The following is a 144,179-nucleotide window of genomic DNA, read 5'->3' as shown; positions in this document are numbered from 1 at the left end:
GCATCAGACATCCACAAGCATCAGACATCAGGTATCAGACATCATGCATCAGACATCAGGCAACACACATCCACAAGCATCAGGCATCAGACATCCACAAGCATCAAGCATCAGACATCAGACATCCACAAGCATCAGACATCAGGAATCAGACATCAGACATCAGGCATCAGACATCCACAAGCATCAGACATCAGGCATCAGACATCAGGCATCAGGCATCCAGACTCAGACATTCACAAACATCAGGCATCAGGCATCAGGCATCAGGCATCAGACATCCACAAGCATCAGACATCATGTATCAGACATCCACAAGCTTCAGACATCAGGCATCAGACATCCACAAGCATCAGGCATCATGTATCAGACATCATGCATCAGACATCAGGTGTCAGACATCATGCATCAGACATCCACGAGCATCAGACATCAGGAATCAAACATCCACAAGCATCAGACATCCACAAGCATCAGACATCAGACATCAGTCATGAGACATCAGGCATCAGACATCCACAAGCATCAGACATCAGGCATCAGTCATCCACAAGCATCAGGCATCATACATCAGGCATTAGATATCCACAAGCATCAGGCATCAGACATCAGTCATGAGACATCAGGCATCAGACATCCACAAGCATCAGACATCAGTCATCAGGCATCAGACATCCACAAGCATCAGCCATCAGACATCAGGCATCCACAAGCATCAAGCATCAGACATCATGCATCAGACATCCACAAGCATCAGACATCAGGCATCAACAAGCATCAGACATCAGGCATCAAACATCAGGCATCAGACATCCACAAGCATCAGGCAACAGACATCCACAAGCATCAGACATCAGGCATCAGTCATCCACAAGCATCAGGCATCATACATCAGGCATTAGATATCCACAAGCATCAGGCATCAGACATCAGTCATGTGACATCAGGCATCAGACATCCACAAGCATCAGTCATCAGGCATCAGACATCCACAAGCATCAGACATCAGGCATCCACAAGAATCAGACATCATGCATCAAACATCAGGCATCAGACATCCACAAGCATCAGGCAACAGACATCCACAAGCATCAGACATCAGGCATCAGAAATCCACAAGCATCAGGCATCATACATCAGGCATTAGATATCCACAAGCATCAGGCATCAGACATCAGTCATGAGACATCAGGCATCAGACATCCACAAGCATCAGACATCAGACATCAGGCATCAGACATCAGGCATCCACAAGCATCAGGCATCAGACATCCACAAGCATCAGACATCATGCATCAGACATCCACAAGCATCAGACATCAGACAGCCACAAGCATCAGACATCCACAAGCATCAGACATCAGGAATCAAACATCCACACGCATCAGACATCCAGAAGCATCAGACATCATGCATCAGACATCAAGCAACACACATCCACAAGCATCAGGCATCAGACATCAAACATCGAGCATCAGGCATCACACATCCACAAGCATCAAGCATCAGACATCAGGCATCAGGCATCCACAAGCATCAGACATCAGGAATCAGACATCAGGAATCAGACATCAGGAATCAGGCATCAGACATCAGGCATCAGACATCAGGCAACACACATCCACAAACATCAGGCATCAGACATCCACAAGCATCAAGCATCAGACATCAGGCATCAGACATCAGGCATCAGACATCCACAAGCATCAGACATCATGCATCAGACATCCGGCATCAGACATTCACAAACATCAGGCATCAGACATCAGATATCAGACATCAGACATCAGGTGTCAGACATCATGCATCAGACATCATGCATCAGACATCCACAAGCATCAGACATCAGGCATCAGACAGCCACAAGCATCAGACATCCACAAGCATCAGACATCAGACATCAGGTGTCAGACATCATGCATCAGACATCAGGCAACAAACATCCACAATCATCAGGCATCAGACATCAAACATCGTGCATCAGACATCAGGCATCAGACATCCACAAGCATCAAGCATCAGACATCAGGAATCAGACATCAGGCATAAGACATCAGGCATCAGACATCAGGCATCAGCCATCATGCATCAGACATCATGCATCAGACATCCACAAGCATCAGACATCAGGCATCAGACATCCACAAGCATCAGACATCAGGCATCAGACATCAGGCAACATACATCCACAAGCATCAGGCATCAGACATCAAACAACAGGCATCAGATATCAGACATCAGGCATCAGACATCCACAAGCATCAGGCATCAGACATCCACAAGCATCAGGCATCAGACATCAGGCATCCACAAGCATCAGACATCCACACGCATCAGGCATCAGACATCAGCCATCAGACATCCACAAGCATCAGACATCAGGCATCAACAAGCATCAGACATCAGGCATCAAACATCAGGCATCAGGCAACAGATATCCACAAGCATCAGACATCAGGCATCAGACATCCACAAGCATCAGGCATCATACATCAGGCATTAGATATCCACAAGCATCAGGCATCAGACATCAGTCATGTGACATCAGGCATCAGACATCCACAACCATCAGCCATCAGGCATCCACAAGAATCAGACATCAGGCATCAAACATCAGACATCAGACATCCACAAGCATCAGGCAACAGACATCAGACATCCACAAGCATTAGGCATCATACATCAGGCATTAGATATCCACAAGCATCAGGCATCAGACATCAGTCATGAGACATCAGGCATCAGACATCCACAAGCATCAGACATCAGTCATCAGGCATCCACAAGCATCAGCCATCAGACATCAGGCATCCACAAGCATCAAGCATCAGACATCATGCATCAGACATCCACAAGCATCAGACATCAGGCATCAACAAGCATCAGACATCAGGCATCAAACATCAGGCATCAGACATCCACAAGCATCAGGCAACCGACATCCACAAGCATCAGACATCAGGCATCAGTCATCCACAAGCATCAGGCATCATACATCAGGCATTAGATATCCACAAGCATCAGGCATCAGACATCAGTCATGTGACATCAGGCATCAGACATCCACAAGCATCAGTCATCAGGCATCAGAAATCCACAAGCATCAGACATCAGGCATCCACAAGAATCAAACATCAGGCATCAAACATCAGGCATCAGACATCCACAAGCATCAGGCAACAGACATCCACAAGCATCAGACATCAGGCATCAGACATCCACAAGCATCAGGCATCATACATCAGGCATTAGATATCCACAAGCATCAGGCATCAGACATCAGTCATGAGACATCAGGCATCAGACATCCACAAGCATCAGACATCAGTCATCAGACATCCACAAGCATCAGACATCAGACATCAGGCATCAGACATCAGGCATCCACAAGCATCAGGCATCAGACATCCACAAGCATCAGACATCATGCATCAGACATCCACAAGCATCAGACATCAGACAGCCACAAGAATCAGACATCCACAAGCATCAGACATCAGGAATCAAACATCCACATGCATCAGACATCCAGAAGCATCAGACATCATGCATCAGACATCAAGCAACACACATCCACAAGCATCAGGCATCAGACATCAAACATCGAGCATCAGGCATCACACATCCACAAGCATCAAGCATCAGACATCAGGCATCAGACATCCACAAGCATCAGACATCAGGAATCAGACATCAGGAATCAGACATCAGAAATCAGGCATCAGACATCAGGCATCAGACATCATGCATCAGACATCAGGCATCAGCCATCCGGCATCAGACATTCACAAACATCAGGCATCAGATATCAGGCATCAGACACCCACAAGCATTAGCCATCAGGCATCAGACATCCACAAGCATCAGACATCATGCATCAGACATCAGGTGTCAGACATCATGCATCAGACATCCACAAGCATCAGACATCAGGCATCAGACATCCACAATCATCAGACATCAGGAATCAAACATCCACAAGCATCAGACATCATGCATCAGACATCAGGCAACACACATCCACAAGCAACAGACATCAAACATCGGGCATCAGACATCAGGCATCAGACTTCCACAAGCATCAAGCATCAGACATCAGGCATCAGACATCCACAAGCATCAGACATCAGGTATCAGACATCATGCATCAGACATCAGGCAACACACATCCACAAGCATCAGGCATCAGACATCCACAAGCATCAAGGATCAGACATCAGACATCCACAAGCATCAGACATCAGGAATCAGACATCAGACATCAGGCATCAGACATCCACAAGCATCAGACATCAGGCATCAGACATCAGGCATCAGGCATCCAGACTCAGACATTCACAAACATCAGGCATCAGGCATCAGGCATCAGGCATCAGACATCCACAAGCATCAGACATCATGTATCAGACATCCACAAGCTTCAGACATCAGGCATCAGACATCCACTAGCATCAGGCATCATGTATCAGACATCATGCATCAGACATCAGGTGTCAGACATCATGCATCAGACATCCACGAGCATCAGACATCAGGAATCAAACATCCACAAGCATCAGACATCCACAAGCATCAGACATCATGCATCAGACATCAGGCAACACACATCCACAAGCATCAGACATCAAACATCGGGCATCAGACATCAGGCATCTTACTTCAACAAGCATCAAGCATCAGACATCAGGCAGCCACAAGCATCAGACATCAGGAATCAAACATACACAAGCATCAGACATCCACAAGCATCAGACATCATGCATCAGACATCATGCATCAGACATCCGGCATCAGACATTCACAAACATCAGGCATCAGACATCAGACATCCACAAGCATCAGGCATCAGGCATCAGACATCCACAAGCATCAGCCATCAGACATCATGCATCCACAAGCATAAAGCATCAGACATCATGCATCAGACATCCACAAGCATCTGACATCAGGCATCAACAAGCATCAGACATCAGGCATCAAACATCAGGCATCAGACATCCACAAGCATCAGGCAACAGACATCCACAAGCATCAGACATCAGGCATCAGTCATCCACAAGCATCAGGCATCATACATCAGGCATTAGATATCCACAAGCATCAGGCATCAGACATCAGTCATGTGACATCAGGCATCAGACATCCACAAGCATCAGTCATCAGGCATCAGACATCCACAAGCATCAGACATCAGGCATCCACAAGAATCAGACATCAGGCATCAAACATCAGGCATCAGACATCCACAAGCATAAGGCAACAGACATCCACAAGCATCAGACATCAGGCATCAGACATCCACAAGCATCAGGCATCATACATCAGGCATTAGATATCCACAAGCATCAGGCATCAGACATCAGTCATGAGACATCAGGCATCAGACATCCACAAGCATCAGACATCAGTCATCAGACATCCATAAGCATCAGACATCAGGCATCAGACATCAGGCATCCACAAGCATCAGGCATCAGACATCCACAAGCATCAGACATCATGCATCAGACATCCACAAGCATCAGACATCAGACAGCCACAAGCATCAGACATCCACAAGCATCAGACATCAGGAATCAAACATCCACAAGCATCAGACATCCAGAAGCATCAGACATCATGCATCAGACATCAAGCAACACATATCCACAAGCATCAGGCATCAGACATCAAACATCGAGCATCAGGCATCACACATCCACAAGCATCAAGCATCAGACATCAGGCATCAGACATCCACAAGCATCAGACATCAGGAATCAGACATCAGGAATCAGACATCAGAAATCAGGCATCAGACATCAGGCATCAGACATCAGGCATCAGACATCAGGCATCAGACATCAGACATCAGACATCAGAGATCATGCATCAGACATCAGGCATCAGACATCCGGCATCAGACATTCACAAACATCAGGCATCAGATATCAGGCATCAGACACCCACAAGCATCAGCCATCAGGCATCAGACATCCACAAGCATCAGACATCATGCATCAGACATCAGGTGTCAGACATCATGCATCAGACATCCACAAGCATCAGACATCAGGCATCAGACATCCACAATCATCAGACATCAGGAATCAAACATCCACAAGCATCAGACATCATGCATCAGACATCAGGCAACACACATCCACAAGCACCAGACATCAAACATCGGGCATCAGACATCAGGCATCAGACTTCCACAAGCATCAGACATCAGGTATCAGACATCATGCATCAGACATCAGGCAACACACATCCACAAGCATCAGGCATCAGACATCCACAAGCATCAAGCATCAGACATCAGACATCCACAAGCATCAGACATCAGGAATCAGGAATCAGACATCAGGCATCAGACATCCACAAGCATCAGACATCAGGCATCAGACATCAGGCATCAGGCATCAGGCATCCGGACTCAGACATTCACAAACACCAGGCATCAGGCATCAGGCATCAGACATCCACAAGCATCAGACATCATGTATCAGACATCCACAAGCATCAGACATCAGGCATCAGACATCCACAAGCATCAGGCATCATGTATCAGACATCATGCATCAGACATCAGGTGTCAGACATCATGCATCAGACATCCACGAGCATCAGACATCAGGAATCAAACATCCACAAGCATCAGACATCCACAAGCATCAGACATCATGCATCAGACATCAGGCAACACACATCCACAAGCATCAGATATCAGACATCAAACATCGGGCATCAGACATCAGGCATCTTACTTCAACAAGCATCAAGCATCAGACATCAGACAGCCACAAGCATCAGACATCAGGAATCAAACATACACAAGCATCAGACATCCACAAGCATCAGACATCATGCATCAGACATCAGGCAACACACATCCACAAGCATCAGGCATCAGACATCAAACATCGAGCATCAGACATCAAGCATCACACATCCACAAGCATCAGACATCAGGCATCAGACATCCACAAGCATCAGACATCAGGAATCAGACATGAGGCATCAGACACCAGGCATCCACAAACATCAGGCATCAGACATCAAGCATCACACATCCACAAGCATCAGACATCAGGCATCAGACATCCACAAGCATCAGACATCAGGAATCAGACATGAGGCATCAGACACCAGGCATCCACAAGCATCAGACATCAGGCATCAGACATCATGCATCAGACATCCGGCATCAGACATTCACAAACATCAGGCATCAGACATCAGGCATCAGACATCCACAAGCATCAGACATCAGGCATCAGACATCCACAAGCATCAGACATCAGGAATCAGACATGAGGCATCAGACACCAGGCATCCACAAGCATCAGACATCAGGCATCAGACATCATGCATCAGACATCCGGCATCAGACATTCACAAACATCAGGCATAAGACATCAGGCATCAGACATCCACAAGCATCAGACATCCGGCATCAAACATTCACAAACATCAGGCATCAGACATCAGACATCCACAAGCATCAGACATCAGGCATCAGACAGCCACAAGCATCAGACATCCACAAGCATCAGACATCAGGAATCAAACATCCACAAGCATCAGACATCATGCATCAGACATCAGGCAACAAACATCCACAAGCACCAGGCATCAGACATCAAACATCGGGCATCAGACATCAGGCATCAGACGTCCACAAGCATCAAGCATCAGACATCCAAAAGCATCAGACATCAGGTATCAGACATCATTCATCAGGCAACACACATCCACAAACATCAGGCATCAGACATCCACAAGCATCAAGCATCAGACATCAGGCATCTGACATCAGACACCAGGCATCAGACATCCACAAGCATCAAGCATCAGACATCAGGAATCAGACATCAGGCATAATACATCAGGCATCAGACATCAGGCATCAGACATCAGGCATCAGCCATCAGGCATCAGACATCAGGCATAAGACATCATGCATCAGACATCGTGCATCAGACATCAAGCATCAGACATCAGGCATCAGACATCCACATGCATCAGACATCAGGCATCAGACATCAGGCAACATACATCCACAAGCATCAGGCATCAGACATCAAACATCAGGCATCAGATATCAGACATCAGGCATCAGACATCCACAAGCATCAGGCATCAGACATCCACAAGCATCAGGCATCAGACATCAGGCATCCACAAGCATCAGACATCCACACGCATCAGGCATCAGACATCAGGCATTAGACATCCACAAGCATCAGACATCAGGCATCCACAAGCATCAGACATCATGCATGACATCAGGTGTCAGACATCATGCATCAGACATCCACAAGCATCAGACATCAGACAGCCACAAGTATCAGACATCCACAAGCATCAGATATCAGGAATCAAACATCCACAAGCATCAGACATCCACAAGCATCAGACATCATGCATCAGACATCAGGCAACACACATCCACAAGCACCAGGCATCAGACATCAAACATCGGGCATCAGACATCAAGCATCAGACATCCAAAAGCCTCAGACATCAGGTATCAGACATCATGCATCAGACATCAGGCAAAACACATCCACAAACATCAGGTATCAGACATCCACAAGCATCAAACATCAGACACCAGGCATCAGAAATCAGGCATCAGACATCAGGCATCAGACATCCACAAGCATCAGACATCAGGCATCAGACATCATGCATCAGACATCCGGCATCAGACTTTCACAAACACCAGGCATCAGACATCAGATATCAGACATCAGGTGTCAGACATCATGCATCAGACATCAGGCAACACACATCCACAAGCATCAGGTATCAGACATCAAACATCGGGCATCAGACATCAGGCATCAGACGTCCACAAGCATCAAGCATCAGACATCCAAAAGCATCAGACATCAGGTATCAGACATCATGCATCAGGCAACACACATCCACAAACATCAGGCATCAGACATCCACAAGCATCAAGCATCAGACATCAGGCATCTGACATCAGACACCAGGCATCAGACATCCACAAGCATCAAGCATCAGACATCAGGAATCAGACATCAGGCATAATACATCAGGCATCAGACATCAGGCATCAGACATCAGGCATCAGCCATCAGGCATCAGACATCAGGCATAAGACATCATGCATCAGACATCGTGCATCAGACATCAAGCATCAGACATCAGGCATCAGACATCCACAAGCATCAGACATCAGGCATCAGACATCAGGCAACATACATCCACAAGCATCAGGCATCAGACATCAAACATCAGGCATCAGATATCAGACATCAGGCATCAGACATCCACAAGCATCAGGCATCAGACATCCACAAGCATCAGGCATCAGACATCAGGCATCCACAAGCATCAGACATCCACACGCATCAGGCATCAGACATCAGGCATTAGACATCCACAAGCATCAGACATCAGGCATCCACAAGCATCAGACATCATGCATGACATCAGGTGTCAGACATCATGCATCAGACATCCACAAGCATCAGACATCAGACAGCCACAAGTATCAGACATCCACAAACATCAGATATCAGGAATCAAACATCCACAAGCATCAGACATCCACAAGCATCAGACATCATGCATCAGACATCAGGCAACACACATCCACAAGCACCAGGCATCAGACATCAAACATCGGGCATCAGACATCAAGCATCAGACATCCAAAAGCCTCAGACATCAGGTATCAGACATCATGCATCAGACATCAGGCAAAACACATCCACAAACATCAGGTATCAGACATCCACAAGCATCAAACATCAGACACCAGGCATCAGAAATCAGGCATCAGACATCAGGCATCAGACATCCACAAGCATCAGACATCAGGCATCAGACATCATGCATCAGACATCCGGCATCAGACTTTCACAAACACCAGGCATCAGACATCAGATATCAGACATCAGGTGTCAGACATCATGCATCAGACATCAGGCAACACACATCCACAAGCATCAGGTATCAGACATCAAACATCGGGCATCAGGCATCAGACATCCACAAGCATCAAGCATCAGACATCAGGAATCAGACATCAGGCATAAGACATCAGGCATCAGACATCAGGCATCAGACATCAGCTATCAGGCATCAGCCATCATGCATCAGACATCATGCATCAGACATCATGCATCAGACATCCACAAGCATCAGACATCAGGCATCAGACAGCCACAAGCATAAGACATCAGGCATCAGACATCCACAAGCATCAGACATCAGACATCATGCATCAGACATCCACAAGCATCAGACATCAGGCATCAGACAGCCACAAGCATAAGACATCAGGCATCAGACATCCACAAGCATCAGACATCAGACATCATGCATCAGACATGAGGCAACACACATCCACAATCATCAGGCATCAGACATCAGACATCAAACATCGTGCATCAGACATCAGGCATCAGACATCCACAAGCATCAAGCATCAGACATCAGGAATCAGACATCAGGCATAAGACATCAGGCATCAGACATCAGGCATCAGACATCAGCCATCAGGCATCAGCCATCAGGCATAAGACATCAGGCATAAGACATCATGTATCAGACATCATGCATCAGACATCCACAAGCATCAGACATCAGGCATCAGACATCCACAAGCATCAGACATCAGGCATCAGACATCAGGCAACATACATCCACAAGCATCAGACATCAAACATCAGGCATCAGATATCAGGCATCAGACATACAAAAGCCTCAGACATCAGGTATCAGACATCATGCATCAGACATCAGGCAAAACACATCCACAAACATCAGGCATCAGACATCCACAAGCATCAAACATCAGACACCAGTCATCAGACATCAGGCATCAGACATCAGGCATCAGACATCCACAAGCATCAGACATCAGGCATCAGACATCAGGCATCAGACATCATGCATCAGACATCCGGCATCAGACTTTCACAAACATCAGGCATCAGACATCAGATATCAGACATCAGGTGTCAGACATCATGCATCAGACATCAGGCAACACACATCCACAAACATCAGGCATCAGACATCAGATATCAGACATCAGGTGTCAGACGTCATGCATCAGACATCAGGCAACACACATCCACAAGCATCAAACATCAGACATCAGGAATCAGACATCAGGCATAAGACATCAGGCATCAGACATCAGGCATCAGACATCAGCCATCAGGTATCAGCCATCATGCATCAGACATCATGCATCAGACATCATGCATCAGACATCCACAAGCATCAGACATCAGGCATCAGACAGCCACAAGCATAAGACATCAGGCATCAGACATCCACAAGCATCAGACATCAGACATCAGGCATCAAACATCAGGCATCAGGCAACAGACATCCACAAGCATCAGACATCAGGCATCAGACATCCACAAGCATCAGGCATCATACACCAGGCATTAGATATCCACAAGCATCAGGCATCAGACATCAGTCATGTGACATCAGGCATCAGACATCCACAAGCATCAGTCATCAGGCATCAGACATCCACAAGCATCAGACATCAGGCATCCACAAGAATCAGACATCAGGCATCAAACAGCAGGCATCAGACATCCACAATTATCAGGCAACAGACATCCATCCACAAGCATCAGACATCAGGCATCAGACATCCACAAGCATTAGGCATCATACATCAGGCATTAGATATCCACAAGCATCAGGCATCAGACATCAGTCATGAGACATCAGGCATCAGACATCCACAAGCATCAGACATCAGTCATCAGGCATCAGACATCCACAAGCATCAGCCATCAGACATCAGGCATCCACAAGCATCAAGCATCAGACATCATGCATCAGACATCCACAAGCATCAGACATCAGGCATCAACAAGCATCAGACATCAGGCATCAAACATCAGGCATCAGACATCCACAAGCATCAGGCAACAGACATCCACAAGCATCAGACATCAGGCATCAGTCATCCACAAGCATCAGGCATCATACATCAGGCATTAGATATCCACAAGCATCAGGCATCAGACATCAGTCATGTGACATCAGGCATCAGACATCCACAAGCATCAGTCATCAGGCATCAGACATCCACAAGCATCAGACATCAGGCATCCACAAGAATCAGACATCAGGCATCAAACATCAGGCATCAGACATCCACAAGCATCAGGCAACAGACATCCACAAGCATCAGACATCAGGCATCAGAAATCCACAAGCATCAGGCATCATACATCAGGCATTAGATATCCACAAGCATCAGGCATCAGACATCAGTCATGAGACATCAGGCATCAGACATCCACAAGCATCAGACATCAGACATCAGGCATCAGACATCAGGCATCCACAAGCATCAGGCATCAGACATCCACAAGCATCAGACATCATGCATCAGACATCCACAAGCATCAGACATCAGACAGCCACAAGCATCAGACATCCACAAGCATCAGACATCAGGAATCAAACATCCACACGCATCAGACATCCAGAAGCATCAGACATCATGCATCAGACATCAAGCAACACACATCCACAAGCATCAGGCATCAGACATCAAACATCGAGCATCAGGCATCACACATCCACAAGCATCAAGCATCAGACATCAGGCATCAGGCATCCACAAGCATCAGACATCAGGAATCAGACATCAGGAATCAGACATCAGGAATCAGGCATCAGACATCAGGCATCAGACATCATGCATCAGACATCAGGCAACACACATCCACAAACATCAGGCATCAGACATCCACAAGCATCAAGCATCAGACATCAGGCATCAGACATCAGGCATCAGACATCCACAAGCATCAGACATCAGGCATCAGGCATCAGACATCATGCATCAGACATCCGGCATCAGACATTCACAAACATCAGGCATCAGACATCAGATATCAGACATCAGACATCAGGTGTCAGACATCATGCATCAGACATCAGGCAACACACATCTGTGGAAATATGGATTTTTCTGATCAGTTATGTCCCCTATCTTGGACCCCAACGGTTTCATGTATGAATCACAAGTACATGTATGCTCCCTCCAGTTCCAGTTATGAAGACGCAAACACATGTGCGTCCACCGTCAACATGTCCTCTTTCAGATCAACCATGAATGAGCCGGATATTCCATTCCTAAGTATGAAAGGCCACCGGCTTTATACAGTTCACTTATGCCATTTTACAGTCCAGGCAAGTAGGCCCTGATTCTGTCATCAAGCTTTTCTTGCTTTCTGCCTCTGAAGCTCCAGTCTGAGCCTGCATCTGTGACCATGAACTTTGTCTCATTCCCTGCGCGGCTCACGAAGCCTGACATCAGCCTGTTGCCTGCCAAGAAACTGTATTTCACCTTCGAAATTATCTGCTCCACTCCCTGCCCAATGCATTCCTGTCTAGTAGTTTCAGTAAACATTCTTCCAGCTACCGAGCAAAGGCCCGGCTTCTCCGTCTTTATGCAAGTAATTCATAGCCTTATTATTATGGAAGATTTCTGCCCTCGCATCTAGTGTAGACACTTAGACGCTTGTACACGCACTAACAGTCAGTATAGTCAGTATAGAATAAGATTCTACTCTAAGAGACCTCTCTTTTGGATAACATGGTTCTTTAAACATAGGATGTTAGATATGATTTGGGGATTAGGTTGACTTGACCCTCCAGACTTCTGTCGCCACATGTAGAGCTAAATGTCAAGTCCCCTTCACCCCCTAGTCGCACGTCAATCATACGTCATGCTGCTGCGCGCGCATCTCTGCCAAGTATTTCTGCTGACATTGCGAAATTATTTCATAGATCCACCCATATGTGACATCACAACCAAGGACGTTTTCTTGTTACTCCCAATTACGCCTCCTTCAGCTACGCATGTAAAATGTTATCTTTGCTATCAATTGTTACGCCTCTTGCATGTGCTTCACTGTAATGCCAATTGTATAAAAGTGATTAATTATCAATAATGTATGTACTTCACTTCCTGAACCTTCGTGGTGATGGAACTTGGAGCAACCGATTCGAATCATCCATTGGAATAAAGCCCATTCCGAACCTCTAATACCACGGATTCTGCCTCTTATTTACTGAGCTATTTTTATTATGCTTCTGTATCAAATTAAGTCCCGGTAATTAAATTATTTACCACATGAATGGCGCCCGAATAGGGACACTTTCTCATCTCACGCGCCGGCGGTGCGTTGCAGGCCCGGTCTCCTGCCACAGCTGGACGGACAACAACGCGTACCAGCAGGATTTCCTGTATCTCCCTCCGGTCAAGCGGGGGCGACTGAGGCTGCGATCAACACCCAGACGAGGCGGTGAGAAGTGCGAAGTATCCCGACCAGAGCCTAGCTGAGAGAGCAAGATCCGAGGTATACAGAGGCCCACCAGGTTTCCGAAGCTCAGAAGTGTCCGAAGTTGTCGAGTCGAGTCCAGTCCGGTCCAGTTCAGTTCAGTTCCGTTCCGAGGCCTTCCGTTCCGAGCTACCCGGTGAGTACCATTACTGGGGAGGCGTTCTGGCGTGCACATAAGTTGTGCCGGTCCAGACGGGTTTGGGTACACAAATCCGGTCTGCACTGTTTTAGCAGTGTATCTGTACTGTTTAGCAGTATATCTAGTATATCAAGTATATAAATTCAGAATAATTCAGTTAATGCCGAGTATTATGTTTAGTGATTAAGTTTCCTTAGATCGTTATCATCATTGTTTGCTCATTTAAATGTTAAATGTTAAATGTGTTAATACGTTCTGCATATTGTGGTATGAATGACTGTTCATTATCGTGTTTATTGTATTAAGTTTGTTCAAGATCAAGTATCAGATCAGTTCTCAATATGCCGCTCTTTTCGAAATTAAGACAGATCACAACTAGAAAAGGGGTACTCGAAGAAGCTGTTCCTATTCCTCCTAGGGACACTCCAGGGTACTTCATGTATCATAAACACGGCTTAGACGCTATATTATTTCTTGATTTATGGGTAGACTACACTAAGGAATTACCAGAAAGTCAGAGGTGGCCCGCGGCTGGGACCTGGGATGCAGAGTGCATCGTGAAAGTAGAGGAAGAATTATGGAAAAAGAAAGCTAGACAATCACAGAAAGACGCCATCGAATTATGGCGTAAAGAATCGTATAGACGTACAGAAAAAGCACGTAGACAGGAAGAGAAGAGTAAAGAGAATTCAAATGAAGTCCGAGAAAATCTATTAATTGAAGAAGGTACACGAGTGAAATCAGAACAAATAGACAGACAAAGAAATGCCCTTATGAAAGGTATGTATCCCCTTCTGGCCGAGGGATTACCTAAGGCTACTCCGGGGATACCAAAAGACTTGCCACCCCCATTATTTCCAATAAAAGTTCATCCTAAGGGGCATCCTAGAACCGCAGAAGATGTTTTTCTTTCCTCATATTTAGATGACGCAGCTCCCGAGTACGCTAACCCCGCCCCACATAGACCGTCGGCCGGGGAGGTTCAACGCCAAGATCCTGTATCTGTATCTCTACCACTACAAATCCTGACACAAGTTCCGGCAAGCACATCTGTTTCCTCATCTGTTCCTACAGCTACTTCTATAGCTGTGTCCACACCTATAGTTGCTGTATCGCGTTCAACGAATCCTTTCACGCCCGATACCCCAGACGGGGCTACGGGAGGGGCTACCAACATTTTTTCTACGCCACCCAGAATAAATAAACTTACTTTTCAAGAGTCAGCACATCCACGTACCCCCAAACTCATAAATGCACGCACGCTTAAGGAACTTCTTATAGATTGTAGATATGACCCTGTGCCCGGCAAAGAGGACGAAATGATCATGGCATCATTACGTATCAGACGAGCCGCGGTGTATTTAGGGAAGTTACCAGGAATGACTATGCATCTAGATAATATATACCATTTTGTCCAAACAGGGCGAGATTCTGAATGTATTAACAGAGCTATGGAATACCAGAAAGTGGAGATACAAGGGGAACTGTTACGTTTCCTTATTAATTGTGTGATCAGAAATCAAGACCGACCGGGGGTAGACCCGGAAGCAATGCAAACTCTTACCAGATGGAGCCAGAATATATCAGAAGGGAGACATGATAAGCAAAACTGTATAATAGCCATGTGCCGAAAGATCCGTAAAGAAATAGAACGCCTACACGAAGAGAGATTAGCGGTAGACCAGTTCGAACAAAGCGAGGAGGAAGGATCAGGACTGTCCACAGGACAGTCAGAAACCATAGCCTATGTAGGTAGAGGAAGATCTTGTAATAGTACTAGATGTTTTACTGACCCGATACGTCCGATATGTCTAGAAAATAACAGGAATTTCCAAACACCTATAATAAATATAAGGTCCCCCGAGCATTCGTTCCAAGCCGCTGACAAATTACTGCGAGAACGAAGGGGTTATCATTTTCTCGATTCTATGGATGAACAAGAATTAGCCAGGTCAGCCGTTCATTGGGTTGACAGTCCCGGAAAGTATGATGATGATACAGTAGCACACACATTTTTGAATCTCACCCCAGATGAACAGCGTTTAGCTGGGATTTATATGATTCAACAACTTCTTATACTATATAAAAGCCAACATTCAGATCCTGGTCCCTTACCTGATATATTGACTGAATTACTCACGAATAGATGGAGAGGTTCAGGTACTAAGCTAATTAAAGAAATACTAGAATCAAGAAAGCAGTACATTCTTTTCGTATGTCCAGAACATGTCTCACTGCCCATCAAGGAAAGACCGATGTATTACATGGACAGACAGAATCCCTTACGAGAAGTACACCCAATAAAGGGCGAGGACAATGAGTTTAAACGTGTATTTGTATATACGCCCATATCGAAAATAGAATTGTTAGAAATGAAGAAAGTGGTACCCAGTCATGACAAAGACCCAGCGGGTTTCCACCGAGAAATTAAAGACATGTTACTCATGGGAGAGTACACCTATCCCGACATTATGACAATATTAAAGGTATTAATGCCTACTGGCATTTATGAAAAACTCAAGGAAAAAGAGTGGGAGGTGGGAGACCAAAAGATAGACTGGACAGCATTAGAAAATGAAGAAAAGGCCCGAGGTCCAGGTTCGGGGCTTGGGGACAAAACTAAAGCACTACCAGGTTTACTAGTACAGGTACTGCCACGTTTATTAACTACGAAAAAGGAAGACTGGGGTGCAATCTCAGCCTGTAAACAAAAGCAAGATGAAGATACTAGTGATTTCTATGCCCGATTCGAAAAATGTTTTGGTATAAATAGTGGCATAAAAGCAAGTAGCGAATCATACCCACATCTGTTTGTGACAAAATTAGTTGAAAATTCCTTGCCCCAAGTGAAGAATAGAGTATTGAAATTCGAGAGTACCTGGCAAGGTAACACCCCATCACAAATGTTACAAATGTTACAGTATCATCACAATAGAATTAGAGAGGAACAAGATCATGAACAAAGACGCATGAAAGACACGAAAATGAAAATGCTAGTCTCCCAGACAGTTCCAGCTGAAGGACATAAAAAGGGTACGACACATTCCGGCGATTCAGCAGGACCTATAAAAGGGACATGCAACTACTGTAAACAACAAGGTCATTATATACACGATTGTCCAGTCCTGAAGCGTAATATCGCCACAGGTATTACAAAAGAAAGACCACGGCCACTTAGACAGGATCAGAATGAACAAGGAGCCCCGCAGCATGCACAGTCCATGCCAGCTCCACAACAGTCTATACAGTTTGTGCCAGCTGCACCAGCGCTGCCTGTTGCTGCCACACAAACCACGACACGACAGCTGTACCAGACCGCACAGTACGACTACCCTGATTATCAGCGATACGCATGAACCAGCCTAGAGAGGGAAGTTGACTTACCCCTTATCGAGGTCCCTGTAGACCAAGAAGGACCTTATGTACATAGTGAATTATTAGGCCAAGATAGAAAATTTTTACTCGATACCGGGGCAAGTCGAACAACCATAAAACGTAGTGAAGTTCCAGGGGCACCCCTCTTAGGCTCACAGAATATTTCCCTTGGTTTTTCAGGAAAACCTATTGTTAATGAAGTATCACAGCCTCTTCCACTTACGATAGGACCCTTGACCAGAACTACAGATTTATTGCTTACTAAATCATGTCCAGAAAACTTGTTAGGTATAAAAACACTGAAAGCTCTAGGAGCTATAATATGTTGTTCTCCGGAAGGAGTAAGATTGTTTTTACGTGATTTCAAAGGTCACTATGTGTCTAGAGACATGGATCCCCGACTGCAGACTTTACCTACACATCTATGGGCACAAGGCCCTACTGATGTTGGTTGCATGAATATTACACCATATCGAGTTACACTAAAGGCAGGAGTGGTACTACCACGAATGCGACAATACAAGTTACCACCAGATGCTGTAGTGGCTTTACTACAAATCATTGACGAGCTCATTGCCCAAGGAGTGGTTGTGGAAACAGACTCCAATGTATGTAATTCACCGATAAATCCGATTCTTAAACGAACAGATCCAAAGGCCCCGCCAGTATATCGATTGGTTATTGATCTGCGCGAATTAAACAAGTGCATTGTGCCACAATTCCCTGTGGTCCCAGATATCTCGTCATTACTGACAGCTATTGATTCTGAAGCAACATTCTTTACTGTAATTGATCTCAAGAATGCCTTTTTCAGCGTCCCTATAGATCCGGAAAGCCAATACTTGTTCGGATTTAGTTTAAATGGACGTAGCTTTAAATTCTCACGCGCACCTCAAGGATTTACAGAAAGCCCCAGCATCTATAGCCAAGCACTGAAACGAGAACTCGACAGTATCCACATGCCAGTAAACACTGCCCTGCTTCAATATGTCGATGATCTACTGATCACCGCTAGAAGCGAACCTGAATGTGAGAAAGCATCACTGACAGTTTTACAATTTCTAGCCGAAAAGGGGCACAAGGTGTCCCCTTCTAAGCTGCAATTCTGTTACAGCGAGTTGTTTATCTTGGACACTCGCTGTCCAAGGAGGGAAGGCAGCTTACACCCGACCGCATTCAGTTAATAGCTAACATGCCTATACCCAAGACACAAAAGGAGGTGCGGGCTTTCATAGGCCTCACTTCATATTGTAGGCAGTGGATCCCTCAGTATGCATTTCTAGCAAAACCACTCATTCAGTTGACAACACAGGAGGCAGCCACATCGACTGTTCTCCCTTGGACTCAGGAACATACACAAGCTTTTGAAAGCTTAAAGAAAGCTTTATGTCAAGCACCGGTTTTAGCAACACCATGTTACAAAAAACAGTTTATACTTTTTGTTACAGAACGCGAAGGTACTGCCTTGTCAGTACTCACACAGGAACAGGCAGGATCCCACAAACCATGTGCTTATTTTTCTAGTGCATTAGATCCCGTAGCTCAGGCTCTGCCTGCGTGCCTGAAATCAGTGGCAGCAACAGCTTTAGCAATCAGACAAAGCGATGCCATAGTGTTAGGACATCCATTGACAGTTCAAGTACCACATGCAGTAGAGGTTCTCGTGAATCGAACGCAAACACAACACTTGACTATAGCGCGACTTACAGGTTACGAATTAACATTGTTCCAGCCACATATAGAAATCAGACGTTGTAACACATTGAATCCTGCCACACTTTTACCTGTAAATGGAATAGATCCGCTAGCTCATGATTGTATTGAAGTTATTACAATAACGACGAAACCCAGACAAGACTTGACAGATGTCCCATTGTCAGATCCAGACCTGACATTGTATGTAGATGGTTCATGTATGAGAACAGGTACAGGAGAGTTAGTGGCCGCTTACGCAGTCACAACAGACACTGAAATCATTGAAACAAATTGCATAAATACCTTGTCCGCTCAAGCAGCAGAGCTCGTCGCTCTGACACAAGCCTGTATTCAAGCCACAAATAAAAAAGTCAACATATACACTGATTCACGTTATGCATTCGGAGTTGTACATGACTTCGGCGTGCTGTGGCGAGAGAGAGGTTATTTAACTTCTCACGGTGCCCACATTCAGCACGGACCCCTCATTCATGCTTTATTAGATGCAATACATCTACCCACTGCAATATCAATTATGAAATGTAAAGCTCATACGAAAGTTACTGATATCATTTCTCAAGGCAATGATCTAGCTGACAGAACAGCTAAACAGACTGCTCAAACTCAAACATCCGACATGACAAAGACAATAGTCCCGACGCCAACACATTGTATGACGATTAAAGATCCCGCTCTTGACGTAATTGACATACAGACACATGCTACTCCAGACGAAATAAAGAAATGGACTGAATTAGGAGGGATTCAAACGGACCAAGGATGGATGACGAAGGAAAAATCTGTGTGGTTCCTTCCTGATTCAATGGTCCAAGTTATTATTAACACTATACATAGTCCAGCACATCTAGGAGAAAAAGCTATGCTAGACAGCATCCAACACATTTGGTTCAATAAACATTTACGAGCAGCAGCTAAACAAAAGGTTCGTACCTGTATGATCTGTTGTCAGTTCAACCCAGGAAAAAGCGTTCCCGTAGAGCAGGGTGGATTTCAGTCTCCTGATCACCCTTTTGAAGTCCTCCAGATGGATTATATCCAGATGGAACGATGTCGAGGATTCAAATATGTTCTCGTAGTTGTCTGTGCTCTTTCCCGTTGGACAGAGGCATACCCGGTTTCAGATTACACTGCCCCGACTACTGCCAAACAGTTAGTTCGAGAATTCTTCCCACGATACGGTTTACCACGTGCTGTCTACTCAGATAACGGCCAGCCGTTCTCATCCGAACTAATGAAACACGTTTCACTTTTGTTAGGCTATCAGTGGAAATTCCACTGTGTCCGACACCCCGAGGCAGCAGGTCTCGTAGAAAGACATAATCAGATCCTGAAAATCAGATTGTCCAAAATATGCAGAGAGAAAGGTGTCGACTGGGTAGTAGCCTTACCAGTTGCACTCTTTTACATGAGAATGGTAGCACACTCTCGAACAGGGCTATCCCCGTATGAGGTGATCTTTGGCAGACCACCAAATATGTGGGGGACGCCTATACCACGCAAAATAACTGATGTTGACTGTAATATGCTGACAGATTACCTGGCTTCTTTGATGTCTGCACTACAATCTTGTCGTTCACAGGTAGCTGCAGCTTTTCCTGACAACACTGAGGTGAAACCCCATGACATAGTTCCGGGGGATCTGGTCCTCGTGAGGAACTTTGATCGAAAGACTCAGCTGGATCCTAGGTGGAAGTCACCGCAATTGGTCTTGCTCACCACAAGGACAGCCGTGAAGATCGAGGGCAGAAAAGGCTGGATACATTCAAGTCATATCAAGAAATTTCATGGACTACCATCGGACGTAAACACCACACCCCGTGTGTCTTCACCCATTGACTCAAAACTTCCTTTTGTTGAAACCAGTAGTCACGAACAATATAAACTAAAACTCAGATCTAACCGGTCGGGAAATTTGATTGTTTAAGTCCTCTCCAAGGTGAAGCGGTTGAATTTGTCCCTGACATGTATCCCTTAGATCTGAATAGAGAAAAAACCCGAAAAATGTTGAAACGACATGCATACTGTAAATCACTGCGTAGTCATTGCACAGTGACGTTATTAATTTTGTTTTTCTTAAGTCTTTTAATAATTATTGCAAGTATATTGTTGCACATATATTATCCTATTTCTAGACATGTTTATAATATTACTGCTGAACATTCTTTTAGTGAATTACCTCCGCATGAATTGTCATACAGATTTGCGCTGCGCAATAACACTTTTATTAGTATGTTACATCATTCCCATCAGGTTAGCAATGCTACAAATTGTTGGATATGTGGCCGACTCCCTCCCTATCAGAACTATAAAGGAATTCTACCTCTTTTTCCATACCCGTTCACACACAACGGCTCCTGTGGAGCATGGTTTAGTTTAATTAATTCCTTAGATTCAAATTCTGCAGTTTATCAAGACAACTGGCTATGGGGAAATCTGAACTTAGTTTTACTTAAAGTCTGCCACCCTAACAAGGAGGGACTTCCCAAGAGAACAGGAACTGATCTAGAAAATGAAGTATATGGATTAGGTAATTTTACGCTTAATCTTATGATCCTAAATGTCGAATCCGAAGCTACTCCAATTTTGCCCGCTATGTCAATATTTCCAGTAAAGGGTGAATTATGTGTAAGAAAGAATGGTTCCATACATATGGGCCATAGTAGATGCACCACTGTAATAAAATTCAGTGATCAAGGCAGGTCGACATTTAGAGCTTCCCGCCATTCCTATTTCATATGTGGTCAGACGGCATATGTACGCCTACCTCTAGATTGGGATGGTACCTGTTACATTGGATTTCTTTTGCCACCTGTTTTCCTAGCTCCTCCTGATTATCACAGAAATACTCATTTAGTACACAATAGAGAAAGGAGAGATCTCCCAATTGTCGATTACACTGAAACAGCATGGGAAAAATACACAGATTTCAATAAAGGTCTCTTTCCCTATATAGGTACCGTTACCAATAGTAAGCTGATACGTAGATTAACTAGAACCCTTGAAGCAGTAGTGAACGAAACTATTTCCGCCTTAGGCAATTTAACAGAAGAACAGTCTGCTATGCGGATTGTTGTGCTTCAAAATCGTCTTGTCCTTGACGTCATCCTGGCCGATAGGGGCGGAGCTTGTAGGGTCATCGGATCAAGTTGTTGCATTTTCATACCAGAAAATTCGCCATCTGTATATAAAGCCATAACTCGCCTTCATAAGATTGTAAGCCAGATACACCAGAATCCAGGCACCTGGACTTGGTCCGGTTGGTTTTGGAATGTATTATCTACCTTTGGATGGAAGGTCCTATCCTTCCTAGGTATTGGCTTCCTCATACTATTCAGTTGCTGTCTATGCCTACAATGTGGACCAGCGATTTGTGGTCTGTGTGCCACATCATGTGTCCCATCACCAAGATTTCATTCGTCCCAGAAGAAAAAAGAAGAACAAATGATGCTATATGAACAGATCAATGGATTGATGAAGATTGATATCTCTTGACGGGCAAGTAGGGGACAAGGAGGGAATGTGGAAATATGGATTTTTCTGATCAGTTATGTCCCCTATCTTGGACCCCAACGGTTTCATGTATGAATCACAAGTACATGTATGCTCCCTCCAGTTCCAGTTATGAAGACGCAAACACATGTGCGTCCACCGTCAACATGTCCTCTTTCAGATCAACCACGAATGAGCCGGATATTCCATTCCTAAGTATGAAAGGCCACCGGCTTTATACAGTTCACTTATGCCATTTTACAGTCCAGGCAAGTAGGCCCTGATTCTGTCATCAAGCTTTTCTTGCTTTCTGCCTCTGAAGCTCCAGTCTGAGCCTGCATCTGTGACCATGAACTTTGTCTCATTCCCTGCGCGGCTCACGAAGCCTGACATCAGCCTGTTGCCTGCCAAGAAACTGTATTTCACCTTCGAAATTATCTGCTCCACTCCCTGCCCAATGCATTCCTGTCTAGTAGTTTCAGTAAACATTCTTCCAGCTACCGAGCAAGGGCCCGGCATCTCCGTCTTTATGCAAGTAATTCATAGCCTTATTATTATGGAAGATTTCTGCCCTCGCATCTAGTGTAGACACTTAGACGCTTGTACACGCACTAACAGTCAGTATAGTCAGTATAGAATAAGATTCTACTCTAAGAGACCTCTCTTTTGGATAACATGGTTCTTTAAACATAGGATGTTAGATATGATTTGGGGATTAGGTTGACTTGACCCTCCAGACTTCTGTCGCCACATGTAGAGCTAAATGTCAAGTCCCCTTCACCCCCTAGTCGCACGTCAATCATACGTCATGCTGCTGCGCGCGCATCTCTGCCAAGTATTTCTGCTGACATTGCGAAATTATTTCATAGATCCACCCATATGTGACATCACAACCAAGGACGTTTTCTTGTTACTCCCAATTACGCCTCCTTCAGCTACGCATGTAAAATGTTATCTTTGCTATCAATTGTTACGCCTCTTGCATGTGCTTCACTGTAATGCCAATTGTATAAAAGTGATTAATTATCAATAATGTATGTACTTCACTTCCTGAACCTTCGTGGTGATGGAACTTGGAGCAACCGATTCGAATCATCCATTGGAATAAAGCCCATTCCGAACCTCTAATACCACGGATTCTGCCTCTTATTTACTGAGCTATTTTTATTATGCTTCTGTATCAAATTAAGTCCCGGTAATTAAATTATTTACCACACATCCACAAGCATCAGGTATAAGACATCAAACATCGGGCATCAGGCCTCAGACATCCACAAGCATCAAGCAACAGACATCAGGAATCAGACATCAGGCATAAGACATCAGGCATCGGACATCAGCCATCAGGCATCAGCCATCATGCATCAGACATCATGCATCAGACATCATGCATCAGACATCCACAAGCATCAGACATCAGGCATCAGACAGCCACAAGCATCAGACATCCACAAGCATCAGACATCAGACATCAGGTGTCAGACATCATGCATCAGACATCAGGCAACAAACATCCACAATCATCAGGCATCAGACATCAAACATCGTGCATCAGACATCAGGCATCAGACATCCACAAGCATCAAGCATCAGACATCAGGAATCAGACATCAGGCATAAGACATCAGGCATCAGACATCAGGCATCAGCCATCAGGCATAAGACATCATGCATCAGACATCATGCATCAGACATCCACAAGCATCAGACATCAGGCATCAGACATCCACAAGCATCAGACATCAGGCATCAGACATCAGGCAACATACATCCACAAGCATCAGGCATCATACATCAAGCAGGCATCAGATATCAGACATCAGGCATCAGACATCCACAAGCATCAGGCATCAGACATCCACAAGCATCAGGCATCAGACATCAGGCATCCACAAGCATCAGACATCCACACGCATCAGGCATCAGACATCAGACATCCACAAGCATCAGACATCAGGCATCAACAAGCATCAGACATCAGGCATCAAACATCAGGCATCAGGCAACAGACATCCACAAGCATCAGACATCAGGCATCAGACATCCACAAGCATCAGGCATCATACATCAGGCATTAGATATCCACAAGCATCAGGCATCAGACATCAGTCATGTGACATCAGGCATCAGACATCCACAAGCATCAGTCATCAGGCATCAGACATCCACAAGCATCAGACATCAGGCATCCACAAGAATCAGACATCAGGCATCAAACATCAGGCATCAGACATCCACAAGCATCAGGCAACAGACATCCATCCACAAGCATCAGACATCAGGCATCAGACATCCACAAGCATTAGGCATCATACATCAGGCATTAGATATCCACAAGCATCAGGCATCAGACATCAGTCATGAGACATCAGGCATCAGACATCCACAAGCATCAGACATCAGTCATCAGGCATCAGACATCCACAAGCATCAGCCATCAGACATCAGGCATCCACAAGCATCAAGCATCAGACATCATGCATCAGACATCCACAAGTATCAGACATCAGGCATCAATAAGCATCAGACATCAGGCATCCAACATCAGGCATCAGACATCCACAAGCATCAGGCAACAGACATCCACAAGCATCAGACATCAGGCATCAGTCATCCACAAGCATCAGGCATCGTACATCAGGCATTAGATATCCACAAGCATCAGGCATCAGACATCAGTCATGTGACATCAGGCATCAGACATCCACAAGCATCAGTCATCAGGCATCAGACATCCACAAGCATCAGACATCAGGCATCCACAAGAATCAGACATCAGGCATCAAACATCAGGCATCAGACATCCACAAGCATCAGGCAACAGACATCCACAAGCATCAGACATCAGGCATCAGACATCCACAAGCATCAGGCATCATACATCAGGCATTAGATATCCACATGCATCAGGCATCAGACATCAGTCATGAGACATCAGGCATCAGACATCCACAAGCATCAGACATCAGTCATCAGACATCCACAAGCATCAGACATCAGGCATCAGACATCAGGCATCCACAAGCATCAGGCATCAGACATCCACAAGCATCAGACATCATGCATCAGACATCCACAAGCATCAGACATCAGACAGCCACAAGCATCAGACATCCACAAGCATCAGACATCAGGCATCAGACATCCACAAGCATCAGACATCAGGAATCAGACATCAGGAATCAGACATCAGAAATCAGGCATCAGACATCAGGCATCAGACATCATGCATCAGACATCAGGCATCAGACATCCGGCATCACACATTCACAAACATCAGGCATCAGATATCAGGCATCAGACACCCACAAGCATCAGCCATCAGGCATCAGACATCCACAAGCATCAGACATCATGCATCAGACATCAGGTGTCAGACATCATGCATCAGACATCCACAAGCATCAGACATCAGTTATCAGACATCCACAAGCATCAGACATCAGGAATCAAACATCCACAAGCATCAGACATCAGGCATCAGACATCAGGCAACATACATCCACAAGCATCAGGCATCAGACATCAAACATCAGGCATCAGATATCAGACATCAGGCATCAGACATCCACAAGCATCAGGCATCAGACATCCACAAGCATCAGGCATCAGACATCAGGCATCCACAAGCATCAGACATCCACACGCATCAGGCATCAGACATCAGGCATCAGACATCCACAAGCATCAGACATCAGACATCATGCATCAGACATCAGGTGTCAGACATCATGCATCAGACATCAGGCAACACACATCCACAAGCATCAGGCATCAGACATCAAACATCGGGCATCAGACATCAGGCATCAGACATCCACAAGCATCAAGCATCAGACATCAGGAATCAGACATCAGGCATAAGACATCAGGCATCAGCCATCAGACTTCAGGCATCAGCCATCAGGCATAAGACATCAGGCATCAGACATCATGCATCAGACATCATGCATCAGACATCCACAAGCATCAGACATCAGGCATCAAACATCCACAAGCATCAGACATCATGCATCAGACATCAGGCAAGATACATCCACAAGCATCAGGCATCAGACATCAAACATCAGGCATCAGATATCAGACATCAGGCATCAGACATCCCAAAGCATCAGGCATCAGACATCCACAAGCGTCAGGCATCAGATATCAGGCATCCACAAGCATCAGGCATCAGGCATCCACAAGCATCAGGCATCCGACATCAGGCATCAGACATCCACCAGCATCAGACATCAGGCATCCACAAGCATCAGACATCAGGCATCAAACATCAGGCATCAGACATCCACAAGCATCAGACATCAGGCATCAGTCATCCACAAGCATCAGGCATCATACATCAGGCATTAGATATCCACAAGCATCAGGCATCAGACATCAGTCATGTGACATCAGGCATCAGACATCCACAAGCATCAGTCATCAGGAATCAGACATCCACAAGCATCAGACATCAGGCATCCACAAGAATCAGACATCAGGCATCAAACATCAGGCATCAGACATCCACAAGCATAAGGCAACAGACATCCACAAGCATCAGACATCAGGCATCAGAAATCCACAAGCATCAGGCATCATACATCAGGCATTAGATATCCACAAGCATCAGGCATCAGACATCAGTCATGAGACATCAGGCATCAGACATCCACAAGCATCAGACATCAGTCATCAGACATCCATAAGCATCAGACATCAGGCATCAGACATCAGGCATCCACAAGCATCAGTCATCAGACATCCACAAGCATCAGACATCAGACATCAGGCATCAGACATCAGGCATCCACAAGCATCAGGCATCAGACATCCACAAGCATCAGACATCATGCATCAGACATCCACAAGCATCAGACATAAGACAGCCACAAGCATCAGACATCCACAAGCATCAGACATCAGGAATCAAACATCCACACGCATCAGACATCCAGAAGCATCAGACATCATGCATCAGACATCAAGCAACACACATCCACAAGCATCAGGCATCAGACATCAAACATCGAGCATCAGGCATCACACATCCACAAGCATCAAGCATCAGACATCAGGCATCAGACATCCACAAGCATCAGACATCAGGAATCAGACATCAGGAATCAGACATCAGAAATCAGGCATCAGACATCAGGCATCAGACATCATGCATCAGACATCAGGCATCAGACATCCGGCATCAGACATTCACAAACATCAGGCATCAGATATCAGGCATCAGACACCCACAAGCATCAGCCATCAGGCATCAGACATCCACAAGCATCAGACATCAGGCATCCACAAGAATCAGACATCAGGCATCAAACATCAGGCATCAGACATCCACAAGCATCAGGCAACAGACATCCACAAGCATCAGACATCAGGCATCAGACATCCACAAGCATCAGGCATCATACATCAGGCATTAGATATCCACATGCATCAGGCATCAGACATCAGTCATGAGACATCAGGCATCAGACATCCACAAGCATCAGACATCAGTCATCAGACATCCACAAGCATCAGACATCAGGCATCAGACATCAGGCATCCACAAGCATCAGGCATCAGACATCCACAAGCATCAGACATCAGTCATCAGACATCCACAAGCATCAGACATCAGACAGCCACAAGCATCAGACATCCACAAGCATCAGACATCAGGCATCAGACATCCACAAGCATCAGACATCAGGAATCAGACATCAGGAATCAGACATCAGAAATCAGGCATCAGACATCAGGCATCAGACATCATGCATCAGACATCAGGCATCAGACATCCGGCATCACACATTCACAAACATCAGGCATCAGATATCAGGCATCAGACACCCACAAGCATCAGCCATCAGGCATCAGACATCCACAAGCATCAGACATCATGCATCAGACATCAGGTGTCAGACATCATGCATCAGACATCCACAAGCATCAGACATCAGTTATCAGACATCCACAAGCATCAGACATCAGGAATCAAACATCCACAAGCATCAGACATCAGGCATCAGACATCAGGCAACATACATCCACAAGCATCAGGCATCAGACATCAAACATCAGGCATCAGATATCAGACATCAGGCATCAGACATCCACAAGCATCAGGCATCAGACATCCACAAGCATCAGGCATCAGACATCAGGCATCCACAAGCATCAGACATCCACACGCATCAGGCATCAGACATCAGGCATCAGACATCCACAAGCATCAGACATCAGACATCATGCATCAGACATCAGGTGTCAGACATCATGCATCAGACATCAGGCAACACACATCCACAAGCATCAGGCATCAGACATCAAACATCGGGCATCAGACATCAGGCATCAGACATCCACAAGCATCAAGCATCAGACATCAGGAATCAGACATCAGGCATAAGACATCAGGCATCAGCCATCAGACTTCAGGCATCAGCCATCAGGCATAAGACATCAGGCATCAGACATCATGCATCAGACATCATGCATCAGACATCCACAAGCATCAGACATCAGGCATCAAACATCCACAAGCATCAGACATCATGCATCAGACATCAGGCAAGATACATCCACAAGCATCAGGCATCAGACATCAAACATCAGGCATCAGATATCAGACATCAGGCATCAAACATCCAAAAGCATCAGGCATCAGACATCCACAAGCGTCAGGCATCAGACATCAGGCATCCACAAGCATCAGGCATCAGGCATCCACAAGCATCAGGCATCCGACATCAGGCATCAGACATCCACCAGCATCAGACATCAGGCATCCACAAGCATCAGACATCAGGCATCAAACATCAGGCATCAGACATCCACAAGCATCAGACATCAGACATCAGTCATCCACAAGCATCAGGCATCATACATCAGGCATTAGATATCCACAAGCATCAGGCATCAGACATCAGTCATGTGACATCAGGCATCAGACATCCACAAGCATCAGTCATCAGGAATCAGACATCCACAAGCATCAGACATCAGGCATCCACAAGAATCAGACATCAGGCATCAAACATCAGGCATCAGACATCCACAAGCATAAGGCAACAGACATCCACAAGCATCAGACATCAGGCATCAGAAATCCACAAGCATCAGGCATCATACATCAGGCATTAGATATCCACAAGCATCAGGCATCAGACATCAGTCATGAGACATCAGGCATCAGACATCCACAAGCATCAGACATCAGTCATCAGACATCCATAAGCATCAGACATCAGGCATCAGACATCAGGCATCCACAAGCATCAGTCATCAGACATCCACAAGCATCAGACATCAGGCATCAGACATCAGGCATCCACAAGCATCAGGCATCAGACATCCACAAGCATCAGACATCATGCATCAGACATCCACAAGCATCAGACATCAGACAGCCACAAGCATCAGACATCCACAAGCATCAGACATCAGGAATCAAACATCCACACGCATCAGACATCCAGAAGCATCAGACATCATGCATCAGACATCAAGCAACACACATCCACAAGCATCAGGCATCAGACATCAAACATCGAGCATCAGGCATCACACATCCACAAGCATCAAGCATCAGACATCAGGCATCAGACATCCACAAGCATCAGACATCAGGAATCAGACATCAGGAATCAGACATCAGAAATCAGGCATCAGACATCAGGCATCAGACATCATGCATCAGACATCAGGCATCAGACATCCGGCATCAGACATTCACAAACATCAGGCATCAGATATCAGGCATCAGACACCCACAAGCATCAGCCATCAGGCATCAGACATCCACAAGCATCAGACATCATGCATCAGACATCAGGTGTCAGACATCATGCATCAGACATCCACAAGCATCAGACATCAGGCATCAGACATCCACAAGCATCAGACATCATGCATCAGACATCAGGCAACACACATCCACAAGCAACAGACATCAAACATCGGGCATCAGACATCAGGCATCAGACTTCCACAAGCATCAAGCATCAGACATCAGGCATCAGACATCCACAAGCATCAGACATCAGGTATCAGACATCATGCATCAGACATCAGGCAACACACATCCACAAGCATCAGGCATCAGACATCCACAAGCATCAAGCATCAGACATCAGACATCCACAAGCATCAGACATCAGGAATCAGACATCAGACATAAGGCATCAGACATCCACAAGCATCAGACATCAGGCATCAGACATCAGGCATCAGGCATCCGGACTCAGACATTCACAAACATCAGGCATCAGGCATCAGGCATCAGGCATCAGACATCCACAAGCATCAGACATCATGTATCAGACATCCACAAGCATCAGACATCAGGCATCAGACATCCACAAGCATCAGGCATCATGTATCAGACATCATGCATCAGACATCAGGAGTCAGACATCATGCATCAGACATCCACGAGCATCAGACATCAGGAATCAAACATCCACAAGCATCAGACATCCACAAGCATCAGACATCATGCATCAGACATCAGGCAACACACATCCACAAGCATCAGATATCAGACATCAAACATCGGGCATCAGACATCAGGCATCTTACTTCAACAAGCATCAAGCATCAGACATCAGACAGCCACAAGCATCAGACATCAGGAATCAAACATACACAAGCATCAGACATCCACAAGCATCAGACATCATGCATCAGACATCATGCATCAAACATCCGGCATCAGACATTCACAAACATCAGGCATCAGACATCAGACATCCACAAGCATCAGGCATCAGGCATCAGACATCCACAAGCATCAGCCATCAGACATCAGGCATCCACAAGCATAAAGCATCAGACATCATGCATCAGACATCCACAAGCATCAGACATCAGGCATCAACAAGCATCAGACATCAGGCATCAAACATCAGGCATCAGACATCCACAAGCATCAGGCAACAGACATCCACAAGCATCAGACATCAGGCATCAGTCATCCACAAGCATCAGGCATCATACATCAGGCATTAGATATCCACAAGCATCAGGCATCAGACATCAGTCATGTGACATCAGGCATCAGACATCCACAAGCATCAGTCATCAGGCATCAGACATCCACAAGCATCAGACATCAGGCATCCACAAGAATCAGACATCAGGCATCAAACATCAGGCATCAGACATCCACAAGCATAAGGCAACAGACATCCACAAGCATCAGACATCAGGCATCAGACATCCACAAGCATCAGGCATCATACATCAGGCATTAGATATCCACAAGCATCAGGCATCAGACATCAGTCATGAGACATCAGGCATCAGACATCCACAAGCATCAGACATCAGTCATCAGACATCCATAAGCATCAGACATCAGGCATCAGACATCAGGCATCCACAAGCATCAGGCATCAGACATCCACAAGCATCAGACATCATGCATCAGACATCCACAAGCATCAGACATCAGACAGCCACAAGCATCAGACATCCACAAGCATCAGACATCAGGAATCAAACATCCACAAGCATCAGACATCCAGAAGCATCAGACATCATGCATCAGACATCAAGCAACACACATCCACAAGCATCAGGCATCAGACATCAAACATCGAGCATCAGGCATCACACATCCACAAGCATCAAGCATCAGACATCAGGCATCAGACATCCACAAGCATCAGACATCAGGAATCAGACATCAGGAATCAGACATCAGAAATCAGGCATCAGACATCAGGCATCAGACATCAGGCATCAGACATCCACAAGCATCAGGCATCATGTATCAGACATCATGCATCAGACATCAGGAGTCAGACATCATGCATCAGACATCCACGAGCATCAGACATCAGGAATCAAACATCCACAAGCATCAGACATCCACAAGCATCAGACATCATGCATCAGACATCAGGCAACACACATCCACAAGCATCAGATATCAGACATCAAACATCGGGCATCAGACATCAGGCATCTTACTTCAACAAGCATCAAGCATCAGACATCAGACAGCCACAAGCATCAGACATCAGGAATCAAACATACACAAGCATCAGACATCCACAAGCATCAGACATCATGCATCAGACATCATGCATCAGACATCCGGCATCAGACATTCACAAACATCAGACATCAGACATCCACAAGCATCAGGCATCAGGCATCAGACATCCACAAGCATCAGCCATCAGACATCAGGCATCCACAAGCATAAAGCATCAGACATCATGCATCAGACATCCACAAGCATCAGACATCAGGCATCAACAAGCATCAGACATCAGGCATCAAACATCAGGCATCAGACATCCACAAGCATCAGGCAACAGACATCCACAAGCATCAGACATCAGGCATCAGTCATCCACAAGCATCAGGCATCATACATCAGGCATTAGATATCCACAAGCATCAGGCATCAGACATCAGTCATGTGACATCAGGCATCAGACATCCACAAGCATCAGTCATCAGGCATCAGACATCCACAAGCATCAGACATCAGGCATCCACAAGAATCAGACATCAGGCATCAAACATCAGGCATCAGACATCCACAAGCATCAGGCAACAGACATCCACAAGCATCAGACATCAGGCATCAGACATCCACAAGCATCAGGCATCATACATCAGGCATTAGATATCCACAAGCATCAGGCATCAGACATCAGTCATGAGACATCAGGCATCAGACATCCACAAGCATCAGACATCAGTCATCAGACATCCACAAGCATCAGACATCAGACATCAGGCATCAGGCATCCACAAGCATCAGGCATCAGACATCCACAAGCATCAGACATCATGCATCAGACATCCACAAGCATCAGACATCAGACATCCACAAGCATCAGACATCAGACAGCCACAAGCATCAGACATCCACAAGCATCAGACATCAGGAATCAAACATCCACACGCATCAGACATCCAGAAGCATCAGACATCATGCATCAGACATCAAGCAACACATCCACAAGCATCAGGCATCAGACATCAAACATCGAGCATCAGGCATCACACATCCACAAGCATCAAGCATCAGACATCAGGCATCAGACATCCACAAGCATCAGACATCAGGAATCAGACATCAGGAATCAGACATCAGAAATCAGGCATCAGACATCAGGCATCAGACATCATGCATCAGACATCAGGCATCAGACATCTGGCATCAGACATTCACAAACATCAGGCATCAGATATCAGGCATCAGACACCCACAAGCATCAGCCATCAGGCATCAGACATCCACAAGCATCAGACATCATGCATCAGACATCAGGTGTCAGACATCATGCATCAGACATCCACAAGCATCAGACATCAGGCATCAGACATCCACAATCATCAGACATCAGGAATCAAACATCCACAAGCATCAGACATCATGCATCAGACATCAGGCAACACACATCCACAAGCAACAGACATCAAACATCGGGCATCAGACATCAGGCATCAGACTTCCACAAGCATCAAGCATCAGACATCAGGCATCAGACATCCACAAGCATCAGACATCAGGTATCAGACATCATGCATCAGACATCAGGCAATACACATCCACAAGCATCAGGCATCAGACATCCACAAGCATCAAGCATCAGACATCAGACATCCACAAGCATCAGACATCAGGAATCAGACATCAGACATCAGGCATCAGACATCCACAAGCATCAGACATCAGACATCAGGCATCAGGCATCAGGCATCAGGCATCCGGACTCAGACATTCACAAACATCAGGCATCAGGCATCAGGCATCAGACATCCACAAGCATCAGACATCATGTATCAGACATCCACAAGCATCAGACATCAGGCATCAGGCATCCACAAGCATCAGGCATCATGTATCAGACATCATGCATCAGACATCAGGTGTCAGACATCATGCATCAGACATCCACGAGCATCAGACATCAGGAATCAAACATCCACAAGCATCAGACATCCACAAGCATCAGACATCATGCATCAGACATCAAGCAACACACATCCACAAGCATCAGGCATCAGACATCAAACATCGAGCATCAGGCATCACACATCAACAAGCATCAAGCATCAGACATCAGGCATCAGACATCCACAAGCATCAAACATCGGGCATCAGACATCAGGCATCTTACTTCAACAAGCATCAAGCATCAGACATCAGACAGCCACAAGCATCAGACATCAGTAATCAAACATACACAAGCATCAGACATCCACAAGCATCAGACATCATGCATCAGACATCATGCATCAGACATCCGGCATCAGACATTCACAAACATCAGGCATCAGACATCAGACATCCACAAGCATCAGGCATCAGGCACCAGACATCCACAAGCATCAGCCATCAGACATCAGGCATCCACAAGCATAAAGCATCAGACATCATGCATCAGACATCCACAAGCATCAGACATCAGGCATCAACAAGCATCAGACATCATGTATCAGACATCATGCATCAGACATCAGGTGTCAGACATCATGCATCAGACATCCACGAGCATCAGACATCAGGAATCAAACATCCACAAGCATCAGACATCCACAAGCATCAGACATCATGCATCAGACATCAAGCAACACACATCCACAAGCATCAGGCATCAGACATCAAACATCGAGCATCAGGCATCACACATCAACAAGCATCAAGCATCAGACATCAGGCATCAGACATCCACAAGCATCAAACATCGGGCATCAGACATCAGGCATCTTACTTCAACAAGCATCAAGCATCAGACATCAGACAGCCACAAGCATCAGACATCAGGAATCAAACATACACAAGCATCAGACATCCACAAGCATCAGACATCATGCATCAGACATCATGCATCAGACATCCGGCATCAGACATTCACAAACATCAGGCATCAGACATCAGACATCCACAAGCATCAGGCATCAGGCATCAGACATCCACAAGCATCAGCCATCAGACATCAGGCATCCACAAGCATAAAGCATCAGACATCATGCATCAGACATCCACAAGCATCAGACATCAGGCATCAACAAGCATCAGACATCAGGCATCAAACATCAGACATCCACAAGCATCAGGCAACAGACATCCACAAGCATCAGACATCAGGCATCAGTCATCCACAAGCATCAGGCATCATACATCAGGCATTAGATATCCACAAGCATCAGGCATCAGACATCCACAAACATCAGTCATCAGGCATCAGACATCCACAAGCATCAGACATCAGGCATCCACAAGAATCAGACATCAGGCATCAAACATCAGGCATCAGACATCCACAAGCATAAGGCAACAGACATCCACAAGCATCAGACATCAGGCATCAGACATCCACAAGCATCAGGCATCATACATCAGGCATTAGATATCCACAAGCATCAGGCATCAGACATCAGTCATGAGACATCAGGCATCAGACATCCACAAGCATCAGACATCAGTCATCAGACATCCATAAGCATCAGACATCAGGCATCAGACATCAGGCATCCACAAGCATCAGGCATCAGACATCGACAAGCATCATGCATCAGACATCCACAAGCATCAGACATCAGACAGCCACAAGCATCAGACATCCACAAGCATCAGACATCAGGAATCAAACATCCACAAGCATCAGACATCCAGAAGCATCAGACATCATGCATCAGACATCAAGCAACACACATCCACAAGCATCAGGCATCAGACATCAAACATCGAGCATCAGGCATCACACATCCACAAGCATCAAGCATCAGACATCAGGCATCAGACATCCACAAGCATCAGACATCAGGAATAAGACATCAGGAATCAGACATCAGAAATCAGGCATCAGACATCAGGCATCAGACATCATGCATCAGACATCAGGCATCAGACATCCGGCATCAGACATTCACAAACATCAGGCATCAGATATCAGGCATCAGACACCCACAAGCATCAGCCATCAGGCATCAGACATCCACAAGCATCAGACATCATGCATCAGACATCAGGTGTCAGACATCATTCATCAGACATCCACAAGCATCAGACATCAGGCATTAGACATCCACAATCATCAGACATCAGGAATCAAACATCCACAAGCATCAGACATCATGCATCAGACATCAGGCAACACACATCCACAAGCACCAGACATCAAACATCGGGCATCAGACATCAGGCATCAGACTTCCACAAGCATCAGACATTAGGTATCAGACATCATGCATCAGACATTAGGTAACACACATCCACAAGCATCAGGCATCAGACATCCACAAGCATCAAGCATCAGACATCAGACATCCACAAGCATCAGACATCAGGAATCAGGAATCAGACATCAGGCATCAGACATCCACAAGCATCAGACATCAGGCATCAGACATCAGGCATCAGGCATCAGGCATCAGGCATCAAGCATCCGGACTCAGACATTCACAAACACCAGGCATCAGGCATCAGGCATCAGACATCCACAAGCATCAGACATCATGTATCAGACATCCACAAGCATCAGACATCAGGCATCAGACATCCACAAGCATCAGGCATCATGTATCAGACATCATGCATCAGACATCAGGTGTCAGACATCATGCATCAGACATCCACGAGCATCAGACATCAGGAATCAAACATCCACAAGCATCAGACATCCACAAGCATCAGACATCATGCATCAGACATCAGGCAACACACATCCACAAGCATCAGATATCAGACATCAAACATCGGGCATCAGACATCAGGCATCTTATTTCAACAAGCATCAAGCATCAGACATCAGACAGCCACAAGCATCAGACATCAGGAATCAAACATACACAAGCATCAGACATCCACAAGCATCAGACATCATGCATCAGACATCAGGCAACACACATCCACAAGCATCAGGCATCAGACATCAAACATCAAGCATCAGACATCAAGCATCACACATCCACAAGCATCAGACATCAGGCATCAGACATCCACAAGCATCAGACATCAGGAATCAGACATGAGGCATCAGACACCAGGCATCCACAAACATCAGGCATCAGACATCAAGCATCAGACATCAGGCATCAGACATCCACAAGCATCAGACATCAGGAATCAGACATGAGGCATCAGACACCAGGCATCCACAAGCATCAGACATCAGGCATCAGACATCATGCATCAGACATCTGGCATCAGACATTCACAAACATCAGGCATCAGACATCAGGCATCAGACATCCACAAGCATCAGACATCAGGCATCAGACATCCACAAGCATCAGACATCAGGAATCAGACATGAGGCATCAGACACCAGGCATCCACAAGCATCCGACATCAGGCATCAGACATAATGCATCAGACATCCGGCATCAGACATTCACAAACATCAGGCATCAGACATCAGGCATCAGACATCCACAAGCATCAGACATCCGGCATCAAACATTCACAAACATCAGGCATCAGACATCAGACATCCACAAGCATCAGACATCAGGCATCAGACAGCCACAAGCATCAGACATCCACAAGCATCAGACATCAGGAATCAAACATCCACAAGCATCAGACATCATGCATCAGACATCAGGCAACAAACATCCACAAGCACCAGGCATCAGACATCAAACATCGGGCATCAGACATCAGGCATCAGACGTCCACAAGCATCAAGCATCAGACATCCAAAAGCATCAGACATCAGGTATCAGACATCATGCATCAGGCAACACACATCCACAAACATCAGGCATCCGACATCCACAAGCATCAAGCATCAGACATCAAGAATCAGACATCAGGCATAATACATCAGGCATCAGACATCAGGCATCAGACATCAGCCATCAGGCATCAGCCATCAGGCATAAGACATCAGGCATAAGACATCATGCATCAGACATCATGCATCAGACATCATGCATCAGACATCCACAAGCATCAGACATCAGGCATCAGACATCCACAAGCATCAGACATCAGGCATCAGACATCAGGCAACATACATCCACAAGCATCAGGCATCAGACATCAAACATCAGGCATCAGATATCAGACATCAGGCATCAGACATCTACAAGCATCAGGCATCAGACATCCACAAGCATCAGGCATCAGACATCAGGCATCCACAAGCATCAGACATCCACACGCATCAGGCATCAGGCATTAGACATCCACAAGCATCAGACATCAGGCATCCACAAGCATCAGACATCATGCATGACATCAGGTGTCAGACATCATGCATCAGACATCCACAAGCATCAGACATCAGGCATCAGACAGCCACAAGTATCAGACATCCACAAGCATCAGATATCAGGAATCAAACATCCACAAGCATCAGACATCCACAAGCATCAGACATCATGCATCAGACATCAGGCAACACACATCCACAAGCACCAGGCATCAGACATCAAACATTGGGCATCAGACATCAAGCATCAGACATCCAAAAGTATCAGACATCATGCATCAGACATCAGGCAAAACACATCCACAAACATCAGGCATCAGACATCCACAAGCATCAAACATCAGACACCAGGCATCAGAAATCAGGCATCAGACATCAGGCATCAGACATCCACAAGCATCAGACATCAGGCATCAGACATCATGCATCAGACATCCGGCATCAGACTTTCACAAACACCAGGCATCAGACATCAGATATCAGACATCAGGTGTCAGACATCATGCATCAGACATCAGGCAACACACATCCACAAGCATCAGGTATCAGACATCAAACATCGGGCATCAGGCATCAGACATCCACAAGCATCAAGCATCAGACATCAGGAATCAAACATCAGGCATAAGACATCAGGCATCAGACATCAGGCATCAGACATCAGCTATCAGGCATCAGACATCATGCATCAGACATCCACAAGCATCAGACATCAGGCATCAGACAGCCACAAGCATAAGACATCAGGCATCAGACATCCACAAGCATCAGACATCAGACATCATGCATCAGACATCAGGTGTCAGACATCATGCATCAGACATCAGGCAACACACATCCACAATCATCAGGCATCAGACATCAGACATCAAACATCGTGCATCAGACATCAGGCATCAGACATCCACAAGCATCAAGCATCAGACATCAGGAATCAGACATCAGGCATAAGACATCAGGCATCAGACATCAGGCATCAGACATCAGCCATCAGGCATCAGCCATCAGGCATAAGACATCAGGCATAAGACATCATGCATAAGACATCATGCATCAGACATCCACAAGCATCAGACATCAGGCATCAGACATCCACAAGCATCAGACATCAGGCATCAGACATCAGGCAACATACATCCACAAGCATCAGACATCAAACATCAGGCATCAGATATCAGGCATCAGACATACAAAAGCCTCAGACATCAGGTATCAGACATCATGCATCAGACATCAGGCAAAACACATCCACAAACATCAGGCATCAGACATCCACAAGCATCAAACATCAGACACCAGGCATCAGACATCAGGCATCAGACATCAGGCATCCACAAGCATCAGACATCAGGAATCAGACATCAGGAATAAGACATCAGAAATCAGGCATCAGGCACCAGGCATCCACAAGCATCAGACATCCACAAGCATCAGACATCCACAAGCATCAGACATCAGGCATCAGACATCAAGCATCAGACATCCGGCATCAGACATTCACAAACATCAGGCATCAGACATCAGGCATCAGACACCCACAAGCATCAGCCATCAGGCATCAGACATCCACAAGCATCAGACATCATGCATCAGACATCCGGTGTCAGACATCATGCATCAGACATCCACAAGCATCAGACATCAGTTATCAGACATCCACAAGCATCAGACATCAGGAATCAAACATCCACAAGCATCAGACATCATGCATCAGACATCAGGCAACACACATCCACAAGCACCAGGCATCAGACATCAAACATCGGGCATCAGACATCAGGCATCAGACTTCCACAAGCATCAAGCATCAGACATCCAAAAGCATCAGACATCAGGTATCAGACATCATGCATCAGACATCAGGCAACACAAATCCACAAACATCAGGCATCAGACATCCTCAAGCATCAAGCATCAGGCATCTGACATCAGGCATCAGACATCAGGCATCAGACATCCACAAGCATCAGACATCAGACATCAGGCATCAGACATCAGGCATCAGACATCATGCATCAGACATCAGGCATCAGACATCTGGCATCAGACATTCACAAACATCAGTCATAAGACATCAGCCATCAGACTTCAGGCATTAGCCATCAGGCATAAGACATCAGGCATCAGACATCATGCATCAGACATCCAGAAGCATCAGACATCAGGCATCAGACTTCCACAAGCATCAAGCATCAGACATCAGGCATCAGACATCCACAAGCATCAGACATCAGGTATCAGACATCATGCATCAAACATCAGGCAACACACATCCACAAGCATCAGACATCCACAAGCATCAAGCATCAGACATCCACAAGCATCAGACATCAGGAATCAGACATCAGGCATCAGACATCAGGCATCAGACATCATGCATAAGACATTAGGCATCAGGCATCAGACATTCACAAACATCAGGCATCAGACATCAGGTATCAGACATCCACAAGCATCAGACATCATGCATCAGACATCATGCATCAGACATCAGGTGTCATACATCATGCATCAGACATCCACAAGCATCAGACATCAGGAATCAAACATCCACAATCATCAGACATCCACAAGCATCAGACATCATGCATCAGACATCAGGCAACACACATCCACAAGCATCAGATATCAGACATCAAACATCGGGCATCAGACATCAGGCATCTTACTTCAACAAGCATCAAGCATCAGACATCAGACAGCCACAAGCATCAGACATCAGGAATCAAACATACACAAGCATCAGACATCCACAAGCATCGGACATCATGCATCAGACATCAGGCAACACACATCCACAAGCATCAGGCATCAGACATCAAACATCGAGCATCAGACATCAAGCATCACACATCCACAAGCATCAGACATCAGGCATCAGACATCCACAAGCATCAGACATCAGGAATCAGACATGAGGCATCAGACACCAGGCATCCACAAACATCAGGCATCAGACATCAAGCATCAGACATCAGGCATCAGACATCCACAAGCATCAGACATCAGGAATCAGACATGAGGCATCAGACACCAGGCATCCACAAGCATCAGACATCAGGCATCAGACATCATGCATCAGACATCCGGCATCAGACATTCACAAACATCAGGCATCAGACATCAGGCATCAGACATCCACAAGCAACAGACATCAGGCATCAGACATCCACAAGCATCAGACATCAGGAATCAGACATGAGGCATCAGACACCAGGCATCCACAAGCATCAGACATCAGGCATCAGACATCATGCATCAGACATCCGGCATCAGACATTCACAAACATCAGGCATCAGACATCAGGCATCAGACATCCACAAGCATCAGACATCCGGCATCAAACATTCACAAACATCAGGCATCAGACATCAGACATCCACAAGCATCAGACATCAGGCATCAGACAGCCACAAGCATCAGACATCCACAAGCATCAGACATCAGGAATCAAACATCCACAAGCATCAGACATCATGCATCAGACATCAGGCAACAAACATCCACAAGCACCAGGCATCAGACATCAAACATCGGGCATCAGACATCAGGCATCAGACGTCCACAAGCATCAAGCATCAGACATCCAAAAGCATCAGACATCAGGTATCAGACATCATGCATCAGGCAACACACATCCACAAACATCAGGCATCAGACATCCACAAGCATCAAGCATCAGACATCAGGCATCTGACATCAGGCATCAGACATCAGGCATCAGACATCCACAAGCATCAAGCATCAGACATCAGGAATCAGACATCAGGCATAATACATCAGGCATCAGACATCAGGCATCAGACATCAGCCATCAGGCATCAGCCATCAGGCATAAGACATCAGGCATAAGACATCATGCATCAGACATCATGCATCAGACATCATGCATCAGACATCCACAAGCATCAGACATCAGGCATCAGACATCCACAAGCATCAGACATCAGGCATCAGACATCAGGCAACATACATTCACAAGCATCAGGCATCGGACATCAAACATCAGGCATCAGATATCAGACATCAGGCATCAGACATCCACAAGCATCAGGCATCAGACATCCACAAGCATCAGGCATCAGACATCAGGCATCCACAAGCATCAGACATCCACACGCATCAGGCATCAGGCATTAGACATCCACAAGCATCAGCCATCAGGCATCCACAAGCATCAGACATCATGCATGACATCAGGTGTCAGACATCATGCATCAGACATCCACAAGCATCAGACATCAGGCATCAGACAGCCACAAGTATCAGACATCCACAAGCATCAGATATCAGGAATCAAACATCCACAAGCATCAGACATCCACAAGCATCAGACATCATGCATCAAACATCAGGCAACACACATCCACAAGCACCAGGCATCAGACATCAAACATTGGGCATCAGACATCAAGCATCAGACATCCAAAAGCCTCAGACATCAGGTATCAGACATCATGCATCAGACATCAGGCAAAACACATCCACAAACATCAGGCATCAGACATCCACAAGCATCAAACATCAGACACCAGGCATCAGAAATCAGGCATCAGACATCAGGCATCAGACATCCACAAGCATCAGACATCAGGCATCAGACATCATGCATCAGACATCCGGCATCAGACTTTCACAAACACCAGGCATCAGACATCAGATATCAGACATCAGGTGTCAGACATCATACATCAGACATCAGGCAACACACATCCACAAGCATCAGGTATCAGACATCAAACATCGGGCATCAGGCATCCGACATCCACAAGCATCAAGCATCAGACATCAGGAATCAGACATCAGGCATAAGACATCAGGCATCAGACATCAGGCATCAGACATCAGCTATCAGGCATCAGACATCATGCATCAGACATCCACAAGCATCAGACATCAGGCATCAGACAGCCACAAGCATAAGACATCAGGCATCAGACATCCACAAGCATCAGACATCAGACATCATGCATCAGACATCAGGTGTCAGACATCATGCATCAGACATCAGGCAACACACATCCACAATCATCAGGCATCAGACATCAGACATCAAACATCGTGCATCAGACATCAGGCATCAGACTTCCACAAGCATCAAGCATCAGACATCAGGCATCAGACATCCACAAGCATCAGACATCAGGTATCAGACATCATGCATCAGACATCAGGCAACACACATCCACAAGCATCAGGCATCAGACATCCACAAGCATCAAGCATCAGACATCAGTTATCCACAAGCATCAGACATCAGGAATCAGACATCAGACATCAGGCATCAGACATCCACAAGCATCAGACATCAGGCATCAGACATCATGCATCAGACATCCGGCATCAGACTTTCACAAACACCAGGCATCAGACATCAGATATCAGACATCAGGTGTCAGACATCATACATCAGACATCAGGCAACACACATCCACAAGCATCAGGTATCAGACATCAAACATCGGGCATCAGGCATCCGACATCCACAAGCATCAAGCATCAGACATCAGGAATCAGACATCAGGCATAAGACATCAGGCATCAGACATCAGGCATCAGACATCAGCTATCAGGCATCAGACATCATGCATCAGACATCCACAAGCATCAGACATCAGGCATCAGACAGCCACAAGCATAAGACATCAGGCATCAGACATCCACAAGCATCAGACATCAGACATCATGCATCAGACATCAGGTGTCAGACATCATGCATCAGACATCAGGCAACACACATCCACAATCATCAGGCATCAGACATCAGACATCAAACATCGTGCATCAGACATCAGGCATCAGACATCCACAAGCATCAAGCATCAGACATCAGGAATCAGACATCAGGCATAAGACATCAGGCATCAGACATCAGGCATCAGACATCAGCCATCAGGCATCAGCCATCAGGCATAAGACATCAGGCATAAGACATCATGCATAAGACATCATGCATCAGACATCCACAAGCATCAGACATCAGGCATCAGACATCCACAAGCATCAGACATCAGGCAACATACATCCACAAGCATCAGACATCAAACATCAGGCATCAGATATCAGGCATCAGACATACAAAAGCCTCAGACATCAGGTATCAGACATCATGCATCAGACATCAGGCAAAACACATCCACAAACATCAGGCATCAGACATCCACAAGCATCAAACATCAGACACCAGGCATCAGACATCAGGCATCAGACATCAGGCATCAGACATCCACAAGCATCAGACATCAGGCATCAGACATCAGGCATCAGACATCCGGCATCAGACTTTCACAAACATCAGGCATCAGACATCAGATATCAGACATCAGGTGTCAGACATCATGCATCAGACATCAGGCAACACACATCCACAAACATCAGGCATCAGACATCAGATATCAGACATCAGGTGTCAGACGTCATGCATCAGACATCAGGCAACACACATCCACAAGCATCAAACATCAGACATCAGGCATAAGACATCAGGCATCAGACATCAGGCATCAGACATCAGCCATCAGGTATCAGCCATCATGCATCAGACATCATGCATCAGACATCATGCATCAGACATCATGCATCAGACATCCACAAGCATCAGACATCAGGCATCAGACAGCCACAAGCATAAGACATCAGGCATCAGACATCCACAAGCATCAGACATCAGACATCAGGCATCAAACATCAGGCATCAGGCATCAGACATCCACAAGCATCAGACATCAGGCATCAGACATCCACAAGCATCAGGCATCATACATCAGGCATTAGATATCCACAAGCATCAGGCATCAGACATCAGTCATGTGACATCAGGCATCAGACATCCACAAGCATCAGTCATCAGGCATCAGACATCCACAAGCATCAGACATCAGGCATCCACAAGAATCAGACATCAGGCATCAAACAGCAGGCATCAGACATCCACAATCATCAGGCAACAGACATCCATCCACAAGCATCAGACATCAGGCATCAGACATCCACAAGCATTAGGCATCATACATCAGGCATTAGATATCCAAAAGCATCAGGCATCAGACATCAGTCATGAGACATCAGGCATCAGACATCCACAAGCATTAGACATCAGTCATCAGGCATCAGACATCCACAAGCATCAGCCATCAGACATCAGGCATCCACAAGCATCAAGCATCAGACATCATGCATCAGACATCCACAAGCATCAGACATCAGGCATCAACAAGCATCAGACATCAGGCATCAAACATCAGGCATCAGACATCCACAAGCATCAGGCAACAGACATCCACAAGCATCAGACATCAGGCATCAGTCATCCACAAGCATCAGGCATCATACATCAGGCATTAGATATCCACAAGCATCAGGCATCAGACATCAGTCATGTGACATCAGGCATCAGACATCCACAAGCATCAGTCATCAGGCATCAGACATCCACAAGCATCAGACATCAGGCATCCACAAGAATCAGACATCAGGCATCAAACATCAGGCATCAGACATCCACACGCATCAGGCAACAGACATCCACAAGCATCAGACATCAGGCATCAGAAATCCACAAGCATCAGGCATCATACATCAGATATCCACAAGCATCAGGCATCAGACATCAGTCATGAGACATCAGGCATCAGACATCCACAAGCATCAGACATCAGTCATCAGACATCCACAAGCATCAGACATCAGACATCAGGCATCAGACATCAGGCATCCACAAGCATCAGGCATCAGACATCCACAAGCATCAGACATCATGCATCAGACATCCACAAGCATCAGACATCAGACAGCCACAAGCATCAGACATCCACAAGCATCAGACATCAGGAATCAAACATCCACAAGCATCAGACATCATGCATCAGACATCAAGCAACACACATCCACAAGCATCAGGCATCAGACATCAAACATCGAGCATCAGGCATCACACATCCACAAGCATCAAGCATCAGACATCAGGCATCAGACATCCACAAGCATCAGACATCAGGAATCAGACATCAGGAATCAGACATCAGAAATCAGGCATCAGACATCATGCATCAGACATCATGCATCAGACATCAGGCATCAGACATCAGGCATCAGACATTCACAAACATCAGGCATCAGATATCAGGCATTAGACACCCACAAGCATCAGCCATCAGGCATCAGACATCCACAAGCATCAGATATCATGCATCAGACATCAGGTGTCAGACATCATGCATCAGACATCCACAAGCATCAGACATCAGGCATCAGACATCCACAATCATCAGACATCAGGAATAAAAGATCCACAAGCATCAGACATCATGCATCAGACATCAGGCAACACACATCCACAAGCACCAGACATCAAACATCGGGCATCAGACATCAGGCATCAAACTTCCACAAGCATCAAGCATCAGACATCAGGCATCAGACATCCACAAGCATCAGACATCAGGTATCAGACATCATGCATCAGACATCAGGCAATACACATCCACAAGCATCAGGCATCAGACATCCACAAGCATCAAGCATCAGACATCAGACATCCACAAGCATCAGACATCAGGAATCAGACATCAGGCATCAGACATCCACAAGCATCAGACATCAGGCATCAGACATCAGGCATCAGACATCCGGACTCAGACATTCACAAACATCAGGCATCAGACATCAGGCATCAGACATCCACAAGCATCAGACATCAGGCATCAGACATCCACAAGCATCAGACATCATGTATCAGACATCCACAAGCATCAGACATCAAGCATCAGACATCCACAAGCATCAGACATCATGTATCAGACATCATGCATCAGACATCAGGTGTCAGACATCATGCATCAGACATCCACGAGCATAAGACATCAGGAATCAAACATCCACAAGCATCAGACATCCACAAGCATCAGACATCATGCATCAGACATCAGGCAACACACATCCACAAGCATCAGATATCAGACATCAAACATCGGGCGTCAGACATCAGGCATCTTACTTCAACAAGCATCAAGCATCAGACATCAGACAGCCACAAGCATCAGACATCAGGAATCAAACATCCACAAGCATCAAACATCAGACACCAGGCATCAGACATCAGGCATCAGACATCAGGCATCAGACATCCACAAGCATCAGACATCAGGCATCAGACATCAGGCATCAGACATCATGCATCAGACATCCGGCATCAGACGTTCACAAACATCAGGCATCAGACATCAGATATCAGGTGTCAGACATCATACATCAGACATCAGGCAACACATATCCACAAGCATCAGGTATCAGACATCAAACATCGGGCATCAGGCATCAGACATCCACAAGCATCAAGCATCAGACATCAGGAATCAGACATCAGGCATAATACATCAGGCATCAGACATCAGGCATCAGAAATCAGGCATCAGACATCAGCCATCATGCATCAGACATCATGCATCAGACATCATGCATCAGACATCATGCATCAGACATCATGCATCAGACATCCACAAGCATCAGACATCAGACATCAGACATCCACAAGCATCAGACATCAGGCATCAGACAGACACAAGCATCAGACATCCACAAGCATCAGACATCAGGAATCAAACATCCACAAGCATCAGACATCCACAAGCATCAGACATCATGCATCAAACATCCACAAGCATCAGACATCCACAAGCATCAGACCTCATGCATCAGACATCAGGCAACACACATCCACAAGCAACAGGCATCAGACATCAAACATTGGGCATCAGACATCAGGCATCAGATGTCCACAAGCATCAAGCATCAGACATCCAAAAGAAACAGACATCAGGAATCAGACATCATGCATCAGACATCAGGCAACACACATCCACAAACATCAGGCATCAGACATCCACAAGCATCAAGCATCAGCCATCAGGCATCTGACATCAGGCATCAGACATCCACAAGCATCAGACATCAGGCATCAGACATCAGGCATCAGACATTCACAAACATCAGGCATAAGACATCAGGCATCAGCCATCAGACTTCAGGCATCAGCCATCAGGCATAAGACATCAGGCATCAGACATCATGCATCAGACATCATGCATCAGACATCAGGCATCAGACAGCCACAAGCATCAGACATCAGGAATCAAACATCCACAAGCATCAGACATCAGGCATCAGACATCAGGCAACATACATCCACAAGCATCAGGCATCAGACATCAAACATCAGGCATCAGATATCAGACATCAGGCATCAGACATCCGCAAGTATCAGGCATCAGACATCCACAAGCATCAGGCATCAGACATCAGGCATCCACAAGCATCAGACATCCAAATGCATCAGGCATCAGACATCAGGCATTAGACATCCACAAGCATCAGACATCAGGCATCCACAAGCATCAGACATCATGCATGACATCAGGTGTCAGACATCATGCATCAGACATCCACAAGCATCAGACATCAGGCATCAGACAGCCACAAGTATCAGACATCCACAAGCATCAGATATCAGGAATCAAACATCCACAAGCATCAGACATCCACAAGCATCAGACATCATGCATCAGACATCAGGCAACACACATCCACAAGCACCAGGCATCAGACATCAAACATCGGGCATCAGACATCAAGCATCAGACATCCAAAAGCCTCAGTTATCAGGTATCAGACATCATGCATCAGACATCAGGCAAAACACATCCACAAACATCAGGCATCAGACATCCACAAGCATCAAACATCAGACACCAGGCATCAGGCACCAGACATCAGGCATCAGACATCCACAAGCATCAGACATCAGGCATCAGACATCAGGCATCAGACATCCAGCATCAGACATCCGGCATCAGACTTTCGAAAACATCAGGCATCAGACATCAGATATCAGACATCAGGTGTCAGACATCATGCATCAGACATCAGGCAACACACATCCATAAGCATCAGGTATCAGACATCAAACATCGGGCATCAGGCTTCAGACATCCACAAGCCATCATGCATCATGCATCAGACATCATGCATCAGACATCCACAAGCATCAGACATCAGGCATCAGACAGCCACAAGCATAAGACATCAGGCATCAGACATCCACAAGCATCAGACATCAGACATCAGACATCATGCATCAGACATCAGGTGTCAGACATCATGCATCAGACATCAGGCAACACACATCCACAATCATCAGGCATCAGACATCAAACATCGTGCATCAGACATCAGGCATCAGACATCCACAAGCATCAAGCATCAGACATCAGGAATCAGACATCAGGCATACGACATCAGGCATCAGACATTAGGCATCAGACATCAGCCATCAGGCATCAGCCATCAGGCATAAGACATCAGGCATAAGACATCATGCATCAGACATCACGCATCAGACATCCACAAGCATCAGACATCAGGCATCAGACATCCACAAGCATCAGACATCAGGCATCAGACATCAGGCAACATACATCCACAAGCATCAGACATCAAACATCAGGCATCAGATATCAGGCATCAGACATACACAAGCATCAGGCATCAGACATCCAAAAGCCTCAGACATCAGGTATCAGACATCATGCATCAGACATCAGGCAAAACACATCCACAAACATCAGGCATCAGACATCCACAAACATCAAACATCAGACACCAGGCATCATACATCAGGCATCAGACATCAGGCATCAGACATCCACAAGTATCAGACATCAAGCATCAGACATCAGGCATCAGACATCATGCATCAGACATCCGGCATCAGACATCATGCATCAGACATCAGGCATCAGACATCCACAAGCATCAGACATCAGATATCAGACATCAGGTGTCAGACATCATGCATCAGACATCAGGCAACACACATCCACAAGCATCAGGTATCAGATATCAAACATCGGGCATCAGGCATCAGACATCCATAAGCATCAAGCATCAGACATCAGGAATCAGACATCAGGCATAAGACATCAGGCATCAGACATCAGCCATCAGGCATCAGCCATCATGCATCAGACATCATGCATCAGACATCATGCATCAGACATCCACAAGCATCAGGCATCAGACAGCCACAAGCATAAGACATCAGGCATCAGACATCCACAAGCATCAGACATCAGACATCATGCATCAGACATCAGGCAACACACATCCACAATCATCAGGCATCAGACATCAGACATCAAACATCGTGCATCAGACATCAGGCATCAGACATCCACAAGCATCACGCATCAGACATCAGGAATCAGACATCAGGCATACGACATCAGGCATCAGACATCAGCCATCAGGCATAAGACATCAGGCATAAGACATCATGCATCAGACATCATGCATCAGACATCATGCATCAGACATCCACAAGCATCAGACATCAGGCATCAGACAGCCACAAGCATAAGACATCAGGCATCAGACATCCACAAGCATCAGACATCAGACATCATGCATCAGACATCAGGAATCAAACATCCACAAGCATCAGACATCCACAAGCATCAGACATCATGCATCAAACATCCACAAGCATCAGACATCCACAAGCATCAGACATCATGCATCAGACATCAGGCAACACACATCCACAAGCACCAGGCATCAGACATCAAACATTGGGCATCAGACATCAGGCATCAGACGTCCACAAGCATCAAGCATCAGACATCCAAAAGCAACAGACATCAGGTATCAGATATCATGCATCAGACATCAGGCAACACACATCCACAAACATCAGGCATCAGACATCCACAAGCATCAAGCATCAGCCATCAGGCATCTGACATCAGGCATCAGACATCAGGCATCAGACATCCACAAGCATCAGGCATCAGACATCAGACATCAGGCATCAGACATTCACAAACATCAGGCATAAGACATCAGGCATCAGCCATAAGACTTCAGGCATCAGCCATCAGGCATAAGACATCAGGCATCAGACATCAGGCATCAGACATCAGGCATCAGACATCATGCATCAGACATCCACAAGCATCAGACATCAGGCATCAGACAGCCACAAGCATCAGACATCAGGAATCAAACATCCACAAGCATCAGACATCAGGCAACACACATCCACAAGCATCAGGTATCAGACATCAAACATCGAGCATCAGACATCAGGCATCACACATCCACAAGCATCAGACATGTGGCATCACACATCCACAAGCATCAGACATCAGGCATCAGACATCCACAAGCATCAGACATCAGGAATCAGACATCAGGAATCAGACATCAGACATCAGGCACAAGGCATCCACAACCATCAGACATCAGGCATCAGACATCCGGCATCAGACATTCACAAACATCAGACATCAGGCATCAGACATCCACAAGCATCAGACATCAGGCATCAGACATCCACAAGCATCGGACATCAGACATCATGCATGACATCAGGTGTCAGACATCATGCATCAGACATCCACAAGCATCAGACATCAGGCATCAGAGAGCCACAAGCATCAGACATCCACAAGCATCTGACATCAGTAATCAAACATCCACAAGCATCAGACATCCAAAAGCATCAGACATCATGCATCAGACATCAGGCAACACACATCCACAAGCACCAGGCATCAAACATCGGGCATCAGACATCAGGCATCAGACGTCCACAAGCATCAAGCATTAGACACCCGAAAGCATCAGACATCAGGTATCAGACATCATGCATCAGACATCAGGCAACACACATCCACAAACATCAGGCATCAGACATCCACAAGCATCAAGCATCAGACATCAGGCATCAGACATCAGGTATCAGACATCCACAAGCATCAGACATCAGGGATCAGACATCATGCATCAGACATCCGGCATCATACATTCACAAACATCAGGCATCAGACATCAGATATCAGACATCAGACATCAGGTGTCAGACATCATGCATCAGACATCAGGCAACACACATCCACAAGCATCAGGTATCAGACATCAAACATCGGCCATCAGGCCTCAGGCATCAGACATCCACAAGCATCAAGCATCAGACATCAGGAATCAGACATCAGGCATAAGACATCAGGCATCAGACATCAGGCATCAGCCATCAGGCATAAGACATCATGCATCAGACATCATGCATCAGACATCCACAAGCATCAGACATCAGGCATCAGACATCCACAAGCATCAGACATCAGGCATCAGACATCAGGCAACATACATCCACAAGCATCAGGCATCAGACATCAAACAACAGGCATCAGATATCAGACATCAGGCATCAGACATCCACAAGCATCAGGCATCAGACATCCACAAGCATCACGCATCAGACATCAGGCATCCACAAGCATCAGACATCCACACGCATCAGCCATCAGACATCCACAAGCATCAGACATCAGGCATCAACAAGCATCAGACATCAGGCATCAAACATCAGGCAACAGACATCCACAAGCATCAGACATCAGGCATCAGACATCCACAAGCATCAGGCATCATACATCAGGTATTAGATATCCACAAGCATCAGGCATCAGACATCAGTCATGTGACATCAGGCATCAGACATCCACAAGCATCAGTCATCAGGCATCAGACATCCACAAGCATCAGACATCAGGCATCCACAAGAATCAGACATCAGGCATCAAACATCAGGCATCAGACATCCACAAGCATTAAGCAACAGACATCCATCCACAAGCATCAGACATCAGGCATCAGACATCCACAAGCATTAGGCATCATACATCAGGCATTAGATATCCACAAGCATCAGGCATCAGACATCAGTCATGAGACATCAGGCATCAGACTTCCACAAGCATCAGACATCAGTCATTAGGCATCAGACATCCACAAGCATCAGCCATCAGACATCAGGCATCCACAAGCATCAAGCATCAGACATCATGCATCAGACATCCACAAGCATCAGACATCAGGCATCAACAAGCATCAGACATCAGGCATCAAACATCAGGCATCAGACATCCACAAGCATCAGGCAACAGACATCCACAAGCATCAGACATCAGGCATCAGTCATCCACAAGCATCAGGCATCATACATCAGGCATTAGATATCCACAAGCATCAGGCATCAGACATCAGTCATGTGACATCAGGCATCAGACATCCACAAGCATCAGTCATCAGGCATCAGACATCCACAAGCATCAGACATCAGGCATCCACAAGAATCAGACATCAGGCATCAAACATCAGGCATCAGACATCCACAAGCATCAGGCAACAGACATCCACAAGCATCAGACATCAGGCATCAGACATCCACAAGCATCAGGCATCATACATCAGGCATTAGATATCCATAAGCATCAGGCATCAGACATCAGTCATGAGACATCAGGCATCAGACATCCACAAGCATCAGACATCAGTCATCAGACATCCACAAGCATCAGACATCAGACATAAGGCATCAGACATCAGGCATCCACAAGCATCAGGCATCAGACATCCACAAGCATCAGACATCATGCATCAGACATCCACAAGCATCAGACATCAGACAGCCACAAGCATCAGACATCCACAAGCATCAGACATCAAGCAACACACATCCACAAGCATCAGGCATCAGACATCAAACATCGAGCATCAGGCATCCAACATCCACAAGCATCAAGCATCAGACATCAGGCATCAGACATCCACAAGCATCAGACATCAGGAATCAGACATCAGGAATCAGACATCAGAAATCAGGCATCAGACATCAGGCATCAGACATCATGCATCAGACATCAGGCATCAGGCATCAGACATCCGGCATCAGACATTCACAAACATCAGGCATCAGATATCAGGCATCAGACACCCACAAGCATCAGCCATCAGGCATCAGACATCCACAAGCATCAGACATCATGCATCAGACATCAGGTGTCAGACGTCATGCATCAGACATCCACAAGCATCAGACATCAGGCATCAGATATCCACAATCATCAGACATCAGGAATCAAACATCCACAAGCATCAGACATCATGCATCAGACATCAGGCAACACACATCCACAAGCACCAGACATCAAACATCGGGCATCAGGCATCAGACTTCCACAAGCATCAAGCATCAGACATCAGGCATCAGACATCCACAAGCATCAGACATCAGGTATCAGACATCATGCATCAGACATCAGGCAACACACATCCACAAGCATCAGGCATCAGACATCCACAAGCATCAAGCATCAGACATCAGACATCCCCAAGCATCAGAAATCAGGAATCAGACATCAGACATCAGGCATCAGACATCCACAAGCATCAGACATCAGGCATCAGACATCAGGCATCAGGCATCAGGCATCAGGCATCAGACATCCGGACTCAGACATTAACAGACATCAGGCATCAAACATCAGGCATCAGACATCAGACATCCACAAGCATCAGACATCATGTATCAGACATCCACAAGCATCAGACATCCACAAGCATCAGGCATCATGTATCAGACATCATGCATCAGACATCAGGTGTCAGACATCATGCATCAGACATCCACGAGCATCAGACATCAGGAATCAAACATCCACAAGCATCAGACATCATGCATCAGACATCAGGCAACACACATCCATAAGCATCAGATATCAGACATCAAACATCGGGCATCAGACATCAGGCATCTTACTTCAACAAGCATCAAGCATCAGACATCAGACAGCCACAAGCATCAGACATCAGGAATCAAACATACACAAGCATCAGACATCCACAAGCATCAGACATCATGCATCAGACATCAGGCAACACACATCCACAAGCATCAGGCATCAGACATAAAACATCGAGCATCAGACATCAAGCATCACACATCCACAAGCATCAGACATCAGGCATCAGACATCCACAAGCATCAGACATCAGGAATCAGACATGAGGCATCAGACACCAGGCATCCACAAGCATCAGACATCAGGCATCAGACATCATGCATCAGACATCTGGCATCAGACATTTACAAACATCAGGCATCAGACATCAGGCATCAGACATCCACAAGCATCAGGCATCAGACATCCACAAGCATCAGGCATCAGACATCATGCATGACATCAGGTATCAGACATCATGCATCAGACATCCACAAGCATCAGACATCAGGCATCAGACAGCCACAAGCATCAGACATCCACAAGCATCAGACATCAGGAATCAAACATCCACAAGCATCAGACATCATGCATCAGACATCAGGCAACAAACATCCACAAGCACCAGGCATCAGACATCAAACATCGGGCATCAGACATCAGGCATCAGACGTCCACAAGCATCAAGCAACAGACATCCAAAAGCATCAGACATCAGGTATCAGACATCATGCATCAGGCAACACACATCCACACACATCAGGCATCAGACATCCACAAGCATCAAGCATCAGACATCAGGCATCTGACATCAGGCATCAGACATCAGGCATCAGATATCCACAAGCATCAAGCATCAGACATCAGGCATAAGACATCAGGCATCAGACATCAGCCATCAGGCATCAGCCATCAGGCATAAGACATCAGGCATAAGACATCATGCATCAGACATCATGCATCAGACATCATGCATTAGACATCCACAAGCATCAGACATCAGGCATCAGACATCCACAAGCATCAGACATCAGGCATCAGACATCAGGCAACATACATCCACAAGCATCAGGCATCAGACATCAAACATCAGGCATCAAATATCAGACATCAGGCATCAGACATCCACAAGCATCAGGCATCAGACATCAGGCATCCACAAGCATCAGACATCCACACGCATCAGGCATCAGACATCAGGCATCAGACATCCACAAGCATCAGACATCAGACATCATGCATCAGACATCAGGTGTCAGACATCATGCATCAGACATCAGGCAACACACATCCACAAGCATCAGGCATAAGACATCAAACATCGGGCATCAGACATCAGGCATCAGACATCCACAAGCATCAAGCATCAGACATCAGGAATCAGACATCAGGCATAAGACATCAGGCATCAGCCATCAGACTTCAGGCATCAGCCATCAGGCATAAGACATCAGGCATCAGACATCATGCATCAGACATCATGCATCAGACATCCACAAGCATCAGACATCAGGCATCAAACATCCATAAGCATCAGACATCATGCATCAGACATTAGGCAAGATACATCCACAAGCATCAGGCATCAGACATCAAACATCAGGCATCAGATATCAGACATCAGGCATCAGACATCCAAAAGCATCAGGCATCAGACATCCACAAGCGTCAGGCATCAGACATCAGGCATCCACAAGCATCAGGCATCCACAAGCATCAGAGATCAGGCATCAGACATCCACCAGCATCAGACATCAGGCATCCACAAGCATCAGACATCAGGCATCAAACATCAGGCATCAGACATCCACAAGCATCAGGCAACAGAAATCCACAAGCATCAGACATCAGACATAAGACATCCACAAGCATCAGGCATCATACATCAGGCATTAGATATCCACAAGCATCAGGCATCAGACATCAGTCATGAGACATCAGGCATCAGAAATCCACAAGCATCAGACATCAGACATTGGGCATCAGACATCAGGCATCAGATGTCCACAAGCATCAAGCATCAGACATCCAAAAGAAACAGACATCAGGAATCAGACATCATGCATCAGACATCAGGCAACACACATCCACAAACATCAGGCATCAGACATCCACAAGCATCAAGCATCAGCCATCAGGCATCTGACATCAGGCATCAGACATCCACAAGCATCAGACATCAGGCATCAGACATCAGGCATCAGACATTCACAAACATCAGGCATAAGACATCAGGCATCAGCCATCAGACTTCAGGCATCAGCCATCAGGCATAAGACATCAGGCATCAGACATCATGCATCAGACATCATGCATCAGACATCAGGCATCAGACAGCCACAAGCATCAGACATCAGGAATCAAACATCCACAAGCATCAGACATCAGGCATCAGACATCAGGCAACATACATCCACAAGCATCAGGCATCAGACATCAAACATCAGGCATCAGATATCAGACATCAGGCATCAGACATCCGCAAGTATCAGGCATCAGACATCCACAAGCATCAGGCATCAGACATCAGGCATCCACAAGCATCAGACATCCAAATGCATCAGGCATCAGACATCAGGCATTAGACATCCACAAGCATCAGACATCAGGCATCCACAAGCATCAGACATCATGCATGACATCAGGTGTCAGACATCATGCATCAGACATCCACAAGCATCAGACATCAGGCATCAGACAGCCACAAGTATCAGACATCCACAAGCATCAGATATCAGGAATCAAACATCCACAAGCATCAGACATCCACAAGCATCAGACATCATGCATCAGACATCAGGCAACACACATCCACAAGCACCAGGCATCAGACATCAAACATCGGGCATCAGACATCAAGCATCAGACATCCAAAAGCCTCAGTTATCAGGTATCAGACATCATGCATCAGACATCAGGCAAAACACATCCACAAAAATCAGGCATCAGACATCCACAAGCATCAAACATCAGACACCAGGCATCAGGCACCAGACATCAGGCATCAGACATCCACAAGCATCAGACATCAGGCATCAGACATCAGGCATCAGACATCCAGCATCAGACATCCGGCATCAGACTTTCGAAAACATCAGGCATCAGACATCAGATATCAGACATCAGGTGTCAGACATCATGCATCAGACATCAGGCAACACACATCCATAAGCATCAGGTATCAGACATCAAACATCGGGCATCAGGCTTCAGACATCCACAAGCCATCATGCATCATGCATCAGACATCATGCATCAGACATCCACAAGCATCAGACATCAGGCATCAGACAGCCACAAGCATAAGACATCAGGCATCAGACATCCACAAGCATCAGACATCAGACATCATGCATCAGACATCAGGTGTCAGACATCATGCATCAGACATCAGGCAACACACATCCACAATCATCAGGCATCAGACATCAAACATCGTGCATCAGACATCAGGCATCAGACATCCACAAGCATCAAGCATCAGACATCAGGAATCAGACATCAGGCATACGACATCAGGCATCAGACATTAGGCATCAGACATCAGCCATCAGGCATCAGCCATCAGGCATAAGACATCAGGCATAAGACATCATGCATCAGACATCACGCATCAGACATCCACAAGCATCAGACATCAGGCATCAGACATCCACAAGCATCAGACATCAGGCATCAGACATCAGGCAACATACATCCACAAGCATCAGACATCAAACATCAGGCATCAGATATCAGGCATCAGACATACACAAGCATCAGGCATCAGACATCCAAAAGCCTCAGACATCAGGTATCAGACATCATGCATCAGACATCAGGCAAAACACATCCACAAACATCAGGCATCAGACATCCACAAACATCAAACATCAGACACCAGGCATCATACATCAGGCATCAGACATCAGGCATCAGACATCCACAAGTATCAGACATCAAGCATCAGACATCAGGCATCAGACATCATGCATCAGACATCTGGCATCAGACATCATGCATCAGACATCAGGCATCAGACATCCACAAGCATCAGACATCAGATATCAGACATCAGGTGTCAGACATCATGCATCAGACATCAGGCAACACACATCCACAAGCATCAGGTATCAGATATCAAACATCGGGCATCAGGCATCAGACATCCATAAGCATCAAGCATCAGACATCAGGAATCAGACATCAGGCATAAGACATCAGGCATCAGACATCAGCCATCAGGCATCAGCCATCATGCATCAGACATCATGCATCAGACATCATGCATCAGACATCCACAAGCATCAGGCATCAGACAGCCACAAGCATAAGACATCAGGCATCAGACATCCACAAGCATCAGACATCAGACATCATGCATCAGACATCAGGCAACACACATCCACAATCATCAGGCATCAGACATCAGACATCAAACATCGTGCATCAGACATCAGGCATCAGACATCCACAAGCATCACGCATCAGACATCAGGAATCAGACATCAGGCATACGACATCAGGCATCAGACATCAGCCATCAGGCATAAGACATCAGGCATAAGACATCATGCATCAGACATCATGCATCAGACATCATGCATCAGACATCCACAAGCATCAGACATCAGGCATCAGACAGCCACAAGCATAAGACATCAGGCATCAGACATCCACAAGCATCAGACATCAGACATCATGCATCAGACATCAGGAATCAAACATCCACAAGCATCAGACATCCACAAGCATCAGACATCATGCATCAAACATCCACAAGCATCAGACATCCACAAGCATCAGACATCATGCATCAGACATCAGGCAACACACATCCACAAGCACCAGGCATCAGACATCAAACATTGGGCATCAGACATCAGGCATCAGACGTCCACAAGCATCAAGCATCAGACATCCAAAAGCAACAGACATCAGGTATCAGATATCATGCATCAGACATCAGGCAACACACATCCACAAACATCAGGCATCAGACATCCACAAGCATCAAGCATCAGCCATCAGGCATCTGACATCAGGCATCAGACATCAGGCATCAGACATCCACAAGCATCAGGCATCAGACATCAGACATCAGGCATCAGACATTCACAAACATCAGGCATAAGACATCAGGCATCAGCCATAAGACTTCAGGCATCAGCCATCAGGCATAAGACATCAGGCATCAGACATCAGGCATCAGACATCAGGCATCAGACATCATGCATCAGACATCCACAAGCATCAGACATCAGGCATCAGACAGCCACAAGCATCAGACATCAGGAATCAAACATCCACAAGCATCAGACATCAGGCAACACACATCCACAAGCATCAGGTATCAGACATCAAACATCGAGCATCAGACATCAGGCATCACACATCCACAAGCATCAGACATGTGGCATCACACATCCACAAGCATCAGACATCAGGCATCAGACATCCACAAGCATCAGACATCAGGAATCAGACATCAGGAATCAGACATCAGACATCAGGCACAAGGCATCCACAACCATCAGACATCAGGCATCAGACATCCGGCATCAGACATTCACAAACATCAGACATCAGGCATCAGACATCCACAAGCATCAGACATCAGGCATCAGACATCCACAAGCATCGGACATCAGACATCATGCATGACATCAGGTGTCAGACATCATGCATCAGACATCCACAAGCATCAGACATCAGGCATCAGAGAGCCACAAGCATCAGACATCCACAAGCATCTGACATCAGTAATCAAACATCCACAAGCATCAGACATCCAAAAGCATCAGACATCATGCATCAGACATCAGGCAACACACATCCACAAGCACCAGGCATCAAACATCGGGCATCAGACATCAGGCATCAGACGTCCACAAGCATCAAGCATTAGACACCCGAAAGCATCAGACATCAGGTATCAGACATCATGCATCAGACATCAGGCAACACACATCCACAAACATCAGGCATCAGACATCCACAAGCATCAAGCATCAGACATCAGGCATCAGACATCAGGTATCAGACATCCACAAGCATCAGACATCAGGCATCAGACATCATGCATCAGACATCCGGCATCATACATTCACAAACATCAGGCATCAGACATCAGATATCAGACATCAGACATCAGGTGTCAGACATCATGCATCAGACATCAGGCAACACACATCCACAAGCATCAGGTATCAGACATCAAACATCGGCCATCAGGCCTCAGGCATCAGACATCCACAAGCATCAAGCATCAGACATCAGGAATCAGACATCAGGCATAAGACATCAGGCATCAGACATCAGGCATCAGCCATCAGGCATAAGACATCATGCATCAGACATCATGCATCAGACATCCACAAGCATCAGACATCAGGCATCAGACATCCACAAGCATCAGACATCAGGCATCAGACATCAGGCAACATACATCCACAAGCATCAGGCATCAGACATCAAACAACAGGCATCAGATATCAGACATCAGGCATCAGACATCCACAAGCATCAGGCATCAGACATCCACAAGCATCACGCATCAGACATCAGGCATCCACAAGCATCAGACATCCACACGCATCAGCCATCAGACATCCACAAGCATCAGACATCAGGCATCAACAAGCATCAGACATCAGGCATCAAACATCAGGCAACAGACATCCACAAGCATCAGACATCAGGCATCAGACATCCACAAGCATCAGGCATCATACATCAGGTATTAGATATCCACAAGCATCAGGCATCAGACATCAGTCATGTGACATCAGGCATCAGACATCCACAAGCATCAGTCATCAGGCATCAGACATCCACAAGCATCAGACATCAGGCATCCACAAGAATCAGACATCAGGCATCAAACATCAGGCATCAGACATCCACAAGCATTAAGCAACAGACATCCATCCACAAGCATCAGACATCAGGCATCAGACATCCACAAGCATTAGGCATCATACATCAGGCATTAGATATCCACAAGCATCAGGCATCAGACATCAGTCATGAGACATCAGGCATCAGACTTCCACAAGCATCAGACATCAGTCATTAGGCATCAGACATCCACAAGCATCAGCCATCAGACATCAGGCATCCACAAGCATCAAGCATCAGACATCATGCATCAGACATCCACAAGCATCAGACATCAGGCATCAACAAGCATCAGACATCAGGCATCAAACATCAGGCATCAGACATCCACAAGCATCAGGCAACAGACATCCACAAGCATCAGACATCAGGCATCAGTCATCCACAAGCATCAGGCATCATACATCAGGCATTAGATATCCACAAGCATCAGGCATCAGACATCAGTCATGTGACATCAGGCATCAGACATCCACAAGCATCAGTCATCAGGCATCAGACATCCACAAGCATCAGACATCAGGCATCCACAAGAATCAGACATCAGGCATCAAACATCAGGCATCAGACATCCACAAGCATCAGGCAACAGACATCCACAAGCATCAGACATCAGGCATCAGACATCCACAAGCATCAGGCATCATACATCAGGCATTAGATATCCACAAGCATCAGGCATCAGACATCAGTCATGAGACATCAGGCATCAGACATCCACAAGCATCAGACATCAGTCATCAGACATCCACAAGCATCAGACATCAGACATAAGGCATCAGACATCAGGCATCCACAAGCATCAGGCATCAGACATCCACAAGCATCAGACATCATGCATCAGACATCCACAAGCATCAGACATCAGACAGCCACAAGCATCAGACATCCACAAGCATCAGACATCAAGCAACACACATCCACAAGCATCAGGCATCAGACATCAAACATCGAGCATCAGGCATCCAACATCCACAAGCATCAAGCATCAGACATCAGGCATCAGACATCCACAAGCATCAGACATCAGGAATCAGACATCTGGAATCAGACATCAGAAATCAGGCATCAGACATCAGGCATCAGACATCATGCATCAGACATCAGGCATCAGGCATCCGGCATCAGACATTCACAAACATCAGGCATCAGATATCAGGCATCAGACACCCACAAGCATCAGCCATCAGGCATCAGACATCCACAAGCATCAGACATCATGCATCAGACATCAGGTGTCAGACATCATGCATCAGACATCCACAAGCATCAGACATCAGGCATCAGATATCCACAATCATCAGACATCAGGAATCAAACATCCACAAGCATCAGACATCATGCATCAGACATCAGGCAACACACATCCACAAGCACCAGACATCAAACATCGGGCATCAGGCATCAGACTTCCACAAGCATCAAGCATCAGACATCAGGCATCAGACATCCACAAGCATCAGACATCAGGTATCAGACATCATGCATCAGACATCAGGCAACACACATCCACAAGCATCAGGCATCAGACATCCACAAGCATCAAGCATCAGACATCAGACATCCCCAAGCATCAGACATCAGGAATCAGACATCAGACATCAGGCATCAGACATCCACAAGCATCAGACATCAGGCATCAGACATCAGGCATCAGGCATCAGGCATCAGGCATCAGACATCCGGACTCAGACATTAACAGACATCAGGCATCAAACATCAGGCATCAGACATCAGACATCCACAAGCATCAGACATCATGTATCAGACATCCACAAGCATCAGACATCCACAAGCATCAGGCATCATGTATCAGACATCATGCATCAGACATCAGGTGTCAGACATCATGCATCAGACATCCACGAGCATCAGACATCAGGAATCAAACATCCACAAGCATCAGACATCATGCATCAGACATCAGGCAACACACATCCATAAGCATCAGATATCAGACATCAAACATCGGGCATCAGAGATCAGGCATCTTACTTCAACAAGCATCAAGCATCAGACATCAGACAGCCACAAGCATCAGACATCAGGAATCAAACATACACAAGCATCAGACATCCACAAGCATCAGACATCATGCATCAGACATCAGGCAACACACATCCACAAGCATCAGGCATCAGACATAAAACATCGAGCATCAGACATCAAGCATCACACATCCACAAGCATCAGACATCAGGCATCAGACATCCACAAGCATCAGACATCAGGAATCAGACATGAGGCATCAGACACCAGGCATCCACAAGCATCAGACATCAGGCATCAGACATCATGCATCAGACATCCGGCATCAGACATTTACAAACATCAGGCATCAGACATCAGGCATCAGACATCCACAAGCATCAGGCATCAGACATCCACAAGCATCAGGCATCAGACATCATGCATGACATCAGGTATCAGACATCATGCATCAGACATCCACAAGCATCAGACATCAGGCATCAGACAGCCACAAGCATCAGACATCCACAAGCATCAGACATCAGGAATCAAACATCCACAAGCATCAGACATCATGCATCAGACATCAGGCAACAAACATCCACAAGCACCAGGCATCAGACATCAAACATCGGGCATCAGACATCAGGCATCAGACGTCCACAAGCATCAAGCAACAGACATCCAAAAGCATCAGACATCAGGTATCAGACATCATGCATCAGGCAACACACATCCACACACATCAGGCATCAGACATCCACAAGCATCAAGCATCAGACATCAGGCATCTGACATCAGGCATCAGACATCAGGCATCAGATATCCACAAGCATCAAGCATCAGACATCAGGCATAAGACATCAGGCATCAGACATCAGCCATCAGGCATCAGCCATCAGGCATAAGACATCAGGCATAAGACATTATGCATCAGACATCATGCATCAGACATCATGCATTAGACATCCACAAGCATCAGACATCAGGCATCAGACATCCACAAGCATCAGACATCAGGCATCAGACATCAGGCAACATACATCCACAAGCATCAGGCATCAGACATCAAACATCAGGCATCAAATATCAGACATCAGGCATCAGACATCCACAAGCATCAGGCATCAGACATCCACAAGCATCAGGCATCAGACATCAGGCATCCACAAGCATCAGACATCCACACGCATCAGGCATCAGACATCAGGCATCAGACATCCACAAGCATCAGACATCAGACATCATGCCTCAGACATCAGGTGTCAGACATCATGCATCAGACATCAGGCAACACACATCCACAAGCATCAGGCATCAGACATCAAACATCGGGCATCAGACATCAGGCATCAGACATCCACAAGCATCAAGCATCAGACATCAGGAATCAGACATCAGGCATAAGACATCAGGCATCAGCCATCAGACTTCAGGCATCAGCCATCAGGCATAAGACATCAGGCATCAGACATCATGCATCAGACATCATGCATCAGACATCCACAAGCATCAGACATCAGGCATCAAACATCCATAAGCATCAGACATCATGCATCAGACATTAGGCAAGATACATCCACAAGCATCAGGCATCAGACATCAAACATCAGGCATCAGATATCAGACATCAGGCATCAGACATCCAAAAGCATCAGGCATCAGACATCCACAAGCGTCAGGCATCAGACATCAGGCATCCACAAGCATCAGGCATCAGGCATCCACAAGCATCAGGCATCAGAGATCAGGCATCAGACATCCACCAGCATCAGACATCAGGCATCCACAAGCATCAGACATCAGGCATCAAACATCAGGCATCAGACATCCACAAGCATCAGGCAACAGAAATCCACAAGCATCAGACATCAGACATAAGACATCCACAAGCATCAGGCATCATACATCAGGCATTAGATATCCACAAGCATCAGGCATCAGACATCAGTCATGAGACATCAGGCATCAGAAATCCACAAGCATCAGACATCAGTCATGAGGCATCAGACATCCACGTGCATCAGACATCAGGCATCCACACGCATCAGACATCAGGCATCAAACATCAGGCATCAGACATCCACAAGCATCAGACATCAGGCATCAGACATCCACAAGCATCAGGCATCATACATCAGGCATTAGATATCCACAAGCATCAGACATCAGTCATGAGACATCAGTCATGAGACATCCACAAGCATCAGACATCAGACATCCACAAGCATCAGACATCAGGCATCAGACATCAGGCATCAGACATCAGGTATCCACAAGCATCAGGCATCAGACATCCACAAGCATCAAGCATCAGACATCATGCATCAGACATCCACAAGCATCAGACATCAGGCATCAGACAGCCACAAGCATCAGACATCAGGAATCAAACATCCACAAGCATCAGACATCCACAAGCATCAGACATCAGGCAACACACATCCACAAGCATCAGGCATCAGACATCAAACATCGAGCATCAGACATCAGGCATCAGACATCCACAAGCATCAGACATCAGGCATCAGTCATCCACAAGCATCAGGCATCCTACATCAGGCATTAGATATCCACAAGCATCAGGCATCAGACATCAGTCATGTGACATCAGGCATCAGACATCCACAAGCATCAGTCATCAGGCATCAGACATCCACAAGCATCAGATATCAGGCATCCACAAGAATCAGACATCAGGCATCAAAGATCAGGCATCAGACATCCACAAGCATCAGGCAACAGACATCCACAAGCATCAGACATCAGGCATCAGACATCCACAAGCATCAGGCATCATACATCAGGCATTAGATATCCACAAGCATCAGGCATCAGACATCAGTCATGAGACATCAGGCATCAGACATCCACAAGCATCAGACATCAGTCATCAGACATCCACAAGCATCAGACATCAGACATCAGGCATCAGACATCAGGCATCCACAAGCATCAGGCATCAGACATCCACAAGCATCAGACATCATGCATCAGACATCCACAAGCATCAGACATCAGACAGCCACAAGCATCAGACATCCACAAGCATCAGACATCAGGAATCAAACATCCACACGCATCAGACATCCAGAAGCATCAGACATCATGCATCAGACATCAAGCAACACACATCCACAAGCATCAGGCATCAGACATCAAACATCGAGCATCAGGCATCACACATCCACAAGCATCAAGCATCAGACATCAGGCATCAGACATCCACAAGCATCAGACATCAGGAATCAGACATCAGGAATCAGACATCAGAAATCAGACATCAGAAATCAGGCATCAGACATCAGGCATCAGACATCATGCATCAGACATCAGGCATCAGACATCCGGCATCAGACATTCACAAACATCAGGCATCAGATATCAGGCATCAGACACCCACAAGCATCAGCCATCAGGCATCAGACATCCACAAGCATCAGACATCATGCATCAGACATCAGGTGTCAGACATCATGCATCAGACATCCACAAGCATCAGACATCAGGCATCAGACATCCACAATCATCAGACATCAGGAATCAAACATCCACAAGCATCAGACATCATGCATCAGACATCAGGCAACACACATCCACAAGCACCAGACATCAAACATCGGGCATCAGACATCAGGCATCAGACTTCCACAAGCATCAGACATCAGGTATCAGACATCATGCATCAGACATCAGGCAACACACATCCACAAGCATCAGGCATCAGACATCCACAAGCATCAAGCATCAGACATCAGACATCCACAAGCATCAGACATCAGGCATCAGACATCCACAAGCATCAGATATCAGACATCAAACATCGGGCATCAGACATCAGGCATCTTACTTCAACAAGCATCAAGCATCAGACATCAGACAGCCACAAGCATCAGACATCAGGAATCAAACATACACAAGCATCAGACATCCACAAGCATCAGACATCATGCATCAGACATCAGGCAACACACATCCACAAGCATCAGGCATCAGACATCAAACATCGAGCATCAGACATCAAGCATCACACATCCACAAGCATCAGACATCAGGCATCAGACATCCACAAGCATCAGACATCAGGAATCAGACATGAGGCATCAGACACCAGGCATCCACAAACATCAGGCATCAGACATCAAGCATCACACATCCACAAGCATCAGACATCAGGCATCAGACATCCACAAGCATCAGACATCAGGAATCAGACATGAGGCATCAGACACCAGGCATCCACAAGCATCAGACATCAGGCAACACACATCCACAAGCATCAGGTATCAGACATCAAACATCGGCCATCAGGCCTCAGGCATCAGACATCCACAAGCATCAAGCATCAGACATCAGGAATCAGACATCAGGCATAAGACATCAGGCATCAGACATCAGGCATCAGCCATCAGGCATAATACATAATGCATCAGACATCATGCATCAGACATCCACAAGCATCAGACATCAGGCATCAGACATCCACAAGCATCAGACATCAGGCATCAGACATCAGGCAACATACATCCACAAGCATCAGGCATCAGACATCAAACAACAGGCATCAGATATCAGACATCAGGCATCAGACATCCACAAGCATCAGGCATCAGACATCCACAAGCATCACGCATCAGACATCAGGCATCCACAAGCATCAGACATCCACACGCATCAGCCATCAGACATCCACAAGCATCAGACATCAGGCATCAACAAGCATCAGACATCAGGCATCAAACATCAGGCAACAGACATCCACAAGCATCAGACATCAGGCATCAGACATCCACAAGCATCAGGCATCATACATCAGGCATTAGATATCCACAAGCATCAGGCATCAGACATCAGTCATGTGACATCAGGCATCAGACATCCACAAGCATCAGTCATCAGGCATCAGACATCCACAAGCATCAGACATCAGGCATCCACAAGAATCAGACATCAGGCATCAAACATCAGGCATCAGACATCCACAAGCATCAAGCAACAGACATCCATCCACAAGCATCAGACATCAGGCATCAGACATCCACAAGCATTAGGCATCATACATCAGGCATTAGATATCCACAAGCATCAGGCATCAGACATCAGTCATGAGACATCAGGCATCAGACTTCCACAAGCATCAGACATCAGTCATTAGGCATCAGACATCCACAAGCATCAGCCATCAGACATCAGGCATCCACAAGCATCAAGCATCAGACATCATGCATCAGACATCCACAAGCATCAGACATCAGGCATCAACAAGCATCAGACATCAGGCATCAAACATCAGGCATCAGACATCCACAAGCATCAGGCAACAGACATCCACAAGCATCAGACATCAGGCATCAGTCATCCACAAGCATCAGGCATCATACATCAGGCATTAGATATCCACAAGCATCAGGCATCAGACATCAGTCATGTGACATCAGGCATCAGACATCCACAAGCATCAGTCATCAGGCATCAGACATCCACAAGCATCAGACATCAGGCATCCACAAGAATCAGACATCAGGCATCAAACATCAGGCATCAGACATCCACAAGCATCAAGCAACAGACATCCACAAGCATCAGACATCAGGCATCAGACATCCACAAGCATCAGGCATCATACATCAGGCATTAGATATCCACAAGCATCAGGCATCAGACATCAGTCATGAGACATCAGGCATCAGACATCCACAAGCATCAGACATCAGTCATCAGACATCCACAAGCATCAGACATCAGACATAAGGCATCAGACATCAGGCATCCACAAGCATCAGGCATCAGACATCCACAAGCATCAGACATCATGCATCAGACATCCACAAGCATCAGACATCAGACAGCCACAAGCATCAGACATCCACAAGCATCAGACATCAAGCAACACACATCCACAAGCATCAGGCATCAGACATCAAACATCGAGCATCAGGCATCCAACATCCACAAGCATCAAGCATCAGACATCAGGCATCAGACATCCACAAGCATCAGACATCAGGAATCAGACATCAGGAATCAGACATCAGAAATCAGGCATCAGACATCAGGCATCAGACATCATGCATCAGACATCAGGCATCAGGCATCAGACATCCGGCATCAGACATTCACAAACATCAGGCATCAGATATCAGGCATCAGACACCCACAAGCATCAGCCATCAGGCATCAGACATCCACAAGCATCAGACATCATGCATCAGACATCAGGTGTCAGACATCATGCATCAGACATCCACAAGCATCAGACATCAGGCATCAGATATCCAAAATCATCAGACATCAGGAATCAAACATCCACAAGCATCAGACATCATGCATCAGACATCAGGCAACACACATCCACAAGCACCAGACATCAAACATCGGGCATCAGACTTCCACAAGCATCAAGCATCAGACATCAGGCATCAGACATCCACAAGCATCAGACATCAGGTATCAGACATCATGCATCAGACATCAGGCAACACACATCCACAAGCATCAGGCATCAGACATCCACAAGCATCAAGCATCAGACATCAGACATCCACAAGCATCAGACATCAGGAATCAGACATCAGACATCAGGCATCAGACATCCACAAGCATCAGACATCAGGCATCAGACATCAGGCATCAGGCATCAGGCATCAGGCATCAGACATCCGGACTCAGACATTAACAGACATCAGGCATCAAACATCAGGCATCAGACATCAGACATCCACAAGCATCAGACATCATGTATCAGACATCCACAAGCATCAGACATCCACAAGCATCAGGCATCATGTATCAGACATCATGCATCAGACATCAGGTGTCAGACATCATGCATCAGACATCCACGAGCATCAGACATCAGGAATCAAACATCCACAAGCATCAGACATCATGCATCAGACATCAGGCAACACACATCCATAAGCATCAGATATCAGACATCAAACATCGGGCATCAGACATCAGGCATCTTACTTCAACAAGCATCAAGCATCAGACATCAGACAGCCACAAGCATCAGACATCAGGAATCAAACATACACAAGCATCAGACATCCACAAGCATCAGACATCATGCATCAGACATCAGGCAACACACATCCACAAGCATCAGGCATCAGACATAAAACATCGAGCATCAGACATCAAGCATCACACATCCACAAGCATCAGACATCAGGCATCAGACATCCACAAGCATCAGACATCAGGAATCAGACATGAGGCATCAGACACCAGGCATCCACAAGCATCAGACATCAGGCATCAGACATCATGCATCAGACATCCGGCATCAGACATTTACAAACATCAGGCATCAGACATCAGGCATCAGACATCCACAAGCATCAGGCATCAGACATCCACAAGCATCAGGCATCAGACATCATGCATGACATCAGGTATCAGACATCATGCATCAGACATCCACAAGCATCAGACATCAGGCATCAGACAGCCACAAGCATCAGACATCCACAAGCATCAGACATCAGGAATCAAACATCCACAAGCATCAGACATCATGCATCAGACATCCGGCAACAAACATCCACAAGCACCAGGCATCAGACATCAAACATCGGGCATCAGACATCAGGCATCAGACGTCCACAAGCATCAAGCATCAGACATCCAAAAGCATCAGACATCAGGTATCAGACATCATGCATCAGGCAACACACATCCACAAACATCAGGCATCAGACATCCACAAGCATCAAGCATCAGACATCAGGCATCTGACATCAGGCATCAGACATCAGGCATCAGATATCCACAAGCATCAAGCATCAGACATCAGGCATAAGACATCAGGCATCAGACATCAGCCATCAGGCATCAGCCATCAGGCATAAGACATCAGGCATAAGACATCATGCATCAGACATCATGCATCAGACATCATGCATTAGACATCCACAAGCATCAGACATCAGGCATCAGACATCCACAAGCATCAGACATCAGGCATCAGACATCAGGCAACATACATCCACAAGCATCAGGCATCAGACATCAAACATCAGGCATCAAATATCAGACATCAGGCATCAGACATCCACAAGCATCAGGCATCAGACATCCACAAGCATCAGGCATCAGACATCAGGCATCCACAAGCATCAGACATCCACACGCATCAGGCATCAGACATCAGGCATCAGACATCCACAAGCATCAGACATCAGACATCATGCATCAGACATCAGGTGTCAGACATCATGCATCAGACATCAGGCAACACACATCCACAAGCATCAGGCATCAGACATCAAACATCGGGCATCAGACATCAGGCATCAGACATCCACAAGCATCAAGCATCAGACATCAGGAATCAGACATCAGGCATAAGACATCAGGCATCAGCCATCAGACTTCAGGCATCAGCCATCAGGCATAAGACATCAGGCATCAGACATCATGCATCAGACATCATGCATCAGACATCCACAAGCATCAGACATCAGGCATCAAACATCCATAAGCATCAGACATCATGCATCAGACATTAGGCAAGATACATCCACAAGCATCAGGCATCAGACATCAAACATCAGGCATCAGATATCAGACATCAGGCATCAGACATCCAAAAGCATCAGGCATCAGACATCCACAAGCGTCAGGCATCAGACATCAGGCATCCACAAGCATCAGGCATCAGGCATCCACAAGCATCAGGCATCAGACATCAGGCATCAGACATCCACCAGCATCAGACATCAGGCATCCACAAGCATCAGACATCAGGCATCAAACATCAGGCATCAGACATCCACAAGCATCAGGCAACAGAAATCCACAAGCATCAGACATCAGACATAAGACATCCACAAGCATCAGGCATCATACATCAGGCATTAGATATCCACAAGCATCAGGCATCAGACATCAGTCATGAGACATCAGGCATCAGAAATCCACAAGCATCAGACATCAGTCATGAGGCATCAGACATCCACGTGCATCAGACATCAGGCATCCACACGCATCAGACATCAGGCATCAAACATCAGGCATCAGACATCCACAAGCATCAGACATCAGGCATCAGACATCCACAAGCATCAGGCATCATACATCAGGCATTAGATATCCACAAGCATCAGACATCAGTCATGAGACATCAGTCATGAGACATCCACAAGCATCAGACATCAGACATCCACAAGCATCAGACATCAGGCATCAGACATCAGGCATCAGACATCAGGCATCCACAAGCATCAGGCATCAGACATCCACAAGCATCAAGCATCAGACATCATGCATCAGACATCCACAAGCATTAGACATCAGGCATCAGACAGCCACAAGCATCAGACATCAGGAATCAAACATCCACAAGCATCAGACATCCACAAGCATCAGACATCAGGCAACACACATCCACAAGCATCAGGCATCAGACATCAAACATCGAGCATCAGACATCAGGCATCAGACATCCACAAGCATCAGACATCAGGCATCAGACATCCACAAGCATCAGACATAAGGAATCAGACATCAGGAATCAGACATCAGACATCAGGCATCCACAAGCATCAGACATCAGGCATCAGACATCAGGCATCAGACATCATGCATCAGACATCCGGCATCAGATATTCACAAACATCAGGCATTAGACATCAGGCATCAGACATCCACAAGCATCAGACATCAGGCATCAGACATCCACAAGCATCAGACATCAGACATCATGCATGACATCAGGTGTCAGACATCATGCATCAGACATCCACAAGCATCAGACATCAGGCATCAGACAGACACAAGCATCAGACATCCACAAGCATCAGACATCAGGAATCAAACATCCACAAGCATCAGACATTCACAAGCATCAGACATCATGCATCAAACATCCACAAGCATCAGACATCATGCATCAGACATCAGGCAACACACATCCACAAGCACCAGGCATCAGACATCAAACATCGGGCATCAGACATCAGGCATCAGACGTCCACAAGCATCAAGCATCAGACATCCAAAAGCAACAGACATCAGGTATCAGACATCATGCATCAGACATCAGGCAACACACATCCACAAACGTCAGGCATCAGACATCCACAAGCATCAAGCATCAGCCATCAGGCATCTGCCATCAGGCATCAGACATCAGGCATCAGACATCCACAAGCATCAGACATCAGGCATCAGATATCAGGCATCAGACATTCACAAACATCAGGCATAAGACATCAGGCATCAGCCATCAGACTTCAGGCATCAGCCATCAGGCATAAGACATCAGGCATCAGTTATCATGCATCAGACATCATGCATCAGACATCCACAAGCATCAGACATCAGGCATCAGACAGCCACAAGCATCAGACATCAGGAATCAAACATCCACAAGCATCAGACATCCACAAGCATCAGACATCAGGCAACACACATCCACAAGCATCAGGCATCAGACATCAAACATCGAGCATCAGACATCAGGCATCACACATCCACAAGCATCAGACATGAGGCATCACACATCCACAAGCATCAGACATCAGGCATCAGACATCAGGAATCAGACATCAGGCACAAGGCATCCACAACCATCAGACATCAGGCATCAGACATCAGGCATCAGACATCATGCATCAGACATCCGGCATCAGACATTCACAAACATCAGACATCAGGCATCAGACATCCACAAGCATCAGACATCCACAAGCATCAGACATCAGACATCATGCATGACATCAGGTGTCAGACATCATGCAGCAGACATCCACAAGCTTCAGACATCAGGCATCAGACAGCCACAAGCATCAGACATCCACAAGCATCAGACATCAGGAATCAAACATCCACAAGCATCAGACATCCACAAGCATCAGACATCATGCATCAGACATCAGGCAACACACATCCACAAGCATCAAGCATCAGACACCCAAAAGCATCAGACATCATGCATCAGACATCAGGCAACACACATCCACAAACATCAGGCATCAGACATCCACAAGCATCAAGCATCAGACATCAGGCATCAGACATCAGGCATCAGACATCCACAAGCATCAGACATCAGGCATCAGGCATCAGACATCATGCATCAGACATCCGGCATCAGACATTCACAAACATCAGGCATCAGACATCAGATATCATACATCAGACATCAGGTGTCAGACATCATGCATCAGACATCAGGCAACACACATCCACAAGCATCAGGTATAAGACATCAAACATCGGGCATCAGGCCTCAGACATCCACAAGCATCAAGCAACAGACATCAGGAATCAGACATCAGGCATAAGACATCAGGCATCGGACATCAGCCATCAGGCATCAGCCATCATGCATCAGCCATCATGCATCAGACATCATGCATCAGACATCCACAAGCATCAGACATCAGGCATCAGACAGCCACAAGCATCAGACATCCACAAGCATCATACATCAGACATCAGGTGTCAGACATCATGCATCAGACATCAGGAAACAAACATCCACAATCATCAGGCATCAGATATCAAACATCGTGCATCAGACATCAGGCATCAGACATCCACAAGCATCAAGCATCAGACATCAGGAATCAGACATCAGGCATAAGACATCAGGCATCAGACATCAGGCATCAGCCATCAGGCATAAGACATCATGCATCAGACATCATGCATCAGACATCCACAAGCATCAGACATCAGGCATCAGACATCCACAAGCGTCAGACATCAGGCATCAGACATCAGGCAACATACATCCACAAGCATCAGGCATCAGACATCAAACAACAGGCATCAGATATCAGACATCAGGCATCAGACATCCACAAGCATCAGGCATCAGACATCCACAAGCATCAGGCATCAGACATCAGGCATCCACAAGCATCAGACATCCACACGCATCAGGCATCAGACATCAGCCATCAGACATCCACAAGCATCAGACATCAGGCATCAACAAGCATCAGACATCAGGCATCAAACATCAGGCATCAGGCAACAGACATCCACAAGCATCAGACATCAGGCATCAGACATCCACAAGCATCAGGCATCATACATCAGGCATTAGATATCCACAAGCATCAGGCATCAGACATCAGTCATGTGACATCAGGCATCAGACATCCACAAGCATCAGTCATCAGGCATCAGACATCCACAAGCATCAGACATCAGGCATCCACAAGAATCAGACATCAGACATCAGGCATCAAACATCAGGCATCAGACATCCACAAGCATCAGGCAACAGACATCCATCCACAAGCATCAGACATCAGGCATCAGACATCCACAAGCATTAGGCATCATACATCAGGCATTAGATATCCACAAGCATCAGGCATCAGACATCAGTCATGAGACATCAGGCATCAGACATCCACAAGCATCAGACATCAGTCATCAGGCATCAGACATCCACAAGCATCAGCCATCAGACATCAGGCATCCACAAGCATCAAGCATCAGACATCATGCATCAGACATCCACAAGCATCAGACATCAGGCATCAAAAAGCATCAGACATCAGGCATCAAACATCAGGCATCAGACATCCACAAGCATCAGGCAACAGACATCCATAAGCATCAGACATCAGGCATCAGTCATCCACAAGCATCAGGCATCATACATCAGGCATTAGATATCCACAAGCATCAGGCATCAGACATCAGTCATGTGACATCAGGCATCAGACATCCACAAGCATCAGTCATCAGGCATCAGACATCCACAAGCATCAGATATCAGGCATCCACAAGAATCAGACATCAGGCATCAAAGATCAGGCATCAGACATCCACAAGCATCAGGCAACAGACATCCACAAGCATCAGACATCAGGCATCAGACATCCACAAGCATCAGGCATCATACATCAGGCATTAGATATCCACAAGCATCAGGCATCAGACATCAGTCATGAGACATCAGGCATCAGACATCCACAAGCATCAGACATCAGTCATCAGACATCCACAAGCATCAGACATCAGACATCAGGCATCAGACATCAGGCATCCACAAGCATCAGGCATCAGACATCCACAAGCATCAGACATCATGCATCAGACATCCACAAGCATCAGACATCAGACAGCCACAAGCATCAGACATCCACAAGCATCAGACATCAGGAATCAAACATCCACACGCATCAGACATCCAGAAGCATCAGACATCATGCATCAGACATCAAGCAACACACATCCACAAGCATCAGGCATCAGACATCAAACATCGAGCATCAGGCATCACACATCCACAAGCATCAAGCATCAGACATCAGGCATCAGACATCCACAAGCATCAGACATCAGGAATCAGACATCAGGAATCAGACATCAGAAATCAGACATCAGAAATCAGGCATCAGACATCAGGCATCAGACATCATGCATCAGACATCAGGCATCAGACATCCGGCATCAGACATTCACAAACATCAGGCATCAGATATCAGGCATCAGACACCCACAAGCATCAGCCATCAGGCATCAGACATCCACAAGCATCAGACATCATGCATCAGACATCAGGTGTCAGACATCATGCATCAGACATCCACAAGCATCAGACATCAGGCATCAGACATCCACAATCATCAGACATCAGGAATCAAACATCCACAAGCATCAGACATCATGCATCAGACATCAGGCAACACACATCCACAAGCACCAGACATCAAACATCGGGCATCAGACATCAGGCATCAGACTTCCACAAGCATCAGACATCAGGTATCAGACATCATGCATCAGACATCAGGCAACACACATCCACAAGCATCAGGCATCAGACATCCACAAGCATCAAGCATCAGACATCAGACATCCACAAGCATCAGACATCAGGCATCAGACATCCACAAGCATCAGACATCAGGCATCAGACATCAGGCATCAGGCATCAGGCATCCGGACTCAGACATTCACAAATATCAGGCATCAGGCATCAGACATCCACAAGCATCAGACATCATGTATCAGACATCCACAAGCATCAGACATCAGGCATCAGACATCCACAAGCATCATGCATCATGTATCAGACATCATGCATCAGACATCAGGTGTCAGACATCATGCATCAGACATCCACGAGCATCAGACATCAGAAATCAAACATCCACAAGCATCAGACATCCACAAGCATCAGACATCATGCATCAGACATCAGGCAACACACATCCACAAGCATCAGATATCAGACATCAAACATCGGGCATCAGACATCAGGCATCTTACTTCAACAAGCATCAAGCATCAGACATCAGACAGCCACAAGCATCAGACATCAGGAATCAAACATACACAAGCATCAGACATCCACAAGCATCAGACATCATGCATCAGACATCAGGCAACACACATCCACAAGCATCAGGCATCAGACATCAAACATCGAGCATCAGACATCAAGCATCACACATCCACAAGCATCAGACATCAGGCATCAGACATCCAAAAGCATCAGACATCAGGAATCAGACATGAGGCATCAGACACCAGGCATCCACAAACATCAGGCATCAGACATCAAGCATCACACATCCACAAGCATCAGACATCAGGCATCAGACATCCACAAGCATCAGACATCAGGAATCAGACATGAGGCATCAGACACCAGGCATCCACAAGCATCAGACATCAGGCATCAGACATCATGCATCAGACATCCGGCATCAGACATTCACAAACATCTGGCATCAGACATCAGGCATCAGACATCCACAAGCATCAGACATCAGGCATCAGATATCCACAAGCATCAGACATCCGGCATCAGACATTCACAAACATCAGGCATCAGACATCAGACATCCACAAGCATCAGACATCAGGCATCAGACAGCCACAAGCATCAGACATCCACAAGCATCAGACATCAGGAATCAAACATCCACAAGCATCAGACATCATGCATCAGACATCAGGCAACAAACATCCACAAGCACCAGGCATCAGACATCAAACATCGGGCATCAGACATCAGGCATCAGACGTCCACAAGCATCAAGCATCAGACATCCAAAAGCATCAGACATCAGGTATCAGACATCATGCATCAGGCAACACACATCCACAAACATCAGGCATCAGACATCCACAAGCATCAAGCATCAGACATCAGGCATCTGACATCAGGCATCAGACATCAGGCATCAGACATCCACAAGCATCAAGCACCAGACATCAGGAATCAGACATCAGGCATAATACATCAGGCATCAGGCATCAGGCATCAGACATCAGCCATCAGGCATCAGCCATCAGGCATAAGACATCAGGCATAAGACATCATGCATCAGACATCATGCATCAGACATCATGCATCAGACATCCACAAGCATCAGACATCAGGCATCAGACATCAACAAGCATCAGACATCAGGCATCAGACATCAGGCAACATACATCCACAAGCATCAGGCATCAGACATCAAACATCAGGCATCAGATATCAGACATCAGGCATCAGACATCCACAAGCATCAGGCATCAGACATCAGGCATCCACAAGCATCAGACATCCACACGCATCAGGCATCAGACATCAGGCATTAGACATCCACAAGCATCAGACATCAGGCATCCACAAGCATCAGACATCATGCATGACATCAGGTGTCAGACATCATGCATCAGACATCCACAAGCATCAGACATCAGGCATCAGACAGCCACAAGTATCGGACATCCACAAGCATCAGATATCAGGAATCAAACATCCACAAGCATCAGACATCCACAAGCATCAGACATCATGCATCAGACATCAGGCAACATACATCCACAAGCACCAGGCATCAGACATCAAACATCGGGCATCAGACATCAAGCATCAGACATCCAAAAGCCTCAGACATCAGGTATCAGACATCAGGCAAACACATCCACAAACATCAGGCATCAGACATCCACAAGCATCAAACATCAGACACCAGGCATCAGAAATCAGGCATCAGACATCAGGCATCAGACATCCACAAGCATCAGAGATCAGGCATCAGACATCATGCATCAGACATCCGGCATCAGACTTTCACAAACACCAGGCATCAGACATCAGATATCAGACATCAGGTGTCAGACATCATGCATCAGACATCAGGCAACACACATCCACAAGCATCAGGTATCAGACATCAAACATCGGGCATCAGGCATCAGACATCCACAAGCATCAAGCATCAGACATCAGGAATCAGACATCAGGCATAAGACATCAGGCATCAGACATCAGGCATCAGACATCAGCTATCAGGCATCAGCCATCATGCATCAGACATCATGCATCAGACATCATGCATCAGACATCCACAAGCATCAGACAGCCACAAGCATAAGACATCAGGCATCAGACATCCACAAGCATCAGACATCAGACATCATGCATCAGACATCAGGTGTCAGACATCATGCATCAGACATCAGGCAACACACATCCACAATCATCAGGCATCAGACATCAGACATCAAACATCGTGCATCAGACATCAGGCATCAGACATCCACAAGCATCAAGCATCAGACATCAGGCATAAGACATCAGGCATCAGACATCAGGCATCAGACATCAGCCATCAGGCATCAGCCATCAGGCATAAGACATCAGGCATAAGACATCATGCATCAGACATCATGCATCAGACATCCACAAACATCAGACATCAGGCATCAGACATCCACAAGCATCAGACATCAGGCATCAGACATCAGGCAACATACATCCACAAGCATCAGACATCAAACATCAGGCATCAGATATCAGGCATCAGACATACAAAAGCCTCAGACATCAGGTATCAGACATCATGCATCAGACATCAGGCAAAACACATCCACAAACATCAGGCATCAGACATCCACAAGCATCAAACATCAGACACCAGGCATCAGACATCAGGCATCAGACATCAGGCATCAGACATCCACAAGCATCAGACATCAGGCATCAGACATCAGGCATCAGACATCATGCATCAGACATCCGGCATCAGACATCCGGCATCAGACTTTCACAAACATCAGGCATCAGACATCAGATATCAGACATCAGGTGTCAGACATCATGCATCAGACATCAGGCAACACACATCCACAAACATCAGGCATCAGACATCAGATATCAGACATCAGGTGTCACACGTCATGCATCAGACATCAGGCAACACACATCCACAAGCATCAAACATCAGACATCAGGAATCAGACATCAGGCATAAGACATCAGGCATAAGACATCAGGCATCAGACATCAGCCATCAGGTATCAGCCATCATGCATCAGACATCATGCATCAGACATCATGCATCAGACATCCACAAGCATCAGACATCAGGCATCAGACAGCCACAAGCATAAGACATCAGGCATCAGACATCCACAAGCATCAGACATCAGACATCAGTCATCAAACATCAGGCATCAGGCAACAGACATCCACAAGCATCAGACATCAGGCATCAGACATCCACAAGCATCAGGCATCATACATCAGGCATTAGATATCCACAAGCATCAGGCATCAGACATCAGTCATGTGACATCAGGCATCAGACATCCACAAGCATCAGTCATCAGGCATCAGACATCCACAAGCATCAGACATCAGGCATCCACAAGAATCAGACATCAGGCATCAAACAGCAGGCATCAGACATCCACAATCATCAGGCAACAGACATCCATCCACAAGCATCAGACATCAGGCATCAGACATCCACAAGCATTAGGCATCATACATCAGGCATTAGATATCCACAAGCATCAGGCATCAGACATCAGTCATGAGACATCAGGCATCAGACATCCACAAGCATCAGACATCAGTCATCAGGCATCCACAAGCATCAGACAGCCACAAGCATAAGACATCAGGCATCAGACATCCACAAGCATCAGACATCAGACATCATGCATCAGACATCAGGTGTCAGACATCATGCATCAGCCATCAGACATCAGGCATCCACAAGCATCAAGCATCAGACATCATGCATCAGACATCCACAAGCATCAGACATCAGGCATCAACAAGCATCAGACATCAGGCATCAAACATCAGGCATCAGACATCCACAAGCATCAGGCAACAGACATCCACAAGCATCAGACATCAGGCATCAGTCATCCACAAGCATCAGGCATCATACATCAGGCATTAGATATCCACAAGCATCAGGCATCAGACATCAGTCATGTGACATCAGGCATCAGACATCCACAAGCATCAGTCATCAGGCATCAGACATCCACAAGCATCAGACATCAGGCATCCACAAGAATCAGACATCAGGCATCAAACATCAGGCATCAGACATCCACAAGCATCAGGCAACAGACATCCACAAGCATCAGACATCAGGCATCAGAAATCCACAAGCATCAGGCATCATACATCAGGCATTAGATATCCACAAGCATCAGGCATCAGACATCAGTCATGAGACATCAGGCATCAGACATCCACAAGCATCAGACATCAGACATCAGGCATCAGGCATCCTCAAGCATCAGGCATCAGACATCCACAAGCATCAGACATCATGCATCAGACATCCACAAGCATCAGACATCAGACATCAGATATCAGACATCAGGTGTCAGACATCATGCATCAGACATCAGGCAACACACATCCACAAACATCAGGCATCAGACATCAGATATCAGACATCAGGTGTCACACGTCATGCATCAGACATCAGGCAACACACATCCACAAGCATCAAACATCAGACATCAGGAATCAGACATCAGGCATAAGACATCAGGCATAAGACATCAGGCATCAGACATCAGCCATCAGGTATCAGCCATCATGCATCAGACATCATGCATCAGACATCATGCATCAGACATCCACAAGCATCAGACATCAGGCATCAGACAGCCACAAGCATAAGACACCAGGCATCAGACATCCACAAGCATCAGACATCAGACATCAGGCATCAAACATCAGGCATCAGGCAACAGACATCCACAAGCATCAGACATCAGGCATCAGACATCCACAAGCATCAGGCATCATACATCAGGCATTAGATATCCACAAGCATCAGGCATCAGACATCAGTCATGTGACATCAGGCATCAGACATCCACAAGCATCAGTCATCAGGCATCAGACATCCACAAGCATCAGACATCAGGCATCCACAAGAATCAGACATCAGGCATCAAACAGCAGGCATCAGACATCCACAATCATCAGGCAACAGACATCCATCCACAAGCATCAGACATCAGGCATCAGACATCCACAAGCATTAAGCATCATACATCAGGCATTAGATATCCACAAGCATCAGGCATCAGACATCAGTCATGAGACATCAGGCATCAGACATCCACAAGCATCAGACATCAGTCATCAGGCATCAGACATCCACAAGCATCAGCCATCAGACATCAGGCATCCACAAGCATCAAGCATCAGACATCATGCATCAGACATCCACAAGCATCAGACATTAGGCATCAACAAGCATCAGACATCAGGCATCAAACATCAGGCATCAGACATCCACAAGCATCAGGCAACAGACATCCACAAGCATCAGACATCAGGCATCAGTCATCCACAAGCATCAGGCATCATACATCAGGCATTAGATATCCACAAGCATCAGGCATCAGACATCAGTCATGTGACATCAGGCATCAGACATCCACAAGCATCAGTCATCAGGCATCAGACATCCACAAGCATCAGACATCAGGCATCCACAAGAATCAGACATCAGGCATCAAACATCAGGCATCAGACATCCACAAGCATCAGGCAACAGACATCCACAAGCATCAGACATCAGGCATCAGAAATCCACAAGCATCAGGCATCATACATCAGGCATTAGATATCCACAAGCATCAGGCATCAGACATCAGTCATGAGACATCAGGCATCAGACATCCACAAGCATCAGACATCAGACATCAGGCATCAGGCATCCTCAAGCATCAGGCATCAGACATCCACAAGCATCAGACATCATGCATCAGACATCCACAAGCATCAGACATCAGACATCAGATATCAGACATCAGGTGTCAGACATCATGCATCAGACATCAGGCAACACACATCCACAAACATCAGGCATCAGACATCAGATATCAGACATCAGGTGTCACACGTCATGCATCAGACATCAGGCAACACACATCCACAAGCATCAAACATCAGACATCAGGAATCAGACATCAGGCATAAGACATCAGGCATAAGACATCAGGCATCAGACATCAGCCATCAGGTATCAGACATCATGCATCAGACATCATGCATCAGACATCATGCATCAGACATCCACAAGCATCAGACATCAGGCATCAGACAGCCACAAGCATAAGACACCAGGCATCAGACATCCACAAGCATCAGACATCAGACATCAGGCATCAAACATCAGGCATCAGGCAACAGACATCCACAAGCATCAGACATCAGGCATCAGACATCCACAAGCATCAGGCATCATACATCAGGCATTAGATATCAACAAGCATCAGGCATCAGACATCAGTCATGTGACATCAGGCATCAGACATCCACAAGCATCAGTCATCAGGCATCAGACATCCACAAGCATCAGACATCAGGCATCCACAAGAATCAGACATCAGGCATCAAACAGCAGGCATCAGACATCCACAATCATCAGGCAACAGACATCCATCCACAAGCATCAGACATCAGGCATCAGACATCCACAAGCATTAGGCATCATACATCAGGCATTAGATATCCACAAGCATCAGGCATCAGACATCAGTCATGAGACATCAGGCATCAGACATCCACAAGCATCAGACATCAGTCATCAGGCATCAGACATCCACAAGCATCAGCCATCAGACATCAGGCATCCACAAGCATCAAGCATCAGACATCATGCATCAGACATCCACAAGCATCAGACATCAGGCATCAACAAGCATCAGACATCAGGCATCAAACATCAGGCATCAGACATCCACAAGCATCAGGCAACAGACATCCACAAGCATCAGACATCAGGCAACAGTCATCCACAAGCATCAGGCATCATACATCAGGCATTAGATATCCACAAGCATCAGGCATCAGACATCAGTCATGTGACATCAGGCATCAGACATCCACAAGCATCAGTCATCAGGCATCAGACATCCACAAGCATCAGACATCAGGCATCCACAAGAATCAGACATCAGGCATCAAACATCAGGCATCAGACATCCACAAGCATCAGGCAACAGACATCCACAAGCATCAGACATCAGGCATCAGAAATCCACAAGCATCAGGCATCATACATCAGGCATTAGATATCCACAAGCATCAGGCATCAGACATCAGTCATGAGACATCAGGCATCAGACATCCATAAGCATCAGACATCAGTCATCAGACATCCACAAGCATCAGACATCAGACATCAGGCATCAGGCATCCTCAAGCATCAGGCATCAGACATCCACAAGCATCAGACATCATGCATCAGACATCCACAAGCATCAGACATCAGACAGCCACAAGCATCAGACATCCACAAGCATCAGACATCAGGAATCAAACATCCACAAGCATCAGACATCATGCATCAGACATCAAGCAACACACATCCACAAGCATCAGGCATCAGACATCAAACATCGAGCATCAGGCATCACACATCCACAAGCATCAAGCATCAGACATCAGGCATCAGACATCCACAAGCATCAGACATCAGGAATCAGACATCAGGAATCAGACATCAGGCATCAGGCATCAGACATCAGGCATCAGACATCATGCATCAGACATCAGGCATCAGACATCCGGCATCAGACATTCACAAACATCAGGCATCAGATATCAGGCATTAGACACCCACAAGCATCAGCCATCAGGCATCAGACATCCACAAGCATCAGATATCATGCATCAGACATCAGGTGTCAGACATCATGCATCAGACATCCACAAGCATCAGACATCAGGCATCAGACATCCACAATCATCAGACATCAGGAATCAAACATCCACAAGCATCAGACATCATGCATCAGACATCAGGCAACACACATCCACAAGCACCAGACATCAAACATCGGGCATCAGACATCAGGCATCAAACTTCCACAAGCATCAAGCATCAGACATCAGGCATCAGACATCCACAAGCATCAGACATCAGGTATCAGACATCATGCATCAGACATCAGGCAATACATATCCACAAGCATCAGGCATCAGACATCCACAAGCATCAAGCATCAGACATCAGACATCCACAAGCATCAGACATCAGGAATCAGACATCAGACATCAGGCATCAGACATCCACAAGCATCAGACATCAGGCATCAGACATCAGGCATCAGGCATCAGGCATCCGGACTCAGACATTCACAAACATCAGGCATCAGACATCAGGCATCAGACATCCACAAGCATCAGGCATCAGGCATCATACATCCACAAGCATCAGACATCATGTATCAGACATCCACAAGCATCAGACATCAGGCATCAGACATCCACAAGCATCAGACATCATGTATCAGACATCATGCATCAGACATCAGGTGTCAGACATCATGCATCAGACATCCACGAGCATAAGACATCAGGAATCAAACATCCACAAGCATCAGACATCCACAAGCATCAGACATCATGCATCAGACATCAGGCAACACACATCCACAAGCATCAGATATCAGACATCAAACATCGGGCATCAGACATCAGGCATCTTACTTCAACAAGCATCAAGCATCAGACATCAGACAGCCACAAGCATCAGACATCAGGAATCAAACATACACAAGCATCAGACATCCACAAGCATCAGACATCATGCATCAGACATCAGGCAACACACATACACAAGCATCAGGCATCAGACATCAAGCATCACACATCCACAAGCATCAGACATCAGGCATCAGACATCCACAAGCATCAGACATCAGGAATCAGACATGAGGCATCAGACACCAGGCATCCACAAGCATCAGACATCAGGCATCAGACATCATGCATCAGACATCTGGCATCAGACATTCACAAACATCAGGCATCAGACATCAGGCATCAGACATCCACAAGCATCAGGCATCAGGCATCAGACATCCACAAGCATCAGACATCAGACATCATGCATGACACCAGGTGTCAGACATCATGCATCAGACATCCACAAGCATCAGACATCAGGCATCAGACAGCCACAAGCATCAGACATCCACAAGCATCAGACATCAGGAATCAAACATCCACAAGCATCAGACATCATGCATCAGACATCAGGCAACAAACATCCACAAGCACCAGGCATCAGACATCAAACATCGGGCATCAGACATCAGGCATCAGACATCCACAAGCATCAAGCATCAGACATCCAAAAGCATCAGACATCAGGTATCAGACATCATGCATCAGGCAACACACATCCACAAACATCAGGCATCAGACATCCACAAGCATCAAGCATCAGACATCAGGCATCTGACATCAGGCATCAGATATCAGGCATCAGACATCCACAAGCATCAAGCATCAGACATCAGGAATCAGACATCAGGCCTAAGACATCAGGCATCAGACATCAGGCATCAGACATCAGGCATCAGCCATCAGGCATAAGACATCAGGCATAAGCCATCAGGCATAAGACATCATGCATCAGACATCATGCATCAGACATCATGCATCAGACATCCACAAGCATCAGACATCAGGCATCAGACATCCACAAGCATCAGACATCAGGCGTCAGACATCAGGCAACATACATCCACAAGCATCAGGCATCAGACATCAAACATCAGGCATCAGATATCAGACATCAGGCATCAGACATCCACAAGCATCAGGCATCAGACATCCACAAGCATCAGGCATCAGACATCAGGCATCCACAAGCATCAGACATCCACACGCATCAGGCATCAGACATCAGGCATTAGACATCCACAAGCATCAGACATCAGGCATCCACAAGCATCAGACATCATGCATGACATCAGGTGTCAGACATCATGCATCAGACATCCACAATCATCAGACATCAGGCATCAGACAGCCACAAGTATCAGACATCCACAAGCATCAGATATCAGGAATCAAACATCCACAAGCATCAGACATCCACAAGCATCAGACATCATGCATCAGACATCAGGTAACACACATCCACAAGCACCAGGCATCAGACATCAAACATCGGGCATCAGACATCAAGCATCAGACATCCAAAAGCCTCAGAAATCAGGTATCAGACATCATGCATCAGACATCAGGCAAAACACATCCACAAACATCAGGCATCAGACATCCACAAGCATCAAACATCAGACACCAGGCATCAGACATCAGGCATCAGACATCAGGCATCAGACATCAGGCATCAGGCATCCACAAGCATCAGACATCATGCATCAGACATCATGCATCAGACATCCGGCATCAGACTTTCGAAAACATCAGGCATCAGACATCAGATATCAGACATCAGGTGTCAGACATAATGCATCAGACATCAGGCAACACACATCCACAAGCATCAGGTATCAGACATCAAACATCGGGCATCAGACATCCACAAGCATCAAGCATCAGACATCAGGAATCAGACATCAGGCATAAGACATCAGGCATCAGACATCAGGCATCAGACATCAGCTATCAGGCATCAGCCATCATGCATCAGACATCATGCATCAGACATCCACAAGCATCAGACATCAGGCATCAGACAGCCACAAGCATAAGACATCAGGCATCAGACATCCACAAGCATCAGACATCAGACATCATGCATCAGACATCAGGTGTCAGACATCATGCATCAGACATCAGGCAACACACATCCACAATCATCAGGCATCAGACATCAGACATCAAACATCGTGCATCAGACATCAGACATCAGACATCAAACATTGTGCATCAGACATCAGGCATCAGGCATCAGACATCCACAAGCATCAAGCATCAGACATCAGGATTCAGACATCAGGCATACGACATCAGGCATCAGGCATCAGCCATCAGGCATAAGACATCAGGCATAAGACATCATGCATCAGACATCCACAAGCATCAGACATCAGGCATCAGACATCCACAAGCATCAGACATCAGGCATCAGACATCAGGCAACATACATCCACAAGCATCAGACATCAAACATCAGGCATCAGATATCAGGCATCAGACATACACAAGCATCAGGCATCAGACATCCAAAAGCCTCAGACATCAGGTATCAGACATCATGCATCAGACATCAGGCAAAACACATCCACAAACATCAGGCATCAGACATCCACAAGCATCAAACATCAGACACCAGGCATCAGACATCAGGCATCAGACATCAGGCATCAGACATCCACAAGCATCAGACATCAGGATCAGACATCAGGCATCAGACATCAGGCATCAGACATCCGGCATCAGACATCCGGCATCAGACATCCGGCATCAGACTTTCACAAACATCAGGCATCAGACATCAGATATCAGACATCAGGTGTCAGACATCATGCATCAGACATCAGGCAACACACATCCACAAGCATCAGGTATCAGATATCAAACATCGGGCATCAGGCATCAGACATCCACAAGCATCAAGCATCAGACATCAGGAATCAGACATCAGGCATAAGACATCAGGCATCAGACATCAGCCATCAGGCATCAGCCATCATGCATCAGACATCATGCATCAGACATCATGCATCCGACATCCACAAGCATCAGACATCAGGCATCAGACAGCCACAAGCATAAGACATCAGGCATCAGACATCCACAAGCATCAGACATCAGACATCATGCATCAGACATCATGCATCAGACATCAGGCAACACACATCCACAATCATCAGGCATCAGACATCAGACATCAAACATCGTGCATCAGACATCAGGCATCAGACATCCACAAGCATCACGCATCAGACAGGAATCAGACATCAGGCATAAGACATCAGGCATCAGGCATAAGACATCAGGCATCAAGCATCAGACATCAGGCATAAGACATCAGGCATCAGACATCAGCCATCAGGCATCAGCCATCAGGCATAAGACATCAGGCATAAGACATCATGCATCAGACATCATGCATCAGACATCATGCATCAGACATCCACAAGCATCAGACATCGGGCATCAGACATCCACAAGCATCAGACATCAGGCATCAGACAGACACAAGCATCAGACATCCACAAGCATCAGACATCAGGAATCAAACATCCACAAGCATCAGACATCCACAAGCATCAGACATCATGCATCAAACATCCACAAGCATCAGACATCCACAAGCATCAGACATCATGCATCAGACATCAGGCAACACACATCCACAAGCACCAGGCATCAGACATCAAACATTGGGCATCAGACATCAGGCATCAGACGTCCACAAGCATCAAGCATCAGACATCCAAAAGCAACAGACATCAGGTATCAGACATCATGCATCAGACATCAGGCAACACACATCCACAAACATCAGGCATCAGACATCCACAAGCATCAAGCATCAGCCATCAGGCATCTGACATCAGGCATCAGACATCAGGCATCAGACATCCACAAGCATCAGACATCAGGCATCAGGCATCAGACATTCACAAACATCAGGCATAAGACATCAGGCATCAGCCATAAGACTTCAGGCATCAGCCATCAGGCATAAGACATCAGGCATCAGACATCATGCATCAGACATCATGCATCAGACATCATGCATCAGACATCCACAAGCATCAGACATCAGGCATCAGACAGCCACAAGCATCAGACCTCATGCATCAGACATCAGGCAACATACATCCACAAGCACCAGGCATCAGACATCAAACATTGGGCATCAGACATCAGGCATCAGACGTCCACAAGCATCAAGCATCGTACATCCAAAAGAAACAGACATCAGGAATCAGACATCATGCATCAGACATCAGGCAACACACATCCACAAACATCAGGCATCAGACATCCACAAGCATCAGCCATCAGGCATCTGACATCAGGCATCAGACATCAGGCATCAGACATCCACAAGCATCAGACATCAGGCACCAGACATCAGGCATCAGACATTCACAAACATCAGGCATAAGACATCAGGCATCAGCCATCAGACATCCACAAGCATCAGACATCAGGCATCAGACAGCCACAAGCATCAGACATCAGGAATCAAACATCGACAAGCATCAGACATCAGGCATCAGACATCAGGCAACATACATCCATAAGCATCAGGCATCAGACATCAAACATCAGGCATCAGATATCAGACATCAGGCATCAGACATCCGCAAGCATCAGGCATCAGACATCCACAAGCATCAGGCATCAGACATCAGGCATCCACAAGCATCAGACATCCACATGCATCAGGCATCAGACATCAGGCATTAGACATCCACAAGCATCAGACATCAGGCATCCACAAGCATCAGACATCATGCATGACATCAGGTGTCAGACATCATGCATCAGACATCAGGCATCAGACAGCCACAAGTATCAGACATCCACAAGCATCAGATATCAGGAATCAAACATCCACAAGCATCAGACATCATGCATCAGACATCAGGCAACACACATCCACAAGCACCAGGCATCAGACATCAAACATCGGGCATCAGACATCCGGCATCAGACTTTCGAAAACATCAGGCATCAGACATCAGATATCAGACATCAGGTGTCAGACATCATGCATCAGACATCAGGCAACACACATCCACAAGCATCAGGTATCAGACATCAAACATCGGGCATCAGGCTTCAGACATCCACAAGCCATCATGCATCATGCATCAGACATCATGCATCAGACATCATGCATCAGACATCCACAAGCATCAGACATCAGGCATCAGACAGCCACAAGCATAAGACATCAGGCATCAGACATCCACAAGCATCAGACATCAGACATCATGCATCAGACATCAGGTGTCAGACATCATGCATCAGACATCAGGCAACACACATCCACAATCATCAGGCATCAGACATCAGACATCAAACATCGTGCATCAGACATCAGGCATCAGACATCCACAAGCATCAAGCATCAGACATCAGGAATCAGACATCAGGCATACGACATCAGGCATCAGACATCAGGCATCAGACATCAGCCATCAGGCATCAGCCATCAGGCATAAGACATCATGCATCAGACATCACGCATCAGACATCCACAAGCATCAGACATCAGGCATCAGACATCCACAAGCATCAGACATCAGGCATCAGACATCAGGCAACATACATCCACAAGCATCAGACATCAAACATCAGGCATCAGATATCAGGCATCAGACATACACAAGCATCAGGCATCAGACATCCAAAAGCCTCAGACATCAGGTATCAGACATCATGCATCAGACATCAGGCAAAACACATCCACAAACATCAGGCATCAGACATCCACAAGCATCAAACATCAGACACCAGGCATCAGACATCAGGCATCAGACATCAGGCATCAGACATCCACAAGCATCAGACATCAGGCATCAGACATCAGGCATCAGACATCATGCATCAGACATCCGGCATCAGACTTTCACAAACATCAGGCATCAGACATCAGATATCAGACATCAGGTGTCAGACATCATGCATCAGACATCAGGCAACACACATCCACAAGCATCAGGTATCAGATATCAAACATCGGGCATCAGGCATCAGACATCCACAAGCATCAAGCATCAGACATCAGGAATCAGACATCAGGCATAAGACATCAGGCATCAGACATCAGCCATCAGGCATCAGCCATCATGCATCAGACATCATGCATCAGACATCATGCATCAGACATCCACAAGCATCAGACATCAGGCATCAGACAGCCACAAGCATAAGACATCAGGCATCAGACATCCACAAGCATCAGACATCAGACATCATGCATCAGACATCATGCATCAGACATCAGGCAACACACATCCACAATCATCAGGCATCAGACATCAGACATCAAACATCGTGCATCAGACATCAGGCATCAGACATCCACAAGCATCATGCATCAGACATCAGGAATCAGACATCAGACATAAGACATCAGGCATCAGGCATCAGGCATAAGACATCAGGCATAAGACATCATGCATCAGACATCATGCATCAGACATCATGCATCAGACATCATGCATCAGACATCATGCATCAGACATCCACAAGCATCAGACATCAGGCATCAGACAGCCACAAGCATAAGACATCAGGCATCAGACATCCACAAGCATCAGACATCAGACATCATGCATCAGACATCAGGAATCAAACATCCACAAGCATCAGACATCCACAAGCATCAGACATCATGCATCAAACATCCACAAGCATCAGACATCCACAAGCATCAGACATCATGCATCATACATCAGGCAACACACATCCACAAGCACCAGGCATCAGACATCAAACATTGGGCATCAGACATCAGGCATCAGACGTCCACAAGCATCAAGCATCAGACATCCAAAAGCAACAGACATCAGGTATCAGACATCATGCATCAGACATCAGGCAACACACATCCACAAACATCAGGCATCAGACATCCACAAGCATCAAGCATCAGCCAACAGGCATCTGACATCAGGCATCAGACATCAGGCATCAGACATCCACAAGCATCAGACATCAGGCATCAGGCATCAGACATTCACAAACATCAGGCATAAGACATCAGGCATCAGCCATAAGACTTCAGGCATCAGCCATCAGGCATAAGACATCAGGCATCAGACATCATGCATCAGACATCATGCATCAGACATCATGCATCAGACATCCACAAGCATCAGACATCAGGCATCAGACAGCCACAAGCATCAGACATCAGGCATCAGACATCAGGCAACATATATCCACAAGCATCAGGCATCAGACATCAAACATCAGGCATCAGATATCAGACATCAGGCATCAGACATCCACAAGCATCAGGCATCAGACATCAGGCATCCACAAGCATCAAACATCCACACGCATCAGACATCAGGCATTAGACATCCACAAGCATCAGACATCAGGCATCTACAAGCATCAGACATCATGCATGACATCAGGTGTCAGACATCATGCATCAGACATCCACAAGCATCAGACATCAGGCATCAGACAGCCACAAGTATCAGACATCCACAAGCATCAGATATCAGGAATCAAACATCCACAAGCATCAGACATCCACAAGCATCAGACATCATGCATCAGACATCAGGCAACACACATCCACAAGCACCAGGCATCAGACATCAAACATCGGGCATCAGACATCAAGCATCAGACATCCAAAAGCCTCAGACATCAGGTATCAGACATCATGCATCAGACATCAGGCAAAACACACCCACAAACATCAGGCATCAGACATCCACAAGCATCAAACATCAGACACCAGGCATCAGACATCAGGCATCAGACATCAGGCATCAGACATCCACAAGCATCAGACATCAGGCATCAGACATCAGGCATCAGACATCATGCATCAGACATCCGGCATCAGATTTTCACAAACATCAGGCATCAGACATCAGATATCAGACATCAGGTGTCAGACATCATACATCAGACATCAGGCAACACATATCCACAAGCATCAGGTATCAGACATCAAACATTGGGCATCAGGCATCAGACATCCACAAGCATCAAGCATCAGACATCAGGAATCAGACATCAGGCATAAGACATCAGGCATCAGACATCAGCCATCAGGCATCAGACATCATGCATCAGACATCATGCATCAGACATCCACAAGCATCAGACATCAGACATCAGACATCCACAAGCATCAGACATCAGGCATCAGACAGACACAAGCATCAGACATCCACAAGCATCAGACATCAGGAATCAAACATCCACAAGCATCAGACATCCACAAGCATGAGACGTCATGCATCAAACATCCACAAGCATCAGACATCCACAAGCATCAGACCTCATGCATCAGACATCAGGCAACACACATCCACAAGCACCAGGCATCAGACATCAAACATTGGGCATCAGACATCAGGCATCAGACGTCCACAAGCATCAAGCATCGTACATCCAAAAGAAACAGACATCAGGAATCAGACATCATGCATCAGACATCAGGCAACACACATCCACAAACATCAGGCATCAGACATCCACAAGCATCAGCCATCAGGCATCAGCCATCAGGCATCAGACATCAGGCATCAGACATCCAAAAGCATCAGACATCAGGCATCAGACATCAGGCATCAGACATTCACAAACATCAGGCATAAGACATCAGGCATCAGCCATCAGACATCCACAAGCATCAGACATCAGGCATCAGACAGCCACAAGCATCAGACATCAGGAATCAAACATCGACAAGCATCAGACATCAGGCATCAGACATCAGGCAACATACATCCATAAGCATCAGGCATCAGACATCAAACATCAGGCATCAGATATCAGACATCAGGCATCAGACATCCGCAAGCATCAGGCATCAGACATCCACAAGCATCAGGCATCAGACATCAGGCATCCACAAGCATCAGACATCCACATGCATCAGGCATCAGACATCAGGCATTAGACATCCACAAGCATCAGACATCAGGCATCCACAAGCATCAGACATCATGCATGACATCAGGTGTCAGACATCATGCATCAGACATCCACAAGCATCAGACATCAGGCATCAGACAGCCACAAGTATCAGACATCCACAAGCATCAGATATCAGGAATCAAACATCCACAAGCATCAGACATCATGCATCAGACATCAGGCAACACACATCCACAAGCACCAGGCATCAGACATCAAACATCGGGCATCAGACATCCGGCATCAGACTTTCGAAAACATCAGGCATCAGACATCAGATATCAGACATCAGGTGTCAGACATCATGCATCAGACATCAGGCAACACACATCCACAAGCATCAGGTATCAGACATCAAACATCGGGCATCAGGCTTCAGACATCCACAAGCCATCATGCATCATGCATCAGACATCATGCATCAGACATCATGCATCAGACATCCACAAGCATCAGACATCAGGCATCAGACAGCCACAAGCATAAGACATCAGGCATCAGACATCCACAAGCATCAGACATCAGACATCATGCATCAGACATCAGGTGTCAGACATCATGCATCAGACATCAGGCAACACACATCCACAATCATCAGGCATCAGACATCAGACATCAAACATCGTGCATCAGACATCAGGCATCAGACATCCACAAGCATCAAGCATCAGACATCAGGAATCAGACATCAGGCATACGACATCAGGCATCAGACATCAGGCATCAGACATCAGCCATCAGGCATCAGCCATCAGGCATAAGACATCAGGCATAAGACATCATGCATCAGACATCACGCATCAGACATCCACAAGCATCAGACATCAGGCATCAGACATCCACAAGCATCAGACATCAGGCATCAGACATCAGGCAACATACATCCACAAGCATCAGACATCAAACATCAGGCATCAGATATCAGGCATCAGGCATACACAAGCATCAGGCATCAGACATCCAAAAGCCTCAGACATCAGGTATCAGACATCATGCATCAGACATCAGGCAAAACACATCCACAAACATCAGGCATCAGACATCCACAAGCATCAAACATCAGACACCAGGCATCAGACATCAGGCATCAGACATCAGGCATCAGACATCCACAAGCATCAGACATCAGGCATCAGACATCAGGCATCAGACATCATGCATCAGACATCCGGCATCAGACTTTCACAAACATCAGGCATCAGACATCAGATATCAGACATCAGGTGTCAGACATCATGCATCAGACATCAGGCAACACACATCCACAAGCATCAGGTATCAGATATCAAACATCGGGCATCAGGCATCAGACATCCACAAGCATCAAGCATCAGACATCAGGAATCAGACATCAGGCATAAGACATCAGGCATCAGACATCAGCCATCAGGCATCAGCCATCATGCATCAGACATCATGCATCAGACATCATGCATCAGACATCCACAAGCATCAGACATCAGGCATCAGACAGCCACAAGCATAAGACATCAGGCATCAGACATCCACAAGCATCAGACATCAGACATCATGCATCAGACATCATGCATCAGACATCAGGCAACACACATCCACAATCATCAGGCATCAGACATCAGACATCAAACATCGTGCATCAGACATCAGGCATCAGACATCCACAAGCATCACGCATCAGACATCAGGAATCAGACATCAGGCATAAGACATCAGGCATCAGGCATCAGGCATAAGACATCAGGCATAAGACATCATGCATCAGACATCATGCATCAGACATCATGCATCAGACATCATGCATCAGACATCCACAAGCATCAGACATCAGGCATCAGACAGCCACAAGCATAAGACATCAGGCATCAGACATCCACAAGCATCAGACATCAGACATCATGCATCAGACATCAGGAATCAAACATCCACAAGCATCAGACATCCACAAGCATCAGACATCATGCATCAAACATCCACAAGCATCAGACATCCACAAGCATCAGACATCATGCATCAGACATCAGGCAACACACATCCACAAGCACCAGGCATCAGACATCAAACATTGGGCATCAGACATCAGGCATCAGACGTCCACAAGCATCAAGCATCAGACATCCAAAAGCAACAGACATCAGGTATCAGACATCATGCATCAGACATCAGGCAACACACATCCACAAACATCAGGCATCAGACATCCACAAGCATCAAGCATCAGCCATCAGGCATCTGACATCAGGCATCAGACATCAGGCATCAGACATCCACAAGCATCAGACATCAGGCATCAGGCATTAGACATTCACAAACATCAGGCATAAGACATCAGGCATCAGCCATAAGACTTCAGGCATCAACCATCAGGCATAAGACATCAGGCATCAGACATCATGCATCAGACATCATGCATCAGACATCATGCATCAGACATCCACAAGCATCAGACATCAGGCATCAGACAGCCACAAGCATCAGACATCAGGCATCAGACATCAGGCAACATACATCCACAAGCATCAGGCATCAGACATCAAACATCAGGCATCAGATATCAGACATCAGGCATCAGACATCCACAAGCATCAGGCATCAGACATCAGGCATCCACAAGCATCAAACATCCACACGCATCAGGCATCAGACATCAGGCATTAGACATCCACAAGCATCAGACATCAGGCATCTACAAGCATCAGACATCATGCATGACATCAGGTGTCAGACATCATGCATCAGACATCCACAAGCATCAGACATCAGGCATCAGACAGCCACAAGTATCAGACATCCACAAGCATCAGACATCAGGCATCTACAAGCATCAGACATCATGCATGACATCAGGTGTCAGACATCATGCATCAGACATCCACAAGCATCAGACATCAGGCATCAGACATCCACAAGCATCAGGCATCATACATCAGGCATTAGATATCCACAAGCCTCAGGCATCAGACATCAGTCATGTGACATCAGGCATCAGACATCCACAAGCATCAGTCATCAGGCATCAGACATCCACAAGCATCAGACATCAGGCATACACAAGAATCAGACATCAGGCATCAAACATCAGGCATCAGACATCCACAAGCATCAGGCAACAGACATCCACAAGCATCAGACATCAGGCATCAGACATCCACAAGCATCAGGCATCATACATCAGGCATTAGATATCCACAAGCATCAGGCATCAGACATCAGTCATGAGACATCAGGCATCAGACATCCACAAGCATCAGACATCAGTCATCAGACATCCACAAGCATCAGACATCAGACATAAGGCATCAGACATCAGGCATCCACAAGCATCAGGCATCAGACATCCACAAGCATCAGACATCATGCATCAGACATCCACAAGCATCAGACATCAGACAGCCACAAGCATCAGACATCCACAAGCATCAGACATCAAGCAACACACATCCACAAGCATCAGGCATCAGACATCAAACATCGAGCATCAGGCATCCAACATCCACAAGCATCAAGCATCAGACATCAGGCATCAGACATCCACAAGCATCAGACATCAGGAATCAGACATCAGGAATCAGACATCAGAAATCAGGCATCAGACATCAGGCATCAGACATCATGCATCAGACATCAGGCATCAGGCATCAGACATCCGGCATCAGACATTCACAAACATCAGGCATCAGATATCAGGCATCAGACACCCACAAGCATCAGCCATCAGGCATCAGACATCCACAAGCATCAGACATCATGCATCAGACATCAGGTGTCAGACATCATGCATCAGACATCCACAAGCATCAGACATCAGGCATCAGATATCCACAATCATCAGACATCAGGAATCAAACATCCACAAGCATCAGACATCATGCATCAGACATCAGGCAACACACATCCACAAGCACCAGACATCAAACATCGGGCATCAGGCATCAGACTTCCACAAGCATCAAGCATCAGACATCAGGCATCAGACATCCACAAGCATCAGACATCAGGTATCAGACATCATGCATCAGACATCAGGCAACACACATCCACAAGCATCAGGCATCAGACATCCACAAGCATCAAGCATCAGACATCCACAAGCATCAGACATCAGGAATCAGACATCAGACATCAGGCATCAGACATCCACAAGCATCAGACATCAGGCATCAGACATCAGGCATCAGGCATCAGGCATCAGACATCCGGACTCAGACATTAACAGACATCAGGCATCAAACATCAGGCATCAGACATCAGACATCCACAAGCATCAGACATCATGTATCAGACATCCACAAGCATCAGACATCCACAAGCATCAGGCATCATGTATCAGACATCATGCATCAGACATCAGGTGTCAGACATCATGCATCAGACATCCACGAGCATCAGACATCAGGAATCAAACATCCACAAGCATCAGACATCATGCATCAGACATCAGGCAACAAACATCCATAAGCATCAGATATCAGACATCAAACATCGGGCATCAGACATCAGGCATCTTACTTCAACAAGCATCAAGCATCAGACATCAGACAGCCACAAGCATCAGACATCAGGAATCAAACATACACAAGCATCAGACATCCACAAGCATCAGACATCATGCATCAGACATCAGGCAACACACATCCACAAGCATCAGGCATCAGACATAAAACATCGAGCATCAGACATCAAGCATCACACATCCACAAGCATCAGACATCAGGCATCAGACATCCACAAGCATCAGACATCAGGAATCAGACATGAGGCATCAGACACCAGGCATCCACAAGCATCAGACATCAGGCATCAGACATCATGCATCAGACATCCGGCATCAGACATTTACAAACATCAGGCATCAGACATCAGGCATCAGACATCCACAAGCATCAGGCATCAGACATCCACAAGCATCAGGCATCAGACATCATGCATGACATCAGGTATCAGACATCATGCATCAGACATCCACAAGCATCAGACATCAGGCATCAGACAGCCACAAGCATCAGACATCCACAAGCATCAGACATCAGGAATCAAACATCCACAAGCATCAGACATCATGCATCAGACATCAGGCAACAAACATCCACAAGCACCAGGCATCAGACATCAAACATCGGGCATCAGACATCAGGCATCAGACGTCCACAAGCATCAAGCATCAGACATCCAAAAGCATCAGACATCAGGTATCAGACATCATGCATCAGGCAACACACATCCACAAACATCAGGCATCAGACATCCACAAGCATCAAGCATCAGACATCAGGCATCTGACATCAGGCATCAGACATCAGGCATCAGATATCCACAAGCATCAAGCATCAGACATCAGGCATAAGACATCAGGCATCAGACATCAGCCATCAGGCATCAGCCATCAGGCATAAGACATCAGGCATAAGACATCATGCATCAGACATCATGCATCAGACATCATGCATTAGACATCCACAAGCATCAGACATCAGGCATCAGACATCAGGCATCAGACAGCCACAAGCATAAGACATCAGGCATCAGACATCCACAAGCATCAGACATCAGACATCATGCATCAGACATCATGCATCAGACATCAGGCAACACACATCCACAATCATCAGGCATCAGACATCAGACATCAAACATCGTGCATCAGACATCAGGCATCAGACATCCACAAGCATCACGCATCAGACATCAGGAATCAGACATCAGGCATAAGACATCAGGCATCAGGCATCAGGCATAAGACATCAGGCATAAGACATCATGCATCAGACATCATGCATCAGACATCATGCATCAGACATCATGCATCAGACATCATGCATCAGACATCCACAAGCATCAGACATCAGGCATCAGACAGCCACAAGCATAAGACATCAGGCATCAGACATCCACAAGCATCAGACATCAGACATCATGCATCAGACATCAGGAATCAAACATCCACAAGCATCAGACATCCACAAGCATCAGACATCATGCATCAAACATCCACAAGCATCAGACATCCACAAGCATCAGACATCATGCATCAGACATCAGGCAACACACATCCACAAGCACCAGGCATCAGACATCAAACATTGGGCATCAGACATCAGGCATCAGACGTCCACAAGCATCAAGCATCAGACATCCAAAAGCAACAGACATCAGGTATCAGACATCATGCATCAGACATCAGGCAACACACATCCACAAACATCAGGCATCAGACATCCACAAGCATCAAGCATCAGCCATCAGGCATCTGACATCAGGCATCAGACATCAGGCATCAGACATCCACACGCATCAGACATCAGGCATCAGGCATCAGACATTCACAAACATCAGGCATAAGACATCAGGCATCAGCCATAAGACTTCAGGCATCAGCCATCAGGCATAAGACATCAGGCATCAGACATCATGCATCAGACATCATGCATCAGACATCATGCATCAGACATCCACAAGCATCAGACATCAGGCATCAGACAGCCACAAGCATCAGACATCAGGCATCAGACATCAGGCAACATACATCCACAAGCATCAGGCATCAGACATCAAACATCAGGCATCAGATATCAGACATCAGGCATCAGACATCCACAAGCATCAGGCATCAGACATCAGGCATCCACAAGCATCAAACATCCACACGCATCAGGCATCAGACATCAGGCATTAGACATCCACAAGCATCAGACATCAGGCATCTACAAGCATCAGACATCATGCATGACATCAGGTGTCAGACATCATGCATCAGACATCCACAAGCATCAGACATCAGGCATCAGACAGCCACAAGTATCAGACATCCACAAGCATCAGACATCAGGCATCTACAAGCATCAGACATCATGCATGACATCAGGTGTCAGACATCATGCATCAGACATCCACAAGCATCAGACATCAGGCATCAGACATCCACAAGCATCAGGCATCATACATCAGGCATTAGATATCCACAAGCCTCAGGCATCAGACATCAGTCATGTGACATCAGGCATCAGACATCCACAAGCATCAGTCATCAGGCATCAGACATCCACAAGCATCAGACATCAGGCATACACAAGAATCAGACATCAGGCATCAAACATCAGGCATCAGACATCCACAAGCATCAGGCAACAGACATCCACAAGCATCAGACATCAGGCATCAGACATCCACAAGCATCAGGCATCATACATCAGGCATTAGATATCCACAAGCATCAGGCATCAGACATCAGTCATGAGACATCAGGCATCAGACATCCACAAGCATCAGACATCAGTCATCAGACATCCACAAGCATCAGACATCAGACATAAGGCATCAGACATCAGGCATCCACAAGCATCAGGCATCAGACATCCACAAGCATCAGACATCATGCATCAGACATCCACAAGCATCAGACATCAGACAGCCACAAGCATCAGACATCCACAAGCATCAGACATCAAGCAACACACATCCACAAGCATCAGGCATCAGACATCAAACATCGAGCATCAGGCATCCAACATCCACAAGCATCAAGAATCAGACATCAGGCATCAGACATCCACAAGCATCAGACATCAGGAATCAGACATCAGGAATCAGACATCAGAAATCAGGCATCAGACATCAGGCATCAGACATCATGCATCAGACATCAGGCATCAGGCATCAGACATCCGGCATCAGACATTCACAAACATCAGGCATCAGATATCAGGCATCAGACACCCACAAGCATCAGCCATCAGGCATCAGACATCCACAAGCATCAGACATCATGCATCAGACATCAGGTGTCAGACATCATGCATCAGACATCCACAAGCATCAGACATCAGGCATCAGATATCCACAATCATCAGACATCAGGAATCAAACATCCACAAGCATCAGACATCATGCATCAGACATCAGGCAACACACATCCACAAGCACCAGACATCAAACATCGGGCATCAGGCATCAGACTTCCACAAGCATCAAGCATCAGACATCAGGCATCAGACATCCACAAGCATCAGACATCAGGTATCAGACATCATGCATCAGACATCAGGCAACACACATCCACAAGCATCAGGCATCAGACATCCACAAGCATCAAGCATCAGACATCCACAAGCATCAGACATCAGGAATCAGACATCAGACATCAGGCATCAGACATCCACAAGCATCAGACATCAGGCATCAGACATCAGGCATCAGGCATCAGGCATCAGGCATCAGACATCCGGACTCAGACATTAACAGACATCAGGCATCAAACATCAGGCATCAGACATCAGACATCCACAAGCATCAGACATCATGTATCAGACATCCACAAGCATCAGACATCCACAAGCATCAGGCATCATGTATCAGACATCATGCATCAGACATCAGGTGTCAGACATCATGCATCAGACATCCACGAGCATCAGACATCAGGAATCAAACATCCACAAGCATCAGACATCATGCATCAGACATCAGGCAACACACATCCATAAGCATCAGATATCAGACATCAAACATCGGGCATCAGACATCAGGCATCTTACTTCAACAAGCATCAAGCATCAGACATCAGACAGCCACAAGCATCAGACATCAGGAATCAAACATACACAAGCATCAGACATCCACAAGCATCAGACATCATGCATCAGACATCAGGCAACACACATCCACAAGCATCAGGCATCAGACATAAAACATCGAGCATCAGACATCAAGCATCACACATCCACAAGCATCAGACATCAGGCATCAGACATCCACAAGCATCAGACATCAGGAATCAGACATGAGGCATCAGACACCAGGCATCCACAAGCATCAGACATCAGGCATCAGACATCATGCATCAGACATCCGGCATCAGACATTTACAAACATCAGGCATCAGACATCAGGCATCAGACATCCACAAGCATCAGGCATCAGACATCCACAAGCATCAGGCATCAGACATCATGCATGACATCAGGTATCAGACATCATGCATCAGACATCCACAAGCATCAGACATCAGGCATCAGACAGCCACAAGCATCAGACATCCACAAGCATCAGACATCAGGAATAAAACATCCACAAGCATCAGACATCATGCATCAGACATCAGGCAACAAACATCCACAAGCACCAGGCATCAGACATCAAACATCGGGCATCAGACATCAGGCATCAGACGTCCACAAGCATCAAGCATCAGACATCCAAAAGCATCAGACATCAGGTATCAGACATCATGCATCAGGCAACACACATCCACAAACATCAGGCATCAGACATCCACAAGCATCAAGCATCAGACATCAGGCATCTGACATCAGGCATCAGACATCAGGCATCAGATATCCACAAGCATCAAGCATCAGACATCAGGCATAAGACATCAGGCATCAGACATCAGCCATCAGGCATCAGCCATCAGGCATAAGACATCAGGCATAAGACATCATGCATCAGACATCATGCATCAGACATCATGCATTAGACATCCACAAGCATCAGACATCAGGCATCAGACATCCACAAGCATCAGACATCAGGCATCAGACATCAGGCAACATACATCCACAAGCATCAGGCATCAGACATCAAACATCAGGCATCAAATATCAGACATCAGGCATCAGACATCCACAAGCATCAGGCATCAGACATCCACAAGCATCAGGCATCAGACATCAGGCATCCACAAGCATCAGACATCCACACGCATCAGGCATCAGACATCAGGCATCAGACATCCACAAGCATCAGACATCAGACATCATGCATCAGACATCAGGTGTCAGACATCATGCATCAGACATCAGGCAACACACATCCACAAGCATCAGGCATCAGACATCAAACATCGGGCATCAGACATCAGGCATCAGACATCCACAAGCATCAAGCATCAGACATCAGGAATCAGACATCAGGCATAAGACATCAGGCATCAGCCATCAGACTTCAGGCATCAGCCATCAGGCATAAGACATCAGGCATCATGCATCAGACATCATGCATCAGACATCCACAAGCATCAGACATCAGGCATCAAACATCCATAAGCATCAGACATCATGCATCAGACATTAGGCAAGATACATCCACAAGCATCAGGCATCAGACATCAAACATCAGGCATCAGATATCAGACATCAGGCATCAGACATCCAAAAGCATCAGGCATCAGACATCCACAAGCGTCAGGCATCAGACATCAGGCATCCACAAGCATCAGGCATCAGGCATCCACAAGCATCAGGCATCAGACATCAGGCATCAGACATCCACCAGCATCAGACATCAGGCATCCACAAGCATCAGACATCAGGCATCAAACATCAGGCATCAGACATCCACAAGCATCAGGCAACAGAAATCCACAAGCATCAGACATCAGACATAAGACATCCACAAGCATCAGGCATCATACATCAGGCATTAGATATCCACAAGCATCAGGCATCAGACATCAGTCATGAGACATCAGGCATCAGAAATCCACAAGCATCAGACATCAGTCATGAGGCATCAGACATCCACGTGCATCAGACATCAGGCATCCACACGCATCAGACATCAGGCATCAAACATCGGGCATCAGACATCCACAAGCATCAGACATCAGGCATCAGACATCCACAAGCATCAGGCATCATACATCAGGCATTAGATATCCACAAGCATCAGACATCAGTCATGAGACATCAGTCATGAGACATCCACAAGCATCAGACATCAGACATCCACAAGCATCAGACATCAGGCATCAGACATCAGGCATCAGACATCAGGCATCCACAAGCATCAGGCATCAGACATCCACAAGCATCAAGCATCAGACATCATGCATCAGACATCCACAAGCATCAGACATCAGGCATCAGACAGCCACAAGCATCAGACATCAGGAATCAAACATCCACAAGCATCAGACATCCACAAGCATCAGACATCAGGCAACACACATCCACAAGCATCAGGCATCAGACATCAAACATCGAGCATCAGACATCAGGCATCAGACATCCACAAGCATCAGACATCAGGCATCAGGCATCCACAAGCATCAGACATCAGGCATCAGACATCAGGCATCAGACATCATGCATCAGACATCCGGCATCAGATATTCACAAACATCAGGCATTAGACATCAGGCATCAGACATCCACAAGCATCAGACATCAGGCATCAGACATCCACAAGCATCAGACATCAGACATCATGCATGACATCAGGTGTCAGACATCATGCATCAGACATCCACAAGCATCAGACATCAGGCATCAGACAGACACAAGCATAAGACATCCACAAGCATCAGACATCAGGAATCAAACATCCACAAGCATCAGACATCCACAAGCATCAGACATCATGCATCAAACATCCACAAGCATCAGACATCATGCATCAGACATCAGGCAACACACATCCACAAGCACCAGGCATCAGACATCAAACATCGGGCATCAGACATCAGGCATCAGACGTCCACAAGCATCAAGCATCAGACATCCAAAAGCAACAGACATCAGGTATCAGACATCATGCATCAGACATCAGGCAACACACATCCACAAACGTCAGGCATCAGACATCCACAAGCATCAAGCATCAGCCATCAGGCATCTGCCATCAGGCATCAGACATCAGGCATCAGACATCCACAAGCATCAGACATCAGGCATCAGATATCAGGCATCAGACATTCACAAACATCAGGCATAAGACATCAGGCATCAGCCATCAGACTTCAGGCATCAGCCATCAGGCATAAGACATCAGGCATCAGTTATCATGCATCAGACATCATGCATCAGACATCCACAAGCATCAGACATCAGGCATCAGACAGCCACAAGCATCAGACATCAGGAATCAAACATCCACAAGCATCAGACATCCACAAGCATCAGACATCAGGCAACACACATCCACAAGCATCAGGCATCAGGCATCAAACATCGAGCATCAGACATCAGGCATCACACATCCACAAGCATCAGACATGAGGCATCACACATCCACAAGCATCAGACATCAGGCATCAGACATCAGGAATCAGACATCAGGCACAAGGCATCCACAACCATCAGACATCAGGCATCAGACATCAGGCATCAGACATCATGCATCAGACATCCGGCATCAGACATTCACAAACATCAGACATCAGGCATCAGACATCCACAAGCATCAGACATCCACAAGCATCAGACATCAGACATCATGCATGACATCAGGTGTCAGACATCATGCAGCAGACATCCACAAGCTTCAGACATCAGGCATCAGACAGCCACAAGCATCAGACATCCACAAGCATCAGACATCAGGAATCAAACATCCACAAGCATCAGACATCCACAAGCATCAGACATCATGCATCAGACATCAGGCAACACACATCCACAAGCATCAAGCATCAGACACCCAAAAGCATCAGACATCATGCATCAGACATCAGGCAACACACATCCACAAACATCAGGCATCAGACATCCACAAGCATCAAGCATCAGACATCAGGCATCAGACATCAGGCATCAGACATCCACAAGCATCAGACATCAGGCATCAGGCATCAGACATCATGCATCAGACATCCGGCATCAGACATTCACAAACATCAGGCATCAGACATCAGATATCAGACATCAGACATCAGGTGTCAGACATCATGCTTCAGACATCAGGCAACACACATCCACAAGCATCAGGTATAAGACATCAAACATCGGGCATCAGGCCTCAGACATCCACAAGCATCAAGCAACAGACATCAGGAATCAGACATCAGGCATAAGACATCAGGCATCGGACATCAGCCATCAGGCATCAGCCATCATGCATCAGCCATCATGCATCAGACATCATGCATCAGACATCCACAAGCATCAGACATCAGGCATCAGACAGCCACAAGCATCAGACATCCACAAGCATCATACATCAGACATCAGGTGTCAGACATCATGCATCAGACATCAGGAAACAAACATCCACAATCATCAGGCATCAGATATCAAACATCGTGCATCAGACATCAGGCATCAGACATCCACAAGCATCAAGCATCAGACATCAGGAATCAGACATCAGGCATAAGACATCAGGCATCAGACATCAGGCATCAGCCATCAGGCATAAGACATCATGCATCAGACATCATGCATCAGACATCCACAAGCATCAGACATCAGGCATCAGACATCCACAAGCGTCAGACATCAGGCATCAGACATCAGGCAACATACATCCACAAGCATCAGGCATCAGACATCAAACAACAGGCATCAGATATCAGACATCAGGCATCAGACATCCACAAGCATCAGGCATCAGACATCCACAAGCATCAGGAATCAGACATCAGGCATCCACAAGCATCAGACATCCACACGCATCAGGCATCAGACATCAGCCATCAGACATCCACAAGCATCAGACATCAGGCATCAACAAGCATCAGACATCAGGCATCAAACATCAGGCATCAGGCAACAGACATCCACAAAAATCAGACATCAGGCATCAGACATCCACAAGCATCAGGCATCATACATCAGGCATTAGATATCCACAAGCATCAGGCATCAGACATCAGTCATGTGACATCAGGCATCAGACATCCACAAGCATCAGTCATCAGGCATCAGACATCCACAAGCATCAGACATCAGGCATCCACAAGAATCAGACATCAGACATCAGGCATCAAACATCAGGCATCAGACATCCACAAGCATCAGGCAACAGACATCCATCCACAAGCATCAGACATCAGGCATCAGACATCCACAAGCATTAGGCATCATACATCAGGCATTAGATATCCACAAGCATCAGGCATCAGACATCAGTCATGAGACATCAGGCATCAGACATCCACAAGCATCAGACATCAGTCATCAGGCATCAGACATCCACAAGCATCAGCCATCAGACATCAGGCATCCACAAGCATCAAGCATCAGACATCATGCATCAGACATCCACAAGCATCAGACATCAGGCATCAACAAGCATCAGACATCAGGCATCAAACATCAGGCATCAGACATCCACAAGCATCAGGCAACAGACATCCATAAGCATCAGACATCAGGCATCAGTCATCCACAAGCATCAGGCATCATACATCAGGCATTAGATATCCACAAGCATCAGGCATCAGACATCAGTCATGTGACATCAGGCATCAGACATCCACAAGCATCAGTCATCAGGCATCAGACATCCACAAGCATCAGATATCAGGCATCCACAAGAATCAGACATCAGGCATCAAAGATCAGGCATCAGACATCCACAAGCATCAGGCAACAGACATCCACAAGCATCAGACATCAGGCATCAGACATCCACAAGCATCAGGCATCATACATCAGGCATTAGATATCCACAAGCATCAGGCATCAGACATCAGTCATGAGACATCAGGCATCAGACATCCACAAGCATCAGACATCAGTCATCAGACATCCACAAGCATCAGACATCAGACATCAGGCATCAGACATCAGGCATCCACAAGCATCAGGCATCAGACATCCACAAGCATCAGACATCATGCATCAGACATCCACAAGCATCAGACATCAGACAGCCACAAGCATCAGACATCCACAAGCATCAGACATCAGGAATCAAACATCCACACGCATCAGACATCCAGAAGCATCAGACATCATGCATCAGACATCAAGCAACACACATCCACAAGCATCAGGCATCAGACATCAAACATCGAGCATCAGGCATCACACATCCACAAGCATCAAGCATCAGACATCAGGCATCAGACATCCACAAGCATCAGACATCAGGAATCAGACATCAGGAATCAGACATCAGAAATCAGAAATCAGAAATCAGGCATCAGACATCAGGCATCAGACATCATGCATCAGACATCAGGCATCAGACATCCGGCATCAGACATTCACAAACATCAGGCATCAGATATCAGGCATCAGACACCCACAAGCATCAGCCATCAGGCATCAGACATCCACAAGCATCAGACATCATGCATCAGACATCAGGTGTCAGACATCATGCATCAGACATCCACAAGCATCAGACATCAGGCATCAGACATCCACAATCATCAGACATCAGGAATCAAACATCCACAAGCATCAGACATCATGCATCAGACATCAGGCAACACACATCCACAAGCACCAGACATCAAACATCGGGCATCAGACATCAGGCATCAGACTTCCACAAGCATCAGACATCAGGTATCAGACATCATGCATCAGACATCAGGCAACACACATCCACAAGCATCAGGCATCAGACATCCACAAGCATCAAGCATCAGACATCAGACATCCACAAGCATCAGACATCAGGCATCAGACATCCACAAGCATCAGACATCAGGCATCAGACATCAGGCATCAGGCATCAGGCATCCGGACTCAGACATTCACAAACATCAGGCATCAGGCATCAGACATCCACAAGCATCAGACATCATGTATCAGACATCCACAAGCATCAGACATCAGGCATCAGACATCCACAAGCATCAGGCATCATGTATCAGACATCATGCATCAGACATCAGGTGTCAGACATCATGCATCAGACATCCACGAGCATCAGACATCAGAAATCAAACATCCACAAGCATCAGACATCCACAAGCATCAGACATCATGCATCAGACATCAGGCAACACACATCCACAAGCATCAGATATCAGACATCAAACATCGGGCATCAGACATCAGGCATCTTACTTCAACAAGCATCAAGCATCAGACATCAGACAGCCACAAGCATCAGACATCAGGAATCAAACATACACAAGCATCAGACATCCACAAGCATCAGACATCATGCATCAGACATCAGGCAACACACATCCACAAGCATCAGGCATCAGACATCAAACATCGAGCATCAGACATCAAGCATCACACATCCACAAGCATCAGACATCAGGCATCAGACATCCACAAGCATCAGACATCAGGAATCAGACATGAGGCATCAGACACCAGGCATCCACAAACATCAGGCATCAGACATCAAGCATCACACATCCACAAGCATCAGACATCAGACATCAGACATCCACAAGCATCAGACATCAGGAATCAGACATGAGGCATCAGACACCAGGCATCCACAAGCATCAGACATCAGGCATCAGACATCATGCATCAGACATCCGGCATCAGACATTCACAAACATCTGGCATCAGACATCAGGCATCAGACATCCACAAGCATCAGACATCAGGCATCAGACATCCACAAGCATCAGACATCCGGCATCAGACATTCACAAACATCAGGCATCAGACATCAGACATCCACAAGCATCAGACATCAGGCATCAGACAGCCACAAGCATCAGACATCCACAAGCATCAGACATCAGGAATCAAACATCCACAAGCATCAGACATCATGCATCAGACATCAGGCAACAAACATCCACAAGCACCAGGCATCAGACATCAAACATCGGGCATCAGACATCAGGCATCAGACGTCCACAAGCATCAAGCATCAGACATCCAAAAGCATCAGACATCAGGTATCAGACATCATGCATCAGGCAACACACATCCACAAACATCAGGCATCAGACATCCACAAGCATCAAGCATCAGACATCAGGCATCTGACATCAGGCATCAGACATCAGGCATCAGACATCCACAAGCATCAAGCACCAGACATCAGGAATCAGACATCAGGCATAATACATCAGGCATCAGGCATCAGGCATCAGGCATCAGACATCAGCCATCAGGCATCAGGCATCAGTCATCAGGCATAAGACATCAGGCATAAGACATCATGCATCAGACATCATGCATCAGACATCATGCATCAGACATCCACAAGCATCAGACATCAGGCATCAGACATCAACAAGCATCAGACATCAGGCATCAGACATCAGGCAACATACATCCACAAGCATCAGGCATCAGACATCAAACATCAGGCATCAGATATCAGACATCAGGCATCAGACATCCACAAGCATCAGGCATCAGACATCAGGCATCCACAAGCATCAGACATCCACACGCATCAGGCATCAGACATCAGGCATTAGACATCCACAAGCATCAGACATCAGGCATCCACAAGCATCAGACATCATGCATGACATCAGGTGTCAGACATCATGCATCAGACATCCACAAGCATCAGACATCAGGCATCAGACAGCCACAAGTATCGGACATCCACAAGCATCAGATATCAGGAATCAAACATCCACAAGCATCAGACATCCACAAGCATCAGACATCATGCATCAGACATCAGGCAACATATATCCACAAGCACCAGGCATCAGACATCAAACATCGGGCATCAGACATCAAGCATCAGACATCCAAAAGCCTCAGACATCAGGTATCAGACATCAGGCAAACACATCCACAAACATCAGGCATCAGACATCCACAAGCATCAAACATCAGACACCAGGCATCAGAAATCAGGCATCAGACATCAGGCATCAGACATCCACAAGCATCAGAGATCAGGCATCAGACATCATGCATCAGACATCCGGCATCAGACTTTCACAAACACCAGGCATCAGACATCAGATATCAGACATCAGGTGTCAGACATCATGCATCAGACATCAGGCAACACACATCCACAAGCATCAGGTATCAGACATCAAACATCGGGCATCAGGCATCAGACATCCACAAGCATCAAGCATCAGACATCAGGAATCAGACATCAGGCATAAGACATCAGGCATCAGACATCAGGCATCAGACATCAGCTATCAGGCATCAGCCATCATGCATCAGACATCATGCATCAGACATCATGCATCAGACATCCACAAGCATCAGACAGCCACAAGCATAAGACATCAGGCATCAGACATCCACAAGCATCAGACATCAGACATCATGCATCAGACATCAGGTGTCAGACATCATGCATCAGACATCAGGCAACACACATCCACAATCATCAGGCATCAGACATCAGACATCAAACATCGTGAATCAGACATCAGGCATCAGACATCCACAAGCATCAAGCATCAGACATCAGGAATCAGACATCAGGCATAAGACATCAGGCATCAGACATCAGGCATCAGACATCAGCCATCAGGCATCAGCCATCAGGCATAAGACATCAGGCATAAGACATCATGCATCAGACATCATGCATCAGACATCCACAAACATCAGACATCAGGCATCAGACATCCACAAGCATCAGACATCAGGCATCAGACATCAGGCAACATACATCCACAAGCATCAGACATCAAACATCAGGCATCAGATATCAGGCATCAGACATACAAAAGCCTCAGACATCAGGTATCAGACATCATGCATCAGACATCAGGCAAAACACATCCACAAACATCAGGCATCAGACATCCACAAGCATCAAACATCAGACACCAGGCATCAGACATCAGGCATCAGACATCAGGCATCAGACATCCACAAGCATCAGACATCAGGCATCAGACATCAGGCATCAGACATCATGCATCAGACATCCGGCATCAGACATCCGGCATCAGACTTTCACAAACATCAGGCATCAGACATCAGATATCAGACATCAGGTGTCAGACATCATGCATCAGACATCAGGCAACACACATCCACAAACATCAGGCATCAGACATCAGATATCAGACATCAGGTGTCACACGTCATGCATCAGACATCAGGCAACACATATCCACAAGCATCAAACATCAGACATCAGGAATCAGACATCAGGCATAAGACATCAGGCATAAGACATCAGGCATCAGACATCAGCCATCAGGTATCAGCCATCATGCATCAGACATCATGCATCAGACATCATGCATCAGACATCCACAAGCATCAGACATCAGGCATCAGACAGCCACAAGCATAAGACATCAGGCATCAGACATCCACAAGCATCAGACATCAGACATCAGTCATCAAACATCAGGCATCAGGCAACAGACATCCACAAGCATCAGACATCAGGCATCAGACATCCACAAGCATCAGGCATCATACATCAGGCATTAGATATCCACAAGCATCAGGCATCAGACATCAGTCATGTGACATCAGGCATCAGACATCCACAAGCATCAGTCATCAGGCATCAGACATCCACAAGCATCAGACATCAGGCATCCACAAGAATCAGACATCAGGCATCAAACAGCAGGCATCAGACATCCACAATCATCAGGCAACAGACATCCATCCACAAGCATCAGACATCAGGCATCAGACATCCACAAGCATTAGGCATCATACATCAGGCATTAGATATCCACAAGCATCAGGCATCAGACATCAGTCATGAGACATCAGGCATCAGACATCCACAAGCATCAGACATCAGTCATCAGGCATCAGACATCCACAAGCATCAGCCATCAGACATCAGGCATCCACAAGCATCAAGCATCAGACATCATGCATCAGACATCCACAAGCATCAGACATCAGGCATCAACAAGCATCAGACATCAGGCATCAAACATCAGGCATCAGACATCCACAAGCATCAGGCAACAGACATCCACAAGCATCAGACATCAGGCATCAGTCATCCACAAGCATCAGGCATCATACATCAGGCATTAGATATCCACAAGCATCAGGCATCAGACATCAGTCATGTGACATCAGGCATCAGACATCCACAAGCATCAGTCATCAGGCATCAGACATCCACAAGCATCAGACATCAGGCATCCACAAGAATCAGACATCAGGCATCAAACATCAGGCATCAGACATCCACAAGCATCAGGCAACAGACATCCACAAGCATCAGACATCAGGCATCAGAAATCCACAAGCATCAGGCATCATACATCAGGCATTAGATATCCACAAGCATCAGGCATCAGACATCAGTCATGAGACATCAGGCATCAGACATCCACAAGCATCAGACATCAGACATCAGGCATCAGGCATCCTCAAGCATCAGGCATCAGACATCCACAAGCATCAGACATCATGCATCAGACATCATGCATCAGACATCCACAAGCATCAGACATCAGACATCAGATATCAGACATCAGGTGTCAGACATCATGCATCAGACATCAGGCAACACACATCCACAAACATCAGGCATCAGACATCAGATATCAGACATCAGGTGTCACACGTCATGCATCAGACATCAGGCAACACACATCCACAAGCATCAAACATCAGACATCAGGAATCAGACATCAGGCATAAGACATCAGGCATAAGACATCAGGCATCAGACATCAGCCATCAGGTATCAGCCATCATGCATCAGACATCATGCATCAGACATCATGCATCAGACATCCACAAGCATCAGACATCAGGCATCAGACAGCCACAAGCATAAGACACCAGGCATCAGACATCCACAAGCATCAGACATCAGACATCAGGCATCAAACATCAGGCATCAGGCAACAGACATCCACAAGCATCAGACATCAGGCATCAGACATCCACAAGCATCAGGCATCATACATCAGGCATTAGATATCCACAAGCATCAGGCATCAGACATCAGTCATGTGACATCAGGCATCAGACATCCACAAGCATCAGACATCAGGCATCCACAAGAATCAGACATCAGGCATCAAACAGCAGGCATCAGACATCCACAATCATCAGGCAACAGACATCCATCCACAAGCATCAGACATCAGGCATCAGACATCCACAAGCATTAGGCATCATACATCAGGCATTAGATATCCACAAGCATCAGGCATCAGACATCAGTCATGAGACATCAGGCATCAGACATCCACAAGCATCAGACATCAGTCATCAGGCATCAGACATCCACAAGCATCAGCCATCAGACATCAGGCATCCACAAGCATCAAGCATCAGACATCCACAAGCATCAGACATCAGGCACCAACAAGCATCAGACATCAGGCATCAAACATCAGGCATCAGACATCCACAAGCATCAGGCAACAGACATCCACAAGCATCAGACATCAGGCATCAGTCATCCACAAGCATCAGGCATCATACATCAGGCATTAGATATCCACAAGCATCAGGCATCAGACATCAGTCATGTGACATCAGGCATCAGACATCCACAAGCATCAGTCATCAGGCATCAGACATCCACAAGCATCAGACATCAGGCATCCACAAGAATCAGACATCAGGCATCAAACATCAGGCATCAGACATCCACAAGCATCAGGCAACAGACATCCACAAGCATCAGACATCAGGCATCAGAAATCCACAAGCATCAGGCATCATACATCAGGCATTAGATATCCACAAGCATCAGGCATCAGACATCAGTCATGAGACATCAGGCATCAGACATCCACAAGCATCAGACATCAGACATCAGGCATCAGGCATCCTCAAGCATCAGGCATCAGACATCCACAAGCATCAGACATCATGCATCAGACATCCACAAGCATCAGACATCAGACATCAGATATCAGACATCAGGTGTCAGACATCATGCATCAGACATCAGGCAACACACATCCACAAACATCAGGCATCAGACATCAGATATCAGACATCAGGTGTCACACGTCATGCATCAGACATCAGGCAACACACATCCACAAGCATCAAACATCAGACATCAGGAATCAGACATCAGGCATAAGACATCAGGCATAAGACATCAGGCATCAGACATCAGCCATCAGGTATCAGACATCATGCATCAGACATCATGCATCAGACATCATGCATCAGACATCCACAAGCATCAGACATCAGGCATCAGACAGCCACAAGCATAAGACACCAGGCATCAGACATCCACAAGCATCAGACATCAGACATCAGGCATCAAACATCAGGCATCAGGCAACAGACATCCACAAGCATCAGACATCAGGCATCAGACATCCACAAGCATCAGGCATCATACATCAGGCATTAGATATCAACAAGCATCAGGCATCAGACATCAGTCATGTGACATCAGGCATCAGACATCCACAAGCATCAGTCATCAGGCATCAGACATCCACAAGCATCAGACATCAGGCATCCACAAGAATCAGACATCAGGCATCAAACAGCAGGCATCAGACATCCACAATCATCAGGCAACAGACATCCATCCACAAGCATCAGACATCAGGCATCAGACATCCACAAGCATTAGGCATCATACATCAGGCATTAGATATCCACAAGCATCAGGCATCAGACATCAGTCATGAGACATCAGGCATCAGACATCCACAAGCATCAGACATCAGTCATCAGGCATCAGACATCCACAAGCATCAGCCATCAGACATCAGGCATCCACAAGCATCAAGCATCAGACATCATGCATCAGACATCCACAAGCATCAGACATCAGGCATCAACAAGCATCAGACATCAGGCATCAAACATCAGGCATCAGACATCCACAAGCATCAGGCAACAGACATCCACAAGCATCAGACATCAGGCATCAGTCATCCACAAGCATCAGGCATCATACATCAGGCATTAGATATCCACAAGCATCAGGCATCAGACATCAGTCATGTGACATCAGGCATCAGACATCCACAAGCATCAGTCATCAGGCATCAGACATCCACAAGCATCAGACATCAGGCATCCACAAGAATCAGACATCAGGCATCAAACATCAGGCATCAGACATCCACAAGCATCAGGCAACAGACATCCACAAGCATCAGACATCAGGCATCAGAAATCCACAAGCATCAGGCATCATACATCAGGCATTAGATATCCACAAGCATCAGGCATCAGACATCAGTCATGAGACATCAGGCATCAGACATCCATAAGCATCAGACATCAGTCATCAGACATCCACAAGCATCAGACATCAGACATCAGGCATCAGGCATCCTCAAGCATCAGGCATCAGACATCCACAAGCATCAGACATCATGCATCAGACATCCACAAGCATCAGACATCAGACAGCCACAAGCATCAGACATCCACAAGCATCAGACATCAGGAATCAAACATCCACAAGCATCAGACATCATGCATCAGACATCAAGCAACACACATCCACAAGCATCAGGCATCAGACATCAAACATCGAGCATCAGGCATCACACATCCACAAGCATCAAGCATCAGACATCAGGCATCAGACATCCACAAGCATCAGACATCAGGAATCAGACATCAGGAATCAGACATCAGGCATCAGGCATCAGACATCAGGCATCAGACATCATGCATCAGACATCAGGCATCAGACATCCGGCATCAGACATTCACAAACATCAGGCATCAGATATCAGGCATTAGACACCCACAAGCATCAGCCATCAGGCATCAGACATCCACAAGCATCAGATATCATGCATCAGACATCAGGTGTCAGACATCATGCATCAGACATCCACAAGCATCAGACATCAGGCATCAGACATCCACAATCATCAGACATCAGGAATCAAACATCCACAAGCATCAGACATCATGCATCAGACATCAGGCAACACACATCCACAAGCACCAGACATCAAACATCGGGCATCAGACATCAGGCATCAAACTTCCACAAGCATCAAGCATCAGACATCAGGCATCAGACATCCACAAGCATCAGACATCAGGTATCAGACATCATGCATCAGACATCAGGCAATACATATCCACAAGCATCAGGCATCAGACATCCACAAGCATCAAGCATCAGACATCAGACATCCACAAGCATCAGACATCAGGAATCAGACATCAGACATCAGGCATCAGACATCCACAAGCATCAGACATCAGGCATCAGACATCAGGCATCAGGCATCAGGCATCCGGACTCAGACATTCACAAACATCAGGCATCAGACATCAGGCATCAGACATCCACAAGCATGAGGCATCAGGCATCATACATCCACAAGCATCAGACATCATGTATCAGACATCCACAAGCATCAGACATCAGGCATCAGACATCCACAAGCATCAGACATCATGTATCAGACATCATGCATCAGACATCAGGTGTCAGACATCATGCATCAGACATCCACGAGTATAAGACATCAGGAATCAAACATCCACAAGCATCAGACATCCACAAGCATCAGACATCATGCATCAGACATCAGGCAACACACATCCACAAGCATCAGATATCAGACATCAAACATCGGGCATCAGACATCAGGCATCTTACTTCAACAAGCATCAAGCATCAGACATCAGACAGCCACAAGCATCAGACATCAGGAATCAAACATACACAAGCATCAGACATCCACAAGCATCAGACATCATGCATCAGACATCAGGCAACACACATACACAAGCATCAGGCATCAGACATCAAGCATCACACATCCACAAGCATCAGACATCAGGCATCAGACATCCACAAGCATCAGACATCAGGAATCAGACATGAGGCATCAGACACCAGGCATCCACAAGCATCAGACATCAGGCATCAGACATCATGCATCAGACATCTGGCATCAGACATTCACAAACATCAGGCATCAGACATCAGGCATCAGACATCCACAAGCATCAGGCATCAGGCATCAGACATCCACAAGCATCAGACATCAGACATCATGCATGACATCAGGTGTCAGACATCATGCATCAGACATCCACAAGCATCAGACATCAGGCATCAGACAGCCACAAGCATCAGACATCCACAAGCATCAGACATCAGGAATCAAACATCCACAAGCATCAGACATCATGCATCAGACATCAGGCAACAAACATCCACAAGCACCAGGCATCAGACATCAAACATCGGGCATCAGACATCAGGCATCAGACATCCACAAGCATCAAGCATCAGACATCCAAAAGCATCAGACATCAGGTATCAGACATCATGCATCAGGCAACACACATCCACAAACATCAGGCATCAGACATCCACAAGCATCAAGCATCAGACATCAGGCATCTGACATCAGGCATCAGATATCAGGCATCAGACATCCACAAGCATCAAGCATCAGACATCAGGAATCAGACATCAGGCCTAAGACATCAGGCATCAGACATCAGGCATCAGACATCAGCCATCAGGCATCAGCCATCAGGCATAAGACATCAGGCATAAGACATCAGGCATAAGACATCATGCATCAGACATCATGCATCAGACATCATGCATCAGACATCCACAAGCATCAGACATCAGGCATCAGACATCCACAAGCATCAGACATCAGGCATCAGACATCAGGCAACATACATCCACAAGCATCAGGCATCAGACATCAAACATCAGGCATCAGATATCAGACATCAGGCATCAGACATCCACAAGCATCAGGCATCAGACATCCACAAGCATCAGGCATCAGACATCAGGCATCCACAAGCATCAGACATCCACACGCATCAGGCATCAGACATCAGGCATTAGACATCCACAAGCATCAGACATCAGGCATCCACAAGCATCAGACATCATGCATGACATCAGGTGTCAGACATCATGCATCAGACATCCACAATCATCAGACATCAGGCATCAGACAGCCACAAGTATCAGACATCCACAAGCATCAGATATCAGGAATCAAACATCCACAAGAATCAGACATCCACAAGCATCAGACATCATGCATCAGACATCAGGTAACACACATCCACAAGCACCAGGCATCAGACATCAAACATCGGGCATCAGACATCAAGCATCAGACATCCAAAAGCCTCAGAAATCAGGTATCAGACATCATGCATCAGACATCAGGCAAAACACATCCACAAACATCAGGCATCAGACATCCACAAGCATCAAACATCAGACACCAGGCATCAGACATCAGGCATCAGACATCAGGCATCAGACATCAGGCATCAGGCATCCACAAGCATCAGACATCATGCATCAGACATCATGCATCAGACATCCGGCATCAGACTTTCGAAAACATCAGGCATCAGACATCAGATATCAGACATCAGGTGTCAGACATAATGCATCAGACATCAGGCAACACACATCCACAAGCATCAGGTATCAGACATCAAACATCGGGCATCAGACATCCACAAGCATCAAGCATCAGACATCAGGAATCAGACATCAGGCATAAGACATCAGGCATCAGACATCAGGCATCAGACATCGGCTATCAGGCATCAGCCATCATGAATCAGACATCATGCATCAGACATCCACAAGCATCAGACATCAGGCATCAGACAGCCACAAGCATAAGATATCAGGCATCAGACATCCACAAGCATCAGACATCAGACATCATGCATCAGACATCAGGTGTCAGACATCATGCATCAGACATCAGGCAACACACATCCACAATCATCAGGCATCAGACATCAGACATCAAACATCGTGCATCAGACATCAGACATCAAACATTGTGCATCAGACATCAGGCATCAGGCATCAGACATCCACAAGCATCAAGCATCAGACATCAGGAATCAGACATCAGGCATACGACATCAGGCATCAGGCATCAGCCATCAGGCATAAGACATCAGGCATAAGACATCATGCATCAGACATCCACAAGCATCAGACATCAGGCATCAGACATCCACAAGCATCAGACATCAGGCATCAGACATCAGGCAACATACATCCACAAGCATCAGACATCAAACATCAGGCATCAGATATCAGGCATCAGACATACACAAGCATCAGGCATCAGACATCCAAAAGCCTCAGACATCAGGTATCAGACATCATGCATCAGACATCAGGCAAAACACATCCACAAACATCAGGCATCAGACATCCACAAGCATCAAACATCAGACACCAGGCATCAGACATCAGGCATCAGACATCAGGCATCAGACATCCACAAGCATCAGACATCAGGATCAGACATCAGGCATCAGACATCAGGCATCAGACATCCGGCATCAGACATCCGGCATCAGACATCCGGCATCAGACTTTCACAAACATCAGGCATCAGACATCAGATATCAGACATCAGGTGTCAGACATCATGCATCAGACATCAGGCAACACACATCCACAAGCATCAGGTATCAGATATCAAACATCGGGCATCAGGCATCAGACATCCACAAGCATCAAGCATCAGACATCAAGAATCAGACATCAGGCATAAGACATCAGGCATCAGACATCAGCCATCAGGCATCAGCCATCATGCATCAGACATCATGCATCAGACATCATGCATCCGACATCCACAAGCATCAGACATCAGGCATCAGACAGCCACAAGCATAAGACATCAGGCATCAGACATCCACAAGCATCAGACATCAGACATCATGCATCAGACATCATGCATCAGACATCAGGCAACACACATCCACAATCATCAGGCATCAGACATCAGACATCAAACATCGTGCATCAGACATCAGGCATCAGACATCCACAAGCATCACGCATCAGACAGGAATCAGACATCAGGCATAAGACATCAGGCATCAGGCATCAGACATCAGCCATCAGGCATAAGACATCAGGCATAAGACATCATGCATCAGACATCATGCATCAGACATCATGCATCAGACATCCACAAGCATCAGACATCGGGCATCAGACATCCACAAGCATCAGACATCAGGCATCAGACAGACACAAGCATCAGACATCCACAAGCATCAGACATCAGGAATCAAACATCCACAAGCATCAGACATCCACAAGCATCAGACATCATGCATCAAACATCCACAAGCATCAGACATCCACAAGCATCAGACATCATGCATCAGACATCAGGCAACACACATCCACAAGCACCAGGCATCAGACATCAAACATTGGGCATCAGACATCAGGCATCAGACGTCCACAAGCATCAAGCATCAGACATCCAAAAGCAACAGACATCAGGTATCAGACATCATGCATCAGACATCAGGCAACACACATCCACAAACATCAGGCATCAGACATCCACAAGCATCAAGCATCAGCCATCAGGCATCTGACATCAGGCATCAGACATCAGGCATCAGACATCCACAAGCATCAGACATCAGGCATCAGACATCAGACATTCACAAACATCAGGCATAAGACATCAGGCATCAGCCATAAGACTTCAGGCATCAGCCATCAGGCATAAGACATCAGGCATCAGACATCATGCATCAGACATCATGCATCAGACATCATGCATCAGACATCCACAAGCATCAGACATCAGGCATCAGACAGCCACAAGCATCAGACCTCATGCATCAGACATCAGGCAACATACATCCACAAGCACCAGGCATCAGACATCAAACATTGGGCATCAGACATCAGGCATCAGACGTCCACAAGCATCAAGCATCGTACATCCAAAAGAAACAGACATCAGGAATCAGACATCATGCATCAGACATCAGGCAACACACATCCACAAACATCAGGCATCAGACATCCACAAGCATCAGCCATCAGGCATCTGACATCAGGCATCAGACATCAGGCATCAGACATCCACAAGCATCAGACATCAGGCACCAGACATCAGGCATCAGACATTCACAAACATCAGGCATAAGACATCAGCCATCAGCCATCAGACATCCACAAGCATCAGACATCAGGCATCAGACAGCCACAAGCATCAGACATCAGGAATCAAACATCGACAAGCATCAGACATCGGGCATCAGACATCAGGCAACATACATCCATAAGCATCAGGCATCAGACATCAAACATCAGGCATCAGATATCAGACATCAGGCATCAGACATCCGCAAGCATCAGGCATCAGACATCCACAAGCATCAGGCATCAGACATCAGGCATCCACAAGCATCAGACATCCACATGCATCAGGCATCAGACATCAGGCATTAGACATCCACAAGCATCAGACATCAGGCATCCACAAGCATCAGACATCATGCATGACATCAGGTGTCAGACATCATGCATCAGACATCCACAAGCATCAGATATCAGGAATCAAACATCCACAAGCATCAGACATCATGCATCAGACATCAGGCAACACACATCCACAAGCACCAGGCATCAGACATCAAACATCGGGCATCAGACATCCGGCATCAGACTTTCGAAAACATCAGGCATCAGACATCAGATATCAGACATCAGGTGTCAGACATCATGCATCAGACATCAGGCAACACACATCCACAAGCATCAGGTATCAGACATCAAACATCGGGCATCAGGCTTCAGACATCCACAAGCCATCATGCATCATGCATCAGACATCATGCATCAGACATCATGCATCAGACATCCACAAGCATCAGACATCAGGCATCAGACAGCCACAAGCATAAGACATCAGGCATCAGACATCCACAAGCATCAGACATCAGACATCATGCATCAGACATCAGGTGTCAGACATCATGCATCAGACATCAGGCAACACACATCCACAATCATCAGGCATCAGACATCAGACATCAAACATCGTGCATCAGACATCAGGCATCAGACATCCACAAGCATCAAGCATCAGACATCAGGAATCAGACATCAGGCATACGACATCAGGCATCAGACATCAGGCATCAGACATCAGCCATCAGGCATCAGCCATCAGGCATAAGACATCATGCATCAGACATCACGCATCAGACATCCACAAGCATCAGACATCAGGCATCAGACATCCACAAGCATCAGACATCAGGCATCAGACATCAGGCTACATACATCCACAAGCATCAGACATCAAACATCAGGCATCAGATATCAGGCATCAGACATACACAAGCATCAGGCATCAGACATCCAAAAGCCTCAGACATCAGGTATCAGACATCATGCATCAGACATCAGGCAAAACACATCCACAAACATCAGGCATCAGACATCCACAAGCATCAAACATCAGACACCAGGCATCAGACATCAGGCATCAGACATCAGGCATCAGACATCCACAAGCATCAGACATCAGGCATCAGACATCAGGCATCAGACATCATGCATCAGACATCCGGCATCAGACTTTCACAAACATCAGGCATCAGACATCAGATATCAGACATCAGGTGTCAGACATCATGCATCAGACATCAGGCAACACACATCCACAAGCATCAGGTATCAGATATCAAACATCGGGCATCAGGCATCAGACATCCACAAGCATCAAGCATCAGACATCAGGAATCAGACATCAGGCATAAGACATCAGGCATCAGACATCAGCCATCAGGCATCAGCCATCATGCATCAGACATCATGCATCAGACATCATGCATCAGACATCCACAAGCATCAGACATCAGGCATCAGGCAGCCACAAGCATAAGACATCAGGCATCAGACATCCACAAGCATCAGACATCAGACATCATGCATCAGACATCATGCATCAGACATCAGGCAACACACATCCACAATCATCAGGCATCAGACATCAGACATCAAACATCGTGCATCAGACATCAGGCATCAGACATCCACAAGCATCATGCATCAGACATCAGGAATCAGACATCAGACATAAGACATCAGGCATCAGGCATCAGGCATAAGACATCAGGCATAAGACATCATGCATCAGACATCATGCATCAGACATCATGCATCAGACATCATGCATCAGACATCATGCATCAGACATCCACAAGCATCAGACATCAGGCATCAGACAGCCACAAGCATAAGACATCAGGCATCAGACATCCACAAGCATCAGACATCAGACATCATGCATCAGACATCAGGAATCAAACATCCACAAGCATCAGACATCCACAAGCATCAGACATCATGCATCAAACATCCACAAGCATCAGACATCCACAAGCATCAGACATCATGCATCAGACATCAGGCAACACACATCCACAAGCACCAGGCATCAGACATCAAACATTGGGCATCAGACATCAGGCATCAGACGTCCACAAGCATCAAGCATCAGACATCCAAAAGCAACAGACATCAGGTATCAGACATCATGCATCAGACATCAGGCAACACACATCCACAAACATCAGGCATCAGACATCCACAAGCATCAAGCATCAGCCATCAGGCATCTGACATCAGGCATCAGACATCAGGCATCAGACATCCACAAGCATCAGACATCAGGCATCAGGCATCAGACATTCACAAACATCAGGCATAAGACATCAGGCATCAGCCATAAGACTTCAGGCATCAGCCATCAGGCATAAGACATCAGGCATCAGACATCATGCATCAGACATCATGCATCAGACATCATGCATCAGACATCCACAAGCATCAGACATCAGGCATCAGACAGCCACAAGCATCAGACATCAGGCATCAGACATCAGGCAACATACATCCACAAGCATCAGGCATCAGACATCAAACATCAGGCATCAGATATCAGACATCAGGCATCAGACATCCACAAGCATCAGGCATCAGACATCAGGCATCCACAAGCATCAAACATCCACACGCATCAGGCATCAGACATCAGGCATTAGACATCCACAAGCATCAGACATCAGGCATCTACAAGCATCAGACATCATGCATGACATCAGGTGTCAGACATCATGCATCAGACATCCACAAGCATCAGACATCAGGCATCAGACAGCCACAAGCATCAGACATCATGCATCAGACATCAGGCAACACACATCCACAAGCACCAGGCATCAGACATCAAACATCGGGCATCAGACATCAGGCAACATACATCCATAAGCATCAGGCATCAGACATCAAACATCAGGCATCAGATATCAGACATCAGGCATCAGACATCCGCAAGCATCAGGCATCAGACATCCACAAGCATCAGGCATCAGACATCAGGCATCCACAAGCATCAGACATCCACATGCATCAGGCATCAGACATCAGGCATTAGACATCCACAAGCATCAGACATCAGGCATCCACAAGCATCAGACATCATGCATGACATCAGGTGTCAGACATCATGCATCAGACATCCACAAGCATCAGATATCAGGAATCAAACATCCACAAGCATCAGACATCATGCATCAGACATCAGGCAACACACATCCACAAGCACCAGGCATCAGACATCAAACATCGGGCATCAGACATCAAGCATCAGACATCCAAAAGCCTCAGACATCAGGTATCAGACATCATGCATCAGACATCAGGCAAAACACATCCACAAACATCAGGCATCAGACATCCACAAGCATCAAACATCAGACACCAGGCATCAGACATCAGGCATCAGACATCAGGCATCAGACATCCACAAGCATCAGACATCAGGCATCAGACATCAGGCATCAGACATCATGCATCAGACATCCGGCATCAGACTTTCACAAACATCAGGCATCAGACATCAGATATCAGACATCAGGTGTCAGACATCATGCATCAGACATCAGGCAACACATATCCACAAGCATCAGGTATCAGACATCAAACATTGGGCATCAGGCATCAGACATCCACAAGCATCAAGCATCAGACATCAGGAATCAGACATCAGGCATAAGACATCAGGCATCAGACATCAGCCATCAGGCATCAGACATCATGCATCAGACATCATGCATCAGACATCCACAAGCATCAGACATCAGACATCAGACATCCACAAGCATCAGACATCAGGCATCAGACAGACACAAGCATCAGACATCCACAAGCATCAGACATCAGGAATCAAACATCCACAAGCATCAGACATCCACAAGCATGAGACATCATGCATCAAACATCCACAAGCATCAGACATCCACAAGCATCAGACCTCATGCATCAGACATCAGGCAACACACATCCACAAGCACCAGGCATCAGACATCAAACATTGGGCATCAGACATCAGGCATCAGACGTCCACAAGCATCAAGCATCGTACATCCAAAAGAAACAGACATCAGGAATCAGACATCATGCATCAGACATCAGGCAACACACATCCACAAACATCAGGCATCAGACATCCACAAGCATCAGCCATCAGGCATCTGACATCAGGCATCAGACATCAGGCATCAGACATCCACAAGCATCAGACATCAGGCATCAGACATCAGGCATCAGACATTCACAAACATCAGGCATAAGACATCAGGCATCAGCCATCAGACATCCACAAGCATCAGACATCAGGCATCAGACAGCCATAAGCATCAGACATCAGGAATCAAACATCGACAAGCATCAGACATCAGGCATCAGACATCAGGCAACATACATCCATAAGCATCAGGCATCAGACATCAAACATCAGGCATCAGATATCAGACATCAGGCATCAGACATCCGCAAGCATCAGGCATCAGACATCCACAAGCATCAGGCATCAGACATCAGGCATCCACAAGCATCAGACATCCACATGCATCAGGCATCAGACATCAGGCATTAGACATCCACAAGCATCAGACATCAGGCATCCACAAGCATCAGACATCATGCATGACATCAGGTGTCAGACATCATGCATCAGACATCCACAAGCATCAGACATCAGGCATCAGACAGCCACAAGTATCAGACATCCACAAGCATCAGATATCAGGAATCAAACATCCACAAGCATCAGACATCATGCATCAGACATCAGGCAACACACATCCACAAGCACCAGGCATCAGACATCAAACATCGGGCATCAGACATCCGGCATCAGACTTTCGAAAACATCAGGCATCAGACATCAGATATCAGACATCAGGTGTCAGACATCATGCATCAGACATCAGGCAACACACATCCACAAGCATCAGGTATCAGACATCAAACATCGGGCATCAGGCTTCAGACATCCACAAGCCATCATGCATCATGCATCAGACATCATGCATCAGACATCATGCATCAGACATCCACAAGCATCAGACATCAGGCATCAGACAGCCACAAGCATAAGACATCAGGCATCAGACATCCACAAGCATCAGACATCAGACATCATGCATCAGACATCAGGTGTCAGACATCATGCATCAGACATCAGGCAACACACATCCACAATCATCAGGCATCAGACATCAGACATCAAACATCGTGCATCAGACATCAGGCATCAGACATCCACAAGCATCAAGCATCAGACATCAGGAATCAGACATCAGGCATACAACATCAGGCATCAGACATCAGGCATCAGACATCAGCCATCAGGCATCAGCCATCAGGCATAAGACATCAGGCATAAGACATCATGCATCAGACATCACGCATCAGACATCCACAAGCATCAGACATCAGGCATCAGACATCCACAAGCATCAGACATCAGGCATCAGACATCAGGCAACATACATCCACAAGCATCAGACATCAAACATCAGGCATCAGATATCAGGCATCAGGCATACACAAGCATCAGGCATCAGACATCCAAAAGCCTCAGACATCAGGTATCAGACATCATGCATCAGACATCAGGCAAAACACATCCACAAACATCAGGCATCAGACATCCACAAGCATCAAACATCAGACACCAGGCATCAGACATCAGGCATCAGACATCAGGCATCAGACATCCACAAGCATCAGACATCAGGCATCAGACATCAGGCATCAGACATCATGCATCAGACATCCGGCATCAGACTTTCACAAACATCAGGCATCAGACATCAGATATCAGACATCAGGTGTCAGACATCATGCATCAGACATCAGGCAACACACATCCACAAGCATCAGGTATCAGATATCAAACATCGGGCATCAGGCATCAGACATCCACAAGCATCAAGCATCAGACATCAGGAATCAGACATCAGGCATAAGACATCAGGCATCAGACATCAGCCATCAGGCATCAGCCATCATGCATCAGACATCATGCATCAGACATCATGCATCAGACATCCACAAGCATCAGACATCAGGCATCAGACAGCCACAAGCATAAGACATCAGGCATCAGACATCCACAAGCATCAGACATCAGACATCATGCATCAGACATCATGCATCAGACATCAGGCAACACACATCCACAATCATCAGGCATCAGACATCAGACATCAAACATCGTGCATCAGACATCAGGCATCAGACATCCACAAGCATCACGCATCAGACATCAGGAATCAGACATCAGGCATAAGACATCAGGCATCAGGCATCAGGCATAAGACATCAGGCATAAGACATCATGCATCAGACATCATGCATCAGACATCATGCATCAGACATCATGCATCAGACATCATGCATCAGACATCCACAAGCATCAGGCATCAGACATCAGGCATCAGACAGCCACAAGCATAAGACATCAGGCATCAGACATCCACAAGCATCAGACATCAGACATCATGCATCAGACATCAGGAATCAAACATCCACAAGCATCAGACATCCACAAGCATCAGACATCATGCATCAAACATCCACAAGCATCAGACATCCACAAGCATCAGACATCATGCATCAGACATCAGGCAACACACATCCACAAGCACCAGGCATCAGACATCAAACATTGGGCATCAGACATCAGGCATCAGACGTCCACAAGCATCAAGCATCAGACATCCAAAAGCAACAGACATCAGGTATCAGACATCATGCATCAGACATCAGGCAACACACATCCACAAACATCAGGCATCAGACATCCACAAGCATCAAGCATCAGCCATCAGGCATCTGACATCAGGCATCAGACATCAGGCATCAGACATCCACAAGCATCAGACATCAGGCATCAGGCATCAGACATTCACAAACATCAGGCATAAGACATCAGGCATCAGCCATAAGACTTCAGGCATCAGCCATCAGGCATAAGACATCAGGCATCAGACATCATGCATCAGACATCATGCATCAGACATCCACAAGCATCAGACATCAGGCATCAGACAGCCACAAGCATCAGACATCAGGCATCAGACATCAGGCAACATACATCCACAAGCATCAGGCATCAGACATCAAACATCAGGCATCAGATATCAGACATCAGGCATCAGACATCCACAAGCATCAGGCATCAGACATCAGGCATCCACAAGCATCAAACATCCACACGCATCAGGCATCAGACATCAGGCATTAGACATCCACAAGCATCAGACATCAGGCATCTACAAGCATCAGACATCATGCATGACATCAGGTGTCAGACATCATGCATTAGACATCCACAAGCATCAGACATCAGGCATCAGACAGCCACAAGTATCAGACATCCACAAGCATCAGATATCAGGAATCAAACATCCACAAGCATCAGACATCCACAAGCATCAGACATCATGCATCAGACATCAGGCAACACACATCCACAAGCACCAGGCATCAGACATCAAACATCGGGCATCAGACATCAAGCATCAGACATCCAAAAGCCTCAGACATCAGGTATCAGACATCATGCATCAGACATCAGGCAAAACACATCCACAAACATCAGGCATCAGACATCCACAAGCATCAAACATCAGACACCAGGCATCAGACATCAGGCATCAGACATCAGGCATCAGACATCCACAAGCATCAGACATCAGGCATCAGACATCATGCATCAGACATCTGGCATCAGACTTTCACAAACATCAGGCATCAGACATCAGATATCAGATATCAGGTGTCACACATCATGCATCAGACATCAGGCAACACACATCCACAAGCATCAGGTATCAGACATCCACAAGCATCAAGCATCAGACATCAGGAATCAGACATCAGGCATAAGACATCAGGCATCAGACATCAGGCATCAGACATCAGCTATCAGGCATCAGCCATCATGCATCAGACATCATGCATCAGACATCCACAAGCATCAGACATCAGGCATCAGACAGCCACAAGCATAAGACATCAGGCATCAGACATCCACAAGCATCAGACATCATGCATCAGACATCAGGTGTCAGACATCATGCATCAGACATCAGGCAACACACATCCACAATCATCAGGCATCAGACATCAGACATCAAACATCGTGCATCAGACATCAGGCATCAGACATCCACAAGCATCAAGTATCAGACATCAGGAATCAGACATCAGGCATACAACATCAGGCATCAGACATCAGGCATCAGACATCAGCCATCAGGCATCAGCCATCAGGCATAAGACATCAGGCATAAGACATCATGCATCAGACATCATGCATCAGACATCCACAAGCATCAGACATCAGGCATCAGACATCCACAAGCATCAGACATCAGGCATCAGACATCAGGCAACATACATCCACAAGCATCAGACATCAAACATCAGGCATCAGATATCAGGCATCAGACATACACAAGCATCAGACATCCAAAAGCCTCAGACATCAGGTATCAGACATCATGCATCAGATATCAGGCAAAACACATCCACAAACATCAGGCATCAGACATCCACAAGCATCAAACATCAGATACCAGGCATCAGACATCAGGCATCAGACATCAGGCATCAGACATCCACAAGCATCAGACATCAGGCATCAGACATCATGCATCAGACATCCGGCATCAGACTTTCACAAACATCAGGCATCAGACATCAGATATCAGACATCAGGTGTCAGACATCATGCATCAGACATCAGGCAACAAACATCCACTATCATCAGGCATCAGACATCAAACATCGTGCATCAGACATCAGGCATCAGACATCCACAAGCATCAAGCATCAGACATCAGGAATCAGACATCAGGCATAAGACATCAGGCATCAGACATCAGGCATCAGACATCAGGCATCAGCCATCAGGCATAAGACATCATGCATCAGACATCATGCATCAGACATCATGCATCAGACATCCACAAGCATCAGACATCATGCATCAGACATCCACAAGCATCAGACATCAGGCATCAGACATCAGACAGCAGGTGTCAGACATCATGCATCAGACATCAGGCAACACACATCCACAAGCATCAGGTATCAGACATCAAACATCGGGCATCAGGCATCAGACATCCACAAGCATCAAGCATCAGACATCAGGAATCAGACATCAGGCATAAGACATCAGGCATCAGACATCAGGCATCAGACATCAGCCATCATGCATCAGACATCCTGCATCAGACATCAGGCATCAGACAGCCACAAGCATAAGACATCAGGCATCAGACATCCACAAGCATCAGACATCAGACATCATGCATCAGACATCATGCATCAGACATCAGGCAACACACATCTACAATCATCAGGCATCAGACATCAGACATCAAACATCGTGCATCAGACATCAGGCATCAGACATCCACAAGCATCAAGCATCAGACATCAGGCATCAGACATCAGGCATAAGACATCAGACATCAGGCATCAGACATCAGCCATCAGGCATAAGACATCAGGCATAAGACATCATGCATCAGACATCATGCATCAGACATCATGCATCAGACATCATGCATCAGACATACACAAGCATCAGATATCAGACATCAGACATCCACAAGCATCAGACATCAGGCATCAGACAGACACAAGCATCAGACATCCACAAGCATCAGACATCAGGAATCAAACATCCACAAGCATCAGACATCCACAAGCATCAGACATCATGCATCAGACATCAGGCAACACACATCCACAAGCACCAGGCATCAGACATCAAACATTGGGCATCAGACATCAGGCATCAGACGTCCACAAGCATCAAGCATCAGACATCCAAAAGCAACAGACATCAGGAATCAGACATCATGCATCAGACATCAGGCAACACACATCCACAAACATCAGGCATCAGACATCCACAAGCATCAAGCATCAGCCATCAGGCATCTGACATCAGGCATCAGACATCAGGCATCAGACATCCACAAGCATCATGCATCAGACATCAGGAATCAGACATCAGACATAAGACATCAGGCATCAGGCATCAGGCATAAGACATCAGGCATAAGACATCATGCATCAGACATCATGCATCAGACATCATGCATCAGACATCATGCATCAGACATCATGCATCAGACATCCACAAGCATCAGACATCAGGCATCAGACAGCCACAAGCATAAGACATCAGGCATCAGACATCCACAAGCATCAGACATCAGACATCATGCATCAGACATCAGGAATCAAACATCCACAAGCATCAGACATCCACAAGCATCAGACATCATGCATCAAACATCCACAAGCATCAGACATCCACAAGCATCAGACATCATGCATCAGACATCAGGCAACACACATCCACAAGCACCAGGCATCAGACATCAAACATTGGGCATCAGACATCAGGCATCAGACGTCCACAAGCATCAAGCATCAGACATCCAAAAGCAACAGACATCAGGTATCAGACATCATGCATCAGACATCAGGCAACACACATCCACAAACATCAGGCATCAGACATCCACAAGCATCAAGCATCAGCCATCAGGCATCTGACATCAGGCATCAGACATCAGGCATCAGACATCCACAAGCATCAGACATCAGGCATCAGGCATCAGACATTCACAAACATCAGGCATAAGACATCAGGCATCAGCCATAAGACTTCAGGCATCAGCCATCAGGCATAAGACATCAGGCATCAGACATCATGCATCAGACATCATGCATCAGACATCATGCATCAGACATCCACAAGCATCAGACATCAGGCATCAGACAGCCACAAGCATCAGACATCAGGCATCAGACATCAGGCAACATACATCCACAAGCATCAGGCATCAGACATCAAACATCAGGCATCAGATATCAGACATCAGGCATCAGACATCCACAAGCATCAGGCATCAGACATCAGGCATCTACAAGCATCAGACATCATGCATGACATCAGGTGTCAGACATCATGCATCAGACATCCACAAGCATCAGACATCAGGCATCAGACAGCCACAAGTATCAGACATCCACAAGCATCAGATATCAGGAATCAAACATCCACAAGCATCAGACATCCACAAGCATCAGACATCATGCATCAGACATCAGGCAACACACATCCACAAGCACCAGGCATCAGACATCAAACATCGGGCATCAGACATCAAGCATCAGACATCCAAAAGCCTCAGACATCAGGTATCAGACATCATGCATCAGACATCAGGCAAAACACATCCACAAACATCAGGCATCAGACATCCACAAGCATCAAACATCAGACACCAGGCATCAGACATCAGGCATCAGACATCAGGCATCAGACATCCACAAGCATCAGACATCAGGCATCAGACATCAGGCATCAGACATCATGCATCAGACATCCGGCATCAGACTTTCACAAACATCAGGCATCAGACATCAGATATCAGACATCAGGTGTCAGACATCATGCATCAGACATCAGGCAACACATATCCACAAGCATCAGGTATCAGACATCAAACATTGGGCATCAGGCATCAAACATCCACAAGCATCAAGCATCAGACATCAGGAATCAGACATCAGGCATAAGACATCAGGCATCAGACATCAGCCATCAGGCATCAGACATCATGCATCAGACATCATGCATCAGACATCCACAAGCATCAGACATCAGACATCCACAAGCATCAGACATCAGGCATCAGACAGACACAAGCATCAGACATCCACAAGCATCAGACATCAGGAATCAAACATCCACAAGCATCAGACATCCACAAGCATGAGACATCATGCATCAAACATCCACAAGCATCAGACATCCACAAGCATCAGACCTCATGCATCAGACATCAGGCAACACACATCCACAAGCACCAGGCATCAGACATCAAACATTGGGCATCAGACATCAGGCATCAGACGTCCACAAGCATCAAGCATCGTACATCCAAAAGAAACAGACATCAGGAATCAGACATCATGCATCAGACATCAGGCAACACACATCCACAAACATCAGGCATCAGACATCCACAAGCATCAGCCATCAGGCATCTGACATCAGGCATCAGACATCAGGCATCAGACATCCACAAGCATCAGACATCAGGCATCAGACATCAGGCATCAGACATTCACAAACATCAGGCATAAGACATCAGGCATCAGCCATCAGACATCCACAAGCATCAGACATCAGGCATCAGACAGCCACAAGCATCAGACATCAGGAATCAAACATCGACAAGCATCAGACATCAGGCATCAGACATCAGGCAACATACATCCATAAGCATCAGGCATCAGACATCAAACATCAGGCATCAGATATCAGACATCAGGCATCAGACATCCGCAAGCATCAGGCATCAGACATCCACAAGCATCAGGCATCAGACATCAGGCATCCACAAGCATCAGACATCCACATGCATCAGGCATCAGACATCAGGCATTAGACATCCACAAGCATCAGACATCAGGCATCCACAAGCATCAGACATCATGCATGACATCAGGTGTCAGACATCATGCATCAGACATCCACAAGCATCAGACATCAGGCATCAGACAGCCACAAGTATCAGACATCCACAAGCATCAGATATCAGGAATCAAACATCCACAAGCATCAGACATCATGCATCAGACATCAGGCAACACACATCCACAAGCACCAGGCATCAGACATCAAACATCGGGCATCAGACATCCGGCATCAGACTTTCGAAAACATCAGGCATCAGACATCAGATATCAGACATCAGGTGTCAGACATCATGCATCAGACATCAGGCAACACACATCCACAAGCATCAGGTATCAGACATCAAACATCGGGCATCAGGCTTCAGACATCCACAAGCCATCATGCATCATGCATCAGACATCATGCATCAGACATCATGCATCAGACATCCACAAGCATCAGACATCAGGCATCAGACAGCCACAAGCATAAGACATCAGGCATCAGACATCCACAAGCATCAGACATCAGACATCATGCATCAGACATCAGGTGTCAGACATCATGCATCAGACATCAGGCAACACACATCCACAATCATCAGGCATCAGACATCAGACATCAAACATCGTGCATCAGACATCAGGCATCAGACATCCACAAGCATCAAGCATCAGACATCAGGAATCAGACATCAGGCATACGACATCAGGCATCAGACATCAGGCATCAGACATCAGCCATCAGGCATCAGCCATCAGGCATAAGACATCAGGCATAAGACATCATGCATCAGACATCACGCATCAGACATCCACAAGCATCAGACATCAGGCATCAGACATCCACAAGCATCAGACATCAGGCAACATACATCCACAAGCATCAGACATCAAACATCAGGCATCAGATATCAGGCATCAGGCATACACAAGCATCAGGCATCAGACATCCAAAAGCCTCAGACATCAGGTATCAGACATCATGCATCAGACATCAGGCAAAACACATCCACAAACATCAGGCATCAGACATCCACAAGCATCAAACATCAGACACCAGGCATCAGACATCAGGCATCAGACATCAGGCATCAGACATCCACAAGCATCAGACATCAGGCATCAGACATCAGGCATCAGACATCATGCATCAGACATCCGGCATCAGACTTTCACAAACATCAGGCATCAGACATCAGATATCAGACATCAGGTGTCAGACATCATGCATCAGACATCAGGCAACACACATCCACAAGCATCAGGTATCAGATATCAAACATCGGGCATCAGGCATCAGACATCCACAAGCATCAAGCATCAGACATCAGGAATCAGACATCAGGCATAAGACATCAGGCATCAGACATCAGCCATCAGGCATCAGCCATCATGCATCAGACATCATGCATCAGACATCATGCATCAGACATCCACAAGCATCAGACATCAGGCATCAGACAGCCACAAGCATAAGACATCAGGCATCAGACATCCACAAGCATCAGACATCAGACATCATGCATCAGACATCATGCATCAGACATCAGGCAACACACATCCACAATCATCAGGCATCAGACATCAGACATCAAACATCGTGCATCAGACATCAGGCATCAGACATCCACAAGCATCACGCATCAGACATCAGGAATCAGACATCAGGCATAAGACATCAGGCATCAGGCATCAGGCATAAGACATCAGGCATAAGACATCATGCATCAGACATCATGCATCAGACATCATGCATCAGACATCATGCATCAGACATCATGCATCAGACATCCACAAGCATCAGACATCAGGCATCAGACAGCCACAAGCATAAGACATCAGGCATCAGACATCCACAAGCATCAGACATCAGACATCATGCATCAGACATCAGGAATCAAACATCCACAAGCATCAGACATCCACAAGCATCAGACATCATGCATCAAACATCCACAAGCATCAGACATCCACAAGGATCAGACATCATGCATCAGACATCAGGCAACACACATCCACAAGCACCAGGCATCAGACATCAAACATTGGGCATCAGACATCAGGCATCAGACGTCCACAAGCATCAAGCATCAGACATCCAAAAGCAACAGACATCAGGTATCAGACATCATGCATCAGACATCAGGCAACACACATCCACAAACATCAGGCATCAGACATCCACAAGCATCAAGCATCAGCCATCAGGCATCTGACATCAGGCATCAAACATCAGGCATCAGACATCCACAAGCATCAGACATCAGGCATCAGGCATCAGACATTCACAAACATCAGGCATAAGACATCAGGCATCAGCCATAAGACTTCAGGAATCAGCCATCAGGCATAAGACATCAGGCATCAGACATCATGCATCAGACATCATGCATCAGACATCCACAAGCATCAGACATCAGGCATCAGACAGCCACAAGCATCAGACATCAGGCATCAGACATCAGGCAACATACATCCACAAGCATCAGGCATCAGACATCAAACATCAGGCATCAGATATCAGACATCAGGCATCAGACATCCACATGCATCAGGCATCAGACATCAGGCATCCACAAGCATCAAACATCCACACGCATCAGGCATCAGACATCAGGCATTAGACATCCACAAGCATCAGACATCAGGCATCTACAAGCATCAGACATCATGCATGACATCAGGTGTCAGACATCATGCATCAGACATCCACAAGCATCAGACATCAGGCATCAGACAGCCACAAGTATCAGACATCCACAAGCATCAGATATCAGGAATCAAACATCCACAAGCATCAGACATCCACAAGCATCAGACATCATGCATCAGACATCAGGCAACACACATCCACAAGCACCAGGCATCAGACATCAAACATCGGGCATCAGACATCAAGCATCAGACATCCAAAAGCCTCAGACATCAGGTATCAGACATCATGCATCAGACATCAGGCAAAACACATCCACAAACATCAGGCATCAGACATCCACAAGCATCAAACATCAGACACCAGGCATCAGACATCAGGCATCAGACATCAGGCATCAGACATCCACAAGCATCAGACATCAGGCATCAGACATCATGCATCAGACATCTGGCATCAGACTTTCACAAACATCAGGCATCAGACATCAGATATCAGATATCAGGTGTCACACATCATGCATCAGACATCAGGCAACACACATCCACAAGCATCAGGTATCAGACATCAAACATCAGGCAACAAACATCCACAATCATCAGGCATCAGACATCAAACATCGTGCATCAGACATCAGGCATCAGACATCCACAAGCATCAAGCATCAGACATCAGGAATCAGACATCAGGCATAAGACATCAGGCATCAGACATCAGGCATCAGACATCAGGCATCAGCCATCAGGCATAAGACATCATGCATCAGACATCATGCATCAGACATCATGCATCAGACATCCACAAGCATCAGACATCATGCATCAGACATCCACAAGCATCAGACATCAGGCATCAGACATCAGACAGCAGGTGTCAGACATCATGCATCAGACATCAGGCAACACACATCCACAAGCATCAGGTATCAGACATCAAACATCGGGCATCAGGCATCAGACATCCACAAGCATCAAGCATCAGACATCAGGAATCAGACATCAGGCATAAGACATCAGGCATCAGACATCAGGCATCAGACATCAGCCATCATGCATCAGACATCCTGCATCAGACATCATGCATCAGACATCCACAAGCATCAGACATCAGGCATCAGACAGCCACAAGCATAAGACATCAGGCATCAGACATCCACAAGCATCAGACATCAGACATCATGCATCAGACATCATGCATCAGACATCAGGCAACACACATCTACAATCATCAGGCATCAGACATCAGACATCAAACATCGTGCATCAGACATCAGGCATCAGACATCCACAAGCATCAAGCATCAGACATCAGGCATCAGACATCAGGCATAAGACATCAGACATCAGGCATCAGACATCAGCCATCAGGCATAAGACATCAGGCATAAGACATCATGCATCAGACATCATGCATCAGACATCATGCATCAGACATCATGCATCAGACATACACAAGCATCAGACATCAGACATCAGACATCCACAAGCATCAGACATCAGGCATCAGACAGACACAAGCATCAGACATCCACAAGCATCAGACATCAGGAATCAAACATCCACAAGCATCAGACATCCACAAGCATCAGACATCATGCATCAAACATCCACAAGCATCAGACATCCACAAGCATCAGACATCATGCATCAGACATCAGGCAACACACATCCACAAGCACCAGGCATCAGACATCAAACATTGGGCATCAGACATCAGGCATCAGACGTCCACAAGCATCAAGCATCAGACATCCAAAAGCAACAGACATCAGGAATCAGACATCATGCATCAGACATCAGGCAACACACATCCACAAACATCAGGCATCAGACATCCACAAGCATCAAGCATCAGCCATCAGGCATCTGACATCAGGCATCAGACATCAGGCATCAGACATCAGGCATCCACAAGCATCAGACATCAGGCATCAGACATCAGGCATCAGACATTCACAAACATCAGGCATAAGACATCAGGCATCAGCCATCAGACTTCAGGCATCAGCCACCAGGCATAAGACATCAGGCATCAGACATCATGCATCAGACATCATGCATCAGACATCCACAAGCATCAGACATCAGGCATCAGACAGCCACAAGCATCAGACATCAGGAATCAAACATCCACAAGCATCAGACATCCACAAGCATCAGACATCAGGCAACACACATCCACAAGCATCAGGCATCAGACATCAAACATCGAGCATCAGACATCAGGCATCACACATCCACAAGCATCAGACATGTGGCATCACACATCCACAAGCATCAGACATCAGGCATCAGACATCCACAAGCATCAGACATCAGGAATCAGACATCAGGAATCACACATCAGACATCAGGCACAAGGCATCCACAACCATCAGACATCAGGCATCAGACATCATGCATCAGACATCCAGCATCAGACATTCACAAACATCAGACATCATGCATCAGACATCCACAAGCATCAGACATCAGGCATCAGACAGCCACAAGCATCAGACATCCACAAGCAACAGACATCAGGAATCAAACATCCACAAGCATCAGACATCCAAAAGCATCAGACATCATGCATCAGACATCAGGCAACACACATCCACAAGCACCAGGCATCAAACATCGGGCATCAGACATCAGGCATCAGACGTCCACAAGCATCAAGCATTAGACACCCAAAAGCATCAGACATCAGGTATCAGACATCATGCATCGGACATCAGGCAACACACATCCACAAACATCAGGCATCAGACATCCACAAGCATCAAGCATCAATCATCAGGCATCAGACATCAGGCATCAGACATCCACAAGCATCAGACATCAGGCATCAGGCATCAGACATCATGCATCAGACATCCGGCATCAGACATCCGGCATCAGACATTCACAAACATCAGGCATCAGACATCAGATATCAGACATCAGACATCAGGTGTCAGACATCATGCATCAGACATCAGGCAACACACATCCACAAGCATCAGGTATCAGACATCAAACATCGGGCATCAGGCCAAAGACATCCACAAGCATCAAGCAACAGACATCAGGAATCAGACATCAGGCATAAGACATCAGGCATCGGACATCAGCCATCAGGCATCAGCCATAATGCATCAGACATCATGCATCAGACATCATGCATCAGACATCCACAAGCATCAGACATCAGGCATCAGACATCCACAAGCATCAGGCATCATGTATCAGACATCATGCATCAGACATCAGGTGTCAGACATCATGCATCAGACATCCACGAGCATAAGACATCAGGAATCAAACATCCACAAGCATCAGACATCCACAAGCATCAGACATCATGCATCAGACATCAGGCAACACACATCCACAAGCATCAGATATCAGACATCAAACATCGGGCATCAGACATCAGGCATCTTACTTCAACAAGCATCAAGCATCAGACATCAGACAGCCACAAGCATCAGACATCAGGAATAAAACATACACAAGCATCAGACATCCACAAGCATCAGACATCATGCATCAGACATCAGGCAACACACATCCACAAGCATCAGGCATCAGACATCAAACATCGAGCATCAGATATCAAGCATCACACATCCACAAGCATCAGACATCAGGCATCAGACATCCACAAGCATCAGACATCAGGAATCAGACATGAGGCATCAGACACCAGGCATCCACAAGCATCAGACATCAGGCATCAGACATCATGCATCAGACATCCGGCATCAGACATTCACAAACATCAGGCATCAGACATCCACAAGCATCAGACATCAGACATCATGCATGACATCAGGTGTCAGACATCATGCATCAGACATCCACAAGCATCAGACATCATGCATCAGACATCAGGCAACACACATCCACAAGCATCAGGCATCAGACATCAAACATCGAGCATCAGACATCAAGCATCACACATCCACAAGCATCAGACATCAGGCATCAGACATCCACAAGCATCAGACATCCGGCATCAGACATGAGGC

Source organism: Triturus cristatus, chromosome 1_1 (genome assembly GCF_964204655.1).
Source record: "Triturus cristatus chromosome 1_1, aTriCri1.1, whole genome shotgun sequence".
Taxonomy (NCBI): domain Eukaryota; kingdom Metazoa; phylum Chordata; class Amphibia; order Caudata; family Salamandridae; genus Triturus; species Triturus cristatus.
This window is presented reverse-complemented; position numbering follows the sequence as displayed.